This window comes from Colossoma macropomum, unplaced genomic scaffold, assembly GCF_904425465.1.
Source record: "Colossoma macropomum unplaced genomic scaffold, Colossoma_macropomum, whole genome shotgun sequence".
In the NCBI taxonomy this organism is placed as follows: Eukaryota; Metazoa; Chordata; class Actinopteri; order Characiformes; family Serrasalmidae; genus Colossoma; species Colossoma macropomum.
This window is the reverse complement of record NW_023494792.1, coordinates 41,124,008-41,245,903: the sequence shown is the minus strand read 5'-3', so window position 1 is coordinate 41,245,903 and position 121,896 is coordinate 41,124,008. Positions and strand designations below refer to the sequence as shown.

Sequence of the window (121,896 nt, the reverse complement as noted above, 5' to 3'; positions counted from 1 at the left end):
CTTTTTATTGCTAAATACAATAGCAATATGCTACATTAGCTGTCATAATAGTATAAATTATAGATATATAAATAGATAAAAGGTTCACTAAAAGATGTTTGGCCCAAAGTGCAATGATCAGTATTCAAAAGCACGTTGATGGACCAATCCACATTAATACACCGACTCTTTTCCCATACAACCTTAGCATTTGTGGCTCTGCTAACAGGCTATTTTCTGGGAAACAGTCAGTAAACTCAATGTGGAATCAACTCCCAGCTCTTGAACGCTCTCCGTTTGCGTACGTCTTATTTGGAAACAAATAAGCAAGAATTATAAGCCTGTGATTCATTGATTTGTGCATGACAAAGTGTTACTGATGCAGTTCAGTTAAATGATTGTCGCTTAAGACAACTCTGAGAACTGTTGCCCAGGCAAAAATTAAACAACTGTTCCTCTTTTGAGCTAGTGCAATTGAGAGTTGTTGCCTAGGCAACACTTAAACAATTGTTACTCATTTTAGTAAGTTGTAACCTAGGCAACCATTCAGTGACTGTTGCTCTTTTGAGCTGGTTCATTCAAACAGTTGTAGGCTAGGCATAGAGGAGTGTTTTAGTTTGAAAGAAGATGTTTTTTATATGCTGTGCCTGCGGTTGTGGATCATGGCGACAATGTGAGTGAGATCCAGACTCTTCACCATCACCTCCATGAAGTCATCATCACTCCGCGCTCCTTCTACAAACTCTTCCAGAGACAGCTCGCCTGTTCAGAGAACAAACAGACTCTACAAAAATCTATCTTTAAGCCAGCACAATGCACATCTAGCTTTAATTTGTTCATAATTTGGTGGAATGTAAGTCAATGGAATCAGACTTTTCCCCAAGTAATTTTGGGCCGTTTCTTTTGGTGCATTCATCATGAAATTTCCGCACAGTGTAGAGGGCAACAGGCATTTTCAAATTATGTCAAAAATGACAAAAATGGAGAAACAAGGTTTTGCTCCGACATATTCTGATATATTTATGTTCTGTATATTTATGGTGTATTTATTGTATGTTCTCTATGTAGTCTTGTACCATGTGCTGCAACTGTGTTTTGCACCATGGGGCCTGAAGGATGACATTTCATTCCAATGTATTCACGTTATATTGGGGAATGACGATGAAGACCACTTGACTGTTGTCTTGTTTTTTTCATAATTTGATGGAATCTTCAGATACAAATTATTTTAAAAACCTCAGTTTTTGGCATTTCCTTAAAAAACTAAATATTGTTGTATATTTTTTTTCAACAACATTTTGCATAATCTGATAAAAATGTTAGTGTAACTTTTTTTCAACATTTGTCTGAATCTTTTAGCATAAGAGAGTTAACATTGGCAATGAACTACAACAATGTGATTTAGCAAAATATAATGTGGGAATTCATAATAAGCAGGAGCAATTTCACTGGGTAAAGTCCAGCTTTAGCCTTTTGCAATCTAGGATTCTTAAGATTTTGTATAGATACTTCCAGATGCACTCAGTGAGTTATGGGGAATTGCTGTGATCATTTGGTCACACTATGTACTAAATGTTATACTTACCATCCCCATTAACATCTATCCTGTCGAACACGCGGTTTGTGAACTCTTCAGCACTCAGCTCCTGCGCATCACCGCCGTTAATGGCACGGATAGCCTAAGAAAGAAACAGAGGTGATGTTTTTTTGTGGAAAACTTAATCTGATCCACCGTAGACAGATAGACAGTGTGTAGATGGCTTGCTTATCTTCACCTATACCTTAAAGGGCCTGTATCCTGTATTCTTCTTGTATTTTATTCATTTTTCCTGAAGAGCAGTCATATGTAAATGCACTCATGCTTGTGACATCAAAGACACAATTAATTTTAAAAAAAGATGTAAAAAATCAAAGAAGTTTTTTGTGTTTGTTACCATATGAACAATTTTTTTAGGTTGAACTGACACACTTTTTTCTACAATGTAGTTTACACAGTCGTATGCAGAAGTTTGAACACCCCGCATATTTTGTCTACATGGAGCAAACCTAATTGTCATTTTTCTGCAAAAATATTTTTTGTCTATTCGCTGAGTTTAACATTGGAAAAGAACTAAAACATAAAATATTAAAAATTATTAAATGTGCCGAAATATTTGCACAGCCCACCTTTTCAACGGCATTTTTTCTTCCCCAATATGTCAAATTCAGCTAGTGTGTTCATTAAAGTGTGTTCATTCAGTTAAACTGTGCTCTCCGTAGAGGATTTGTTAACTTATTTTAACTTAGAAAATCAACAGAACATGGCATTTGACCAGGGGCGCACAAACTTTTTGTATAAGACTGTATATGTATGACTGCTTTAACAATGTTTATGTAATTTAATTAAACTCATATCAAAAAGTGAGGTTATCCATGATATAGGCCCTTTAATCTTTTCCTTATCCTAACTTCAGTTGAAACTCTAAACCTAATCTTAGTCTCCTAAATGACTCCTAAATGTAAACCTACTGTTATGAAGTGAGTCATTATACAAAGTTTTTTTCATAATCTAAGAATCTACAGACAATAATAAGTGTTCCAAATTTTAAAATGTTCCAGATTTAATTTTAAATGGCTGTAGTCAGTATCCGTGTGAATAAGACATGCTCTTCTAGTTGCTGCTTTATTGCCTGTTTCTTACCTTTATGATATTGAGCAGCTCGTGTCTGTCTATGCAGCCGTTGCCATCAACGTCATACAGTCTGAAGTACCAGCGCAGTTTGTGCTCCATCTTGCCTCGCATCACCAGACTCAAAGCTGCCACGTACTCCATGAAGTCTATATAACCGTCCTGCACAAACAAGCAAACGCATAAAGATCCAACAGAAAGTGATGTTTCAGTGACAAAATCATTTTTATACAGTACTGTGCAAAAGTTTGAGACCACCTTTTCATTTCTTTAATCTCCAGTCAAAACAGCCATGAAGTACAAGTTATTCATTTTTCAGCACAGAAAACATATAAGTAACAGAAAATTACACAGAATATAACATCAACTGTTCAGTGTTTAGTGTGTCCATCCTTTGTAACGTGCTGAAGAACATTTTTATTATGTCAGTTGTGCTTCAGACCCCTTCCTCGAGGAGATGAATCTGATGTGTGATGTGTTAAAAGAGCATCCAAAGAAAATTCAGTCAAAACCTGGTGAAGATCATGTCTTCTGTGGCTGAGGTGATCATGAAGACCTTCTTTTTGAGTGATGTTAATATGTAGAGACATATAACGTGGTTCAAAAATACTCCTACGAAACCAAACCTGACACCTCTGACTTTTAAATGATTATTTCAGTCTGTACAGGGTGCTTGCAGGAGCACACACACCATATTTCAGTGTGTCCATTTTTCTCCTGACTCAGTTATGCAACTTCTTTCAACAAAAAACAAAAAACGTATGAATCTCATTCGAGATTACTTAACAAGTCGACATGGTTCAAGGTATGTGTGATGATTTAGGCAGGCGGTCAGCTCCATGCTAACAAGTTTAGAAAGAAAGTTTGAGCATATCACTCAAGTCTTAATCAGTTTACACTGGCCTCTTGTTAAGTTCTGCATTGACCACAACATATTTAAAGTCCTTATGGTCTAGTGCTGGCATATCGTACTGATCTGTAAAAGTGGTATAGCCCAGTCCAGACCACTTCCCTTAACTGAGGCTGGCTTGCTGCAATCTTTCACAGCTCAATTGGTGGAAGATCCTTTACTTATAACACTCATACTCTGGAAAAGCATTCTAGAAAATATTAGAAGGTGTTTTAAATCCATTTTGTTTAGGCTAGCTCATGTCTAGAGTTATTTTTTTATTTATCAATGTCAATGTTTTACTTGTATTTCTGTGTAAAGCATTTTGAGAGTTTGTAACTAAAACGAAAAATAATAAATAAAATTCTTATTATTATCACTATGCCAAAAGTGTCTAGGCTGATCCACTTTGAGGCCAGGGGAAAGCAGGGTAAATTAGATGTTCCACTGAATTACCACTATAATTAGTTGTACTTTGGTTGGGTACCCAACTAGAAAAAATACATATAGACATGTATTTTTAAAAATATTTCAAATACATTGCAATCCTTGCCAAAATACATTCCAAAGACTAAATGTATGTCAGAATATATTGCCATATTGACCCAGTTTAATTTAAAATACATTTGGTTTAAAATGAATGGGGAAATATTACACATAGAAACGTGCCATACAGAAATAAATGCAAGTAAATGTATTTATCAAATACAGGTCAGCAGTTTGCAAACACTGCCATAGAGCAATTGCAGTTAAGACAAGATGTTCAAATTATCACACTTGTTCTTGCACGTGCTGCGGGATCAGATTAAAAACAGTGAAACATGGTCATGCACAAACTATTTATGTATCTGTTATCCAGTCTGAGTGTCTTGATCCTAAAGGTAATCTCGTAACTCACATCTTAGTATGTCTCAGCGTAATTAAAGCTGACAACAGGTGCCTGATATAGCAGCATAAATATTGTGCTAGACAGCACGTGAGAAAGAAAAGAGCCTCTCTCTGATCCCGATAATAGAGGCCAATGGGCAGACACTTAAGCAACTGCTGAGTGGCCACTGTTTTACTTGTGTTTTAAAGGGGAATTCTGCCCACTTTTCAAAATGTGTAATTCAGTGGTTGAGATGTAAACAAAGTCATTCAGAGTGGTTTGATAAAAAATAATTGATTGTAGAGAAACTTACAGACTCAGATTTCCTTATGGTGGTGGTAGGAACCAGGGAACTTAATTTACTATCCAAGAGCAACAGCAAACATACATGTTTTTATATGTAATGCTGATGTTGCTAAAATAGTGTTTAACCTGAAAAAATGTTTCCTTTGGGAATTATTTTGCCTTTTAATAAATCTCTGTCATGAATACATTAAAAAATGATATTCTTGGCCACAAATTTATGTTAAAACTATCGTAAAGCAATTTTGGAGGCATCAGGCAATTTATATAATATGTTTTTGTGAGAGAGCTATTAGAGTCATTACACTCTTTAGACATCTGGTTCCTATCACCAGCACTGTGAACAGTTTTGACTAATTATGGTTCTCTAGAACAGGGCATTTCACATCAAACAACACTTGAATGACTTTGTTTACATTTTAGTCATTTAATCATGCAAAAATGATAAACACTGGTAGAATCCAAGTACAGAGAAATGTGTCAAAATTGTTGGTCAGCTGCACAATATTTGCTGTATACCTGTTTCTCTTCATGGTAGTAGTTTTAAAAAAATATTTTGGGAAAACCTGCTCAAGGAAGACACTTTGATAAACATGAAGTTGAACATAAAGGAGTGTTGACGATAAATATGCACAAAGGATTAGCATATCGCTGCTGTCGGAAGAAAACCTTTTATCTCCAAAATGAGAACTTTACAAGAAAAGGAAAAAAACTTACTTTACTTTTAATGTAGGTCAACACAACCACAATTTTTTCCAAGTCATTTTGGGCCGTTTCTCTTGGTCCATTCTTTATGAAAATTACACACAATGTAAAGGACAACAGGTATTTTCAAATTAGGTCAAAACTGAAAAACAGATTTCTGAGAAACTCAAAAATGGAGATTTTCTTACGACAGCAGCGATATAGCTGTTTTGTGTTAACAGACTGGTTGCAGGCATTTTTTCTTATTTTATAGGAAAGTAACAGCAAAAATATTCAAATTTTAAAAAACAGTAAGATGACTCCAAGCTACTGAACAGACACATTTTTACGTTTCCAAATGGTTTCACAGACCAGGAGGATATTTTGAATAGCAGGACTTCCCAGTTAGTAAGACAACTTCAGCCAAAAGCCAAATACATGACAATCTCACTTTACATCTTTCATCTTCTTTGGAATTTTGGTGCTGGGTTGTTTTATATATTGACATATTTGGAAAATTTGGATATGAGGTAATGTATATACATATTTTTCTTCCATGTGGAATATTTGGTAATTTGCGATCACATATATTAACATACATTGCACTTATATTTTTGGAAATAAAGTTATATAAGTTTGAATATAAAGTTTAAATAAAGATATATCAAAACAGAATTTTCCTCTATACAGAATATTTGGAATTTGCAATACTGAGACATCACATACCTTGCACATATATGTTGGATAGGAGGAAATATATATATGTATAGGTTCCTTCTATATGGAATATTTACAATGTCAGTGCTAAGATGTCACATATTTTGTCATATATTGTACCTCTATTTGAAATATGAGGAAATACATTTACATCTACATTTTCTTCCATACGGAAAATCAGTGCTAAGCCACCTTTCAGTGCTAAGGCATCACATATATTGACATATATTGCATATATATTTTGAACATAAGGAACTGTGTATGTAAGCCTACATGTACTTTTCTTTTATCTGGAGAATTTGACATTTTGGTGCTCACACCTCAAATATAATGACATTTATTGCACAGATATTTTGAACAGTAGGAAATACAAGTACCTATATTTCCCTTTTTTATGGAATATTTGCAATTTCAGTGCTAAGACACAGATATTTTGGATATGAAGAAATATATTTTTCTTACTCACCTTGTTCATGTCGAAAGTGCGAAACATCTGTTCTATGTAAGCATTAGCCTCGGGGTCCAGTCCCCGCAGACCGAAAAACTGCTTAAACTCGTGCAGCGTGAGCTGGCCTGATGGACACTCAGTCATGAACTTCTTGTACCACAGGTGCATCTCCACAGCCTGGAGATCGTCCACGGTGGAGCCTGTAGAATTCCCCATTGCTGAAAGTGGAAGACTATTCAAAGAACTGCGCAAAAAGGAGTACTGAAGAGTATTGATCTGATCTGATCTGATCTGATCTGATCTGGTATGGATGAAGAAAGCTACAGGCTGCTAGGCGAGTCTATAGGAAAGAAGAGAGCACTAATTTTCAGAAGCCCAATGATTGTGCTGTGCAGGCGAGAAGCTCGCGTCTCACAGCTATGCGACACTGGGGCATGGAGAGGACCCAGGGGACCTGAGTTGCTTTTATAGTGTCCAGGCACCTTCAACACCTGCCCTGCTGAAAATCACCAGGAATAATCTGACACAGACACTGGCTTAGGACGGCTCTTGGGCGGATTGTCTGCTGCTTAAGGGGTGCATGAGACCAGAAGTGCTGACCACACCTAAACACAGTTAGCCATTCATGTGGAAAGGAATCACGTTTCTAAGCATATTTTGTAAAATGAAAACTTAAATAGTATAGATAAACATAAAAAGTATGACCTGCTGTAGGAAATCTCTATTAAAACACTGCATCTGCTGGGCAGCAGTTAGAAGTGTGAAAAAGCATTGGCTACATAAAAATAGATCGTAGGATAAACCCTGGACAGGTCACCAGTCCATCGCAGGGCAGACAGACAGACATATATTCACACACGCAATCACACCTAGGGGCAATTCAGCATCACTCAGTTAGCCTGACTGCATGTCTTTGGAGTGTGTATTTAAACAATAATTCTGAATCAGACCAAAAATTTGAGATTCTATGAACATCTGTTTCTGTGTTTTGTTTACACTTATACAGTGTGCACATAAAGAAGAAAATATGTGGACATCCCTCTGAAATATTAAGTGTTTCAGTCACACCCATTGCTAACAGGTGTATAAAATCAAGCGCACAGCCATGCAGTCTCCATAAACATACATTGGCAGCAGAATGGGTCGTACTAAGGAGCTCATTGTCTTTAAGTGTTTTGGATGCCACCTTTTCCACATGTCGAAATTTCTGCTCTTCTAGATCTGCCCCGGTCAACTGTAAGTGCTATCATTGCAAAATGGAAGTGTCTAGGAGCAACAACAGCTCAGCAGTGATGTGGTAGTCCACGCAAACCCACAGAGCTAGGCCGCCAAGTGCTGAAGTATGTAAAATTGCCTCTGTTGCAGAGGCTTACAGGCTGTTACAGGCTGCTTCAGCTCAAGAACTTCGAGCCAGAAGCTTCATGAATTGGGTTTCCATGGCTGAACAGCTTCGCACAAGCTCAAGATCACTATGTGCAATGCCAAGCATCAGCTGGAAAGGTATAAAGCACACTGCCACTGGACTCTGGAGTGGTGGAAATGTGTTCTCAGGAATTATGGTTCAAGTTTTACAGCCTGGCAATCTGATGGACGAATCTGGGTTTGGTGGAGGCCAGGAGAATGCTACCTACCTACATAGTGCCAACAGTAAAGTGTGGTTGAGGAGGGATAATGGACGGGGGCTGTTTTTTTTTCAGGGACTGTGTCCAGAAAATTTTGCTACTGCTCCTGTCTTCCCTCTCATTTCCAACTGCTCTTCTTTTACACTGGAATAACTTGGAGGAGAGGAAAGGAGAAGAAGAAAAGCAAGGAACAGCGGAAACCGAGGAAATGAGACAGCTGATTCCTTTTATCATTATTAATTTGATGTCGACTATTAATGAAATTAGCTTATCACAACGTTTGCACAAGCACACCCTAAGATGCTACACAGAGCCCGCCTATTGACGTTTGTGTGGTTTTCGACTCTAATCTTTAATTTTATTTTACACCAAGTACAAAATACACAACACAAAATTGTATAAGCCCAAATAAAATGCAAAATTAAAGTATAGTTGGATTACTCCATGTTTGTTCATTCTCTCTGGACGTGTCTGCAGTGATGGCACTTTATAATCTGTATTCCTGAGTAGCAGACACTTGTGCAACCTCTGACTGAAGCCACTTCAGCAGCTGATTGGAGCAGCTTCTCTTGTCTCCTCTGGAACTCAGACAGCCGGTGTGACACTGTCACAAAATCAGTTTCCGGATCATGGAGGAGAAGAGAAGGACTGGAAGCTCCAGTGAGGGGTAAAGTTAAGGCTACAGCATACAAAGACATTTTAGACAATTATATGCTTCCAACTTTGCAGCTGCAGTTTGGGAAAGGCCCTTTCCTGTTCCAGCATGACTGTGCACCTTTGCTCAAAGAGAGGTCCTTAAAGACATGGCTTGATGAGTTTAGTGTGGAGGAGCTCCAGTGGTCCTGACGTTCTTTTGAGTTAATGGGCACAAAATGACTGAAATGCAACAGACACATTCCAAAACCTTGAAGAAAGCCTTCCCAGACAAGAGGAGGCTGCTGCAGCTGCAAAGAGGGCAATTACTGCCCATGGATTTGGAAGGGGATGCCCAACAAGCTCATGTGGGCGTGATGGTCAAAGTGTCCACATACTTCTGGCCATGTAGTGTGTAATGGTTAAGTTGAAAGAAATTAATGGTTACTCGGCAAATAAAGTACAAATAAAGATTCAGACTCTAATTTTTCTTGTTGGTAGCTGTTGGTTGCTTCTATACTTTTACTGACATAGCGTCAACATACATTATTATTAGCATATTTCCAAAAAAGTGGTTAAGTGATGAGGATAATCTGATGATTCTATGTATAAAAACAGAAATACTTGGACACCATTTTTAGTTGCTCAAATGCTGCAAGATTTTATAAAGTTAGCTTTGACAGCACAATCTGATTATCAAGAGCACATTCTTTTCCCACAATAACCGTATACTTCTGCTGAGCACCGGTTTGTTAAGTCACCACTTGCTTTCACAGCTAATCATTGCTATGTTTATACAAACAAAACTATAGATAAATGAGATCATTTCTAAATGATATACTGAAGAAAAGCATGACAGAAAGATTACATCAAATTCTGAACCTGTTGTTGATCCTAAGCTGGCTTTTCAGTTGGCAGCTGTGTTGAAACAACTGGAATTAGCTAGAAACAAAATACAATTCAGCAAACAAGAAGGGCTGTGAGTTGCTTTACACAGTGACTGGAACAAAAACACATTCAGGTTATTCTGACAAATATTGGAAAGGTTGTGCTGGTCTCATATTGCAACAGTTTCATGGCTCTACTTCTTTGGAGGCCAATATTTGTTTGATACAATATTTGGGCTTCTTTGCTTTACTTTTTTTATATTGCAGAACTGTTGTATAAAAGCAAAAGAACATTTGGGATTGTGTGTTATCGTGAGTAACATCATGGCTGCGATCAACTGTATTGCATCACAGCCTTGATATTATTAGAAATAACAAGTTCCTTCTCATGTTCTATTGCTTAAAAACAGGTTTGTGCATGAAATATCCTCCGCTTGTTTTACCTGAAGTTAAAGTGTTACAGCAGTTTTGTGGTGCTGGTCGTGTTTTGTAATGGTATTTGAATAAAGGCTGCAGAGAAGGAGCCTGTAAGCATCTTAGCATTCAACACAATGTGTCATCATCCATAATGTGCATGAGTGAGTGAGCGGGGACATGCTGACCAACACTGTCGGTGGCCACAGTGAGTCATTTATGTGGACAGGTGACAGGCTGCACCTGCAACAGCTTCTGTAATCCAGCAATGATGCAATTTAAATGTGTTTAGTTTCATGTTATTTTAACATAGATGTAAAGCACTTTAAGCTTTCCTAGGATGCTATTTAATTATAGGGTGTTATTTTATTACTATTCTTGTAATAGTAATAGCATTAGCGTAGTTTTATAAAAAATTAACTCGTTAAACCCCAAGGATGTGTATTTGGATAGGATTTGGATGTGTACATAACTTCCATAAGCTGCATAATTTACATAGAAGCTTTATAGTACTACATAATACAAATTGATCACTAAATAATGCATTTGAAATGGCCCATATCATGGAAACCTGATTTTTCATCTACGTTTTGGAGTTAGATATTGTATTTAAACACTGTTAAAGGAGGAAAAAATAAAAGAAAAATACAGGATATGTGCCCTTTAAGATTAATAACTGAATAATTATTTATTATAAAAAACAGCCTTGGTTCAAGGGCTTTATATATGTTAATTATTAATAGTATTAGAATTGGTATTTATTTATTTAATTTTTATTATGCAAAGAACATTCACAAAGAAAAGCATCTTGCAGTAATTTTTATTTTTAATTGTCCAGGCTTGAATCAATCAAGAATCAAACTCAATCTTGAATAAATCAAGTAGGTCAGTTGTCCCAGAGTGCAATCCATCTATAGAAACCAATAACATAAAATGACAATACACATTAGAAATAAACGACAAGTGTTGCGCTAGCGTTCATTGAATGGGTTTATTTTGTATTTGTATAAGTTTCAACACTTCCATTAACTTGCACAGTATACATTGCTACAGTGGCTAAACAGTAATTGAACATAGTGGTTATACTATGGGCCTTATTTGTCAAATACAATCAAGCATGGGAATATGCTGTTGTAAATAAATGCTTTCTTTAAAAAGGAATTTATCAAAGTTAGATAAACCATCAGAGCATCTTCAGCTGATAAATTTCCCCTGAGTGTAAATGGCAGGTTTGAACACAGACACTGAAATATTTTTTTTTGATCATGCTAATACATCTCTTTGAGTGTTTCCATACTTTATGACCTTAAATTCATTACTAACTGTGAAATATTAGGGTGTCAAATGACAATTAAAGAGTAATTCCACTGAATTTTCAAAGACTGCACTGCATAATTCAGTGGTTGAGATGTAAGCAAAGTCATTCAGAGTGGCACAATGTGAAAGTGTCCATTGTTCTACTCAAAGTCTTCTGCGTTTTTATGTGATCATCAAATCAACAAAACATGTATTCTGACCAGGGACTTTTGCATTTTGTTTTAGACCAAAACCTTCTCAAAACAATGTCTCAGGCATCAGGCAGTGCATTTGCTGCTTTTCCAGAAGGGACACGTCAAACCACTCTGAATGACTTGGTTATATCTTAAACATTTAATTATGCGTACGTTTCCATCCCTCTTTAGCTTAATTCTGAGTTCAATTCAGATTTGATAGACACTGATCATGTGTGCATAATGAAATAAAGAAATCTGGAACATTTATAATGTAAAGAAGAGTGAATAAGAGTGAGGTCCGAGCAATCCGCAGCAGAAACCTGTAGCTCATTACAAATCCTCTAAAATAAATGCTGCATAGACATTAGTTTGTTAGTAAAGCCAGTACAAACAACATTATGAATAAACAATACTTCGATGTTAGTGATTCAACATCTTCAGCTTGAAAGGTTATAGTAAATAAACAGGATTGTCAACATTACAGTATCACATACAGTAGACATTAGAAGTGAGTAGTTACCAAAATCTAAAATACATCCTGTCCCTATGTTCACAAATAGTCAAATATTCCCACAGAATTAAAAGCACTTTTTGGCTCAGGTTGGCACAGTTCTGTTCATATGAATGCATGTAGTGATTTTCCTATTTAGCTGATTATGTATCACATCTGTCTGTACACACTCTCACAACATGTTAAAAACAATATGTGTTACTAAAGGGCCCATATCACATTAACCAAACCACTTTTTAGAAGTTTGACGTAGTATATAAAAATAGCTAATGTTTCAAAATGTACTGTTCGTACAGTGCAAATGTGGAAATCAAGCCTTGTTTGACTTTTTTTGTCATGTCACAAAAATCTATGTATTCACTTTCAGCCTACAGCAGTTTAGCTCTGCTCATTCAAGCTGAAGTTATAAGGTGTGTTTCAGCTTGGATTGCCTTTTCAACAAGGCACAACACAGGGCAGCCAATCACAACAAAGGTAATTTACATACGGTTGTATACAAAAGCTTGGACGCCCCTGTCTTTTACAGAGAACACACTTCTGCACTTTTTAATCCACAATTGCTGTTTATTTGCTGAATTTAACATCTTAAAACATAAAATGTAGCCTTTGCAGATGTTATGGCACATTTTATGTTTTATTTATTTTCAGTATGTTAGCAAATAAATAGAATCTGTGGTCTAAAAATTGCAGAAAAATGCCATATTTAAGTTTGTTTGCTATAGAGAATGTGTTAATTTTCACATAGAATGTCAACAAAACGTATAATCTAACCAGAAGTGCTCATGTAAAATGCATTATGAATGCTTTTGATACTTAAAAAAACAAACAGGAAAAAAATAATACAACATATGAAAAATATAGGCTATGGGCCCTTTAATATGTGTACAGTTGAGGACAGATTTTCTAAATTTTACATAAAGTAACAGTGTCCTTATTACACAATGCTGTGCATGTTAATAATGCTGTAAGTTAATAAGTTAATAACATCATTTTTAGACCATACAACCAAAATCCAAACATCTGGGCAAAAGCAGGTCTGATTAAACCAGTTTTTCACCTCATGTTCTTGCATAAGCTTCAAACAGGGCACATTATCCTATAGAATGAGAGTAATTTGACACTGGCCGATAATTAAAACGACTTTTAAAAAGGATTCTATATGTCTAAGTACATTATGTGTTAGTTTATTATGTATTTACATGTTTATCTATGCATGTTTGCAAATGTTATTCTTTAACAGTCAGGAATTAGTTTGGTTTAGCACATACAGGAAAATATATATACATAGCTGCATACCCTGATAAAGATTTGTATCTTTAAAACATGAAATAGGAAACAGTGCATTGTGGGTAATCTGAGCTTCTCTGGATACTTTACTTCATTATTGGACTGTTATATCACAGAAATGAGTTTCCTTCTCTGAACTTTTCATAATTAAACGGATACGACAAAAACAAAGTCATTGAGAGTGATTTGATATGAAAGGTTCTGCTCTAGAGACACTTACCAAGTCAGAATTGTTCATTGTCTCAAGAGTTTAAGGCCTCAAAAACCCACAGAAAGTTATTAAACAAAATGGTTATAAATATGTTTCCTGATGTGTGAGACACTGTTTTACAATATTTCTGTTTTATAAATATTTTTATTATATATATATATATATATATATATATATAAGGCTTTGGCCTAAAGTATATTTATAACATTGAGGTTGAGAGATACATGTAGGGAGTTGTGGTGCTGGTCTTGAATAGTAAATAAAATAAGTACATGGCGACTCCTGGTTCCTGTCACCACCATTGTAAAGACATCTGAATGCGTAAGTTTCTCTACAGTGAACCACTTCACATCAAACCACTCTGAATGACTTTGTTTACATCTAAACCACTGAATCATACTAGACCTTCTGGAAAGTTATATAAGCCTCACACATTTGCATTTATAGTACTCCTTCATATTTAACCATTATTACTCATACTTACTGAATACAGGACAATTGGTTGATTTGAGACACAACCCATGTCCAGTTAACCATGTGCCTTTATACTCCATTATGAACATTTTTCCCTTTTTCACTGGTCTGAATATACATTTCATTTTAAAACACCTTAAAAATCTGAAAACTCAATTTCCTTTTTAGTCCCACATGGCACTATAACATTTATAATACTTAATCGCTTAACCGTTGTGACCGTTAGCCGTTAAAACCACCTTGAACGTTTCGGAAACATTTGCTATGTAGGGGTTGCTGCTTTGAGACACGCTCCCTGTCTGCGAGACCGCTCCGTTAAAATTTAAAATACTCCTGTTATATTCAGCCATTACGAATTCCCCCCATTTATCTGAATATATTCGGAATAAAACCGTCTGAAATCGTATTTTAGTTTTGTTCTCCTTCCCGCTTTAGTCTGACTCCGTGCCGCTGCTGGAGAGCCTCTCCATGGCAACGCCGGCGCGTCTTCCGGTCCACCTGTACAGGTGTCGGTGGACGGATTCGAAGGCTGAAACGGTGCAGCGCGCCAGCAGGGACGCCCACCGGACCACCTCCACAAAGCAGCGGACAGAGCGAGACACACACCCACCGAACAGCGCGGCGTAGTGGGCCAGCAGAACGAAGCTGTGGGCCAGCAGGATGAAGCTCCGAGCCAGCTGCTTCCCATAGTTCACAATAAGGTTCATTTGTCCTCCCATTCAGATCAGAACATGAGCGCAGCACACAGACAAACACCCGAGCCTGTCAGGCATGCGTGCCGAGCGGTTAGCTGCTTTCCGCGTTCCTGCAGATCGGACGGTCCCTGGACTGTTGTTGGAGTGACTCTTCGTTTTCACGAGCGAGGCTGTAGTTTGTAGACGCTCCCTTCGCTGGGACTTGGTAAGGTCCAATCGCAGCGCTGCGACCTCGGTTTCCGGGATGTTTGGTGATGTGGCTCTTGCTCACAAATCCTGAAGACGAAATTGGTCAGAAAGTGTAAAAACAGCAACTCTTGCTCGCGGAGGACTCACACAGGTCGGTGTTTGCTCACTCGCGGTGTCCAGCAGATCTGTCTGACATGGCCACCGTGTACACTGCTGTTCATTATTATCACCAGTGAGCTTCTGTGTTTACCAATCAACGCTACGTGCGCGCAGAGGCTGATCTGCTTTCGCTTATCGTCGCGATTAATCGCTACTTTACTCCTGTGCTGAAGTCATACCTTTGCCGCGTCGATCTTTGGCTTAATTTCGTTTTTGTTATGAGACAGAAGCGAAGCTCAATAATCTTTGCTGTTGTGGAGAAGAAAGCGGCGCATGCGCAGTCCGTTCGGTAAAGTTCGGATCTTTCCGGTTCGTTTCGGTTCTGGCGTTGTTTTTAATTGGGACGACATTGGAAGTGGACGGTTCGGGGCGGGGCAGGGCAGAGTACACTCTTAGCAAAAATGGTTCTGTGCAGTACCAAAAAAGGGTTCTTTGGCTTATAACAATAATGGAGCTCTTTTTGGTGCTATGTAGAATCTTTTTCAGAACGGTTCTATATAGAACCATCTACAGCACTTTCTGCATCAATCTAGAACCTTTTGCAATGCGAGAAACCTTCTAACAGTGCAAAGGGTTCTGTGAGTGTTCATGGTCCTACATAGAACCATTTTTACTAAAGAACCCTTTAAGAACCTTCTTTTTATGAGTGTGAAACCATACTGCGGTACAAGTTATCTTACTGAAATGCAGTCATAACTAAAAGAAGAAGCAAAGTAGCTAACCTACCAAAACTCCACAATGACCAAGTTTTCCTTTAGAGCTGCTGTGGAACTTCTTAGTACATCCATCTATCAGTAGAGGAACTTAAGTCTGTCAGGCTCTAATCATCTCTTTTTGGACTAATTTGGTCTAAAATAAAATGCTAAAACTCGAAAGTAAGAGGTGTTAGCAATGGTAATGCAGTTCAAGAGCTGAACCAACACAACACAGAAGCAGTGAAATTAAACAATAACAATAGCAGAATCCTTTCGGTGCTATACAGAACCATTTTCAAAAAGGTTTCAAAAGGAACCATAGGTGACACATTCTCCATCTCCACATTCTCCATCAATCTGAAGAACCATTTCGCCATGCTAAGAACCATTTAAGCATGCAAATGGTTCTTTGAGTGTTCATGGTTCTATATATAACTATTGTCTTTACTTAAGAACCCTTGAAGAACCACCATTTTTTATAACAGTGTAGAGAAGCTTACTGCCTTGGTCTCTTTACAGTTTTGGTAATGAGAATCAGGGGGCATGATGTCTACAATGAAATTATATAGGATTATTGACGTTTGGACAAGTGGAGCAACATAATATATTCAGTCTAATACCGTGAGGTGGTGATATTTAATGCCTAATTTGCATATGCACTGTGTGGTACATTGAAACAGTTATTGTCAAAAGTAAGTAAACATTATTGTGTTGATGTAATAGATTTTTTATGTGTAAATGATGTACACATTTGAATCAAGTATGTTCAATGCATCTCTATTTGCAGTGTGGAAAACTGCCCTGTAGTGTCTAGACCAGGGGTGTCAAACTCCACCACTAAAAGGGCCATATTAAAAAATCCCAACAAATCTGTGGGCCACAGAACATCTATGCTTTATTTCATTTTTAATTAACGTTTTGCTAACCGAACTGACCATTGTTTATTCAAAATACACAAAAACCTCAACAGTAGAATACAGGCACTTGTGATAGATTTTAAAATATTACATGAATACTTGAAATATTTAAAAATTTAAATGTCCCCAGGAGCCAGGTCTTTTAAACCTACCTATTTGCTTGAACTAGATACGTGGCAACTTTACTTTGCTGCAAGTTCATTAATGCTTGAGCTCAATTTCTGAGCTGCTGAGCTTACGTTAAGTGTTTATATTGGCTGAACTGCAGTTAGTTGTTTGTTGATACAACTGGTGTGGAACTGTGTAGAATTGTGTAGAACTCAGGTGTAACCGCTGTCCCATAGGCTGTTGTTGGTGTTGGAGAGTGAGAGTGCACTTTGTGTTGCAATGCATGCTGGGGACTGTAGTGCAGCACATTGTGAAATGGGCTAATATTAATAGAAAATTAAAATACTTTTGCGGGCTGGATAGGATTGTGTTGCGGGCCTGATCTGGCCCACGGGCCTTGTGTTTGACGCATGGGGTATAGAACGTAGGTGTGCACCTCAGTAGTACACATAGCCCTATGTGGTAACCTGTAGCACTTACCAGTTCTCTTACTATTTACGCTTAGTCTGCTTTACCCTTTTGAATAAAACACAACATTTTCTTAATACTTAAAACTTGTATTATTATTTTGCGGTCATATTTGTAATCATTGCTGTTTCAAGTTTGAACACAAATTATTGTATTAACTGAAGAGAGTAATGTAAGTTACTGAGCTGCTGTTTGAAGCTGTGTGTTTGTTTTACTCGCAGGTCAGTCATGTTCAGCCGGCTGACCCAAGGAGTGACCTCTGTCCTGCAGGAGTTATCGGGGGAGGAGCGCCCCGATGGTGACCCACAGGTGAGCTGTTGTAGCTACATTACTGTTCAAACGTTTAAGGACATTGTGCCTTTCTAAATAACATTTGGTTATCACTACTTTTCAGTGAAGTAGGAAAACTGTCTGTAAAGGTTTAGTGATCATACAGCAGCTCTGAGCTAACTCTATGTTTATATTTATCTTCAACACTCAGCGTCATGTTCATCAAAGTGTCTTCCTTGGTAAACACCAAAAAAGATTTGATTTGATTGCTGACATCACAAAGAGAGGATAAAATAGGTGGGGTGGCTGTCTGTCAGCGGAATAATAAACAAACCATGCTTTCACGTTAACAATGGTGTTCATTCAGACAGAGAGTCCAGGCTTACAGAATGGAGGGTATTTGACAGGGATGAAAAGAAGAACAGGCGATGCTTCTGAGACAAACAATACAAGTGACAGTAATTAAGCAAAAAAGTCAAGAAAATATGACGCAGGCAGTCTTGCTCTTGGGTTAGAGAATGTGGTGGGCGATGAAGAGAGACTAGTGTGTATTTTATGTCTGAAAACTGAAAAGTTCTCTAAAAGAAAACTTGAATTCTGGTGAATGACGCTGAATACCGTCAGCAGGAAATTCGCTTTGTAAAAGCTGCATCAGTGAACAACAAAGCACTAATGGCATCATAAAAAGTCGCATACACAATTGCCCAGAGCAAGAAACCACACATGATAGCAGAGGAGCTCATACTCCCCGCGGTGCTGTCGTCTGTCCAATGATGATTAAATAAAGGTGAAAGGAATGTTTGTGATCTTGATTTTTTTTTTTCAACAAAGTTAAACTTGGCCAATGTAGTCACCATTTTGTGGGGGTGGGGGGACATGAAAATTTTTCTTCCTCTAAAGGGGGGCATGACAGGAAAAGTCTGAGAATCACTGATCTAGCAAGACTTTGATGATGCCTCTTTATCAGTCTCACTATCTTTGGTCAAGTCTGCTTCCTCCTTCTGATGCCAAAGGCCATGATATTGTGTCATATGACATGGAGAGAAGTGTCAGAGCTTAGGTCTGTAATTAAATCATAATAACTCATTGCGTTTGTATTGTGAGCAGGATGGTTTGGTTCCTCAGCCACTATCTGGAGAAGATTCTTTCTCTGAGGGTCCAGGGGCCCTCAGAGGAAGTCCTAGAAAGACTGGCCCAGACAGAGCAGCTGGTGGTCCAGCTGAAAGAGCTGATCAGGGAGAAGGACAGCCAGCTAGCTATTGCTGAGAAACAGCTCAAGGTGAGAAATGGACAAGCAATACTTACATACTTGTTTACTTGTCTGATAACTAAATCATTTTGCGTTGCATTGTTCATGTAGTAACTGAATAAGGTTTTAAGATTGAGTTATGTGTGTGATTTTTGGCTAAAGTATTAGGACAGGAAATGTAATTTTACTCCAGGATATCTGTAACATTTATGACTGATTGTCATAGATAAGAAACCTCAGTTTAGATGACAGAGATAGGAATGGCTTCCTGATTTATGCATTACATCAGTAAAGCTCTATATGCAATATGTTTGGCTGCTCACAAGTAGAAACATGTCCAGAAATTGAATTTAATTGCAAGTTAGTTTACCCTAACTATTTACTTACATGCCTTAAGTGAATGCAATTTATGAGGGTTGTCATTAACTTGAGAATTTATAGTCAACAGTCCACATTGTCAAGCTTTTTTTTGTCATACTACGTTTTAATATTCGTTCTACACTTCAGGTAGGACAGTACACATCAGTTTGATTTGGGTCAAGCTTCTTCGAGTGGCTCCATTTTTAAGAGAAACATGAACACTCCTTGTCCACAGGTTATGATGGCAATTCGTCTGGGATTGATATAACCTGGGGGTATTTCTGTGGTTCATTTTCATGTAGCGTTAGTGGGTCATTCTGCTGCCCCTGATGCAGCAGACTGTGGTTTGATTCCCGGGCCTGGGCAAGGACACCACACTACACCAATAACAGACCTTAATCAAGACTCCAAACCCAACATTTGTCTACATCTGTAACATAGTTAAAAAAAGTCGCTGTGGGTAAGAATGTCTGTCAAATGCATAAATGTAACAATTAATATAACCTATAGGTATTTCTATAGTTTTTATAGCTATAATTTCTCTAGTTATTTTATAGCACAGGGTGAACATAACCTGGGGCCATTTCTACAGTTTGTTTTATAACACAGGAGTAATGTACAGGATTATAACCTGGGTTCATTTTTATGGTTTGTTTTACAGCAGTATTAATATAACCTGGGGATATTTCTACAGTTTGTTTTATAACACAGGAGTAATGTACAGGATTATAACCTGGGTTCATTTTTATGGTTTGTTTTACAGCAGTATTAATATAACCTGGGGATATTTCTACAGTTTCTTTCATAGCACCCAATCAATATAACCTGGGCTCATTCCTGTAGTTTGTTTGTTTTATAGTAAGTAAAGGCGTCAGAATCTTTACAGATGTGGAAGAGTGCAGTTTGTAAAAATGACTGATGTGGTGGATTCGAATGGGACTAAAATCACTGAGAAACACTGGCAATAATTCCATTACTTCACCTTCCCATGTAAAGCTAATCCCACGCCAGTTGTACTTTAAGCCCTATTCAAGCTGGATTAGTTTCACCAGAGGAGGTCTGGTCATCTGGTAACCTGTGTGTGATTTGACTTGCCGATTCGTACAGAAAAAAGGATCTGTGTAATTTCACTAAATTAGACCAAATAGCCTGGATTGAATCGTCGTTGCGCAGATGTTCCCAACAGGCCCCACACTTCTGAACAGTTCCAGGTTGTGTGGCCAAGTGGCGAACGTATCGCCGGAAAAAGCCAAAACGCAACACTGGACGAGGGAAGTGACTTTACATTTGATTTCAGTGTGGGGTGATGTTAATTTTATCAGTTTGCCTTCTCCTTAAATCACCTAATCGAAAAACAAAGGAAGGTGGGGTTTTCTATTACCTCGTTCTGTTACCTGATTTTCTGTGACCTGTGATGTCGATTCAAACCAGACAGCAACTACTGAAGGAGGTCCAGGTTCAGCGAATTATTGAAGGTAATTCGATATTACATTATTGAAGAATTATTACATAGTTGACTTGTAAAACCACTGGTTAAAATCACAAATTTAATTGGTAATCATTCCGATTACGGTACCTCCCCAGGTAAAACTAATCCAGCTCGACAGCCAAAGGCACTGTCTAAACATGTCTGAGTTTTGGTTTTGAGACATTCAGTTATAGATAAGTGTGTGTGTGTGTGTGTGTGTGTGTGTGTGTGTGTGTGTGTGTGTGTGTTTTATCGTAGGATGAAAAGGAACAGGGAGAAGCCAAGTTTACCAAACTGAAGCTGCAAGCAAAAGCCAAGATGGCTGCTCTAAATAAACAAATATCTGAGCTGAAAGTACAGGAGGGACAAAACACCAGCCAGGTAACTAAAACTGCTCATAGAGTAACAACTCCTTTTTTTTATGTTATTTCTGAAACAGTAGTTCTAACAAAATATTCTAGTATTTGTATTGTTACCATGTCTATTACATTTAAAAATTGGTTGTTTTACCTTACTAATGCTGATATAATGTGGCAGGGCAAAATATTATTGGATATTGTTTTAACAGGTGAATAAGCTTGTAAATGTATTTGTTGTTGTGAACACTGAGATGTTTGGAAGAACAGGGGTTTAGTTCTGAGAATGTGTGTGTCTGATCACACAACCTTCACTGACTCCCAGAAGTGATATCCATATTCATCTGTGATCTATCCACATTTCAGTCTCATTTGCATGTGGCTTAATTTAATAAATCAGTGGAATGTAATGATTGATGAGTTCAGGCCTTTGATCTATCCAATAAGCAACACAAAATTACTTAGCTAATGAAGATGTTATTGTTATTTAAATTAACTGAAATGAGTCTGACCCTTTCTAGCCTTCTCTACTGATGCAATATGTGTGTGTGTTCAGACTTCAGACAGCTCCTTCACAGTGCCTTCAGAAGTGGAGGAGGAGCTCCAGCAGCTGAAGCAGAAGCTGAGTCAGGAGGAGTCTTTAACTCACAGCCTACAAGAACAGCTCATGGTTGCTGAGCAGCGTTTGAAAGAAAAGGAGGAAGACCATGCAGAACAGGTATGGAGACATGGAAGTCTGAAAAGGTAGTTTAAGGGTGTAAATCTCTGATCTAACAACAGTTCAATTAATAACTTTAAAATGTACCTTTATTTTCAAGAAGTAAAAATAAAGAGTTGAAGTTGTATAATGCCTTCTTCAAACCCAGGGTTGCATCATAACATTCAGCATACAGATCAATAGAAGGCGTGAAAATAAAGGAGTGCAATATGTTAATAAAACCAAAATAAACCAGTGTTTCAGTTTTCAAATGTTAAAAAACAGCATATACACTATTAGAAATAAAGGTTCTGTACAGGTACGTTTTTCATTCAACAAGGTACAAACAAAGGCACAACAGTGGTTTTAGGGTCCAATTGCGTACCCTAAATACATTACGTGTGTGTGTGTGTGTGTGTGTGTGTATGTATGTATGTGTATATATATATATATATATATATATATATATATATATATATACACCTTGGAAAATATAATTTCAGTGGATTATGGTACAGTTATGTTCCCTGGCGAAAGGTACTGAAATGTACCGAGTTCCGTAGCTTTATTTGTTTTTAAGTATTATTATAGTCGATCCAAAATCAGTGCAGTTGAATCACCACCTTTTGATCGCTGTATCACAATACGTGTGCATTTTATACGCTTAATAGATTTCTATAAATAGTCATTAAATAATGAATAACAACAAATAACAATACTATGTTTCATATTGTTTCAAATGATATCGCAGCATATCACATTATATGGCACTGTATCGTTGTATTGTGACATTGTATTGTATTGCATTGTGTATATGTTAGCTTGTGGCTATTGTTTTAGCTTGAGACTAACATATTAGCTTGTGGCTACAGCATTAGCTTGGACATCCATAGACCACAGCTTTTGTCTAAAAAGCTGTACATTTGAAATGCTGAATGCTGTAATAAACTGAAAATTAAAACAGCAACATAAGGTACTTTTTCAGCAACTCCTTAATTTTGCTATATCAAAAAAATTATTGAATTGAGATATCACCATATCGTATCAAATCAAACTTTGAGTTTTGTGTGTCATTACACCCCAGTGGTGGAGAATATGCATTCTTAATGCCATAATGCCATTCATAATGCCATCTAATGTAACTGCGTTGTTTTGAACATCAAAGATTACAAACAACCAGCACCTATTAACAGCCCACTCCAGCACATCACACGTCACTCTCCCCCCGCCTCCTTGCTCTAATGTCATTAATAAGCTGTGCAACAATATGATTATAGTGATCATTTTTTTCAAATGTTGCTCAAAATATTGTGGGAATATTGTATCATGAACCCAGTCTCGTAAATAAAATCGACTCGTGGGCTAAGTGTAAAGTTACAGCCCTACACTGTCAGGAAAAAACTTATTAAACAGGTAAATATACAATTAATAAAGTCCAGTTGTGTGCCTTAAATAAGTTTTAAAGGCACAGTACATTCAGTTTCCCAGGGGTAAGGGACAAATTTGTTTTCAGTGTTTTCAAATACAAAAATAAAATACGAAGCCTGGAGTCAAGACACAGTATATAGAGTAAGTTAAAAACATATTACTGTAAGAGAATACAGTACAATTCTGTCCCCTAACTAAAGGTACTAAAGACATACCCTTTAGGATTCCACCTCAGTGATGTGAGGGATACCACCTCAGTGTTGGTTTAGTACTTTTGTTTTCCGAGAGTGTGGTTTCATTGCCTTGAAAACGTTTAAAATGTGCTGTCCTGTGACGGCACTATAAATACATGTAGAGTTTGCCAAGGAATTTTTTTCATGATTTCTTATGAAGAAAGTTCATTATGAAGATTTCTTTCCTACCAGGTCTGTGTCAGTATCAGAATCATCTGGAAAAACTGGGATTAAACCTTTATTTCCACAAAGTGTTTACATGATTTTCTTCAAGTAATTTTGTGATTAACTCTGAAGTGAACGCGGGAGCAAAGTGATAGCAGTTCAGTAAAAGCTGTGGTTGTAGTATACAGTTATCTTTTATCTGGTAAGAAAGAATGGAATGACAAATGTCACATGAACTTGTGTCAAAGACTATTTTGTCTGAGGTCAGTTTGTGGCCGATTAGCCTGATGCCTTTTCATCTAAGCCTGTTTCGCTTTATGTCTATCTGTTTTATGAGAGCTGAGAAATGACTATTTTTCTAAATACACAAAGCTGTTTTTTTTCTGATGTCTGAAACCTGTTGCTGTGGTGTGTGGATGGGCACACAGGTGATTTTTCATACTGGCATAATATCGGACAGCTGCTGTACACAGTGCCCCGCTTCTCCTGTGCAGCGCAGCTCAACAGCTGCATTTTTTAAAACATTCTAATTTATGCTAGATACAATAAAGGTAGTATTAATGTAGGATATCACCTCACCCAACATGTTTTAAATTGTAGTTATGTTCCTGTGTGGGACTGCATGTACTATGTATGAAATAAATCAGTAGATGAACAAATTATTTTATTTATACCATCACTGGGGGATGTTACTGCGGTAACTTAGTTAATCATCACTGGTCTCACTAAAACCACACTCCGTTCCATTGTTGTCAAACTCAGGTTTTGAAGGGGTGAAATACTGCACAGTTTTGTGTGTTAGCCCGGCTCCAACACACTTGATACAAGTTCATAATCATCTAAATCAAAAGGGTTAGAGTAGGCAATGCTAAATGCATCCAAAGCCACATACACCTTTACAGTAAGTTCTGTAATAGTGAATGTGCTTCTAATAGTGATGTACTGTTTTGATATACTGTTTAGTTTGGTAATATGTGGCTTTCAGTGCAGCCTTTGACTGGGTTTTGCTGTTTGATTTTGCCTTAATGTTTCTTACTCAGGTGCGAGTTCTGCAGGCTGTGGTAAAGGACAAAGATGTGCGGTTTCAGGAGCAGATCCTAAAGCATGAAGAGGAGCTTCTTCATCTAACCAGCCAGACCTCAAATGATGGAGAGCTACAGCAGGTAACTTTCATCTATTAGTAAAATCACAGTATACTCTTGTGTAACTTATAGCTATGGCTATGAGAAACATCTTAAAAGAGTGACTCCCATTTTTCTGTGTTGGGCTCATGTCTTGGAAAAAAAAAATAATTCACTATTAATTCACCAGTCCATGCACTCCATGTATGGGAACTAAGCTACAAAAAGAGACCCTTTTTTTGTGATGTCACAACCATGAACGCATTTCACATAATGGTTGTCTATTCAGCTTACAGCAGTTTAGTTCCACCCGTTGAAGCTGAGGTTATAAGGACCTTGTGCTGTTTTTTAAACGAGGCTCAGGACAGGGCAGCCAAAAAGAACAGATCATTTACATATATCGGTCTTAAAGGTACAGGAGCAAAGACAGCCTGTTTAATTCTAATTCTAATCCTAAAGAAGGGTTAGAAAATGGTCATGTCAAATTTAATGATGTTTTTGGTACATAAAACCACGCAAACCTTATTGGTGGACCTCCAGGAAAAATAAAAAATACAAGAAAAATGTAGAATGTTGGTCTATGAAGACAATATAAGCGATGTAGTGTCTTATTATAGTTGCAGGAACAAAGACCAGTCTTTTGTATGGCTTATTTACTTTAGCTCTGGTCAGTCAGGTATACTATTTTTTTCCCTTAACTCAGCATGCAGAGCTGTAAGTATTGTCTGTTGTTCTGAAGGCCCTGCGTGCGTCCCAGCGGCGGATTGAGGAGCTGGAGGAATCCTTGCGTTCTCGCTCAGAAGTTTTGGAGATGTTACAGCAGGAGCTAAACAGCGCAGATCAGCAGAAACAGGTACAACAGTGCTTTCTAGAAAATGGCTCTCCATCTCAAACAAAAACACACTTCTAATACTGTGAAAAAGATTCATTGTCTTTTGCAGACGATGCCTATCAACAGATATTTTCAATTTAGATATGCTTTGTTTTCAAATGCATTTTTCTGCCAGTAAGGGAACTTTTAGTTCCCAGCAGTGAATTTTTTGATACATGTTCACATTTTTAGCCTGCAGTGAAGAAACAAGTGTCATAACACATAACACACACAGTAGCAAAATTGTTACTAAGTTTAATGAGTCAGTATAATTTGTGAAGCATGTTTTGGGAAACCCTGCGATGGACTGGCGACCTGTCCAGGGTGTTTCCTGCCTTCCGCCCGATGATAGCTGGGATAGGCTCCGGCACCTCACAGCGACCCAGAAAGATAAGCGGTTTAGATAATGTGTGTGCGTGTGTGCGTGTGTGTGTGTGTGTGTGTGTGTGTGTGTGTGTGTGTGTGTGTGTGTTTTGAGAAAAAGTACCAGTTCTATTCATGTCCCACACCTGTAATTTTAATCCTTAAAAGCAAAAAAGAAGTTACTGAATTACAAAATTACATATGCTCAATTTATATTTGTTAAATCAAAACACATTAAAATAAATACTGTAGTTGATCTGTCATTTATGTAATTTATTCTTTAAATATCTCTTTCCAAATTTATACAAACCCAGTTGGGCAGTGATTTATAAATTTACTTAAGAATGTAACCTCATCTCTATATGAACAACAACATTTCAAAGACAAGCTATGTAATGTTTTACCCTTAAAGGTTTTCAGCTTCATTGGTTAAAGATTAAAGGTTAAAACAATTTAAGATGAAGAACTTTGTTAAATGTTAAACATCTTAAACAGGTGATGCAAGCATGCTTGGATATAAAAGCAGCATCTAGGAAAGACCTAGTACTTTAGGAGCTAAGATTGTTGAGGCTTGCCAAAAATGCATCAGCGAAAAATCGAACAGTTTAAAAATAATGCTCCCTCTACAGTGCATAATATCATCAAAAGATTTAGGGAATCTGGAGAAATCTCTGTAAAAGAAAAGGTTGAAAAAACCAATGCTGAATCTCTGTGACCTTCAATCCTTCAGACGACACTGCATTAAACAACGGCATACTTTAAAAAACTGTTGTCAGTAAACGCTGTCTGTCACTGCATCCACAAATGCAAAAGAACAAATGAACAAATGCAAAGACTGTACTGTGCACAGTGGAAGCCATATGTCAACAGTGTCCAGAATTGTCGTCGACTGCTCTGGTCTCAAACTCTGAAATGGACTGATGCACAGTGCAAACGTGTATTGTGGTCTGACGAGTCCACCTTTAACATTGTTTTTGCGAATGATGGATGTTGTGTCCTCTGGGCCAAAGAAGAACAGCACCATCCAGTTACCACTGTTAACTTCAGAAGACAGGATCTGTCATGGTATAGAGAATAGGGTATTAGTGGGTAACTCCACTTCTGTGAAGACACATTAACAATTAGCACATTTTGGAGCAACAAATGCTGCCTTCTATTTGATGTCTTTTTCAAGGATGTTCGTACTTAATTCATTACAACACCAAGAAACATACTGCACATATTGCAACAGCGGGCTTTGTAATCAGAGACTGCAGGTGATAGACTGGCCTGCCTGCATTCCAGACCTGTCTCTCTTTAAAAACGTTCATCTTGTTAAGCGGTAGCATAGATGAAGACTATAACAGAAGAGTGACAAAAATGATGCTTTCAAAACTTGATCAGTTTGTCTTACTATTGTCTTCATTAAGTGTTGTTTAAAAGAAAAAGTGATAGAACACAGTGGTAAACATGTTTCTGCCCCAACATATATAAGGTAAAACATCATATATCATGTTTATATCCTAATAGATCCTCCAGAATCTCTGGTTTCAAAGAAAAGCAAAGTAAATATACTATTTTCATAGTCAATATCAAAGTCTTTACTGTACAGGTTATAACTATTATAATTATACTTTTAAAATAAATAAATAAATCCAAAAATATTCTAACTTGGCTGCTAAAGCTAATGTGAAAGGCCATGCAGTGTGCTACTCATTCTCAAAGGAAATATCTTTACTCTGACATGTCCTTACAGCAACCGATTAAGGCAAATTCAGTTTAGATTAAAAGTTTAAAAATAATATGCACTTTTGTATAGCTCATAATTGGTATTACATACTTGTGTGTATGTCCATTTTCTGAATATGGAGACAGCCAGAAGTGCTCATAGTTGCAGAAACACATTCTCTGTGAAATACACTATACTTACATGTTGTTTATGAAACTGAGAGTCCTTTATTCACATGTAGGGGTTTTTCCCACCTGCCGTTATCTATTTTACATGTCTATGGAAGGCTGCTACATGGTGCTTAGAATGTGAACACTTTCTAAAAGAACATCGCACCTGGCTGCTTCTTTTTTTGGCAGGACAGAGCCCTTTTAAAGTAGAGAAATGTTCTACTTTTTGTAAGAGCACTGAGTGACGTCAACCACTAATATCAGCCGACCAATCACGATAACAAAAGGCTGCTAAGAGGGTTTCACATTGCAGTAACACCGATTTAACTTTTGTGTTCATATTTAATACTGCCCACCCAGTAAAACATAAAAGTAAAAGCTAAAAGGCTGCATAGAGTGTGTGGCGGAAAAAGTATTCGGAGACTTCTGTTTTTGCCAATTTAATATACACTATATGAACAAAAGTATTGGTACACACCTCTTAATTATTGAATTCAGGTTCAGTTTCATGCAGTCCCGTTGCTGTGCAGCACGTAGCCATGCAGGCGGCTTTTACAAACATTTGTGAAAGACTGGGTCATTCTCACTGAATTTGAGCGTGGTGCTGTAATAGGATGCCACCATTACAACAATTTGCGAACAGTTTGCGAAATTTCTTCCATCCTAGATATTCCACAGTCAACTGTGAGTGGCATTATAGAATATAAGACACTCAGCTGTGAAGTGTCAGACCATGTAAAGTTACAGAGCGGGTCGTTGAGTGCTGAGGTGTGTAGTGCATAAAAGTCACCAACACTCTGCTGACTCAATAAAAGAGTTCCAAACCTTCTCTGACATTAACATCAGCACAAAAACTGTGTGCTGGGAGCTTCATGACATGGGTTTCCATGGCCGAGCAGCTGCATGCAAGCTTTACATCACCAAGCACAGTGCCAGATGTCAGATGGAGTGGTGTAAAGCACGCCGCCACTGGACTCTGGATTCTGGATTTGGTGAATGCCAGGGGAACGTTACCTGCCTGACTGCACTGTATTTGTAAACATAAAGATTGTTTGGACACTTAGACACATTAAAATACACATATATGTAAACTTCAAAAATAAAAATAAATTAGGTTTATCTTACTACTGCAAAAATAAAAACAGAAATGTGTGCGTGTGTGTGTGTGTGTGTGTGTGTGTGTGTGTGTGTGTGTGTGTCTCAAAAATTTGCACATGGGCATTCAGACATATCAGAACTGTTCAGAAACTGTGTACTGTGGTCAGATTAAACAAAAATAGAACTCTTTTCCTTGAAATTCAAATCTAAGAGAGAGACCCTCGTAATCTTTTCGGTTTGCTAAAAGAAATGGGCAAAAAATTTTCTCACAGTGCTGCAGTTAGCTACTTCTTGCTGTAGATGTCTCAGAGCTGTAATAGCCATCAACAACATTGTAACAAAGTGCTAAGAGTATTAATAGTACAGAGCATTAATTTACAGTGTTAGACACCCTTGAGGCACTTAGCGTCTAAAAACAGTGTGCAAAACGCATCTCTCCCTTTGCGAACAATAGAAAACAATGCGCCTCTGTCCTCCCTCCCACACCCTTTGGTGTGCAGGCCCTTCAGCCCTAATAGGGCTTGGCTTGACTATAGTGCTATTAGTATCTATAATAGGCCTGCAAAATATATTGCCTGTTAATTATTCCTGCGATATTGCCCAAAAAATATATCACAAAAGGCTGTAATAAGCAAATGAGCCCACTAACCAAGTAATTTATTTTGGTCAAAATAATGAAAGTCAAGTTGTCATTTCCAGTGCATGTTTAATATACTGCGCGGTGTATTTGAAGTACAGTGACAATGCTAGTAGTTTGTTACTATTGCGTCCCGTTCTTGACTGATTGACCATCTTTCCTTTGAGCAGATCCTGACCACACAGTTCAGGCAGATGGAACAGGAACTAGCAGAATCTCGCAGACTGAGAGAGGAAGAAAAGCAGCAGTTGGCCAGTTCTGAAGAACAACTAGGGGCCCTCAGAGCCAGCCTAGAAACGTCTGAGAAGGAAAGAGAACAGGCCATCGCTGCTGTAGAAGCAGAGTTAGCCAGAAGGAGCTCTGAGCTGGATGAAGTGAGAGCGAGACTGAATGCAGTAGAGCAGGAGAAGGAACAGAGTGTAGAGAAAAGGAAGGAGGCAGGGGCTGGCATTGAGGCTGAGCTGACCAACTTAAGAGCAAGCCTGGAAGCTTCAGAAAGGCAGAGAGAGGAGGTGACGAAGAAGCTGGAAGTGGAGGTCGAAAGCCGAGTGGCCGAGCTGCACAGTCTACAAGAGAAGCTCGATGTGGTGGAAAGAGAGAGGGAGGAAGCGTCGAAGGGAGAAAGAGAGGAGTTGACACGCTTGCAGACTGAGCTTACCAGCCTGAGAGAAAGTCTGGATGTTGGCAGAGAAGAGCAGGAAGTTGGGCTTCAGGCCATGCAGGCTTTGGAGAAACTATGGAAAGGGCTCCACTCTCTGACAGGAAGTGATGAAGGAATGGAGGTAGAAATGTCCATCCCTGCTGACCCTGCACAGGTGCTTCCTGTATTAGAAACACGACTGGACAACCTGAGAGCAGAACAGCAGGAGAGAGAAGTGCGCATGTCTCAAATCACTGTCACCCTGGAGACTCTGCAAGGTAAACAATAAACATTGAATTAAAGGGATTCTTGCAAATAATACTTGTAGCAGTGTGGGCTAGGAGTTGCATGACTATTAATTTTTACTAGTTGACGTCATTAATAAAGAAGTTGGTTAGTCATTACCACATTAAAAAAATGTCCAGATGTCTGTGAAAAGTATTTTATTAGTCGTTTTCTAGTCAGGGCTGGTTCTAGAGGCAGAAGCTGTGGTTTGAAGAGGGATTGCATTGCAGAAGAGTTTTCTGTTATATTTTCAGTAAGATTCAGCCTCAGGCACTCTGCCCACAGAAGTATGCGGACTGTCTGATGTGAACTGCATGGTAAAATCACCTCAGCTTTTAGAAGCTCACTTCTCACTGAGAATTTAACTGGTTCTGGTCTGCGCCCTGTCCGATGGGAAACAAATGATTGTTTACCAAGCTAAATACTAGTAGCAAGCAATTGCATCTACTCCCCAGCAAGCGTTTTAGAATGAGGCATAGGCCAAGTCGCTGAACCAAGAAACATTCATGATACCCCATTTAAAAAAAACTATTCTTGGACTGTGTTTGAAACCATAGGTAGCAGGTGAACTAGATATCCCCATGTGTTTGCCAACTGGTACTCCAAGTTTGTTTTTGTTGCTGTACGTTTTGAGGGGATGTTTCGTTTATCGCTCAAATGACCCTTTCACTATCATGGTTCTCAAAACCTACCGGCTCTGGCTTAAAGAGCCTGTATTTCAAAACAGTTTTACCCAGCTTACCATGTCATTGGTTTCATTTTATGTAATAATTCCGTGCTAATAAAGTAGTTTGGGCTTTGTATTTTTCAGAAAAAATGACTTCTGTTCTCTCCTCCACTTCATTGCAGTTTTTACCACTGCTGCATTTTAGACACTGTCCTTAACTAGTCTACTGTTACACACAGCACCGACTGGTGGATTTATTAGTTGACTTGTCTATTCAACCCCTAGGAAGGGGTAAATATCTGAAACTAATGAAATGAGTGAGGAAAAAAAACACTGACGCAGCACAAACGGCATAACATGACTACAATGTTACTCTCGTTTATTCAGACTGTTAGTCCAAATTTCTTTTTTTTTGCAATGAATAGCTTTAATGAAACGTACAAACATACATTACCAGTTGTAAGTGCTAAACTTTTGACGACATATAAACTTATATACATTCGAGCGTTGAGCCTTGAATAAGAATTTACAAGCTCATTAGAATGTATGACTCCTAATGGTGCTGAGTAGATACAGCCCCCTGTGTCGTCTTGATTATGGGTCTGTTGACTTCACAGTACAGTTTGAATGTTGTATTCTGTGATTTCCTTGCAGTCAGTGACTGCAGCTGTGTTTCCCAGTGTAGACGGCCAGTATAAAAGTCATGTGGTGCTGCAGTGCAATTAATGCCTCTGGTTAAAATGAGCTTCGCTTCTCTTTCTTTCAACAAACACAGCCATCTTATTTATTGTGAGGAAACAGTCATGTACAAGTGGCAATTTTAACAAAAATGATAGTGGAGCTCTTTACAGCATGTAGTCTTTCTGTGTGTTAGCATAGGAGAGCATTTGCTGCAAAGACACCATCCATTTTGCGACTTTGAAATGTTCATTTATTTGAAGCAAACTATTATCAGTGTTTTCTTCTTGAGTAATGTTGTGTTCTGACTAAAACTGGAAAGGTTGAATAGCATTGGGTTGATTCCATTTGACATTGCTGTCTAGAGTAGAACAAAAATGATGTATATTCCAATTTTAAAAACATATTTTAATACTTCACAGCATTTACACCATATTAAGGTCAAAAAGTCACAAAGTCTTAAAGTTCCCTTTAAATGGCCATTCAAACTCCTTTTTGGTCAAGGCTTAGTTGGGAAAATCTACAGAGCTTGCTGATTTTCTTGAGCAGTTACATCTTGATTATGAAACCTGTTCACATTTTTCGCAATAGATTGTAGTTTTATTCCTGGGCAGACTCAAAGAATTTATTAGAAATAACACACTAAATCAGGCAGTTATGCTGTTGTTATTGCTGTTAGATAATGCTATGCTATATGTTTATATGAATGTATTGTATTCAAAATATAATGGCCAGTTCTTCACTGTTTTAAGGACAACTAGATAAAAGCACTGCAGAAGGAGAGGAGGCAATCGCCAGGATACAGCAACTTGAACAACAACTCAAGCTTCAAGTGAGTGGATAGCAGAGATGGCCAGTGCTTTAGTGGGAACCTGGGAATTCCTTATATAGGAAACTGCTCATACTTTTGCTGAAACCTTTGCTGCATCCTTAGGATATACAGTGCTGTGAAAAAGTCCTAGGCATCAGAGGAAATGATATGCAAAGATATTTATCTGGACAGTAACAGCTTATATGTTCAGAAAACACTAAAAATTAGAATTAACACAAGTAAATAAACAGTACTTTGTGATTTGTTTAGTGTGGTAGTTTTACCATTTCCAAAGCCTTTAGTAAGTCCAGTATTTAGTAAACGTACTCTACCTATTTTTTTTAATCAGTTCTTCATTAAATCAGGTGTGCTGCTGATGGAATTTAGCAAATCCATACAATAACTAGAGTGGAGAAGTCAGGACCCAAACTCTCTTTTTCTATCTGTATTCTTCTTAACAACATATTAATATATTTTTAATGAAAAAAAGTATATTTATTTGCTTATTTTACTAGCAAAAACACAGTTACCACCAAGATAAGTAGTTTAACACCGTTTTTGGGCTGTCTAAGATTTTTGCACCATACTCTATGTATTGTTGTGTAAACATCATCAGTGTAAGATATTTCTTTAGTGCAGTGCCATATGTGCTTAATAAGCTGGGGCAGCCTGTCTGTGTCTGCCTGTTTGATCTAGTCAAGGGTAATGATGTAGCAGCGACTGTCTCAGGTCGAGCGGGTAGACTGGTCGTCCCCTAGCCTGTAAGGTCAGACAGGTAATCCAGTGGGGTTATGACTGCCAATTCTACTGACTTTCCTGTCTGTGCTTTCCTGCAATACTAAATGATAATCATGATACCATGTGTAATAATGGTATTTTAACATGTTTGTAGTTTATATTCAAAGGATTGTGCTCATATTGTTGAGTGTACTGTTTTATAAGGTGGACTTGTGTTTCCCAGGTTACTGATGAGTCACTGGGAGATCAGGTGACTGACCTGTCTGTGAGGGATTTGGACAGGGCAGACAAAGGTGAGTGCACCCGGCAGTCCTGTGTTTGTCTTCTCGAGCTGTAAACTAACCAAACAGACATTGACCTCTGACCAAACATTTCCCTTTGTTGTAGTTGTCTGCTCTGACAATGTTTAATAGTGTTATTTCAGTTTTAGAGATCAGTTTCCTTGTAGTTTAAGTTATACTGTATTCTTTTCTCCAATGTATTGGACTTGTTGTAATTCATTTTGCACAAATATGTCTCGTGGGGCCAGGTATGGTTATGTAACAAGAACATCCAGGGTCCACCATGTGCCATTTTGGCCTGAAAGTAGCTTAATATGAACAGGAAATGTTTAAGCCAATCAAATGTATTGTGAAGGGGGCCACAAAGTAGTGGGTGATAGTATACTCCTCAGTCTTGTCTGTTGAAGAACAAGCCTGTTGTTAGCCAATGGATGTAATGTAAGATAGTGTTGTTGAAAGGTCCCTCCACAAAACTCCAGTTAAACATGTAGATGTTTGTCACAAGTGCAGAGAACACAAAACATGCTTTAAAAATAAACATTAGCTCTTGCAAGGGAAAAACAGTTTTGTTAGCAAACAATATTTATTTGCTAGCTAGCTTGTTTTGCTTGTATTATTATTGTACTCTAAATGTCAAAAGAGCACAAACTAGAGGAATTTGGTTGGAGGGTTTGTGCTGTTTTTGGTGGTGAATCTCGGCACAGTCCAGCAGCAAAGTAAGAAGGGCAACTTTTTAAATTCTCGTTATGAGATCACGTCTAGCCCTGCAAGACTACAAATGTGTCAGACTTTTGCATGTCTTTATGTAGTGATTCAGCATGGTAATTCTAGTTTATCTCAGAAATAAGTATATTAGAAATGCTAAAATATGTAAAGTAAGCATTTCTATTGCTATGACAATGTTTTGATGTGATTTCTATTCCTCTATTTTCCCAGTTGAAGATGCATACGACAACAGCTCAGGTGATACATTACACACAGAGAAAGTTCTGGCTCTGGAGCAACAGCTGATTGAGAGAGAGAGGGAGCTTTCTGCTCTCAGGGAAAAGCTAGCAATCACTGAGCAGCAGAGCCTGAAGATTTCAGAAGTCGGAAAAGCTGACTATGGAACTACTGGAAACCTTTCTGGCATGCCAGAGAGTCCTGGAGTGCTGCCTTGTCTTGATGATACTCTAGAAGAAGACAAAACACTGATTGCTGTGGAGACTTCTGGAATGTCTACCTCGGTCTTGTCCTCGACTGCTGACAATGAGAGTAGTCCTGAGATTACTGGACCACAGCCTGAGTCTCCTGGAGAGTTAAAGGGAGCTTCCTCAGATGAGATGGTAACCAGCAGTGACTCAGAAGTTGCTCATAGTAGCTGGACACTTCTAGAGGCCATTAATCAAGATGGTGCTCAAGAGTGGCCTCAACAGGAATCCAACTTTGGTGCACTACAGCTTTCTACACAGTCCTGGGAGGAAACTAGTGAAGAACAGGTCACATCTACATGCTCTATGGTTGAGGTAGAATCATCATCCGTGGTTATTCGTGAAACAGTACAGGTACACATTAGCGAGCAAGAGGCCAACTTGCTGAGTATGGAATCTAGCCCTGGTCAGGCTTTTGCACAAGTCCTGGCAGAGGAGCTCCAGAAAAGACACAGTGAACTACTGGCTGAACTTCAGCAACTAAAAGATTCAGCCTCTGAGTCTCAGGAGAAAGTATACCTACTGGAAGAGGAATTGAAGTCACTGACAGCTATTAAGGACGAGGCAGAGGCAAGGGCCCAAAGGTATGAAAAAGAATTGACCGAAACAAGAGCAGAGATTCAACGAGAGGCAGATCAAATGACTTCAGAGAGAGATAAACAGAATAGCGTGAAGAAAATGCTTGAGGAGCAGCTGGAGAGCTTGCAAATAGAGGCTTGCTCCAAAGATCAGAAGATTCAAGCTCTGCAGGCAGATCTAGATGAAGTCCAGCAAAAACTTACTGAGAAAGAAGGACAAGCAAGCATGCTTGGTGCCCAGTTGGAGGACAAAGATCTTGTTTCCTCTGAACTGGAGGAAAAGCTCATTGACCTGGAGGCAAAACTTAAGCAAGTCTCACAGGAGGCTGACATTACTAAAGCTGCTCTTGTTGACAGGACAACTGAACTAGAGAACTTGCAGCAGCAACTTTCCCTGAAAGAACAGGAAATGGTGGAACTCAGTGATACCATGACTGCCAAACTGCTCCAGGCAGGTGAGGAAAAGTTTGCTATATCTAGTGAAGTCAAAAAGTTAAAGGAGCAAATGTTAGAACTTGAGAAAACTTGGGATGACCAGCAGAAAGTGAAAGCAGACAAAACAGCTGATGACAACGAGGAGCTGGTCACTTTGCGCAAGGAGAAAGAGGACTTGGCTGCTCAAATAGTCACCATGAGAAAGGATGGAGAACAAGTCAAACGGAAGTTGCAGGCAGCCTTGGTGCAGCGCAAGGAACTGATGAAAAAGATTGCAGATTTTGAGAAGTTAGAAGAGGGTGGCAAACAAAAAGGTGATCTAGATGAAGGTGCTACCCCTCATTGTACAGATGAGAGAGAAAGAGAGCAGGAACTTGAAGCACTATTGCAAGAGACCAGACAAGTCTTGAATTCCAAAGAAGAAGCTTTGACTGTTTTAGAGCAGAAAGCATTAAATCAAGATCAAGCCCTGGCTGAGGCACATGCTGAAATCCAACGCTTGATTGAAGAGGCTGAAAAAGTGAGCCAAAAAGAGCAACAAATGCTACAGTTAGAAGAGGATAAGACTAGATTGCAGTCACAGGTTGGCAGCATGGAATCTGAGCTTGATATGTTGCAGAAAAGGCTTCAGGAGGCTGTGGATTCTCGTAAAGACACCCTCCGCAAGGCAAAAGAGAAGGACAGGCATCATCGTGAACAGCTGAGGCAGCAGAAAGAGGAGTACAGTGGCCTGCTAGAACGTTTTGAAGCTGAAGATGAAGAGAAAGCTGAGCTGCTTAAACGTCTGAAAGACCTTGAAAGTCTTTTGGAATCAAAGGAGCAGACAGATAAAGAGAAGCTTCTCACTGTTGAAGGAAATTCCAAGAATGCTTCAGAGAATCTAGAGAGACTAGGGTCCGGGGATTGGGTTCAGGAGGATTGGGTGGATTTTGCTGCACCTGAGACTGACATTAGACAGCAAAGGTCACCTGATGAGCAGCTTCCACAAAGTGCATCAGGAGATGAAGAGACTGTGATAAATTCCCTTCAGGAGGAGCTGAAATCTGAGCAAGCTGCCCGTGTGGACTTAGAAAAGCGTCTGCAAGAAAGTCAGGCCACTGTGTCAGTCAAGGAGAATGAGTTCCTTGAGCTCAGCAAAGAACTGGAGGCACTGAGGGCGAAGGAGAGACAAATAGATGCTCTTTCAGAAGAGCTAAACACTTTGAGAGAAAAGTGCCAGCAAGCAGAAGCCCATGCAGAAATGCTGAAAGCAGAAGTGGAGGAGGCTGCAGCTGTGGCTAGGACAAGCTTATCTAATACAGAGTCTCCTGTTGCAGCTCTGCAGGTGGAGGTAGAGGAGTTCAAGCAGTTTCTGGAAGGCAAAAACAATGAGATTGTTGACCTAAGCCAGCAGCTGAGTGAGCAAAGTATCCTTCTGCAGAAGATGCAGGAAACGATGTTGGAGAAGGATCAGCTGATCAGTTCCTTGCAAGAAGGACTGAAAGCTGAGCAAGAGAGGAACCAAAAACTGGAGTCAGAAATCCCACAAAAGCAGGAGGAAGATAAAGACAACAATGCCAAACTGCAGCAACTTCAGCGCAAATTACAGGCTGCTCTGGTATCACGAAAAGAAGCTCTCAAAGAGAACCAAGCTCTAAAAGAAGGGCAAGCTGCTGTTGAGAAGATAAGGTTAGAGCTACAAGTAAAGCTTGAGAATGGTGAGACAGAGCTGAGTAAGCTGAGAGCAGAGAGAGAGAAACTGATTGAAGAAGTGGATCGGGCCTTGCTGGAGAACCAGAGTCTTGGTGCCACCTGTGAGAGCCTTAAGCTTGCTATGGATGGTCTCCTGAGTGAGAAAGACACATGCCAACGCCAAGCTGAGAGTGCCAAAGAAGAAGCTGATCTGGCATGTAGACAATGGGAGGGAAAGATGCAAAGCATGAAAGATGAGTATGAAAGTTTACTGAAGTCATATGAGAACGTGAGTGATGAGGCTGAGCGTGTTAGAAGAGTGCTGGAGGCTGCTAAACAGGAGAGGCAGGAATCGGCCGCCAAGGCACGGGCCTATGAGGCAGCCAAACAGGAGGCAGAGAGGTTAGCAGAGGAGGCTCAGAAAGAAGTAGATGCAGTAAAAGAGAAAATGAGGAAGTTTGCCAAGGCGAAGCAACAGAAGATTTTGGAACTAGAGGAGGAGAATGAGAAGCTCAGAGAACAAGTAGAGACGAAAGGCACCAAAGAAGTGGATACAGAGTTGAAGCAAGAGCTTGAAAAAGTAAAAAATGATTTGAAAGCTTTAAAAACTAATTTTGACATTGTAGAGACCCAACGACATTCTCTGGAACAGGAAACTAAAGAACTGAAGCAGCAGTTGACTAAGGAAATTGATAGAAAGAACAGTGAAGCTCTTGGTTTGAGCTCCTCTGGAGTAATTATTGAGGAAGAGGTGTTACCAAAGCAGTCAAGCCCTATTTTTACTGAAAACCAAGAGGATCTAGTTACCCATATCCATTCCAAAAAGTCTAATCTGTTGGAGGAGGCAGAGGGGTCAACTCTGGTCATGCTTAAACAAGAAACTACAGAGATCAAACCTAAGACTGAGTTGACTCAAAGTGCACACATAGAAAGAGAGGAAAGACTAAAGGAACTGGAGGTAGCTCTTGAGGTTGCAGAGAACAATCTAAAAGTACTTCAAGAAGCTCTTGAAGATGAGAAAGCAGTCAGAGCTGAGCAGGAAACCTCCCTTAGCACAGAATTGGCTTCTCTGAAGCAGCACCTTCAGGAGAGTACGGAAAGAGAGGAGAGACTGAAGGAGGAGTGTTCTAAAAGAGAAACACAGCTTCAGGAGCTTCGCAAAAGCCTAGAAGCTGAGAAAGATGACCTTGAGGAGCAGCTAATGAACCAGTTAGCCCAGGTCAATGGCAGTATTGCCGGTTATCAGCAGGAGGCAGCTGACAGTCGAGATCGTCTTGCAGACCTGCAGCGAGAATTGGAGAAAAAGGAGAGAGAGCGAGCTGAGTTGGAAGCCACTGTAGCGAGTGAAAGGGACCGAGCAGCAAGACTTGAAGAAGATAAAAGACAGGCCCAACGAGAAAGAGCTGAGGCAGAGGCAGAGGCAGGTAAACAGAGGGAGCTGGAGCAGAAGCTGAAATCTGCACAGAGGGTAAAAGAAGGAAGTCAGAGCCGAGCTCGCCAACTTGAAGAACTTCTGAGGGAGAAGCAGCTGGAGGTCCGACAAATGCAAAAAGACTGCATCCAGTACCAGGAAAGGATCAGTGAGCTGGACAAAGAGACAAAGGCACTCTTACTGGGTAGAGATGAGGTGTGCTCTGAGCTTGAAGCAGCCCGTCTGGAGATAGCAAAGATCACAGAGGAGAGGACCAAGCTTGAATCGGATTTGACAACATTAAAAGGGAAGCTAGATGTGGCTCAAGGTGAGGCTAGTCAGGCACTAGCAGACAAAACGGCCTTGGAGCAGTCAGCACAACAGCGTGAGGCTAAGTTAAAGGCAGAAGCTGAGCGGACCCTTGATGAAGTAAGATATCGCTTGGGGGCGGAGCTTAAACAGATGGAACTGAGGTTAGAGCAGGCCTACAGTGACAGGGAAAAAGAAGAGGAGGCAACTCTTGAGGCTAGGAAAATTGCGGAGGATGCAGACAGATATGCCCAGGAAACGCAAGCACGCCTGGATGAATCACTAGCACGTCTAGCTGCCTTTTCGCGCTCTATGTCTTCCCTGCAGAATGACCGTGACCGGGTTCTGGATGAAGCCAAGCAATGGGAGAGTCGCTTCCACAGCGCCCTCCAGGGCAAGGAGTCCGAGCTGCGGGAAGCTGAAAGCCGAGCTAAGGATCTATCTGAGCAACTTCAGAAAGAGACAACGCAAAAAGAGAAACTTCAGAACTCACTAGAGAGGTTTGTTTCACTTTTACCATTTTTTTAATTTAGACCAATTAAAAAAAATAGCCAGATGTACAGTGTACAAAATTTCTCATGCAAAGAACATTTTCATTTTTATCTCATTTACAGGTTGCAGAAAGCAGAGGAACAATGGCAGCTGGAGTTGGCTGAGGCAGAGAAGAAGCACAGTGAAACCCTTTCTGCTTTGGAAAAAGAAGGAGGGGAATTGCAACAGAAATTGACTGAGGCAGAAAAGTCCCTTGCCCAAACACGCTCCCAGCTTGCCACGCTGGAGGCAGAGACAGAAGGACTACGCCACAGAGCTAAAGCTCTAGAAGAAGCAGTGGGCAAGCTTCAGAGTGAAGCCAACCAAGCCAGAGTTGAAATCAAGGAGAGAGAAACTGAGGAGAAGAGACTGTGCTTGAGTCTGGAGCAACTTGAAACAGACTTGCGTTCCTTTAAGAATCTCACAGAGACTCTTCAGGCAGAGTTGGCTGAGAAAGAGAAGAGAGAAGTGGAGCTGCTTGAAGAAAAGGAACAAGCTGTGACTCAGGTATTCAGTTTGAACAATAAGTACATTGACATGCACACTAATAATACAAACCCAAAAACCCAATTTTAAAAAGAGTTGGGACAGTAGGAAAAATGAAAATAAAAATGGACAGCAATGATTTGCAAAATCCTTTTCATCCTGTATTCACTTGAAAACAGTATAAAGGCAAGATATTTAATGTTTCAACTAAATAACTTTTGTTTTTTGTATACATACACTTATTCTAAATGTCATGTCTGCAACATGTTCTTAAAAAGTTGAGACGGGCACGTTTACCACGGTGTTACATCACCTTTCCTTTTAACGTTTCGGAACTGAAGGCTCCAATTGTTGTAGTTTTTCCCTTCTTGCTTGCTATAACACTTCACTTGCTCAGCAGTCCAGAGTCTATGTGTACGCACATTGTGCAACATAATGCGCCTCATGTTTTCAATGAGAGACAGGTCTGGACTGTAGGCAGCCCACTCTAGTATCTGCAGTCTCTTACTACAGAGCCACACTGTTATAATACATGCAGAATGCACCTTGGCATTGTCTTGCTGAAACAAGCAGGGACATCCCTGAAAAAGACGTCATCTAGACGGCGGCATATGTTGCTCCAAAATACCCCTCAGCATTAATGGTGCCTTCACATATGTGCAATTATCCATGCTATTGGCGCCATTGCCATACCATGACAGACGCTGGCATTAGAACTTTGTGTTGGTAACAATTGGGATGGTTTACAAAAACAAACTTGAAGGTAGCCCTTCCACTTTGCATCAGTCCATTTCAGATAACCTTTAGCCCATTTGTAGATGCAGCAATGAACGAGCAATGTGTTTACAGACAAGGGTTTTCCAGAGGTATTCCCGAACCCATGTGATTATATTCATTACAGAAGCATGTTGATTTTAATGCAGTGCACGTATGAGGGGTCGAAGGTCACAGGCATTCAATATTGGTTTATGGTCTTGCCCTTTATACGAAGACTCTTCTCCAGATTCTCTAAACCTTTCATAATGTTATGGATGTTAGATGCTGAAAACTCCTTGCAATTGTGCATTGAGAATCTTTGTTCTTAAACTGCTGGACTGTTTGCTCACTCAGTTTTGCACATAGTGGAGACTGAGCTTTTCCTGAAAGCTCCTTTTATACCCAATCATGATAGCATGACCTGTTACCTATTCACCTGTTTACCTGTGGCAAGTTCCGAAAACAGATGTTTTTGATCATTCCCTAAACTCTCCAGCGTTACATTGCCCCTTCCAACTTTTTGGCAATGTGCTGCAGGCATCAAATTTCCAATTTCGAAGTTGATAAGGTTTAATAAAATATTAAATATCTCTTCTTTGTGCTGTTTTCAGTTAATGCACGATGAATATCTGATTTCGGCAATTATCTGATTATTGAAGCGGCCATTTCTTAGAATGGACTTTTGGCTCAGTGATAGGGTTTTTCAGCATGTGCTTAATCTAATTTCTTTTGTTTTTATATATCTGTGCATGTGTGCGAACAGAACCAGACAGAGAACAGCCACTGATGTAAAAGTAAACACAACACACTACGTACAGTTTAGAACTATATAAACTCCCCAGAAATATCTACCAATAAATGACTACATGTTGAAAAGAAAACTGCAGCAAGAGGTTAGAAATGTATGTCCCAGGCTACGCTGCTTTGGTGACTTTATTGCTGAGTTGCTAAGCAAGGGTAGAGATGCAATGTTATGTATTTAGAAAGAAACATGGGTAACACTTTCTGTGAATACCATGACTACAAGAATCAATACACACATTTGTGACACATAATAATACATTTATAATGCATTGTAAAAGTAGCTATAAATGTCCTGAAACTGTGTTCCACCAATAGGCTGCGGAAGAAGCTAGGAAGGAAGCAGATGGCAGAGCAGAGGAAGCAGAGAGACAGCTGGAAGAAAGAAGATCAGCCATGAGAGATCTTGAGGAGAAACTGCAAAAAGCTGAGGAGGATGCTACCCACAGCAAGGCTAGACTGGATACATTCACAAAGGCTATGGGATCCCTGCAGGATGATCGGGACAGGGTGCTAAGCCAGTACAAGCAGTTAGAAGAGCGACATCTACAGGTATGATATCAGTTAAGGCATTTGATTAGAATGATTGAAATGTATTAGATTGTAAGACTATAGGCTTGCCCTTAAACACATGGTATAGCCAAAAGTTTCCCCTTAGTGCAAATATAGTTGATCAGCCAAGACATGTTTGGTGTACGAACTTTGCTTCTTTAATGTTGCATTAGAGCTACAAGGCTAATGTAGATAATCAGTACACTAGTGTCAATTAGCAAATTAGCAAACTACATGCCTAAATCACCACACACTTGCCTCAAATTGTGTCAAGTTGTTAAGTAATTTCAAATAGACTTGTTTTGTGATTTCTGACATTGTACAACAAAACTACAACAATAGTTGTCTGTAAACATGGACAAATCCCTTAATGACTTGATGCAGTTTGAGGATTTAGATTTTTGTTAGCTAGATTATCCTTGTAGCTCCAGTGTGAACTTTGTTGTATTTGCTAGTCTCAGAATGTTTTGTAGGGTCTAAACATCAAGTCTACTTGTCTTTCAGGTGATGATGGAAAAGGACGGGCTCATCCAAGAGGCAGCTGCCGAAAATAACGGTCTGAAGGAGGAGCTCCGCAGTCTTCTGGCCCAGCGTGACGACCTCCATGCTGAAAACGCCAAGCTGGCTGCCCAGCTGCACGGCTACAGGGACGAGCTAAAACAGGTTCTCGCCATGAAGGACTCCCAGCATAAACAGCTGCTTTCAGCTCAGCTCGAACGCATCAGTGTCTTGGAAAAAGAAAGGGAAGACTTACAAGCCAGGATTGAGGAAAGGGAGACCTTGATTAGAAAGGGGCCAGCAGTGGAGCACGAGGTTTTGAGCCAAGCTGGACAGGTCATGGTCAAGCAGAAGATGCATGATGCTCCAGGTGCAGAGGTGGAGAAACTAAGGGAGCAGCTTCAAGCGGCCAGGAAGCAGATTAGCACCCTAGAAGAGATGCTGAAGTCTGAAAGGGAAGCCCAGGCAGCCGACAGCAAAGAGCTGAAAGAGCTACGCTGGGAAGGTGGCATTCTGCGGACTGAGGCTGAAACAGCAGAGGAAAGAGTAGCAGAATTAGCCAAAGACTTGGTAGAAATGGAGCAGAAGCTGCTAGTGGAGAGGGAAGTGGTAGCCCAGCTTAAAGCTCAGAACCAGTCCTTTGGTCAAGCCATGGCCTCCCTGCAGGACTCAAGGGATCAAGCCATCAGCGAGGCCAAGGAGCTCCACTTCCGTCTGGAAGAGAGTCAACAGACAGGACACTCAGCAGCGCCCTCTAGCAGCTCCAGTGGAGAAGTATGGAGCCTGAAGAATGCTCTCTCAGCACTCCAGAATGACAGAGAACGAATGGTAGGTAATTTTAGAAATGAATCAGTAATTAATATGTTTGAATAGCAATTTTTTAATTAAATAATTAACTGTTTTGATTCTCCTATTACTCGTTCTCCCTGTTACTGATTCTCCTATTACTCCTTCTCCCTGTTTTGATTCTCCTATTACTCCTTCTCCCTGTTTTGATTCTCCTATTACTCCTTCTCCCTGTTATTGATTCTCCTATTACTCCTTTGATTCTCCTATTACTCCTTCTCCCTGTTTTGCTTCTCCTATTACTCCTTCTCCCTGTTATTGATTCTCCTATTACTCCTTTGATTCTCCTATTACTCCTTCTCCCTGTTTTGATTTTCCTATTACTCCTTCTCCCTGTTTTGATTCTCCTATTACTCCTTCTCCCTGTTATTGATTCTCCTATTACTCCTTTGATTCTCCTATTACTCCTTCTCCCTGTTTTGATTCTCCTATTACTCCTTCTCCCTGTTTTGATTCTCCTATTAATCTTTTTCCCTGTTTTGATTCTCCTATTACTCCTTCTCACTGTTTTGATTCTCCTATTACTCCTTCTCACTGTTTTGATTCTCCTATTACTCCTCCTCCCTGTTTTGATTCTCCTATTACTCCTTCTCACTGTTTTGATTCTCCTATTACTCCTTCTCACTGTTTTGATTCTCCTATTACTCCTCCTCCCTGTTTTGATTCTCCTATTACTCCTTCTCCCTGTTTTGATTCTCCTATTACTCCTTCTCCCTGTTTTGATTCTCCTATTACTCCTTTTCAGTGTTTTGATTCTCCTATTACTCCTTCTCACTGTTCTGATTCTTCTTTCACTTTTCCCCTGCTCCAAATTATCTATTAACAAACTTAAATGTGGAATTGTCTGCAAATTGTTTTATTTGCTGAGTTTACCATATTGAAAAAAAAAATTAAACATATATATAAACTTTCCTACAGCTTCCTGTGAAGTGATAATCCAGTGTTTACTACTCCCTGTGCACTTAGAAGTTCCCTTTCAATGGGAGCTTTTCACTTCCTTCTGTTTGGAATCAGCCTTAAAGTGACTGAATACCCTGTGCATATGGTCTAGTAAATTTGGTCTAGTGATGTAAATAAATATTTCATAGGTTGCAAATCTTTTACCTCACAATAATTTCATTTGATTATAAGGAAATGTTTCAGCACATGATGAAATCTCAAATATCACCTGAATTCAATTTGATTATTTTGGCCTGATTCAGAATCTTTTTTTTTTTTATAAAACACTGAAATGAAATGTGAAAAGACAAACCGGTAGAATATGGGCAATAAAAAACAATACACTGATTGAAAATAGCCAGATCTGTTAAATTCTTGTTAAATGTAGTGTTGTGTTGTACACATGGTAGGGAACATGTCCTGAAAAGACACTTAACCTGTGCTGGTCTTCCTCTGCCCTAGGTGGAGAAGTTACAGCTGCAGCACAGTGAGCTGGACAAGCTTACCCAAACTCTGGAGGAGGAAAAGAAGAAGGGAATAGAAATGGAGAAGAGGACAGCAGAACAGCTGAAGGAGAATCATGCCCAGCTGCAGAGAGACAGGCAGGAACTGGAGACACTCAAGTAAGATGAAAATATCCTAGACCACTTGTAAATGGTTCTTAAACTTGTTTTATACTTATGTCTTGTGCTTGAAGGTGACAAAATTATAAGAAATGACCTGTTACATTTGTCACATACTTCTGCATTCTGCAATGTGTGAACTGGCTCTTGTTGTAAACAGAAAACAGCCACTAAGAGTACTTTTATGATGGGTTTATGAATAGTTTAAAGTTAGTTTTTTAATTGTTATTATTTACGTCATAAGCACTTTAAAATCCTTTAGTAGCAATTACAACACACAAAAAAAATCAAGTGACCTGTTGCTTGACAAATAGCGGGCCTACATTAATTGATACTAGGGATGCATCCATGCTGATACTGGTATCAGGTGTCGGGCCGATACCATGCTCTTTTATTTATATTCTATCTTATAAAAGGCACCAATGCCAACATTCAGTATGCCGGGTTAGTGTACAGTGCTTGTTGTTGAAACAGACAGATGAGGAGTATGGGACCAAAACTATAAAAACGTACATTACTTACTCACATACAGATACGTTTTTTTTAACTCGGAACAAAACCCACTTCTCTCCACTGTGACGCTACTCGATCCAAGGTAACTAATGTAGCATAGCTAGCTAATGCATGTTATTTAAATCGGAATCGAGCATTATTGGCCAGGTATGCTTACACATACAAAGAATTAGTTTTTTTGTTTTTTTGGATGAATAAAGCTTAGCTTTGGTTTTGTACGGGACTTGGGCATGTGTTCCGTGGCAAGTTATTGTTAGCTTAGGTCATAAAAGGGCAGTGGGATTATGGGAGCCGCAGTAGAGTGAAGGAAGAGATGAGAGCCAAAATAACACTGAGAATTCTGTATCCCCCAGTCACACGATGCTATCAATGCTAAGAGGTCGAACTCGCGATCTCCTGATGAGAGGGCCAACACTTGGACGGTTGCGCCCATACTTTACATTTTCGGGGGGCCCCCATACTTTACATTTTGAAAAAACAAGGTGTTTCCATCATTATAGCGGAGGCACTCTGGAACCGTGAGGTTTTATATTTTCATAATTTTACAGTTTTTTTGTGTTCTGTATTATTTTGCATTAAAATTAAATTAGTCCTGTACTTCTGTCACTTCTCTTTCCCAACATGGCAATTATTGTCTTTGAAGCATCATCATAGGCTTGTATCTGGTGATGGTTAATCGAGATGTGATGGCCTACATTAGCAGATGAGCTTATTACAGAAACACAGTGCTGGTTAAATGTGCTCGGTGCTGCAGAGAAGATGCCTGTTCAAAAAGCCGCCTCTGTGGTACGGTGTATATTTAGGGACATCCAGCAAGTTTCAGACTGAAAAATGACTTCAGTCTCTGGAAAAACATCATCATGCAGATTGGTCGTGGTGAAAGAGATTGTGATTGGTTTAATTGGCTGAATTTGTTAATGACATGAAAGTGAAAGCTTCTTATTATCACAATGCTTCTCTCTCTGTCACCCCCTGTAGACTGGAACGTAGTGACTGGCTGGCCCAGGCGGAGCTCCTGAAGCAGCAGACTCTGGCCACACTCTCAGAGCGTGACCAGCAGGTTCGCCACCTCAGTGCCATGCTGGAGGAGGCACGGGCAACTGCACAGGAGCACACTCACAGACAGGTGAGGGGAACTCTGAGATTGAAACTATATTTCATTCCTTTCTCAACACCTGATTGTGATGACAGAAATGACAATGAAGCCTCACCTGACATGGCAAGCAATTCTCATTAACTATTTTATTAATTACGCTCTTATGTATCAATACTGAAGATCAGTATTACTGACTGACACCAATGCTAATATGCCGGATAGATGACATATCACCCAGCACTAAATATTACACATAGAAATACCAACATTGCTTTTTTCCTAACCGTTTTCTGTATCTGTTTTGGCTTGTTACTGTAGTTTAATTAGAAAGGTTCAGTTTGTTGAAATGTATTTGTATGATATTGATCGTCAATCAATATCTTAGCTTAAACATATTTGCATGTCATGGTACCCATCAGGGAAAGATCACAGTGGACAGCGCACCCGGAGGCCCCCTAGAGCACAGTGAGGACTATAAAGCTGAGTGCATTCTTCTCCAGAGAAGGTATTGAACTCAAAGAACCATCAATGATACTGAACCACTGAAACATTTTCATTTTTCTAGTCACAGCCGATATACAAGTACATTTAGTATATCCAGTATACTTCCAAAGGGCCAATAGAATACTAACATGATGTTTATTAACTCGCTTAACACCTCGTCTCAATTGCAATACTGTTTTTTCATAGATAAAGATTTAAATAATTGACTGCGTTCCTAAAGAAATATTGGGCAGATGTAGTAAAAGATAACATCTAGTAAAATGTTAGATTACAAAACCGATACAATCTGTTTGGCTGAGCTGCATTCAAAGCTGTTGTAAAGTGTTTAGTACACACTCGTATGACCACCTCACAACAACTGAATTCTGAGTTGTGCTGTTAATGTGATAATCATTGTCTGTTATACTGCTTGCATGGACCACCCAGCATATTAATTAAGAACCTGGTTTTGTTTACACAGATGGGTTGACAACTAGTTTTCTAAATGAGAACAAAGCTGATCAGCTAGCTAACAGGCTAAACGATTTGAAGTACTTACTATATGAAACTGTGCTTCAAATGTTTTGTGTTGTAGTTTGATTTGCCTTAAGTAGCATTAAACCCTGGCTAAATCTCAAATGGCTTCCTCCTTCCTATATAGTGTGCTATGTAAGTTACATAGTTCTGCGGTCGACACCTATATAGTGCAGGTTTTGTCCGGTATGGAACTGTACACACATGGCTATATCCCAAATGAGTATTTGTTAAATATAGTGTGCGATATTTGGGTGCAAGAGGTATTTTTATTCCTGCATAGTCTGTTACATAGGGAATAAGGAGCCATTTGAGATTCAGCCCCAGCGTGGGAAAAGGGACTTTTACATCACTGTAATCTTGGTGCTAAATAAGACTGGAAATCACACAGAGAAGCAAATGGAAATTAGTATTGTCATTGCTGTGTTATTTTTTTTTAAACCACATTAAACACTGCTGTAATATGTTCATTATTATATGACAAAAATATTTAATTAACTGATTTTATTGATTTTTTTTTATTTTTCATTGTTTACTCTTTTTAGTAAAGTTTAGCTTGTTTTCCTCAGTTTCATCTGACTTAGTGATATTTAACTACAAATGTTTGTAATGTGAGTGCACACATGGCTCTTAAAAGGAATGAGAGGAGTTGATCTGATTGGCTGTTGCGGCAGCACACCCAACTCTGACTACATATTTACTTTAACTTCGCTCCTGTTTACAGTTGTTCTGCTCTGCGCTGGGTTTGAGGCTGTACTGCCAGTCAGAAAAATACTAACAATACATCTGCCACACCCACACACACCAGCGCTGTGATTTTACGCCTAATTTGCACGTCTGCGATATTATTCATCTAGTAGTGTTGGGTAAGGGGGCAGGGCAGCATGGTAAATGTAGGATAGAACTCAGCAGGAAAGTAGATCTCCAGGAGGAGAGTTGGTGACCACTGGATTAATGTTTGGATAGGAGGCTATGATATAGCTAGGCTAACGTCCTGCTGATGAAGAAAATGCCAGAAGAGACCCAGCCATTATGTAATGATCGGATATGAAAACGAATGAGCCTATGTTGTCAGCCATTTATTGGGTGAAGGTAGCTGTGCCCTTTCTGTAATTGCCTAATTAATGCCACTGGGTCAGCTTACATGTCTGCTCTGACTGTCTGTCGGTGTCTGTGTGTCCTGGTCAGGTTGGATGAGGAGACGGAGCTGAGGCTGAGTGTGGAGGAGCAGCTCTCTGCAGCGAGAGATCACCTCAAACGGTGCGACCTTAATACCAGATTAACACACACTTCGTGTCTGTCCTACAGGAGCCACTAACCGGCATCTAACTGCAGCACGGGGTGGTGACTTTGATGAGACAAGATCATCACGTCTTTTATGATTTAGATAGAATAACAAAGGACCGAACATTTCTCTTTGTTTGAATTTGAAGGGGAAGTCCACAAGTTCTTCTAAATTTGTGCATACTTAAATGGTTAAGATATAAACAGTCATTCAGAGTGGTTTAGTGTGAAATACTCTGTTCTGGAGAAACTTATAAAGTGAGAATTGTTCACAGTGGTGGTGACAGGGACCAGATATCTGAAGAGTTTAATAACTCTGAAATCTCCCACACAGGAAGTTATTATAGAAAATGGTTGTGAAAACGCTGACACTGACATTGAGCCATTTTATATCAAACTACTTTGAATGACTTTCTTTATATCTCAACTATTAAATAATGCAAAAAAATTCTAAATCAGCAGAAATCCCCTTTAAGATGATTAAGTTCAAGACTTAATTGCCATCAGTCAGTAGGTTGTTTGGAATTTGTTTTTGTGCAATTAAGATGCAACATAAAGTATTTATCAGCTAGATTAAACAAGAAAATGCAATTAAAGACTGATTGCAAATATATAGAAACATAGAATGCTGTACATCGAAATACAGTTTGAAAACATAGAAACAGCAAAATACATGCAAAAATACATCCATCACAATTAAGAGACCCCTCTTAATTTATTCAGTTTCCACACAAACAGCCATTATTCAGGAAGGGGAAAGGATGAGTTTCCAAAATTGGCGCTCAAAAAATTATTAAAAGACTTCTATTAACTGTGTAAGACCAGCAAAACTGTCTGTCAGGTAAACAGTACTTTAAGCTTTCATCTTTGAGAGAAAGAGGAGAAGATCAAGCTCCACTCTTGCTTCAGATCTGAAAAAATCCACAGGTGTTTCTGTCCATCCTTCCACTGTGAGAAGACAACTCAACACTATGGGCCTGAAAGAATGCCTAGCTGTTAAGAAGCTGAAGAAGAGCTGAAGAAAAGACTGTAGAAAAAAGAGAAGAATGTCTGCAAATCAAACAAAGAAGCTGCTGGTGTTCTCAGAACAATGGACTGACCACCCCAGAGTCCAGATTTCAACGTCACTGAATGTGTTTGGGATTATTTGGATCGTGCGAAGCAGAAAATGCAACTGACTTCTAAGTCTGAACTTGGGAGGTGTGGAAAACCAAGACAGATAAAGACATATAATAAATAAAGAATAATAATAAAGATAGAGTGTACACTCTAATAATTATGAAGACAGAGAGGACACACTAAATACTGAAAGAAGAAGACCTTGTATTTAGTTATTGTGGCTTCTGTGTAATTTACATATTCTTACTGGCTGTTTTGACTTTAAATTAAATACATGAAGAGTGTCTCAGACAGTAAATAGTAATCATATAAATCAATTGTTTGTGATTTAATCATTTTAATTGTAATTATATGTTTTACTTAGTGCTTTTCTCACATGCTTTTTTCGCAGGCTTTATAAGAGAAAATTCAGTTATGTAAACAGTGTAAACACAGACAACAAGAACACAGAAATGAACAAAAACACAAGAAACATTCTGAACATGGACATTTATTCAGTGGGTGTAAAGATAATTTAGCTTCTGGGAGCAATGTATTGTCTTTCACAGCATTAGAAAGTGCTGATAATTTTATCGTTTGACATTTGTTCCATTCTAATTTCACTTTCTGCCTTAATTTCATGAGCTATAAAACTCTTTGAAAAAAGGGCTGAAACTTTTTAACACTGACTGTTTACTCACCTGTCTCTGTGCAGGCACACACAGGGTGAGTGGCACTCAGGAGGTCAGGGGATTACCTCTGAGACTGCCGTCCTGATCGAGCCACCAGAGGGCGCCATTACACGGGTATGTACCAAAGCAGCACAGACCATAAATGCCTTTTCTTCATAACATGTCCATTAAATGGAAATTTAGATGCATTGGGCTACTTATAATGTTCATATTGTCAGTGTCTCTGTATTTTGTATTTTTTTTTACAATGTTTGAAAACATTAGCTGTTCCTTACATAATGTCAACAGTCTTGTATTTAAGAACATATTTCCTTCTCCTGTAAAGTTACCATTTTGGAGATACTTGGGGTTTTTTTGAATAGTGATGATACATTTCTTCTTAACAGTGTCTGAGTTTGTATTGTGGATTATGTTTAAAATTTGTGAATTTGAAAATAGGTACCCTAAATTTTAACAAAGATTTCTGTACTAGTTGTGGAAAGTATTATTTATTATTATTATTATTATTATTATTATTATTATTATTTATAATAATATGAATTATATAATAATAATAATAATAATAATTATTATTATTATATTGCACCTTACTGAAATTTTACCTAGGGAAAAACATTCTTCATACAAAACCTTTTATAGATTAAAGCAGTCTGAATGTTGTGAAAGTTTTGTAAGTCAGACTTGTTTCTCAAGCCCAGATTAAGTCTTAACTAATAAAGCATTGACTAATAAGGATTAGTCACTAATGTTGCAGGTTTAATTCTTTTTCAAGGAACCAGCTCTTAATAGAAACATAGTTTCAAAACACAGCAAAATAGTATATATGGTAATGACTGTTTTTGTTTTTGATTGAATAATAATAATAATAATAATAGTATATTTATTTAGTGCCTTTCTCACACTCAAGGGCGCTTTACAAGAAATCACGCAATTATATAAACATTATAAATTTAAGCATAAATATAGACAACAAGTACACAGACAAAAACGAAAATACCTGTGAAAAGATTTCAAGATGTAACGTTCTGAATGTGGGAATTCATTTAGGCTGTGTGATGACAGTTTAGCTTCTGGGTGCAACATATTGTCTTTTACAACATTAAAATCTCAGTATTTTCACAGTGCTTGGCTTATAGTTTTATTGTTTGACATTTGGTCCATTCAGATCCCAGGCAGCCTTAACTTCATGAGCTTTCCTTACTTTTCTCTAAAAAGGGCTCATTCTTTCATATCTTCTTATCATATCTTTTCATATCTATTAGGTCAGTTTACCTAATAGGCCGCCATACCACATACAACTGGTTATGAGTTATAATAGCATACTACGTGACTTATAATAATGTCCTGACTGTGGCTGTGTTCAGAAGTTAAGACTACAGCATGTAAAGTCCATGTTGGTCTCAGTTTACTCAGTGCATTTGATCACTTGTCAAGTGTAATTGGTGTGTGTATGTGTGTGTGTGTGTGCGTGTGCATGTGTGTGTGTTTCAGACGCGGAGCGGTGGTCCTAGCTTGCTTCGGATGCTGAGAGGAGCTTTCTGCTCCCGCCAGCGAACTCCTCTACTGGTGTCCGTCTACCTACTGACTGTACACGTTCTGCTGCTACTGTGTATGGGAGGATATCTGTGAGACCGTGGAGAGGACAAGACAGAGCCAGTGTCTGAAAGGGGGCAGAAAGCGTGAAGGAGAAAGAATGTATGTATACAGCTGTATGCAAAAATATTAACACTCCTGGTCGATTTGCAGGTTTTGTTGATTTTTTAGTGCGCAATTCCTTTTTTTCTTTTCCTTTTTTTTTGCTCAGTTTAAGACATTGGAAAAAAATAAAACATAAAATATCAAATGCGCCATAACTTTTGCTTTTGTTTTATTTATTTTATCCAATATGTAAAATTTAGCAAATAAACAGTAACTGCATTAAAATATGCCGAAGTATGTTCTCTGTAGAGGATGTGTTAAATTATTTTCACTTACACACTCAACAAAATGTAATTTGACCAGGGGTGCCAACATTTTTGTATATGACTGTGTGCATGTGTGTATATGCAAGTGAAAGAGAGAAGGAATGTGTGTGTGTGTGTGTATGTATGTACACCTCATTGGCAGTTTATTGGTTCCACCTAATTTTGTACTAATTGGCCACTTTATCAGAAATACCTACCTTATATCTCCACTATATTTTGGTGTACAATTACAGACTGTAGCTCATGTGTTGCTGCAAAGTTTATCAGCCCCCCCTCTACCCCTTTCATTATTGGTCAGTTTCTGATCACAGGGCCACTTTGGTCCAGATACTGTTTGGATGGTGGGTCATTCTTAGCAGAGCTGTGACAATGACATGGTAGTGGTCATAGTAGTGTGTGTGGGGTGCTGGTACAAGTGTATCAGGCACAGCAGTGTTGCTTGGGACTTATGATGATCTTTTTCCAGTAATCAGTGGGGTAGAGGGGGGCTATTAAACTGTAGCAACAGATGGGCTACAGTCTGTAATTGTACACCTGTATAGCGGTACACCTATATACCTGTAAGAGAAGTGTTTGTGATAAAGTGACCGATATGTGTAGGACCAAAGTAGATGCACTTAATGAACTGACGTTTCAGTGTGTATATATATTGAAAAGGACAGGGAGCAAGAGACACACATATAAAGACAGACAGTATCTTACAGGGTGACAGTTACACATTTTAATGATCAATGAATAGCAGGAAAAATGATTTTTACTTTTTATATAAATTAATGAATTTCTTAGCTATTTTGCCAAAGTTTTGTTAATGGAGTTACTTTGTTTAGGCCAGAATTCTCACTGCCAAAATCAGCTCTACCTAGTGTAAAAGGTTAAAAACGTCCTACTGCACTGCATCATAGCAGCCACAAGGGTACAGTATTTAGTAAAGGGAAAGCTGTGTCGTCCATTTAAATAGCCCATGTCACGGAAAATGGATTGTCCTCACTTTTTGAAAGAAGAGTTGAATGTAGTATAAACATTGAAAGTTTAAATGTTTGAAGTTTCAAAAAGTACTGTTTACCCCATCGTTTAGAATTCACTGGGCCTCACTAAGGCCCATTATTTTTAATGAAAACGCATTTACCTACAGTTGTATGGAAAAGTTTCAGCACCCTTGGTCAAATTATGTTTTGTTGATTTTCCAAGTGAAAATAAGTTAACACATTCTCTACAGAGAAAACATTTTAATGCACAGTTACTGTTTATATGCTGAATTTGATATATTAAAAAAAAATACAAAATATGTGCTGTGCAAAAGTTATGGCAAAATCAATGTTTTACCTTTTAGTTTGTCTGATGTGTTCACCTCAGCATATAAATAGAAATTGTGTGCTGAAAATTTTCATATTTCAGTTTGTTCTCTGTAGAAGCTGTGTAAACCTTTTTTCACACAAAATCAACAAAACGTAATTTGACCGAGGCTGTAGAAACTTTGGCATGTGACTGTATATCTACCTATTCAGCCTACAACAGTTTAGCCCCGCTCGTCATCCCAGACTTTTTGAATGAGTTGCAATACAGGGCAGCCAATCAGCATAGAGACAATTCACATATATCAGTCTTAAAGGCACAGTAACAAAAACATTCTCTTTTAAAGGGAGGTTGGAAAATGCACATGTAAAAAATGTAAATGCATATGACTGTGTTTGGTACATAAACCCACACAAATGTCATAAGTGGATGTCAGAGGAAAAAATAAAACACAAATGTAGGTTATGGGCCCTATAATGTGATATACTATGCTTAATTTTCATGGATTAGGTGCATTTGAAGGTGCATTATGGATTCCATTCTTCTGTTGTTCATTTTGAATTCATATTTTAATCTTTCTACATTCTTCTGGTCAGGAATCCTTTTATTTCTTCATGTTTCCGCTTGACTTTTTTGTGCCGTTGTGCACAGGCAGGAAAGGATGGATATAAAGAACCTTTTCCCAGTTGACTATGGGCGTTTTAGCCTTTTTTTTCTGTTTATTTCTGCATTTATGAAGCAACTAACTGAAGTCTGAAGTCTGTTAGTACAAATATATTTCAGTTTAGTCAAAAAGGTCAGAACTTTCCCCTTAATTCAGTGTCATCACTTTTTATTTCCTTTTACGGCAGACACGTTTGCCAACCTGGCGCAATACTGCCATAGCTTAGGTTTAATATATGTTTAGATCCTTTTCAGTCAAAGAGTATCTTTATCTGTAACTCACTACAAACGTGCACATTCCATAATGAGGTGTTTCTGTTGTTCTTATGTTGTCTTATTATGAAAATCAACTTTTAAATCAGATCTGTGATTGCTACATACAAAACATTTACACTACACACTAATTTACATAATTATTGTGTTCTGGAAGAAGGTTATTCTAACGCTGATCCTCTGAAATGGATTTCAAACATCCTTCTTCTCCTTCTGCTGCTGTGTATGCTGGGTTGGGCCGGGTGTGGATGTGATGAAGAGATTTTTAAGCACAGCCCAGTTTGGGCTTCCTGTTATTTTACCTGTATAACCAATGTAAATGACCCTCTTTCCCTCCTCTGTGTTCTTTGTAAGGGATATTTTTTGGAAATAAAGTTTATTTAAGGGATGCCGCTGTTGCTTTATTTGTACGTCCGTATTTTCTGTGTCGCTGAAACAGTTATGGTGGTGGTGGTGTTCCCAGTCTTCAGATTAGTAAATAAGGCTTATTTAATCAATCATAATTAACATTAGCGACATGCTAATGAAAAGCATGGCTGATTTGCTTTTGCTGAAGATGCTAATAAAAAGCAAATATATTGAGGTTTAAATATACACTGACTGACCAATTTATTAGGTCAACCTATCTTATATCTATCCTCATTGTCCATTTTATCAGCTCCACTTTTGATTTAGGTGCACTTTGTAGTTCTACAGTTACAGACTGTAGTCCATCTGTTTCTCTGCATACTTTGTTAGCCCCCTGTCACCTTGTTCGTCAGTGGTCAGGCCCCTACAGGACCACCACAGAGCAGGTATTATTTTGGAAACTGATGTAGTGTTGCTGTGTTAGTGTGTGTTGTGCTGGTAGGAGTGGATCAGACACAGCAGTTTTTTCATCGAGTTTTTTCACTCACTTTTAGACACTCCCACCTTGTTGGTTCACCTTGTAGATGTAAAGTCAGAGACGATGGCTCATCTCTCATCAATTGCTGCAGTTTGTGCTGGTCATCCTCTAGTCCTTTGTCAGTCGTCACAGGACGCTGTTGGCTGGATAGTTGTGGTTGGTGTCCAGGGTCAGAATTGAATTTGTGAAAAATTAACAAACGGAGCTCAGAATATGTGACTGCTCCATACAGCTCTATCCTGCTGGACTGTGACACGTTATTGCATTAAGCTTAACAAAGCTTAAAAAGCTGACACAGAGGCTAATCAATCAGGCTGATAAAATCAGTCCTGTTTGTATCTGTCAGTCATTAATGAGTCAGTCTCTGCATCAGAAAACGAGAAACAGGGCTGTATTTAATAAAGTGGCCTGTTAGTGAATATACTGGGCATAAAATATTAACTGCAGAAAAATATCCGCTTACTTCTTGACGAACAGCCAGCGTACTTGCTGTAGTGACGAATAGGCAGGGCCAGCCAATCGCGACGCAGGTGGGCGGGGCTTGTCGGAAAACAGGTGGGGAAACAAATACGTGAGTGTACTTTGTGGGGCGAGTGCAGACTGAGCACTGAGGAGTTTAATCCAGCTGCAGTTTAAGGGTAGATATTTGTATTTAAATAACGCAGAGATAATGTAAGTACACTGCATTTTTTCTACAAGGTCCATTTTCACTGTTTAATCTCTGAATTGTATGTTTTAAGGAACATTTTACCTTAACAGGAAGTGTCTTAGGCTTTGCTGCTACTCACATTTGCTTCATTTTGAGTTAATTTCCTCCAAGGTGATTTATAACCGTCTTTCAGAGGTAGTTTTCACAGAATACTTAAGTTCTGTTCACTTCAGGAAGGTATTTAACTGTATTATACTACTAAAAACGGATTGGTGCTGCGCATTAGTAAAATTTGAGGAACTAACGTTCGCAAAAAACGTTATGAAACAAAACCTGCACTCATAGAGAGACATAGAGAGAAAATGTTTTAAACAACAACCAAACAACTGATATTAAACCACCTGTATTCAGTAAAACAATGGGTAATGATATCATTAGCATGCAGCATCCTCAGCTCCTCTGTTTTAAATACAACAGAGCACCTGCTAAAGATGAAGTCTCCCTGTATGACTAGCCCAAAGAATACAAGAGCACAGAGAAGTCAGTGTGTCCAGCCGTTAGGCCTTCAATGTCCTTTTTTCCATTCCTGTAGATGTGGAAGTCTGTGGTGGGACACAACGTAAATGTTAAGGTGGCATCAGAGGGTGATGACTGGGAGACAGATCCAGACTTTGAGGTATAGCACTGAAAAACTGACGCAGCCGATTTAGAGGTTTTCCTACACACTAAAAAAACTTTCTCCATCAATCTGAAGAACTAGTTGACCAGGCAAAGAACCATACAGGCACGAAAAAATTCCTTACATGGTAAAATGGTTCTTTAGATTGATGGAGAATGTGTTGTATTTTTGTAGATAGTTCTATATAGCACCAATAAGCATTATTCTGTTGTTACAGTCTATATAGGACTCACAGTTCTAAACATAATCATTGCCTTTACTAAAAAAAACAGCAGCAGGAAACTTTATAATATGTATTATCATAATGCTAGTTCCTCCGGGTACTCTGGTTTCCTCCCACAGTCCAAAAACATGCAGTCAGGCCAATTGGACACGCTAAATTGCCCCTAGGTGTGAGTGCGTGTGTGACTGTGTATGTCTGTCTGTCTGCCCTGCGATGGACTGGCGACCTGTCCAGGGTGTATCCTGCCTCCTGCCCAATGACAGCTGGGATAGGCTCCAGCACCCCACCGCGACCCAGAAGGATAAGCGGTTTAGATGATGTATGTATGTATGTATAATGCTAGTTGCCAACTAATCACAGCTGAGAGGGTAAATTTTAATCAGTGTTTTTTTAAATGGTTTTATTGTGTTTAACTCAATAATCGTGACAGGCCTAGACAACACAGTGGCTGGTTTCCTCATTCTACAGAGGCGTTTACCACAAATGCAGCTTAAGGTATTTCAGTTGTGGTTGATTGCAAAAGTTATTTTTGTGGTGTTGGAAATGGGCGATCTTTGTTTTTGTGCTTTAGAATGACATCTCAGAGCAGGAACAAAGGTGGGGATCCAAGACCATCGAAGGATCAGGCCGAAAAGAGCACATCAGGTAACAAGAGGATGAACACTGACAGAATTGAAAGTGCACTGCTGTCATACATGGTGCAAAACTCAGTAGATTGGCTCGGCCTTGCTTGGTAAGAGCTAATCGTGGCTGATATATTTAAAGCAAGTGTCTGCAGTTGTTCTGAAACCACTGCGGAAAGAAAAGGACGTCACTCGCAACAGAAAGAGAGAGCAAAGAGGAGGAAGTAACAGTGCTAGAGCGGCTTGTGATACATGGCCAAATATGGAGTTCTGACTGACAGCACATAAGAGAATATTTGTCAGCATTGGTAGTTATAAGCAATGCATATGCATTACTCGTTTCTAGGTCATGAGGCTGGACACCCTGCAGTCAATTAAAAACAATAGCCAGAAATAGAAATAGATAGTGGGAGGAGTGTTGAGAGATGAAAACACTGAAGCAGAGAGAGTCTGTCATGATGTCGCTGTTGTCTGTGACACAGATGAATGATCCACTTTGTGCACGTTTGTTTGTTGGTTTTCATATATTTTCAGAGCAACACCCATTTCCTGAGGTTAAAAGAAATTACAAATAAAATTTTAGCAGTTTTCCCCTTTACCTCCAATGTAGTCGATCAGCCGAGGCATGTTTGGTGTCTGAATGAACAAATATGTATTCAAAACATATGGGACATATTATTATTATTATTATTATTATTATTACATATACAGATTTACATATAATGTGTTTAATACATAAGAGGCGTATGTATGACTGCAAGTCCTGACAAGATATAAAAATCCTTTGTGTGTATGTTTGTGTATAGTGTTGCAGATCTGAGACAGAAGGTGTCTCATGAGCATGAGGTAGTGAAGAAGAAGGAGCTGGACGATGGTCCTAAGGCTTCTTATGGTTATGGAGGCAAATTTGGGGTGGAGAAAGACCGAATGGATAAGGTAAACACATTTTATGGGTTTTTATGACTTTATTACTTCCACTTACTGTCCACTTTATTAGAAACATCTGCCTTGTGCTTCCACTCACTGGCCACTTTATTAGAAACACTTATCATGTGGTTCTACTCACTGGCCACTTTTGTTAGAAACACCTGCCTTGTGCTTCAACTCACCGGCCACTTGTAAATTAAGTCTCCTCAGTATGTGTGTATATAAATTGTCTGTTTTCCCAGGTTGCTGTGGGACACAGCTATGTGGCTGAGGTAGAGCAGCACTCATCCCAAACAGACGCAGCAAAAGGCTTTGGAGGGAAATATGGTGTGCAGAAGGATCGCATAGACAGGGTGAGGTTGCTAAACTGTGCTCCAGTCAGTGTAAATATAGATAAATGGATAAATGGAATTTTTTTTGTCTCATTTTCTTTCCCCTCTGCAGTCTGCCCAGAGTTATGATTATAAGGCTGAAGTAGAACAGCATGCCTCTCAGAAAGGTACAGAACCAAGTGCATCTGGCCATCTGTTTTAAGGAACAGTTTGCCACAAAATCAAATGTACAAAAATGTAATTTTATCTCAAATGTAGTTGATTAGCCAAGACATATTTGGTGTCCTAAGTTTGCTTTTTTGGTTTTACATTGAAGCTACGAGGCTAATGTAGCTAACAAGTACTGGAAGTGTATAGCCCACCATTTAGCAGCGTACTAACTGCATGCCTAAAAAATCACATTAGCTATAAAGCTAATGTGGCTGTGACGTAATGGAAACCTATAGCCCAACAATAAACATGGTGTCCACTGCATGTCTAAATCAACACACACTTGCCTCAAGCCATGTCCAGTTGTTAAGTAATATGAAATAGAATTGCTTATATGGTTTCTGACTCTGTATGAAGTACTGTTTAGATATTTTCAGACTTTTCATATTTTTGAACAATCAGGAAACTAGTAGTAAATTAGTATTTTTTGTTAAGCATTTTGCTTCTAGTTATATATTAAGTTATATGTTCTCGTGTTGAAGAACCATGTCTGAACTCTATACTCCTCTCCATACTAGAGGACAGAAAAGAGTCTGTGTCTTATATTTTGGTCAAAGTTTCCTGTCTGTTTAGTCCAATGAAAGAAGTAAACAGAAAGATTAATGCATTTGTCTACAGGCTGCCATTCGCCAGAAGAGAAGCTGTACAGAATGCAGCTGTGGCACATAGGAAGCGTTGTAGAAAAGCACCAATAAACGACAAGCTCAAGCTTTTACACTCTACTTGTATAGATTTATTGCGTCAGCATCTTTTCGGCTATGTTCACATTAAGCCTCATTGCTCAAATCTGATTTTTTTGCTCAGATATCACATCTGTGTAGATAAAGTGACTCAAATCTGTCATTAAATGGCAAATAGGTTAGGCTAGTAATGATAGCTGAGGTAAGAGACTATAAGCATTTGTCTGTTTAAACTAAACACTTTCGATTAGCTTTAGATTGCCTTTCTCTCAAGACACGTCATCTATGGATTTGTGGTCTGAGTTGAACATAGTACAGTGATAATAAGATACTGAGAGGAGCCTTTTTTGGATGTTGCATTTTGCCTGCCTGCTGTGTCTGGCATCTCCTTTTTTGGTGAAGGAAGGGGGGTATTTTTTAAGTAATACCTTACAAATTCAAATATCAAATTTGACTGATACTCAGTCCTTACACTTCCTATCTATAAACATGGATGAAAGTGCATCACATAGGTTAATGCTGAAGTCTGAAGTTGTATTATTACTTGTCATTACTTGTTAGCTGCATTAGTCTTGTAGCTCCAGTATAAAATTAAAGAAGCAAACTTTGGACACCATTGTCTTGATTGATCAACTACATTTGGAGTAACAAGGGAAACTGGGTAAATAAAAATTTTCACTAAGATATTTCTTTAAACATAATGTGAAAATCTGATGAGTTCTGAAAAATTGTAACATATTGAGTAGGGGGTCTTGATCAGCAACCAAGCATCATCCTATGTAAGTCCATCACAGAGTCTTCCATTTCTTACCTGTAATTTCTAATAGAGGCTGTTTTATTCCTAAACCTCAGACTATGCCAAAGGCTTTGGGGGAAAGTACGGTGTGCAGAAGGAAAGAGTGGACAAGGCTGCTTTGGGTTACGATTATAAAGGAGAAACTGAGAAACACCAGTCACAGAAAGGTAATGTAATTACATCCTGTGGCATCTTTTATGTACAATATGCTTTATTTATTAAACAGATGGTTCCGGATCTAAAATCTGATTGGCTGAATTTTATTTGAAAATACAAGAAAAACACACTTGTGTATGCACGCATCAACTAGATTCTGTATTAATGCAAACTGTTATGTTGCTTGGCAGCCATAGGCTACCCTTATGGAAAGGTTACATATATTTCACATGTGAAGTGCGCAAAAGCCACGAATGTTTACAAGTAAACATGTGAATAACGTGTGATGTGACTTGAAACATGGGATCCCAATTTTTTGGCATGAGAACTTTTTTTTTCACATGTATGTGACGTGTGCAAATCCACGTGTTTATTCATGTGTTTTTTCTGTAAGGGTACTGTTAATGGACTATGTTGTTTGGTGGAAGACGTGTTTGTTATTATTAATAAATTATACATTGGATACTGGTATATCAAAATGTGTGTTGTCACATTTTTATAAATGGAATAATTCTCTCCAGGCAGGTATTTTACTCCGTTTCACATCATGCCTAAAATCACTGCAACATATGACCTAAAATTGCTTATTGCTCATTGCAATTCCACAGTAACCTTTAATGTCCAAGTAAAAATTGCAAATTTATGTATTACTTACAAAACGTCATGGCATTTATAGTCTGTAGGTAACTTGTTAATTCAAATTTATGAAAAAATGAAAGATATTGGTGAATGAGGCCCGTTGTTTTCAATCATGTAAAAAACAGTATTTGTTGCAGACAAAAGTAAAAAAGAAGATTCTACAATGTCAGTCAATTTCACGGGTTTCAAATAATTAGTAGGAAGCATCAAGAATGAAGTTCTAATAAAATTAATATCCAAAATCCATCATAAGTGATTAAATCACAAGGCAGACTTGGCAAAAGAATGTGTAGAAATTTACAATATATTATTTATCATTTAATGCATTTTGTTTACAGAATTCTTAAATAAAGAAATTTGTCTAAAAATAAAGTTTGGCAAATAGTTTATAATGTTTAAATCCACACTGTATAGGTTATTGTTTTTGTATAAATTAACAAAAAATTGGCAAGCATCTGGCACGTGATTCCAAATCAACCGATTTCCAAATCAGTGATTGGTAGCACAAAAAGAGTGTTACATGATTTTATGTCATTAGCAACACAAAATGATGTTAAATAATGTGGTTTTAAAGTCTTTTGACCCTGAAACACACTGAGGAAATCTGATGATGCAGGTTCTTCTATAATCTGTTCTAGATTACTCAAAGGGCTTTGGGGGCAAGTATGGAGTGGAAACAGAGAAGGTGGACAAAGCTGCTTTGGGTTATGACTATAAAGCAGAAACAGAAAAACACCAGTCACAGAAAGGTAATGTAGAGATCCTCTAGCATGTTTTGTGTAATATAATCCGCCCAAACAGCCAAAAATTATATTTCGTGATGTAATCGTCACATCATTGTGTTTAGAGTTTGTAGTTGATTTAAAATGTGTGTAAAGACAAAAAGTCTTACATGACTGTATAGTATTCCAGTGTTAAACAATGTTCTTCTTTTAAACATTTTTTTCTGTATTCTATGCTAGATTACTCAAAGGGCTTTGGAGGGAAATATGGAGTGGAGAAAGAAAAAGTTGACAAAGCTGCCCTGGGTTACGATTACAAAGGAAAAACTGAGAAACACCAATCACAGAAAGGTATCATGATTCTCATAATTAGAAGTGTAACAATACACAAATTTCATAATATGATATGTATTGTAGTTTTTGCATCACAATACTATACAGATTCAATAAAGAAGTAAACAAACAAATATCATTATTCATTTTATTTTCATTTATTTATTTATTTTTGGTTAAAGAAGGAATTTTCTTAGAAAATAACTAAATTTTAATACACAAAGTGTAAGTGGTTTCACATGCAGCGCAGGGTATTATTTGTTTTAGGAATGCCAGTGTTTTTTTATAAAACAGTATCACACTCAAGCTGATGAAGAAGGCCCCTGAGAATTCTGCTCTGCAATACGTTACAACACGTAATTGTGAATTTGATTCTGTTTCTTTGCCTGTTGTGTCCTTTAGACTATGCAAAGGGCTTTGGAGGACAGTATGGTGTTGAGGCAGACCGCATGGATAAGGTAAACCTATTTAACAACATGAACAAAGTCTTCTGAAGATGGTTTGTGATAAAAAGCTGTGACTTATGTTGGCTTTTCTGATCACAGAGTGCAGCCTCATTTAGTGAGATGGAGTCTCCAACTTCGTCTTACGAGAAGACTGTGCCTCTTGAGACGTGTAAGTGTCAAATGTAATACCGTGTTTACACCCTTAACACCTTTATACTCTAAACGTAGTCCATCAGCCATGTTTGGTGGATGTTTGCTTCTTTAGTTTTGCTCTGGAGCTATGAAACTAATGTGGCTATGACATAATGGAAACCTATAGGCCATCAATTAGCATGGTGCCCAACTGCAGGCCTGAATCAACACATGCCTGCTTCAAAGCGTGTTGTTGAGTCTCAAATAGACTTGCTTATGTAGTTTCTGACACTGTATGATATAATGTTGTCTGCAAACATGGATGGAAGTACGTTATCATTGCTAAAAACAGACGCAGCCATCCTGGAGTCTGAATTTCATGTACTTTTGTCCGGGTATTGCTTTAAGATAAGTCCATCAGTGCTCTTATGTAATAGATGGTGTAGTGAGGGGGGGTGTCCAATGCATTTTTCTTAAGGTGGAAAAACGCAAGGTGCATTGCACAATCCTTCTTTGTTTTATAAGTTTACACTTTACTTTTTCGGACACTGCATGTCACTCAATCGCTAAGCAGCTGTAGTGCCATAACTGTTAATCTGTTGTGCTGGCTAGGTGTTGCACAGTATGTATAGTCACGTAAAGCATGAAGGGCTCAGAGTGCACAAATAATGAGCATTGAATTCAATAGAAAAATGCACCCTGGCCTGCAAAAACCATGCACAGTGTCAGCTATAGATGGACAGTATGACAGTTATCACCATGATGAAACATTGTTTTGCAACAGTATGCTTTTCTAAGCATATCATGAAAATCAGTAGAACTTAAAGAACACTGACTGACTGTTTCATTACAAAGACAGTATAACTAGTCCTATATAGATTTAGTGCAGTGCAATATATGAAATGTTGAGGTTATCATGGCAGTTTTTAAATGTGGCATTACTGGTAAATTGTATCTGTATGTCAAATAATCATGATGCATATCTAAAATTGTGAAAATGTCTTTTTATGACATCACCCACCACCACTCTGAGCCCTCCCTAACTCCTAATAAATGTCTCATGCATGTGTTTATGTGTGTAGCAAGTGCAGGCGCTGGAAATCTGAAGGCTCGGTTTGAGAATATGGCCAAAGCATCAGAGGAGGAGAACAGAAAGAGAGCAGAGGAAGAGCGGGCGAGAAGACAAGCCAAAGAGAAAAGGGAGAGAGAGGAGGTCCAAAACAGACAACAGGTTCACACACACATCTTACACACAGGACCTGGATGATCTATCAGAAACAGCTATTTTTAAGCAATAGAACACAAGAGGTGATGTGTCATTTTGAATAGGATCACAGCAGTTTTTGGATTGATACGGACTCTGACACAGGCACTGCAAATGAAGTATACACAGTAGATGTAACTTTACAAATGTACCAAATGTCTAATCACCTACAGCACATAGATGATGTGTGTTTGTGTGTGAAGTTGCAGAGCAGTAATGAGGAAGTGCAGGTGCGAAGGCTTCCCCCTATTCCAGCGTCTGAAGACCCTCCACAGGCATCCAGGCCACTGCCTGAAATACCCAGAGACTCACCTGATCCTGTAGCTCAGGTAAAAGTCAAGCTTATCTCAGTTAACTCTGCACATAATAAATAGGAAACATATTACATATCGCTGTTGTCAGAAGAAAACCTTGCATCTCCATTTTTGTTGTTTGTCAGTTTTTTGACATAATTTGAACATACCTGTTGTTTACATTGTGTGTAAATGTCATGATGAATGGACTAAAATAATGCGACCCAAAATGACTTGGAAAAATGTCTGGTTCCATTGATTTACATTCAAAGTAAAGTAGGTTTTTTCGTCTCCTGTAAAGTTAAAAAAACATTTTGGAGATAGAAAGGTTTTGATCCGACAGCAGCGATATAGACACTTACATATTAATAATATTACATATTATACATATATAACACACATAGGACATACTACATTTAACATCACTGTTGTGCAAAAAACTTTTTTTTTTGCATAATTTGAATTTTCTAGATAGATAGGTAGATAGATAGGTAGATACTTATATAATACATATAAGACATATGTATGACCCCACATCCTGACAAAGGTTAAAAACAAATCTGTGTGTGTGTCCACAGGAGGATCCTCAGCCTGATTATGATGAGCCTCCATCTCTGCCCCCCCGCTTTGTTGACCCACCAGAGGAGGAACAGATAGATGAAGAGCCCACTCCTCCTCCTCTTCCTCATCGACAACAAGAGGAGGAAGAATATGAGGACATTGCACCAGCTACTTTGCCTGGTTAGGCACAAACACACACACACGTGAAACTGCAGAAGCTATCGTTTCTATGTATTAGTGCTTTTAGTTGGTTCTCATAAACTCATGAAACTCGCATTTACCGTAATGAAGTTACATTCCAATGGCTGACAGAGTTGTGTCTATAAAGATGAACCCAGGCCAGTTTATCAGTTGTGATGCCTCACCAGCTGGAACATTTTGGTTACCACAACAACACGGCTGACCAAGCAGGCAAACAGTGTACAAGTGGTAAATACATCAGTGACACTTCAGTTTCTGTACTGTGGTGTGAGTGAATGTTTCTAGCATTAGGCCTACATGTAGTGAATAGGCAGGTCCTATCAGTAATAGCTGTTAGTATTAGTCCATCCCAGCAGATATATTGTTCATATTTGGCACACAAACTGCATACAGTGGAAGTCAAAAAGAACTGTTCACTGTTTTGATGTGTTTATCCTGTTGGTTCACTTAAAAGGAGGAAAACCACAATAAATGACAGACATATTTGCACACTTTAATGCACTATTACTGTTTATTTGCTATAATTAACATATTAGAAAAAAAATAAAACATAAAATGTGGCCTGTGGAAAAGTTATGGCACATTTTATTTTTAATTTTTTATTTTCTTAAAAAGTTAAACTAAAATAAATAGAAATTAGCAGAAAATTTCATATTCAAGTTTGTTCCCTGTATAGGGAACGTAGAAAATCAGCAAAACATGTTATCTCACGAGATTTGTTCAAACCTTTGCTTTTGACTGTATCATTGATATCAGCAGTTGTTCAGTTTAGCAATTCAAACAACTGGAAGTTACGACCTGGTGATGTATAATTTTCTGTTTTTATGCATGACAGACTGAACGCACCATTTGTTTTGGCAAAATTAGTATAATTTTTTTTGGTTTCTCCCACAGCTGTTGATAATGACTATGAGGACCTTGGCGAAAGTCAGACAGCTGTGGCCATTTACGACTACCAGGGAGGTGAGTGTCACTATCACTATCACTCAGACACATTTAGCCTCTTTTAGTGCGTCAGGAGAAATAATTAGTACCTTATATTACATATTTATTATATATTAGTACATATATATGTACTTATATCATTCTTATATTTTGCATGACCAGTCAATTGACAGCCAAGAGTTTATCCATGAAAACATAAATATTATTATACAAATATAGATGTACTTTACTCATGTTTAAATCTATTTGGATTATGGTAAAATTAGAGATTTCATGATGCACTGAAACAATTCCCAAAGAATCATAATCAAATAAAGTCTTGTTGAGGTCAGAGGTTTACTCCCTGAGTGTCGGTCATTTATATTTACCTTCTTATCAAGCATGTTGAGCTGAGTCAGGTTTCCTAACCAAGTTTTAGCTTAACAGATCTAACAAACACAGCTGTGGTTAACTTGTTTTATGACAGCATTTACAACCTTCTCTATTAACTCTGTTAGGTTGTGATTAATCCTCATGGATGTGCACATGAAAGACAATTGTGTGAAACTAATGCACCAGCTTATTTTTAAAGAAGGAAAAAGAAATAATACTATGTACAGTGGTGGACAGTAACTAAGTAAATGTAATTCGTTACTGTACTTAAGTAGTTTTTTCGTGTATCTGTACTTTACTGAAGTATTTCCATTTTGGATGACTTTTTACTTTCACTCCACTACATTTCAAAGTCAAATATCTCACTTTTTCCTTCACTACAGATGCAGTTTAGTAAAGGAAAACACGTGTTAATCTGTTTAACATTTTATTAAACTTAAATTTGTAACTAAGTTGCAAATAAATCTTAAACTGAAACTTTGCTTGTTTGCAAAAAGTTATTTCAGAGCCACTCAGTTCTACCTAGTGGAAAATGTTTGCCTTCAGTGTTTTGTGCTTATGATAATTTTAATAGACACCAGCGTCACTAATTAATGACATTATGTTAAAAGACTGGTTTACCAAGAGAGACACTGGAGTTTTTTTTTACCTAAAATGAGTTAATGAAGCAGAGTCTTGTTACAGAAATGGTAATAAGACATCAAAGCCATAATTAATCTTTTAGTACTTTTACTTTCGATACTTAAGTACACTTGAACACATACTTTTGTACTTTTACTGAAGTGGAGGTCTAAAGGGAGGAACTTCTTTTACTTGAAGTACATGATTTGTGTACTTCGTCCACCGCTGACTATGTAAATACGTAAAAAGTATTTTTATTTAGCATTTATAACGCTAACGAAAAACAACAGTATCGCCACTCTCAACATGTTAGTGTTTGTTGGACTAATAACTGTTTTGTAGTCTTTAGATTGGTGTGATTAATTTCCCCTGAAAGCGATGTTTCACACGACTGATGCAACCAACGTGATGAGTAATTTAAAAAAAAATGACCTTGACAAGGACAGTCAGAAGGCTGTCCCTGATTGGTCTAAGAGCTGTTTGTGATGCACAGTCCCTAACTTAACCTGGCCTGAAGCAGGATAGTGTACTGTAGGAGTTGGCATAGTGATGTAGCCCAGTACAGTGATCCACCATGATGTGACAGAAAATCTAGGGTTAAATCGAATTTAGGGTTAAATCCAGGGTTAAATCAAAGCTTAAAATTAACGGGCTTTGCAAGAAATCCTGATTCATGAGACTCGATTCTTCATGCTTTAAGTAGTAACTTAAATTAACCATTTTAATTCATTTCTGTTTTTAGAAGCGGACGATGAGATCTCCTTCATGCCTGATGACATCATCACAAACATTGAGATGGTGGACGAAGGTTGGTGGAAGGGAACTTGCCATGGCCACACTGGCCTTTTCCCAGCATCCTTTGTGAAGCTCATGTAGTGAAGTGCTAAAGCACCACCCACTTTCTCAACAAATCATCTGCTCTCTAGCTTTAACCTGTTATTGCCCTATGAGATGCCAGATTTATTGCAGAAAACCACCCTCAAAATCCAACCAGTGTTATATAAAGCAATACTGAGTTTTAGAAAAGTGATGTACAAATAAGACATTAACATTTTTATAATAGGCAGACCAGTGCCAGACTTCACGCACCAAACTATACTGCTGCCTATTATTAACTGCCAGTTTACTGTATTATTTAGCCAATGCAGCTTATGCATCATACAACTCCATGGCTAACCTGTTTGGCTGAGCTGACTATAAAATCTGTTTTACATTATATTTTTAAATACATATTTTTTTATCATTTTGACAAGGGATAATCAATAGATTACTGGAGGTTTTTGCTGTATTCAACTGGGTATTATGTGCAATGAAACGGTACAGTGTTTTAAATGACATTTCACAATAAACTGAAATTGTTTAAGAGGAAAATGTTGTTTTAATATCACAAAGCATTTTTCAACCATATACATATCTGCAATAACTGACAATACACACTCATTTTTATTAATCTAGTTGTCCCAGTAGTAATAGACCATATATCTATGTAGTAAGCAAATACTATTTCAACAGATTTGAAGATCCGTAAAGGAATATTCCAGGACTTTTCGCCTGCTGCATCTATAGCATACAGCTGAATGCCATGGATGATCATTTTAACAAAAAAAAAGATAGATTTCCCTGCATTTAGAAAAGATCAGAATGGCTTCTATTCTAAGTGTGTTTCAAGTCTACAGGTTTTCTACCAATAGGGAAACCAATAGTCAAACTATTGTTTGTGGCAACTGATCATATGCCACATATGCAGCAGACAGAGATTAGGTTGAAAAAGTGTTTATGGGACTCTTCTCAGCCATTCACTATAATTCTCAAACGACTCAACGTTCATCATTACAGATCTCATTTGCAGTATCATCCGTTAGCAGTGTGAATGAAAGAGTCCACATTGTTTACAAATTGTACATCATATGCAGCAAGTATAGCCCACATAATCAGCACTCCTACATTTACTGAAATGAGGCACAACCATACGGCGGTAGACTTGGGGGTGAGTGACCACAGCCGTGTGAGTTAAAACTGGCTGAAAAACAATCCACTTGTTCCTGATTCAGTAAAAATTGTCCACACAGGTAAAGATAAAGTCTACCAGGCTACACCCTTCTTTGGCTTCTGTTTTCCTTTGCCTGCCTTGCGTTTGCTTTTCATCTTTTTGGCCTGCCTCTGGCTCATCCACACCGGGTATTGTCCATGCTCATTGAGCATCGTCTTCTTGTTGCGCTTGCTGTCCATCTCCATCTGTCCCATATCGTCTGGAAAAAATAACAGAACAGCTTATAAAGGAGCAGACAGATTATCCTATAATATAATGACCAATATTCGCTGATAAAACACATACACAGACACACACACAGAGACACACACAGACACACACACACACACACACACACAGACACACACACACACAGACACACACTCCTCCAAAAGTATTAGAACAGCAAGACTAATTCTTTTGCTATACACTAAAGACATTCGTGTTTGAAATCAAAAGATGAATATGACAGCTCATAATTTTACTGACATTTATTCCTAGATATGTTAACCAACTCAGAACACGGCACTTTTTGTGTGAACTGACCCATTTTAAGTGACCAAAAATAGTTTCTTGCTGCCAGGTGTGCCCTGTTAGATTGACTGTTTAAATAATTACATAATGACAAACATGAAGACCATACAGCTGTCTTTCTGAGAAAAGCAAGCTAGTTTTAAACTGAGGAAAAATGAAAAATCAACCAGAGCCACTACACAAGCATTGGGCATAGCCAATACAACAATCTGCAATGTCCAGGAAAAGACAGAAACCACTGGTGCACTAACAATCAGACTTTGAACAAGTCAGCCAAGGAAAACAACAGCAGATGATGACAGAAACACTGTGAGAGCTGTGGAAAAAAATGACAGTCTGTGACCTCAACAACGACCTCCACATGGTAGTGGTGAAGGTCTGGCAATCCCCTGGTCAAAAAGAGACTCTGAAAGCAGAAATACAGAGGAAAAGCCACAAGATACAACCACTCATCAGCAGTAAGAACCGGAAGGCCAGTTTGGAATTTGCAGAGAAAAACAGATGAACCACGCAAGTTTTATGGACTGACAAGACCAAGATTATCCTCTAACAGTGACAGAATGGCCAATGTGTGGAAAAAGAAAGAATCTGCTTATGATCCAAAAAAATACAAGTTATTCAGTCAAGCATGGTGGAGGTAGTGTCATGACTTGGGCTTGCATGGCTGAGAAAGAGAGAAAAATATATTTATATTATTATTCTTTAAGAGAAAGAATACTAATATAAATATTGTTGATCTGGGGGCAGAGCTACCCAAAGTGATTTTTGTTGCTGTTAATCATCTTATTTTTTCATCAGGTCCCTTCATACACTGTTTGAAATAAAGGTTCTGTGCAGGTACAAACAATGTAAATGTTCCCTAAAAGGTACAACAGTGGTTTTAAGATCTAAGATCTAAAGTACATATTTGTACCTTTTCATAACCTAACGTTTAATACAGAACAATAAAAATAAAAAGCCTGGAGACGAGACGGGGTGTGTGGAGTCAATACAACTTAGAAAATATAATTTCAATGGATTATGGTACAGTTATGTTCCCTAACTAAAGGTACTGAGATGGACTGTTGAGGGTACTACCCCAGTAACAAGAGGGGTACTGCCCCAGTGACAGTTTACTACCTTTTTTCTGAGAGTGTACGTTGTTTGTGTTATAATACTATTCTCATAACGTTACCTTCATGCTGGATACATTTGACATGTTTGTTTTATAAATTAGTTGGGCTCAAAATGGTTCCCAACCCAGCTCCACAGATGGTCCAAATATTACCCTGAACCAGCACACATAAGTACTGAACACATTCACTGACCACTGACATATGATGCACTGATATAAAGGTGATGAGACTATTATTGAATATAACTGACTACTGTGTAAATTAAATAGTTCATCCAGTGCATTTTTAAACAAAATTTTGATCTGTACCGAAATAGGAAATAATAATGCAACGAATTTAAATCGTGCTGAAATTTGAAATGATTCACTGAATTATATCCTAAAGATTTATACCCCCAGTGTCAGTTATTAAAAGGAAAATTTGCCTTACTGCTCAGTGTTTTCAGTTAACCACTTTAAAAGAGAATTCCAGCTTAAAACTAGCATTTAACATGTTATCAGTTGTGTTCTGTAGCACTGCTGTAGCACAGCACTGCATCTCTCAATAAGCTTGAGACAGCTGATGATAGTACCATGAATCGCTGATATGACTGACAATCGCAATCAAGCTGGATGATTTGAATGTTTGAAAACATGCCGTCCACAGCTTTCAAATGTACAAAAGTAACTGTATTTGTCTGTTATCCAGGAGGAGAAGTGGCTTGTGTATGTGCACTGTTTTCTTTTAACACGTTTTTATTTAATGTGTAACGTTAGTCCATGTCCTGAATCAGATCTGAGATGTAGTCTGGCTTCAGAACACTCTGCAGCACTGCAAACCAAAAACCATACCAAAAATAAAGTTGGCTTACAAGTTTTCTGACAGCACTGCTAAAATGGGTTCCTAAAGAAAGGTGCCCAATTAATGCACCTGTAATGTCAGATGCCAATTAGGAGGATCCCCAGTCTGTCAGCATACGGAGCAGCCTGCAGTCCTTACTTACAGCTCCTTTTTTCAGTGCTCACTGTGCTGGTGGTGCGAGAAAGCTTACATTTTTTTTTCCTCACTCCCACCTTCAAGATACATCATCAGAAGGGGTTTTTTTCTGTCTTTAAACCGGTAAATCTCTCTCTCTAGAGAGTACTGTGGCAACACTGTAGGAAGCAAGTATGCATTTTTCATTTAGGCTGAAGTTTCCTTTAAGTGCTTACCTACTGGCCCTTTAATCATTTTAATTCACTCGTTATTAGAAGTGAACGATTTCCTTCAGGTCTAAAAGGATGATAGATGAGGTCTAAGAGGGTGGAAGATATTTAAATCTAACTGTGGGGAATTTGATCTTTTATGATGCACCGAATAATTTCCTAAAGAACTGTGGTCAAATCGAATCGTTGTGGGGTCAGAGATTTAAACCCTCAGCTGACTGGTTGCTGCAGGTGGGAGTGAGGACAGAGTGATAAAAGAGAACAGCTGGGGACAACTGAGGACTGGAGAACGTTTCATGTCCTAAGGAAAGTCTATTCATACTCACCATCTTCTCCCACCATCTCCACATCCTCAGCTTTCTCCTTTAATTTCTGAGCAGGCACCACAGTTGCGATCTCAGCCACGTCCTTCATGGTGATCTCGCCTTTGCCTTCCTGCCCCAGAGTCGATTTAAGCCGCGCCAGTTCCTTGGGCGCATTTTTCTTCCTCTTCTCCGCTCGCATCTTTCTCTTCCATTTGCTGCGTAAACTCTTCGCCATGGTTCCAAACCTGGGGAAAACGTGTAAAAGCAAAGACAAAAGGTACATGTTACCCACAAGTTAACTTCAGTTTACAGAGGCTTGGTCACAAACGTTATCATGATAAATTATGTCACAATACTGTTCCCCTAGTATATGACAGTTATAGTCAACTCCTACAGAACACTGACCAACTGCATGGATCATTTAGACCAATTACAGCAAGCCTGTAAACTACAACAATCATCACAGTGTATAGTAGCTGCTGGTGCATTTTGCCAGTTCCAACTGTCCCAACTTCTCAGCAACATATTGTGTAATGCCTTATCTTGATGCTTGTTGCACTTTTGCCCATTTCCACCAGTGATTCCCTGCTTCAGTAATACTAAAATACAGATACTTCACTGTGTTGGTGCAGCTCCTAGGCTGCTTTACTGCTGCTCACGCTTCTGACTTTGGAGCTTTAGCATTATATTTTAGACCAAAAGGATAAAAACGAAAGACCAGAATCCAACAAATTTCAGTTTCTATGCTGCTGCTGGCTGTACTAAGCAGTTCCAGCAAAATTCTGTAAGTAACTCAGCACTGCAGTAGTTTTTGAGCTGCTACACTTGTCTTATGGTAGCTGTTGTTTGGAATGGTGCATTCACCGTTTCACTACAGTAACAATACTTTTCCTGAAGTGGGTTTAGGATACTCTACACACCTCTGCCTGTTCAACGTTTAAACTATACATTAGAAATAACAACATGGATTGTAGGATCCTTTTTTTACCAAAATCAAAGCCTCAGCAAGACTGAGTTCAGTGTTATTTGCTCCAGTGCTGTTTAAATGGGAACCAATTTTTGTAATTTTCTGCACAATCAAACGGTTAACGTTAAAAAATCACCCAGAGTAGTTGAATGTGAAATACTCAAAATTATAAAGTCAGAATTGTTCACAGTGGTGATGATATGACCATATGCGTGTTTACATGAGGAGGTTAATACCTCTAAAATCTCCCTCACAGAAAGTTATTATATGAAATTAGTCAGTAATATGCTGCCAGATGCCTGAGATATTATTTTACTGTTCTTTGATAGTTTTGGTCTAAAACGTATCTTTCATAAACCATGATCAATTTATTTTTAATCCCTTCATGTGGCTATAAGAAGGGTGTTCTAAGGCACACTAGTCACCCAGACAACATTTTCAGACTGGCTATTATTTTACAGTAATCAACGTTACATGCACAAACTCGTGTAGGTTCACTGGTGGTTTTGGAAAGTAAATGAAATTCTAGCTATATTAGTGTTGTAAACATTGTGGCCCTCAGTTCCCATCACCACCACTACAAAACAAATCTGAGTTGCGAAAATTCTCTACAATAATGCATTTCGCATCAGCCCACTGTGAATAACCACGTTCGCAAATAAACCACCGAGTTATTCAGAATTTTTGAAAAATCGGTGGAACTGCCCTTTAAACTCTCGGTTTGGCCGCTCATGTGGCTCAAAGTTGCTCAAAGCTTCAAACGCTGATGTTAAATCCTTCAATGTTAAATCCTTAAATATTAACCCACAATGCCGAACCATTTAGCGTTAGATATTCAAAAATTAACACGCAAAAAGTCGAGGTTTGTCGTTTATGAGGCTGAACAGGCTGAACACGGAGCAGCAGACAGACCCCTGATTTAACTACTACAGACAAACCGCGCACAGCTGTTATTCCGCCTCACTCACGCGCCTTCTGCTTTGTCTCATTAAGCCGTCAGAACAGTAGTTAATAGCGGTTAATAGCGATTATCAGATATTATTAGAAATTATTTTACTCACCTCGTTTAACAGCAGAACACACGTGTTACTATGCGCCGGAAAGTGGGTTGCCCGGTTTGCGACAGTGTTGAGATAGTTGAAATGCCGTAAAGCTGCTTTTGATACTAAGCTCAAATCAAATGTCAGTAAAAATATATAAAAATAAAAACTATTTCAGGGTGTGTACAGTAAAATACAGACACGAAAAACCGCCACAGACAAGGGAAAATTAAATGAAGTGTTCCTCGTTACTCTCACAGTGAGCAGTTGAGCTCAGTGAGCTGTCCAGCAGAGGGCGCTGCAGCACACCTGAGAGCAAAACAGGCGCTGAGGAGTCATTTGGCTTTTAAAAAGTGTGTCAGCTTTTAATCAGCCGTTCAGTAAAGGTTCTATGCAGAACCTTATACAACACAGTTTCCCTCAATCTGCAGAACCTTTTCACCAGTTAAGCATGAAATTCATGGTTCTAAATAGAAACGTTACCTTTCCTAAAGGCCTTGAACAATCTTTTTTAGGTGTGTAGATGTTGGAATATTGCTGCTAGGATTTGATTGCATTGAGCCACAAGAGTATTAGTGAGGTCAGGTACTGATGTTAGATGATTAGTTCTGGATCACGAAATTCAATTCCAGCTCATCTCAGAGGTATTGGACAGAGCTCCATCACTCCAGAGAACACAGTTCCGCAGCTGTCACTGCGCATGGTAATCATAGGCTCATGGGCGGCTGCTCCACAGCATGACATTCCATTTGTTTTAGGTAATGCTTTTCTGTGGAGATTAAGCTGTATAAGCACTGTTGAACACCTTAAACCTTCACATGTTGAATTTCTCTTTATTACATGTTCATATTGATTTCACACTATAGTGTTCAGGTATATGAAATTCTTACATGTAAAAGTAAAACATGTAAGTACATGTTTTAATTAGATTTGCTCATGTAAGAATTCACTGGTGATAAATCAGTCTAATCATGTAACAATGAGAATGTAAATATTCAATATATTGCCATATTCATAAAACCATATTTACCTTGCTCAGGTAATTGAACATATTCACTTGTTAGTGCACTGGTCCTCTGAAATGCTTGTACAGTCCCATTCGGTAACACATTTTAGTTGTGTGCTGCTTGAACACCATCATTTTAAAGGGCAGTTCCGCCCATTTTTCATAATTTCTGCATAATTCAATAATTGAGATGAAAACAAAGTCATTCAGAGTGGTTTGATGTGAAATGGTTTGTAGAGAAACTTACCAATTCTGATTTAGGAACCAGGGGCTGGATTCACGAAAGCTTTCTTAAGAAAAAGCTTAAGAAGGTTCTTAAGACAAACACTAAGAAGTTCATAAGAATGTTCTTAAATGCAATTCTCAAAAAAGAAAAAAACTTAAGAAGTTCTCAGATATTCTCTTAAGATAATCTTAATTATTTCCTTAAAACTTCTCTTAAGAAAATCTCCTTTGTTTTGTTATGTATGCTACACACATTTTACCACGTACCATAAATGACACGTTTTTGAATTTGTATTGACTTTTATTTCCATTATTTAATTTAATCTGCACAGAGGGCAGCAAAAAGGAGAAAAACATCAAACCAAGTGTTTAAAAAAATAGCAAACAAGAACTACAGGAAATGGTGGAAGAAACAGCCAACAGGAACAAAATCCTTCTTGGAAAATATGATAATTGTGGGGTGACAGATACGGGCAGGAGTAGCAGAGGCAACGTCCGTGATAAATTTAGAAGCCAACTCTTAAAGCCTAAGACAAGTGTGAAGCTGCTGTAAGGTTAGGAACACATTTAAGAACATGGTGTTTCCAAGAATTCCCCTTGTTCTTATTTGTGTATTCTATACACAAATATAGCTATTTTATTAACTATCCAAAACCACCAATGAACCTGCTTTAAAACTCAGAATCAACGACAAATCCATTTGGATTATAAGAGCGTTGTGCTCTTGGCCTGATTAAGAAATCCGCAGCTTTGTATTCAAACACACCACAGGCTAAGGGTTATACGATGATAAAATGTAAAGCTTGAAATGCATTCTTTGTGACACAGTACTGAGTTCCGCTCCCCTGCATGGTTACTTAGCACTGATGTCACCAGATCTTCTCCCAGTGGAAGTTCCTGCCCCATGAAATTACACCTATAGCTCTTAAGTAAGAGTTGAATAGTTTGCCCCAAATGTAGTCGATCAGCCAAGACTTGTTTGGTGTCTAAATTTTGCTACTCTAGTTTTAAACTGGAGCTGCAAGCTTAATGTAAATATGTAATAAAGTAATATAAGCTTGTTAGGACACTAACAAAGTCTGTACACTCTATGGTTATCTTGGTAACACCTCAGGGCAATTTCTTCCAGTCACACAAGACCAGGCTCCAATCACTTTGAATGAGGCGAGGCCTATAAACTCCAAAAGCCACATAATGTTTCAGAACCATATTTAAAATCACTGGTAAAATGTGACAAAAAAGAGAAAAAAAAAACAGTATAAACAGTTTGTAGTGTCTGTTTTTTTTTTCAGCTTAATTTTGCTACTGCACATGTGTGTGTCTCTACAATGAGGGATGGCTACCAGGCTCTTTTTTGGCTATTTTTATTGGAGGGAGTGAGTTTCCCCGTAAACAGTAGACATGTTGAGTGATACAAGCTCTCTCATTTGCTTTTCTGAACTGCCTCCTCCTCCTTTATAACGTCTCTGACCCTAATCAGCATGGTTCTAGTTGCATGCCTAAATCAACACTCATCTGCCCCAAACTGCATCAATATCGATAAAACTGGACAAAAATACACAAAAAGTCAGGCTTCAAGATGTAGCTACTACAGTTAGCTAAGCTAAAGTAATTGTCCATTTTATAGATAAGTATGTCATGCAGTGTCAGAAACCACATAAACGAGTCTACTGCAAGCTTTTCTGTTACTTTTTCAAACAGTGAACTGTCTCTTCCTCACTTATAATGTCTCAGATACCAATCAACATTGTGCTAATGTCATATCTAATTTGTAAATCTGGAAATAAAAATAAAACAAAATACAAAATACGTAATATGTAGCTGCTGTTTTTAGCTACGCTAGCATAGTTTTCTCCATGTTTATAGATAACATCATACAGTGTCAGAAACAACATAAGCAGGTCTATCTGAGATTACTTAATAACTCATCCTGGTTTGAGGTGAGTATGTGATGATTTAGGTATGCAGTTAGCACCATGATCATTATTTGTTAGCTATGTTAGCCTCGTAGTGCCAGTGCAAAACTAAAGAATTGAATTTCAGACACCAAACATGTCTTGGCTGATTGACTACATTTGAGGTGAGGGGGAACTGTAAATTTCACCAAACTATGGCTGGAAGCAGCTTTTAGTCAGAGCTTACATTATGGTACAGCAGCAGTATGGAGCAGAGGGAAACACCTGAAGTGGTCAGCATTCTGTCTACAAAGACAGAGAGAGGGAAAGGTCCATCTGCTGGGCTGTCCTGGTGATTTTGCCCTTGGCAATCAGCTGAGGTCCGTTTTAAACAGCAAATATGTGTGTGTGTGTGTGTGTGTGTGTGTTGTGTGTGTGTGCACGTGTATGCGTAGGTGTCTCTGTGTGTATGTTTTGACTCCCCCAATTAAGCCTTCGTTAGCAAGTGTGAAGCGTCTGTGTGAGGAATAATTAGGTCCCAGGACGTCATGCTCTGAGATGGGCAGCACGCAAACAACACACACATTTTTATACAAGGGCCGGATGTGAAATCATACACATGTCCCATATGTATTATATTAAAGACAAGTGACAAATTAAAGGCAAAACCTGAATAAATCAGTATAGATGCTGCCAGATAGGTCTACCGCATCATAGAGTAAAATGAATACTATAGCAAAAATCTAATTTACCCAATTTTTCACCAACTTTAAATGTAGTTGATCAGCCAAGACAGGTTTGGAGTCCAAACACTACAACTCAGTAGTCACCCCAATAGCTCAAATCATTTCCAGAAAAATACATCACTATATTGTAGTAGAGCTACAGTGTATAAACCCATTGAAGCTGTCCTGGCAGCTTGCGGTGGTCTAATATCTCACTTTTTGTTGGTTTTTCCTTTAATTTGGCACTCGGTCTAAGCCTAATACTAAACCTAACCATAACTTTAACCTCAGGAACCGAAAAGTAATGTTTTTTTCTCTTTCAGAAAATCCATATTAATGTGACTTCATGGAGAAAGGAGTCCCAAGATCGGCCGACCTACAGGCTGAGAAGATCGCGGTTCTGAAATAAATGAGATTTAATTCCCTTAAGGCAGCATTAGGCAAGGTCACCCGTTTCTCTCTCTCTCTGTCTTTCTCTCTCTCTCTCTCTCTCTCTCTCTGCTCTCTCACTCTCTCTCTCTCTCTCTCTCTCTCTCTCTCTCTCTCTCCCTCTCTCTCTCTCTATCTATCTCTCTATCTCTCTTGCTCCTTCTCCTGGTGAATTACCTGGCATGTTTTCCCATGCTCCTTTGTGTGGTTTCCCATGGAGACAGACCCAGTCTTACTCTCTGTACAGACGCTCTCAGTTTAACTGAGGCTGCTGTTGCCAACTTTGCTTTTGGCGATATTCTTAATATCATGGAGAACTGAATTTAAGTATGCAAAGTTTAAAAATGTGTTATTCACTCTTTAGTCCATACAGTCCACATATAGAAACTAAACTGCAAAAACAGCACCTTTGAATTTACTCTTTCTGTGATGTTACGAAAACCAATACATTTTAATACATCTGCCTATTCAGCCTACAGCAGTCTAGCTCCGCCCATTCATGCTGAAGTTATAAGGAGTGTTTCAGACTGAATTGCTTTGTGAATGAGGCACAATACAGTGCAGCCAATCAGAACAGAGCCCACTTAAATATATCAGGCTTACAGGCACAATAACAATAACAGCCTGTTGAATTCTAAGGGATAAACAGAGGCTGAATTATGACTGTATTTGGTACATAAATCCACAAAAATGTTAAAAGTGGAGCTTAGCGACAAAAATAAAATACAAGACAAGTGGAGGAAATGGGCCCTTGGTGCAGTCTGTGGTATTGCAACAAGAATATGGGTCCCCATGGACACTGAGTTAGCAGTAAAGCTGATAGAAAGGGTTGTAAGTACATTCAGAAACTTTGGAATCAAGAGCATAGGAGTGATTTGAGTCTGGGGTTTATTCAAAAATTAAAAATCAACAAACATATGTATGAAATTTATGTTGGGTGTTAATCCCAGCACCAATTAAATAACAGAAACTGTTTTTTGATGTCAAAGTAGATGGTTTCTTAAAAAAACACTACGTCTGCATGACAGGAGCGATATGACAGCATGACTGCCACACCTCGTATGTGTTGGCCATTCACTTACACTGCAAAACACAACAGCAGGCTTACTCATGCTTGGACATCCATTTTCCAGATTAATAATGTGTATAAGAACATGTTACATTTGTTTAGCCTCAGGTGTTTTCTGGTTTGTGATTGGGCAGTCACACACACACACACACACACACACACACACACACACACACACATTCCCTAAACTGCTTATCCTTCTGGGTTGCGGAGGTGCTGGATTTCAGTTGTCATTGGGCGGAAGGCAGGATACACCCTCGCCAGTCCTTCGCAGGGCAGACACACAGACATATATAGTCACACTCACAATCACACACACATTCACACCTAGGGGCAATTTAGCAGGTTGAATTAATTAATTAATTAATTAATTATTTTTTTTTACATTTCATTGCTTTTCACTGCTTGTTTATTGTGTTAGACTGTGTTAGGAAAAAATAGGCTTGGCACCTTTGAGCCTTGAAATGAAAAGCAAGGCCTTACTCATGTCCATCCTCTCATTCTTAAAGAAAAATGCACTATTTTTCATAATTTTTTATGCTTTTCTCCCTGAAACGTTTCAGAATGGTTCATTTTGGATCGGCAATTTCTCTTTTCCGGGGGCGGACTGAAGCATTTTGAGCCTGTTTACACCTTGCATTGATGTGTTTCTTGTCCGGATAGTATCTGGACATAATTTGGCCTGATTCCATTTACACTTTTTACTAAAATGCATCCCCAGTAGGACAAGATGAGATCTGATTTTACTTTTCCCATGTAAAAGCACATCAACACATACGTTATTTCTGTCTTTCTTCTGTTTACTGTTTTCCCCATTACGATACGAGTCAGCAAGCTCAGCTTGGACACTTTCATCTACCCACAGTGCAATTGGGCTCTTGGTCTGGGGAAGTTCAGCCTCATCTATCCTCCAGGCTTTCCTTGTTTCCTTATTTATCCTCTCTCGTGGTAGTCAGCACTCAGCAGACGCATCTCCACTGATGTAATTGTGTATGTATTCCATTTGCCAGTGTGTTAAGATCCATCTCTGACCACCTCCAAATGTGCTTTGAGTGATCCGATCATAATCTGCTTACTATGTATCGTTCCATTTGAATTTCCCGGGATTTTCATGCAGTCAAGTGAAATTTTGAACTTTTGTGTTTACAATCAATAAATAGACCCAATAAAATGGGGTGATGGCGCCAAAATATACATTTCTTAAAGGTAGGGAGGCCCACATGTAATGGTTCTTACACCCATGACTGTCTTCATTATCACTCATTTAAAACCACTTGATATATAAAATGAAAGATTCTCTACAACTGTGCAGATTTTGACTGCTTATCATAAAGCTTTAAAGAAATGCTAGATGTGTCAAGAATGATAAACAGAGCTGTAGAAGATTCTTAAAATTCATATCAAATGAATATCTAGAGTGCCACAAATTTGAAAAATGGTTATCAAATCTCAGGCAGATAACTTAAAAAAATGCTATGATTAGATAATTATAGTATATCGTTTATAGTTTATTAACTTTTGAAGTCCCAAGAACCTAAGATATTAAATTTAAGGCTGAAATAGGCTAAAGATCTCTGCTCTGATTGGCTGCCCTGTGTTGCATCCCATTTGAAAAGCACTTCTTATAACTTCAGCATGAGTGGGCGGGGCTAAACTTCTGGAGGCTGAATAGTCAGGTATACGTACATGAGAGTTTTTGTGCCGTTGCAAAACAGTTCATTTAAAGTGGACTGTTTTGCAGCTTAGTTTGTATATATAGAGTCTATGGACTACAGAAAGAATAACTTTTAAAAAATGTTTACATTCTACATTCTAAAATACCTTTTATTTAAAAGAAGTGAGGAAATTTGGTGATATGGGCTTTTTAATCTGGGACCGAATTGAAGTAAATGCCAGTGATGCTTATGGTGAGACGCTTGTTGCAAATTTGCCACTGTTGTGCCTAGTGGTTATTTCATCTCTAACCTATAACCACCACCACATCCTCTTCACTGGTGTAATTATAAATTATTACAAATTTATAATCACAAATTATCTCCTGCATTTACTCATGCCTGTGTTGAAGGTTTAACTTAAATGAGGCAAGCATAACATTAGCCTTCCCTGTAAACATCTGCATGTTGACTTGCATTGAGGAGAATATTGAACCCCTTTGATGAAGCATGTTCTGTCCTTGGCTCATTAAAATTCTATTAGGGATGTTTGCAGCATGCTGGAGTCTGCTGAGACGTACATTATAAAGCTGTTTGATTCCAGGGTGGATCTTTAAGCACAGAGCACACCAGCTCAACAAACACTCACAAATCTAAAAGTTTGGTTTCTGTGACATACACACTTTAAAAAAGGTTCTTCAAGGTTCTTTAGTAAAGGGAAGGGTTCTGTTTAGAACCATGAGTTCTAGATAGAACAATTTCATGCTTAAATGGTTCTTTGCACGGTAAAATTGCTCTTTAAATTGATGAACAATGTGTTTTATATGGTTCTATATAGAACCTTTTTGAAAAGGGTTCTATATAGCACCAAAAAAGGGTTGTTCTATTGTGATGATGTCAAGCTTGTAATAGTAGGGGAACCCTTTTTGGTGCTATATAGAACGCTTTTCAAAAAGGTTCTATATAAATCCATATGAACACACATTCTCTATTGATAGATGTCAATAGATGTTGATTCAGCTACAAAATCTTCCTTCTTATGTCATTGCAGGGCTGCCTAGAACCTATGTTGAGTTTGGCTGGATAAAAAGAAGCAGTTTATACTTCACAGAAAATATTAACACGTGAAAATACCTGGAATCCTGAACATGTTGTGTCCAGAAATGGAATTCATTTTTTCCTGGACAGGCAACCAAAAGCCTTGACAATCCAGGGAAATCCTAAGTGGGTGGTAAACTGAGGTGGAGACTGATGTTGTTTTAATAAGAATGATGGTGTTTAGTTTGGTTTAGGTTTGGTTTGGTTAGATTAGGTTTTGTTTGTAAAATCATGATGTTTGGAGGAGAATGATGGTGATTTTTGGAAAACAATTGTGTTTGTTGGAGAATGATGGTGTTTGATGGAGAATATTGGTATTTTTGGAGAATGATGGTGTTTGTTAGAGTATAATGATATTTTTTGGAGAATGATGGTGTTTGTTGGAGAGTGATGGTGTTTGTTGGAGAGTGATGGTATTTTTTGCAGAATGATGGTGTTTGATGGAGAATAATGGTGTTTGATGGAGAATAATGGTGTTTGGTGGACAATGATGGTGTTGGAGAATGATGGTGTTTGATGGAGAATGTTGGTGTTTATTGGAGACTGATGGTGTTTGATGGAGAATAATGGTGTTTGATGGAGAATGATGGTGTTGGAGAATGATGGTGTTTTTTGGAGAACAATTGTGTTTGTTGGAGAATGGTGGTGTTTGTTGGAGAATGATGGTATTTTTTGAAGAATGTTGGTGTTTGACAGAGAATGTTGGTGTTTATTGGAGACTGATGGTGTTTGATGGAGAATAATGATGTTTGATGTAGAATGATGGTGTTGGAGAATGATGGTATTTTTGGAGAATGATGGTGTTTGTTGAAGAACGATGGTAATTTTGGAGAATGATGGTGTTGATGGAGAATGATGGTATTTTTTCAAGAATGATGATGTTTGATGAAGAATGGTGGTGTTTGTTGCAACTGTGGTGTTTGTTGTAGAATGTTGGTATTTGATGGAGAATGACGCTGTTAGTTGTTCAATGACAGTGTTGGTTGGCGTTACTTGATGGAGAATGATGCTAATAATGCTGTTGTAAATTAATTAATTAACTAATTAATTACTATTTTACATTTAACACCATGCTGAATCATGAATCATCATACTGACCGTGTCAAATTGAGTGACCTTCGAACACAAGTGGAAATGAATCATCCATTTCAATTCGCTATCATTTTATTTGTAAGACAGCTTGCTTTGCGACTGTGTTCTTTAACAAAATGCACTAATATAAATAATTTACTAGTGTATCTCTGTAATGCATATAGATATAAGGAAACTATTTGTTATGCATTGAAAACACACAGACATTTTCTGTTGTTTTTGTGTCTCCCTTTTAATTCAAAACTGGCAGAGTTTTTAGGCTATAATTCACTCAGTGTATTCAGTAGGGTGGCCAGATTGACCTCAGTAAGTGGATTTAAACATTCAAGCTTATTAACATAAGCAGTCTTACCCTTCACTCTGTATGTAATAACTGCATAAAACACTCATGAATAAATAATTGTTTATGATATAAGTTACAGCCAAGGCAAAATGTGTTCTGGCTGCAGACAATACGGTACGTTAAGGTAATGTTGATGCAGTGATGGTGTATCATTATGAATGTAGTTTATTATTCATTACATTCTCAATGCATGTGCAAAATATATCTGCACCAGTGATCCTTTTCAGATATGCACTGCAATGTTGAACAGCATTTAAAAATAAGCAGCATGCCAAAGCTGTATGAATTATGAATGGAATTGTTCATATTCCACTTGATATTAATGTGCCATGGTCTGCTGTAGTGTGCAAAGTCATACCAGCCGTTTCAGCCACGCCAGATATTCACTCTGTTGCCTAGACAACATGTACTAGATGTTGGTTTGCTTGGACCCCTCTTAGCTACATTACAGACCAACATTACAGAAAAAAGCGTTGATTTTTTAAGAGGAGACTTCCACTAATTTTAAATAAATTCTGCATAATTCAGTGGTTAAAAACAAAGTCATTCAGTGTGGTTTGATGTTTAATGATTTATTGTAGCAAAACTTACTGACTACTGATTTCCTTACAGTGGTGGTGATAGGCATCAGGGGTTGTAATGTCTACAACACAAATATAGCAATTGAATTTACTGTACTTTTGTTTACAGAGTCACCAGTGAACATACACATGCCCTTTAAGTTTTTCTATGTAATGTAGATGATGAAAATAGTGGTAAATCTGAAAAAACAAGTTTTTTGAAGACTATTTGAACGGGTTTAAAAACAGGTAAACTAAAATCAAGTCACTAACATCAAACTACTCTAAATAACTTTGTTTACGTCTAAATTATTATTCTTATTGCCTCCACAGTACATGCTTACTGCTTTCTAATTTAACCAAAGCAGTTTGTTCCAGAATATTCCATTGCTTTGACTGTAGTGTATTCTGTGGGAAAAGTCTTCTTCACACTCTGTGTTAATAACAGCTGCTTACACTGGGCAGTTTCTAATTCCTTCCAAACTACTTATGTAACAAACCTGACTGAGTTGATGAACCTTCAGCTTCCAGATAGAGGAAGACTGAGATAGAGAGACTGGCTTTTCACAAATCCAGGTGTTGGAGGAATGATATGTTTAAATATTTTCTTGGTGGGGCTTCAGCACATCATATAATCTGTCTGTCCTTGCCCTCTTTAATAACTGTCCCATTACGTGACACTGTCGTTTCTTGCTCTTTCTGTTGTTCTTCCCTGAACCTCTTAAGAAGATGCTTACATTAGAAACAGAGAGAAAGAAAGAGAGAGAGAGAGAGAGAGAGAGAGAGAGAGAGAGAGAGAGAGAGAGAGCTGTGCTTTTGTCCATTTTTATTTGGATAATTATAGATGAAGGTATGCCACACAGTAGTGTTGTAGTCAAGACCATTACAGGCAAGTCCAAGTTAAGACAGAGACCAGATCAAGCTTTCATTATGTACGATACGTATTAATATGTTATTTAACATATTATAATATATTTAGTAAAATATAACATTAAATAACATATAAACTAAAAAATATACCTCATTCTTTTTACATGACAGTGTTAATCTAATTGTGCATCAAATCTTTTGGAAGTAAATGACGGTGGAGTTATTCTCTGTCTCTTACTCTCTAAAACTCATTCAGAATCACCACCTAAAGTCAAATGAATATAAACTAAACTACATCCATTTTATTATTAAATGAAAACACAGTAATAAAAACATTCTGTTTTCCCCCCTTTAGGGAATTTTTTAAATTTGGAATCAATAAACATTGACAAACAAATAATACCCAGTCAAACCATCATGGAAAGGATTAATTAGATCCTCAACCAACAGCAAACAGATTTTATTTGAACATGAAGAGAACTAGCACGATGCTAATCTGTGAGTTATATGCTTCCATTACCTGTTAGTTATATTAGCCTTGTGGCTCCAGTGTAAAACTACAAAAGCACACTTCAGACAACAAACATGTCCTGGCTGATGGTCTACATCTGGAATAAATGGAGGGAAAGCTGCAAATTTGATTTTAAACATTAAGTTCTCGGTATTCAGCGTAAATTAAAAAATGCTTGTAACAGGCATCTCCTTATCGTCTGATAGAGTGGATGAGAATTCAGCCCAGTGTGGCTCATCAAAAGCGTTCCCTTTCTCAGAGTGTGGAGATTGATGGACAGAATTGATCCTGTCTGAGGTTTATTGTGTATGTGATGTAGTACAGACTGAATGCAGCTCAGTGTTCAGGGGCTTTTCCTGTCTTAAGGACTGAATGTGGCCCATTGGCTGCCTGCCACAACTTACTGTTTATATTGATCTGTCCTGCTATATGGAACAGGGTCATCACGTCAGCTTGATGTTGCTGTAAACCACAGTGGCGCTGTAATATACTCCTCTTGGATTTCTATTGGATACTCATTGAGTGTTGAGCCATCTGAGCACACTTAATCTTGTCAGTATTGTCAGGCTTATCTCAATGGATCCCTGTTTAATCTACCTAATAAACCACAAGCAGAATTTTAAGTTTTGTATTTGGGTTTCAATGAATGTTTACTGTTTTACATGCGCTTGTAAGCATTGAGGAAGCCTTCGGGCCTTAGATCCTCAGAGAACGCTTAATAATTTCATGTCTGTAATTTTTTAGTTAATTTTTACTGAATACACTCATCATGCTGGTTGTTTTACTACAACTACTCTGCAAGTATGTTAGTAATATTCTCATGTCATTTCTAAGATATGATTGGAAACAAAAAAAGTTAAAAAAGGGAAACTTCTCCAATCAGGATTTATTTCCTAGGTAGGTAACTTGGTAGATACAGCCGGGCTAGCTTTCTCACTTGTTAGGCCTTCAGGACCTCGGTTGAAGGCCTTTTATATACATAACTGACAGATCAATCAGCTGATCATGTTTTGATTTCCAATGGGCAGGTCCCAATTCTGTGAAGAAAAATCTCACTCTAGACCAAGGATCAGCAATCCCAATGTTAAAAGAAGCCATTTTGTCCTTTCAACAAAAATCAATCCACCTTGGGAGCCACAACATTTTATGTCCATTTATTGAAGTAACGTTTTATCATCTCGGCTGTAAATATGTCTCATTATGTGCTAATGTACTAGTGTGGACTAAGAAATATTATATAAATGATAACTCTGGCTGATCTGCTTTTAGCTTTAGCTCAGCTTTAGTCACTTTTCTCACATCTCCGGCAGGAAACTTTTACTCAAAAGTAGAATAGACTTTTTCCAAGGCTGAAGTCAACTTCGAATTTGCCAGCTTCTTATTCAAATTTTCTTGCTCCACCTTAAACGGTGCCTGAGGCACCAGAATGTAACTGCTTCAAACAAGAAGCTGGCGAGATGAGAAGTTGACTTCAACTTCATGATTCTTTTTTTATTGTTTGACAGTTTCTTGCTGCAGAAACATATCAGAAAACCACCTGGAGTGCTTACAGATGCAAATAAGCCCATTCATCTCCAAATGATCGATGTTCGTCTGAAATCTTTTTCTTTGCCTTTTTGTTAGCTTTTAGCTAGGCGAGATTGTTGTCTGCATTGCCATGGTGACCAGCAGTCTGTGTGGCACTCTTCAGGTTTAAAGGGTGAATTAGCAGTTATACAGTAGCTCCAGTTTTTAAGACCATTTTTTGTAAAACTGTGTTAGAACGACCAGCAGAGCTTTGTTTTACTGTAAATGAGGATTATTTTATTTTTACCTAAAAATCTAATTCTGCTATGGAGCCGCAACAGGGCAGTAAAAGAGCCGCATGTTGCCAAACCCTGCGCTAGGCCTTTTGGATGTTTTAAATATGTCACTTTCAGAAATGGAAAACACAGGTGGCAGCTCTATGCCAGGATGTTTTCCTGAAAGAGTCACTGTAAAAACAGCTACCTACAAGATAAAATATATTGTTAATGCTTTGTTTTTGTGTTTTTTTCTTTACTGTCAGCACATACATTGTTGACCATTAGACAGCATATGCCCAGTGGGGAAGCACCACACTTGGTAGAACTGTGAAGTGACTATTTTTCTGTCCTTATTTCTGTCATAAAAAGTTGACCTGAGTAAGTTGTCCTCTCCTCTTATAAACACTGTTTTACCCTGTATGTTAAACGGTACAAGCTTAAAAAACACATTGAATATCTTTTACAAGTTTCAAATGTCTGTATCTAATCTAGAAAGACCAAAAAATGTTCTTGTGCAGCAGCATTAGCTTTGCGCTAACATGCTATTAGAAACCCATAAGGGCGCTAGCAAAAATTAGGATTATTGTACAGTTGGGATTTTTAGTTTTGACATTTATGGCCCAAACTCATACTAAGCATGCTCAAAAGAACAATCAGCAAGACTATTAACCCCTTAAATGGCCAGAACGGCCATTTTCCAGCGGTTCCACGTTTCCAACCCTCAAAACTCAGAACAACTCTGGCAGTTTGCATTGTTCTTCATGTAAATATTGAATAAAAAGATTGGGGAAATAATAAGTCTGGGAATTTAAGGGGTTAATCTTGCATTTAAAGACTGTATTGGAAAGCTTGTTTGCATTCCTACATTATGCAGCATGTTAATGGTAATGAAAGTGCCGTTACCTTTAAAGAGATCTTTTTATATGATGCTGTTTGTTTAATTTAGTTTAGTAATAAGGGTTTTTTTTTCTTTCAACATTTCCTTTCCTGGGCATAAGCATAAATGTTGTTTGTTCTGAAAGGTGGAGTTAACGTAGCACAGGTAGAGCAGGAACATGTTTCAGTAGTTTCAATTCGCAGTGCTTGTCGCCAATGTAGCATTTCAAACTGAACCATCAACATTATATACAGACTCCAAACAAGTATCTGGCATGAATGACTCCTGTTGCCATTTTTTTGCCAAAACAATGAGTTGTCCTTGTGTGTGTTGTCTGTTCTTGTGTTAATGAACACACCTTTACACACCTGGGCATTCATCCATTGCCAGGCAACACTCTTTCCCTGCCCAAGCTACTGTTATACTGTCTCAACGTAAGAGGTGTGTGTGTGCGTGTGTGTGTGTGTGTGTGTGTGTGTGTGTGTGTGTGTGTGTGTGCGCGTGTGTGTGTGCGCTTTCCACATCACTGTTCACACTCTCTACTGTATTCATTTCGGACTGACCATGAAAATCTTTTGGCACAAGTGTTTAATATCAAAAAAACATGGATTTTGTCTATTTTTTAGTTTAGATTATTAGTTTATTTAATAGTATTTACATTACGTAGATGTAAACCACAGATATACATTTACATTATTTATATTTGATAGATGTATACAGTAAAAAATATGTGAGTGTACAAAAATATCTTGAGTAATAATAATAAAAATTTAAAAAATGATAAATTTTTAAATAGTTCATATGTTCTAACAGATTGCTCAACCCATTCAAAATTATGCATGTTATTCAAGCCTTCATAATTCTCAATCTAACTATTCTGTGTTCTTTGATTTTTTAGCACTGCCATCAAAGTTTCCATATGTGCCACAAGAGATTTCCTCTGTTATGCTGCAGTGAAACTGTAGAAGCTGTGTCACCCCCTACACTTCTTGTAGCATACTGCAATCTGTCAGAATGACCATAGTGTATTATAGTGTATATTATGAACATTATAGAGCACTTTTTCAGTAAATGACACAGCAACCATAAAAATCCATATCAACCTTTTTATCAACTATGTTGACGGCTTTGTCAGATAATCATTGCAGTACTATTTGCTACACAGCTATTTCTTACATTTTTTTCTTCCCTGTAATTACTGTAATGTGAGTGTGTGTGTGTGTGTGTGTGTGTGTGTGTGTGTGTGTGTGTGTGTGTGTGAAATTGCTGATTCTGTGCTCCTGTCCTCCCTCACACTGTGGGTTGAATTCCCTTTGGGTCTCAGAAGCATTTTCCATTCATCTCTGTCTCTCTCTCTCTCTCTCTCTCTCTCTCTCTCTCTCTCTCTCTCTCTCTCTCTCAAGATCAGTGTTACTAGCCTGAATATGCACACCATTTCTGTTACACTGAAAGATGTGATGCACTGAATCTACTTGATTCAAATGTGTATAATTTCCACATGAATCAAGTAAATTACACCATCACTATAATTGTCAAATGTAAGTTAATTGAAAGACAAAATTGTGTTTAGATTGATCTCTGCTCTTCCACACTGTGTCTTAACTCTGCTTCTACATATTATAGTGTTTTTCTGTTCTGGGCAGTGGGGTGTGTGAGAGGTGGGGGGGTACTTAGAAGCAGGGATTTGGGGGGGTTGAGCGGTGGAAGGGGGGTTCACTTATGACAAATTGCTGTCGTCAAAATCAAAAAAAGTGTTTACCAAAGAAATGAACACACTGCACAATTTTCAGGCCATCATTCAGTAAAAGTCAAACCATCTATCGAACAATTGATCAATGTTAAACAGTGCTGCTAACAAGGAAAGAGAAGCTGGTTAGCCTTAGCTAGGCTAGCATGTTAACAACTCTGCCCACCATGCCCTTGATTCTGGCTAACCAAAGCACGGACACAAGTTTGAATTATTAAAAATAATGATTAAAATCTGTGTGAAGTCTAGCAACAGCTGAAGGGACAGAAAGGAGAAATGAAACCTGTTCTGTGGTGTTTGGATCTGTAACCTTAATGTTAGCTTAGCAAGCAGGCTACAGACTCAAACAGTGCAACCCATCCCAGTACAGGTTTGATTCTGAAAACTGGTGCTCTGTTGATACAAATTTAGATGCTAAAATGTCTGAGAAAGCAAAAGTAGAGTTGCAGCTAAGCTATTGAACCTATTCTGTGGTGTTTAGGAAAGAGCTTAGTTATCCGGCCAAATGTGCCACACCACAACACAGGCTTGGTGGCAGCTAACTGATGCTAAAATGAAACCTGTTTAGAGGATAGCGTACCATTTAAAGGATAGCGCAAAGTGGAGTGACTGGTGTTCAAACGTGTTCTGTGGTGTGTGCAGAGAATGTGCAGGTCTGATATGTGTAGCTCTTTGCCGTGGCTGTGCTGCTGTCATGCTTCGTTTTTTCCGCCCCTTTTTCAGTTAGTGCCCCCTATCGTTGAGACTTTCAGGCATGGAATATAAATTTGATCAAATCACATTTGAAAATCATAATTTTGAAATACCATCATTTTTAAGTATCATCATCATTTCTACATACTGCAATATTACCATCATACCACCCAGCCCTAATAGCCTAGACGTTTAGGTCTAGCTATGAACCTGCAGGCCTTTTTATGTTCTTTGTTGTGTTTGTAAGGATGTAGGAGACAGGGGTAGGACTGAGAGACACAAGCTAAAGCAATGTTTCCTAGTTGTAGTAAATTGTTAATGTTCTAAAATGTTCGATTCATTTTGCAGTCTATATATGGAAACTATAGAGCCTAGTAGCAGTTTAGCCCCGCCCCTTCAGGTTATATCAGTTTAGCATCACCATTTCAGTGTACACCAGTTTAGCCCCGCCCCTTCAGGTTATATCAGTTTAGCATCACCAATTCAGTGTACACCAGTTTAGCCCCGCCCTTTCAGCCTATATCAGTTTAGCATCACCAATTCAGTGTACACCAGTCTAGCCCCGCCCCTTCAGTCTACAGCAGTCTAGCCCCACCCATTCAGCCTTACATTAGTTTAATAACAGCCATGGAACTTACACCAGTTTAGCACTGCCCATTCCCACTGATATTAGTGCAGAGTGTTGTTCCTGTAGTCTGTATCTGAGTTATTGGATTTTCTTATTCAGCCTCTTTGAAGAAGAGTGTGGCAGTTGGCCTACATCAAATTCTGAACCTGTTGCTGATCCGAGCTTTGACAGAACAACTAAACAAACAGGTAGTAAACAGAAATGAACAGAAAACAGTTCAGCTAACAATCTGATCTGATGTTGCAACAGTTTTATAGTTTGTGTGGTGGAAGAAACTGCCAAGATTAAAGCACAGTTGATACAATGTTTGGGCTTCTTTTCCTTTCTTTTCATTATTTTGCAGAACTGTTGTGTAAAAGCAGTAGAACACTCAAGGTAGTGTGTTACCGTAAATAACATGGCTGAGATGATTTATGCTGTTGGCTGGGGCCTGCAACTAAATCACAGTCATTATGTTATTTGCTATAACATGCTCCCTCTAATATTCTATGGCTCAACTATAAAAACCTCACCATGCAGCTGACCACTGGGGGCAATCACTTTAAACATTTTTATAGTTCACAGTAAGTCACATTATGTCCTAAACCACACTGACAAGTCTGTGCCACGTTAATGAAGACCTGGATGTGGTAAAAAAGACAAGTTTTTGGAATGTATTTACAGAAAATAATTGGATAATTATTCATTTCCCTGCAAAAAAAAACAGCATAGACCAGCATATGTTCTATATGTGTATGTATATGTGTTCTCATATGTGGTCAACCAGCATGACCCTGTTGGGTGACCAGCTAAACCAGCATGAACCAGCTTGTAATTCATGCTCATCTGTGCTGTTTTTTCAGGAGAGTTCTAGTGTTTGTTAGCAACATTGGCCTCATAGCACAAGTCCAAAAAAAGAAAAATTTGGACAACAAACGTGCTGATTAACTACATCTGGGAAAAATGGAAAATAGTTGAAATTGGGTTTTTATGCTAAGCTGTTGCTTTAATGTCATTCTATTGCAAAGGTTCTAGGAGCCCAGAGGATGAATACAGATAAGTAAGCCAAGTTGTTTATGGACAGATGTGTTGTATAAAAGCTCCACCTTCTTCTGCAGGAATACAGTCTGAAGGAAAAGTCTCCTGAACTTTGTCTTGTTTTTGGAGCTTTGAAAGAGGCTTAAGGCAACATGATCATTAAAGTGTTTTGGCTTTAGGACTTTTCTGACATTTTGTGTGAAATTGATATTGATTTTCCTAATAGCGTCTTCCCCAGGCTTATTGCTAATATCCCAATTTGTGAGACGTTTTCACATTGTAAAGATTTTTCTGATGATCCCTCTGGTTACGAATGATGGAACTGTCTGTGTGATGTGTAGGTTTACTTTTCTATTCATTTTTTTTCTTTTTTCTGTTTTTTAAAGATCCTCAGTGCATTAAATTTTTAGCAGCAGCTTTTGTAGCACAAGTGCCCTCCTCTCCAGAAAGGAAATGGATTCTGAAAAAGACTGAAAGCGACAAATAATTGATGAAGTTGTCACAGGAGGTGTGAAGCCAGTGAACTACTCGAGTGAACGATAAGGCCGAGAATGGAGAGAATTCCCTAAATGGACCATTCACTTTCTGTAACAAGAGTCCAGATAAAGCTGTTAATCTGTGTGATTTGTGCTTTCTTTGATATTGTATGCCCCCCCAAGGAAAATACCATTAAACGCCTCTTTATAGTTAGTGAGTGATACTTTATAGTTACTTTATAGTTAGTAAATGATTTCTGACTCCTAGATCATTGAAAAAAGTAGACAGGTTGTGTGGAAAGGGCAGATGATAAACTTCCAATCCATACCAAATTAGTGTTCGTAAGGAGGAGTCGAGATATTTTAATATGAGTTTAAAGTTGATAGGAAGTTTTTATGTGTACAGTCTTGTTTAGTTCGGGGAAAAAAACATCCTTTTGTCATGTTTTCTGATCAAAACAAATAGAAGATATATGTGCATATTCAGACCTGACCATACAGAATGTAAACTCAACCAACCTTTACATTTTTGCCATATTTTTGTGATTTTTCATTGAAACAAACACAAGAATGTTGCAAGTGCATACTTGAACCTGTTCATACAGAATGGAAAATCTCTTGTATGAGAAAAGTTAAATCTTCTCACAGTTTACATCTCATTGCTTCAGATAGTCAAATGTCTTTCCAGTAGATTATGACTGATAAACCTCAAATGAATGCCTTAAGTAAACAATGGCTGTGACTTTAAGTGCTAACATTTATAATAATAATAATAATAATAATAATAATGCCAGTTTGAGTGGCTGGTGTTGATATATAATAGTCTTGAGGTAGATTAGTACACTAATATACTTCCATGTGAAGTCATTTCAGTACACTGGAGTATTAACTTGCTTGTAGCATGAATGTAGCATTATTCATTTTACAACTCCTTAATAACTTCTTAATTCAGAGGATACAATGACGTTTGGTGGTAAAGTGTACACAGGACAAAATATATATAAAAAGATAATTTTTTTACCACAGGGCATTGTTTTCCAAATTTTTTTTTTCCAATAGAGAAAAACAGCTTGGATCTGCCAACTGCCGCCGCTATAGTAAATGGCATTATATGTATGGTATAATTCTCTATACTGCACTGTGAGCTTCAGTGTAACTCTAACCCTGTGCTTTTTGTTCTGTGAATGATGTGTATCATCAGTCGTTTCACAGCAGAAAGCCGTGGACTGTATGGAGCTGGGTTTCCCCTGATGCGTATCTGCATCCATTTCCCTGTGAAACACTCCTCTCACACTGCTGGAGCTCTGCTGAATCTTTCATGAAGAGTCAGGGCGAGGGGTGGGTATTGCACTCCTCCTTTAGACATAAAGAGAATATGTTAGCAGAACAAGCAGGCTAAGATTGGCAGCTGGACTGCCTGCTTTGCCATGCTGCTGTTCTGTCACACTGGATGAAGTCTTGTAAAATCTGATTGTCTCACAGCCTTGTTTAGTCTGTTTCTGGAACATACACTACTGTTCAAAAGTTTGGAATCACTGTTTTCAATAATATAAAACCAATTTGATTGCAGATAAATGTATAAAATGTGTACTTTGTTGTTACTGAATCTTCTCCCCAATTTAATCTTTGCCAGTTCCACCCACCCAGCTAGGTCTCCCCCATCACACGATGCTACAAAGCTGGGAAGGCTGGCACATACTTCCTATAAGACTTGTGCACCACCACATCTTTTCAAACTGCTGCTAACACAATGTCACTGGACAGCTCAACTTGCTTGGAGAAGAACACTAACTGTGCTAATTCTACTATGTCAGCTAACAGACTTATTGGCTAGCATTGTGCTGAACAGTGGGTGGGAGGTAGGACCATCCTACCCACCCAGAGAGAGTGAGGCCAGTTATGCTTAGATTCCTGACCCTGGATGTCTGCACCATTGACAGAGATTAAATCAGAGACCTGCACCACTTGGGGGCCACTTAAACATGCTGTTTTTGACCTGCAAGTATCTTTACGCTACAGAGTATAAAGAACCTTCTTTCCCAGTAAATTTATCCACTTATCTCTATTATTTCTGTATCAATGCACTGATATATTAAAAAAAATCTTGAATTTACCATGAAACGTAGCACTGTTAGGCCAGGAATATACATACATACATCAATTAAACATACCCTACCTAATAACCCTGCTCTGTTTGGCTGACAACTATAACGTTCGTGATTACATGATCAAAAACTAAAAAGTTGACAAAATGACTGGAATATATAATGATTGGCTACTGAAAGTTCCATATTTTAAAGTTCAAAAGTTATATTTACCACTCAGTACCAGCCCAAGTTAAATGAACATAAATGTCATGAGCGCCTTTTTCATTGTTAAACAAGATCAAGCAGGGTGTGCTTCTGGCTACATTAATACATTTCCTGGCCAGATTTGTCAGCGTTTTACGGAGATCTCTGCCAAAGAGTGTTTTCAGGGCATGTAAGTAATTTTTTTCACCACTATTTTTTTTCCGGTTTCTGGGCTGTTTGTGTGAATCACAAAATCCAACCTCATATTACTATAATCACCCTCTTGTTGCCAACAACGTAGCACCGTTTTGAAGCGTGACAAGCTTACAGCAAGAGCTAATTAGGCCTAATCACAGCCTCTGTACTGCGGGGTTAGTTGCCAGACGGTGTTAGAACCAAGCCAAGTCTAGTAAACAAAGACAAATAAAGTAAATGTTGTTTTTTGGTTTCATAAGTTTACACAGATTTTAAAATGAAAAAGAGAAAACATCTGAAAACTGGGTTGTTCTTCTGCTTTATTAGTGTCTTTCAGATGTTAGTTGTTTGGTTTTGAATGAAATTGACATTAACAGTCGGTAAAACTATAGTTATTCAGAAACAAAATTCCATATTTTCCTTAGGTGTAATGATTTTTTATTGCTGTCCTTCACTAGAAAAAAAACTGTGATTGTTTGACACACAGTCTAATGTCAGTTTTCATATATAATTTGATGTGTGTGTATGTGGGTGTGTGTGTGTGTGTGTGTGTACATGAACAGAAGGTGGTAGAAACAAATTTCAAGTCTTTGTAGCAGAGATGTATATGTTGCTTGCATAAAAAAAAATGATTGTTACAACTTAGATATTTTTAAAGTTATTGAACAAAAAACAAAATGCTCCTCCTACCTCTTGAAGGCCATCACCATCCACCACCTTCTTCTCTATACTTTTGGACACCCATGTGTGATTTTCTCACACCACTGTGCATTACACTTTCTCTCAGAGAGCACAGTAAACTCGCCTATACTATACTATTCCACCTACTAAACTCGCCTATGCTATACTATTCCACCTATACTAGAGAAAGGTAACCCTAAGAGTCCCTGCAATGGCTGTGGAACTCAGCCACTATTCCATTCAAAAGAACATTCGGTCCAAATGTACTTTGTAGTAAATTTTGCCGATGCTCAATCATGTCATGTATCAAAAAGGTCCAATCATCTGAGGACGTCTCACTACTCAAGTCCTCTGTGTAAGTAACCAAAGCAACCAAAGAAATCTTCAAGAGTACATGCTCAGATTCAGAGATGAGCCATTGAAGTGAAGTACAGTCTTAAAAAAGATGGTTATTCAAAGGTTCTTTAATAAAGACAGTGATTCTATATACAGTAGAACCTTTTTGAAAATGGTTCCACATAGCACTAAAAGTCTCTTGCTATTGTAATGGTGTCAAGCGTGTAATGATAGAAGAACCTTTTCTGATGCTATATAGAGTCATTTTCAAAAAAGTTCTACACAGAACCATACACAACACATTCTTTATCAACCTGAAGAAACATTTCACCATGCAAAGGACCATATAAGCATTGCAATGATTCTTTGAGTGCTCATGGTTCCACATGGAACTGTTGTCTTTACTAAAGAACCATCTTTTTTAAGATTGTACAAGAAGAAGGTTCACACCTCCTCATTACCTTGTCATTAACATATTGCTGTTGTCGGAAGAAAACCTCTTATCTCCAAAATGATAACTTTACAGGAGAAGGAAAAAACCCACTTTACTTTTAATGTAGGTCAATGGAACCAGACTTTTTTCCAAGTCATTTTGGGTGATTTCTTTTAGTCCATTCATCATGACATTTACATACAGTACAAATGGCAACAGGTATTTTCAAATTATGTCAAAAACTGAAAAACGTCAAAAATGCAAGATACAAGGTTTTCTTCCGAGAGCAGTGATACATAGCTTCTCTTTTGCAATATGCAAAGAAAGCATTTAAGGATGTCCTACCAGGAGTTTCTCTTTTTCCCCCTCACTGTTTTCAACCTCTCCGTGACCCAGAAGGATAAGCGGCTTAGAAAATGTGTGTGTGTGTTTTCAACCTCATGTTTCGGTTTTGGCTCAAATCCAGCTGTGGTAATCTTATGCAGAAGAACTCTGGCACCACCTCATCCACCTCTGCCTTTATAAATGTTTCTGGACACGGCATTCATCTCAAGGTGGATAACTAAAAAATCACTTTTGCTGTATAGTTTGTAATATTTCAATATATACTGAATACGATATAATTAAATAAAAGGAGAAAAACACAACAACCATCCATGCTTTTAAATGATAGTGTACAGTCGGTCATTTTACCAGGGCCACTGGACCGCCAGCCATCAATCATCTGCTCTGTTGGACTGGATTTGTGGTTGTATGATGGATGTTTCTTGTTGAGTTATTGACGTTATGTTTGCCTCGACCTCCAAACTGTAATCTTGCCATTGTGCTGGAACAGAGGTGGCCTGTGGTTGAGCCCCAGCTGTGAGAAAACTATTGTACGGACACTTTTATATGTGAGTGTTTTTGCTAACTGTAACGATCAGTACTGAAAGGCATTCTGGAACATAAAGGCCATTTGGAGTGACAGTTCAATGCAAAGTTGGACTAAGATAATAATAACAATAATAATAATAATTATTATTATTATTATTATTAGTAGTAGTAGTAGTAGTAGTAGTAGTATGGTTGTTACCATTTTTGTTGTTGTTGTAAAGATCAATAGATATGATAAATAATTGAATTTTATGTTACAAAATATATTATAAAATATCTTAATAATTACCATTTTATTCATGAATACATATGAATATATATTTAGTATTATAAACTTCCAATGAACCACAAACAAATTTCTTTTTTTTTCATTTTTATTTTTATTTTCTGAAAAATTCTCAAACTGATCTACTACAATGTTATGGTCTTGACTCGAACTCTAGTGGTCTTGACTACCTTTCACTCCTTCTCCCTGTTTCGGATTCTCTTTCTCCACCTCCCACCTGTTTTACACCTGCTTTCACTCTTTCTCCCTGTTCCGCTTGTCTTCTCACTCCACCTACCGCTGGCTCTGTATTGTATTGAGAATAGTTGCCACAAAGCCAGACTTCAGGGAAACTGAAAGCATTCATTTAAAGATGTTGTGGCAGGGGCACTATGGGAAATGTAGTGTCTGCAGTGAATTTACACAGTCGTCATATTTATGTTGTGTAGTTTTGCCTAAAATTTCGATGTTGAAATGAAAAACTTTATAGGATATGTATTGACTTTTCTCCATGATTATAGTTGGGCACAGCAATAATTTACTGGGGTACATGCCACAGTAAATTGGGTGTAGTGACACCCCTGATGATGCATACATGTTACAAGCAAAGCTGTCTGTCCTGCACACTACATTAACCTTACATGAAAGTAATTCTAGTGTTAAACACAAAATAAAAAACATTACATAAAAGTATTAGTATTAACAAAATAATGGCACATCTTCCTGTAGATATGTCAACAATGTATATAGAGCAAAAAGTTTGAGGCTTACAGCTGAAGTCAATAAACTATATAGCCTATGAATCAGATTACATAACAAAGAAATTACACCTACACCTAACAGTGTGACCTTTCACACGCATAAAAATTAAATATTGTTTCAAACTAATGATGCACGCTTGATCTATATATGTTGACCACGTCTGAGCTGTACGATACAGTTTCTCATAGAATTTCTTGAGTGAATTCATTTGTGGGTGGAGCCTGGATTGATCAATTATATAGTGATACAGTGAATAATAGTGTGTTTTTAGAGAATGATGGCATTTAGTGGAGAATGATGATGTTGATGATTGGTAGTGCTTTTTGGAGAATGACGATATTTGGTAGACACTGAAGGTGTTTGTTGGAGAACAATAGTGTGGGATGAGGAACAATAATAGTTGTAGTGTGGAACGGTGGCATTTAAAATAAAAGTACATTTAAACCACTGGTACCATAATGCTGCAGGTAGTTGGGAGCCTCTACAATTCTCTTCCATTCATGGTGCTCTATTTGGCTTGATGGTTATTTTCTAGTACATTATAAACACATCTGTCAGCATTAGAATTGGTGCATGTGAGGCAGCCTTAGTCGTTCACTTGTCCCCTCTCTCTCTCTCATGATGGTATTTTTCATCTGAATGGCCTCCCTGGTGGGCCTACATGATCAGTGGTGTTTTTCTCAGCCTGCCATGATGCTGTTTTAAAGGAGCAGAAAGGAAGATGTATAGCCAAAGCCCAGAACCAGAGTTAATACTCTGACTGCTTGCAGTATTTGGCGCATTAAAAGCATGCAGAGTAGAACTGTTTGTTCAGATTAGATTAGATGTTTCTGCAGTGGTTGGAGGGATGCTGGAGTGAGAAAAGGTTTTTTTATATACTATCATTTGCAACAAAGAAAACAGTACTTTTTTGTAGTGAATTTACACAGTCATAATATTTATGTCATGTAGTTTCGCCTAGAATTTCGATGTTGAATTGGACCTAATCTAAAGATCATTAGTGTCAAGGTTGTTGTAGACTGACCAAGCTGAATAGTCATGTCTTAGCATAGAACAGTATTTGTGTGTATTGTTTTGGTCTATACTGCAGAGCTGGCTTTGATGTTTAGTACCTGTGTGTTTAGTACCTGTTATTGTTGGGATTCTCTAGAAGGTATCATATGATTCACACTGGTTTATTTAGCCATTCTAATATATTTTAAGGCCATATGGCAACATTAGTATGATGGTCATTTTTGGGGGTAATTGTGGTGTTTATAAGACAATTTTGGTATTTCACGGAGAACGTTGGTGTTTGATTGAGGAGGATGATGTTTTTTTTCAGAGAATGATGGTGTTTGGTGCATAATAATGGTGCCTGGTGCAGAATGATGGTGTTTGTTGGATAATAATGGTGAGAATGATGGCATTTGTTGGGGAATTATGGTGTTTAGTGGAGAATAATAGTGTGGTGGAGAATGTTGATATTTGGTGGAGAATGATGGTTTTTGGTGTGGGATGTTTTTTGGAGAATGATGGTGTTGGAAAATTATGATGTTTGGTGGAGAATCATGGTGTTTGGTGGATAGTGATGGTGTTCAATGGAGAATAGTGGTGTTTGGTGGAGAATGGTGGTGTTTGGTGGATAATGATGGTGTTCAATGGAGAATAGTGGTGTTTGGTAGTTTGGTCCTAATAACTTTTAGTTTTTCATTTGATTATTTAACTATCCTAATTATGTTTTTAATATTGTTTTAATTATGTTTTTCTATTTGCATTCACCTTATTTTTTTTGAACAAGTCTGAATAAACTTGCCTTGGCTTGCCTTGCCTTTGGTGATTAATGATGGTATTTGATAGAGAATGATGGTGTTTGGTGGATAATGATGGTGTTTGGTGGATAATGATGGTGTTTGGTGGATAATGATGGTGTTTGATGGAGAATAATGATGGTGAGTGTGCAATAGGCCTTTGAGGAGACTGCAGGCTGACGATGTACTATATGTAGATTATTGTTAGCCCACACGAGAGGAAACATTTGCATAAATAGTTCTGCTTTTTGCTCTTGGAGCTTTTATTTGTAAATATTTCATGAACAACCTTCAAACTGGTGAACCTCAATGCATGTTGTCATGTGCACTAATATTTGCAAACAGCTGACATCTCTGTTAAGCTCATGCTATTTCTGTCTGAATGCACGCTCCTTGAGTCACAGTGTAGGCAGGAGTTCTGTCCTGCTCTTGGCTTCAGGGGCTGTGCTAATTAGCATAGTTTATCATTAATTCCCAACTTCTATAATCTTCATATCGTCTAATCTGCCTGGCAGTTATTTTTAGAGCAATAGAATGGGCTAAATTTAGCTTCCTCAGAGAACGTGATTGTGTTTGACTGGTGGGGCAGAGAGCATTCAAAAGATTCAGAGATTTGAGGAAAACCTTAGTTACATAACCAGCTGATATCTGGGTGGTGTTTTTTCTTAGCTTTCCTTTTTTCTTTCTTTTTTTCTATTCCTGTCATCTATCCATTGAGCATCACTTTCGTTTTTTTCTCAGCCACAGCTAGCTGTTTAAAAGGCATGTTACTCCTTCAAGAGGACCTTCATGTTGTGGCCTTCGTCAAGTGTAAAACATCATTGTCAAGTTGCTGTCAGATAAAAGGTTCTTGTGTTGTTTTTACACCTTTTGAAAACACTAGCTGTGCTTTCACACATTGCATGAAGCTTTCATGAGAAACTGACCAAGAACAAACAAAACTGAAGAAGTGCTGCAGGGGGCCAATGCAAGAGGTGATGCAAATTCAAGGGAAAGGTTTCACACTGGGAGTTGTAAAGGTGAAGTAATCCATGTTTATCCCAAAAATGACGACTATAAATCCCAGAGCAAAAATAATCCCATGCACATTGTCTCTGAAGAAGTATAAAATCTTTATTAATATATGGCAAATCTTAAAAAAATTATTAGAATGTGCTGACTTGTTGTGGCCCATGCAGGCCTTCATCATGACATACATTTATTTCTCAACTGTAATTTTTTATGTTGTATGTCGATTGCTGATTGTGATTTGTGGTCAATTTACATTGCATACTGCCTGTTTTCTTTTTTGTCTTTTTTGTTTTTTCTGACCAACAGGAATATGTATACAATAATGTGAAGAAGTAAGTACATCCCACAAAAATGTAGACTTTTTCAGTGCATTTGGAGATGCAGATGTCCTGTCTTCATTTAAACTGTGTTGATAGATAAAGGTGATATAATTTAACAAGAGAAACTTTTATGTGGAAAAAGTAAGCACACCCCTACATATATCACTGCTCAAAAGCTGTCAAAATAAAATCAGGTGCACTTGATCAGATGCTAATGATTAGAATAATATTGAAGAATATCTTCTTTAAACCTTAGATGTCTGGTCTGGTTTGCTCTTTGTTATTGGAGAGTGGTATCATCACGCCTAGATCAAAAGAGCTCTTTGAGACCTAGCCAATGTGCAATCATAGAATCAACTATGAGAGTGAGAGTGCTTGAGATGAATGAAAAAGTTGAAGCTGAAGAAGTGGACCTTCCAACAAGATAATGATCCTAAACATATGAATAAATCCACTGAGGAATGGCTTAAAAGGAAGAAATGGAGGGTTATGGAATGGTTTAGTAAAAGCTCAGATCTGAATCTCATTGAAATGCTGTGGGGAGATTTGAAACTGGCTGTACATGCAATAAACACCTCACAAATTGAACAGTTAAAAGAATTCTGCATGGAGGAATGGATAAAAATTTCTCCCAGTAGATATCAGAAACTGGTAGACAGTTATAGGAAATGCCTACATATTTTTTTTGGCAGTACCAGTTACTGAAGCCAGGGTGTACTTATTGTTTTCAACAGACAAAAGTGACATCTCAGTTAACTGATTTTGAAATAAATGATTGCAAAGTCAAATTTCCATTGTTTATTGTTCAATTACATAATGTTTCTCTATACATAGTGTTAACTGAAGGTCAAATACTGGTATGTGCACATATATTAGAAAAGAGAAACATTCATGGGGTGTACATACTTGACTATATATTGTTTTAACTCTGTTCTCTCTGGGGTCTAAGCGTATTTTCTCAATTTTTGCATATCTTTTGCTTAAATTTGCCTTTAAAGGTAATTACATATAACATGATACCCATATGTGTCATACAAAAAAGCAGCATTATCTTCATCACTACTTTCCAAAACCACTGCACACCATTTGCGCACCATTTCACATGTGCCTCTGATGTCGACTGAAAGAAGAATGAAGGTTTTCCAACGTGATGAGTAAGTCCTCAGTGATTTCCCAGTGTCTATTGGTCAGTTTTACACAAAATCTAGGCAGACACACAAATCCAAGAAACACACACAGTGAGGGGCAGATGATATGCATCTCAAACCCTTTTCATAGCCTCATAACTCCGGATGTGAGCCACAAATGATCTTGCAATAAGATGGAATCCAAAAGGTGGTTCCACAGATTCAGGAAATATTTGAATTGTATTTCTATGCTATATTATCACAATAGAGAAACAGATATAGAAACATCGAATTTGATGCATGGGACAAGTTTTTGGACCCAAGAGGGTAAAATAGCCATGATAAATTAATCCAGCCGACATTTGGCATTGCACATAGTGATCTTAGGCTTGTCTACAGTTGCTCAGCCATGGAAAAACAATTTCCAACGCACAGTTTTTGGGCTGATGTTGCTTCCAGAGGCAGTTTGGAACCCTGTAGTGAGTAACACAATAGAGGATAGGCAATTTTATTTACCACATACTTCAGAACTCTTTTCAGCACACATTTCTAGCAGCATTTAGCAAATGTCTTTTAATCTATGTTTATAGATAACAGTACATCATACAGTGTTAGAGACCACATGAGCAAGTCTGTTTTAAATTACTAAACAGCTCAAGAAGGTTTGAGGCAAGTAGGATCTAGGTATGCAGATAGCACCATGTTAATTGATGTACATAACCTTCAATTACTTGTTAGCTACATTAGCCTTATAGCTCTAGTCTGAAACTAAAGGAGTAAACTTTGGACATTCTGCTGTAATTTGCCACAGCCAGCTTGATGAGATGTTGTTCCCCTCAGCTAAACTAGAAAGCCACAAAGGCCCTGCATCACCACTCAACTCAAACTCCTCCTCTTCCATATCACTCCATCCCTCCGTCTTGCAGCTAGTCTGTTCTGCACTGCTCCAGTCTCTCAGGAACCACCGGATACTCTTCCGGATACAGCTTCAATTATTCATCCCTCCCTGGATTTCCACCTTCTTGCCCATTGCTGGAGAGAGAGAGAGAGAGAGAGAGAGAGAGAGAGAGAGAGAGAGAGAGAGAGAGAGAGAGAGAGAGAGAGAGAGAGAGAAGGAGAAAAAGAGAACAAGAGAAAGGAAGAGGGAGAGAATAAGAGAGGAAGAGTGAAAGAAAGAGGAAGAAACATTGACAGAGAGGAAGGATGAGACAGAGAGAAAGAGAGTCAGAGAGAGAACAAGAGAGAGACAAAGAAAGAGTGAGAGAGAAAATGAGAGGGAGAGAGACAGAAAGAGACAAAACCAAAGAGAAAGGAAGAGTGAGAGGATGAAAAAAATGAGAAGGAAGAACAAGAGACGTGAGGGACAGGGAGAATGAATGAAAAAAGGTAGAAAGAGAGAAAGACAGAGAGAAAGAATGGTGTGAAGGAGGTGACAATAGAAGAACAGGTCTATAGATAAAACTAACATGATTAACAGAGACAAGCAGATTAAACAGGTGAAATAGCCACGATTTTGCATCAGCCTTAAAGAGTTAACCATCAAATGACATCAAAAGCCTCTTTTTACGTTTCGTTGAATTATTTCTCGTAGCTCACAGCTCACTGAAACAAGTAGAGAAACTGTGTGGAGGTGTCTGTAAGCAGAAGAGGAGATATTTTACTATGATCTGAATGTGATGAAAAGTTACTGTTGTGTGTGCGGTCTTAGTTTACAGACCGAAAGAGACGTCCTTTATGTCTTTACCAACTTGAACCTGTTGATTACATATAAATATAATTCATTATGTAACTGTGTAATTTATGAAATGTCATGTAAATAATTGTCATAAAATGACATGCTTAATGTAGTTTAGAGCAGTTTTTAAACATCATCTGTATTACAAAATAAACTGCTTTTTAACTGATGTTATAGATGGATGTGGGATGGTTTAGGAATGAAAACTATATCAATCTCTCATCATAGCAGCTCCATCAAATACTCATAAAGACTCATAAATCACCTGCCACTTAGAGAGAGGGACGAGGGACCTCCAGAGAAAACTTCAATCTATCAGACTCTCTCTCTCTCTCTCTCTCTCTCTCTCTCTCTCTCTCTCTCTCGCTTTCTCCCTCTCCCTCTCTCTCCTTTTTATTTCTGCTCTTCTCTCTCTGTCTCTTTGTCCCCCTCACACTTTCTCCTCTTATTACTCTCTCACTTCCTTCTCTCTCTTGTTTCTGTACTCTGTTTTTATTCTTCTCTATGATCTCTCTCTCTCTCTCTCTCTCTCTCTCTCTCTCTCTCTCTCTCTCTCTCTCTCTCTCTCTCTTTCTCTCTCTCTGTTTCCCCCCATTCTGTCTTGCATCCCCCCTCCGTCTCTCTTGCCCTCTCTCTCTCTGAGCAGTAATTGATTCTGGGCAGACTGCTGTGTCTTTTTTTTGCTTTGCTCTTTCCTCCTTGTTTTGCACCACTAAGCTGTGAATCTCAGCTGTGAGATGACGTGTGTGTGTGTGTGTGTGTGTGTGTGTGTGTGTGTGTGTGTGTGCGCGTATATGTCTGATAGAAGTGTAAATCTCTGACTTCAAAATGATTCTTTAGGAAACCATTCAGTGAATCATAAAAGTTAAATGTCATTGATTTGGTAAAAAACATAAATACACAGATTGGAGGAACTATTTACTCAGTAGTGGAATACACACACACACACACACACACACACATCTTCTAAGCCTCTTATCCTTCTGGGTCGCAGGGGGAGCTGGAGCCTATCCCAGCAGTCACTGGGCAGAAGGCATAATACACCCGGTCAGGTCAGTAGTGGAATACAGACAATAAAAAATTCTATTTTCAGCCAGAAAACAAGTGCATAGCTTATTGAATATACTGAATCTATTATAATTGATTCAGACATTTCAAAATTGATTCTGTTGAACTGTCACCTCCAGATCGATGCATATGTACACCTTTAAATTTTGAATAGTCTTTCTGTGTGTGTGTGTGTGTGTGTGTGTGTGTGTATTCCACTGAGTGTGTAATTGGGTATTCCTCATTCTCCCCCTTCTCTTCCTCTGTCTGGAGCCTCATGCCACATACTGTGCTGTGTGTATGTGAGAGTGTGTGTGATGTCAAGGTAACTGGGCCCAGTGGGTCACTGGACAGTGGGTTTGATGAAAGAAAAAGATACAAGGGTCACAAAGACTCTTTCCTAAAGCCTCTTTTCTGCCACTGAGATTTAAAATAAGAACAGAATTTTTGTCTGTGTATATATTCTTATTCCTGAAACATTCAAGGACCACCTACTGTTCAGTTAAATTAAATACAGTTTGATTACATTTAATTACGTTCAGCTGAATTCAGTTCAGTTCGGGGCATAAATGTCAAAACTACTGATGTCAAAGTTACATAGTAATAATAACATGTTCACCAGTGGTGTTATTAACAAACATCAAATAAACAAGCATTACTCACCACCACCCTCTAAAGTTGTTATTAACATCAAAGAAACAAGCATTACTCACCACCGCCCTCTAAAGTTGTTATTAACATCAAAGAAACAAGCATTACTCACCACCACCCTCTAAAGTTGTTATTAACATCAAAGAAACAAGCATTACTCACCACCGCCCTCTAAAGGTGTTATTAACATCAAATAAACAAGCATTACTCACCACCGCCCTCTAAAGTTGTTATTAACATCAAATAAACAAGCATTACTCACCACCGCCCTCTAAAGGTGTTATTAACATCAAATAAACAAACATTACTCACCACTGTTTTCTAAATTTGTTATTAACAAACATCAAATAAACAAACATTACTCACTGCTGCCCTTTCAAAGTGTTATTAACATCAAATAAACAAACATTACTCACTGCTGCCCGCTACATGTGTTATTACAAACATAAAAATAAACAAACATTACTCACCACTGGCATCTATAGTTGCTATGGCCCCTCAAGAAGTTACAACTTATACATAACTTAAGACAGGGCTTTTAGCAGCTGTTAATCATAACTGAGGCACAGTTTTGAAATAGTAGTGATGGCTGAATGCTGAATACACTGTCCTAATTGTTTTCAGTAACATATTCCATTACAGTATATAAAAAGTATTGTATTCAGAATACATTTAGAATATGTTTGCAATACATCTACAATATATCTTGGTAAGGCTTTTTTACAATTCACACTGTTCCTTGCTGCTACTGGTTGGCAGTTTTCTCTGTTAATAGGTTTCATTAGAAATTAACTTATCGTTGAAAAGTTCTGAAAATGCTTAACTTTTCTTCTCTCTCACCACCTGTTTCATTCCACTGCTGCTCTCACAATCCCCCCTGAGCAAGAGTAACTTCACTGCTAAACTTATCACTCACAAATCTGTTCACTACTGAGGAGATTATAAGTTTGATCATCCATCAAAAGAGCTCAGTAATGCTGAGATTAATAACTGGCTCATCATATTGGTTTATCAGTCTACTCAGGCTTTAGTATAAACTTCAGCATGAAGAAGCCATTAATTGAGGTCCTTCTTGGAATTAGAGTATAACGAGCATGTTTGCTACATGCTGTGTACAGATTCTAAAATAGCTAATAGGCATACATATATACATTTTAGTTCAGTGGGTAAGTATTCTAAAAGTATAATAAAAATGTAAATAGTAATTGTATTCTGAATACTGCCTTTACTAAATGCAACTTGGACTGAATACGGATTCATATTCCTCTACATTCCAGCCTTGCTGAGGTGTTTGCTAAGCACTAAAGTAGGAAAAATCTTCAGGAGACACCAGCCTCCTAGACTACCAGAACACAAAAACTCAAGCTAATAATAGAAAAAATCTTTTATCTTTTGCTTTTGCACACAGAATCAATGATACCAATAATAACTTTAATATGCAGGAGACTTTGGGCTTTTATGTGTTTGGTGTTAATAAACTGGTTCATGATTGTGTCATGTTCAGAGTTGGATAACTGTAGTCAGTGTATTTATCTTTCAAGCTTAAAACAAGCCATGTTCAGTAGCTTCCAATCCTGGAATCGACACATTTATGTCCAAAATACCAACAAAATCGCTGCTCTCACTGCAAAGCACAATACACTAACACTCAAACTCCTGAACTTCTCATAATCTCATGAGAAGTGCCTTGATTTAGCACTGCCACGGTAGCTGAGAATTTGAGAGTGCTGGTGGCTCAGGAGTGAGAGCAATGCTTGAGCAGTCATTTCGAATGGGCTAAAGATAAAAATGGGTGGGCACAGGCCCACTGAGCCCAGTCATAGCACAGTCACAGGCGAGGATAAAGCTGCTTGCCTTAGCTTTGGCTTGGGAGGCAAAATATCAAGAGGAGTAAACTATCCATCTTGGTTGTTTTCACTAACCTACTGAGCTGAGACTCGATTGGCCAGCTGATTGAAAAGACTTCACTTCAGCTTTTGATAGCCTTTCCTTTTAATGAAACAGCAGTGCTTCCTATAAGATCACATGAAGATTAAATACTGGCAGTTGTGGAAGAATCACCTAGTATAACTAAATCGACAAGTGATATTATGTTAGCTCCGCCATTTTTTTAACCCTCCTCTTTTCTAATGGCCCACACTTCCTATTAAGCACATATGGAAGCAAATCAAGTTCAGGAGTCCTTCCTCATTCAAGTGAGCTGTGTTTTTTTTTCTTGCTCAGCATACTTTATTCATATTCAGTATGAACTAAGCTTAGCAGAGGCATCAGTCACCATTTACGATTTCAACAGATTCTTTAATGGGAGAGCAAAATATTATGTTTTTTCAGTTTTTTCAGTAACAGTAAGCACATATACAAAAAGCTTTTCTCACTGTTGGTTTTCGATGAATTAAGAAAACACTTCTGAAATGGTTTTGTTCTGTTATTTGCTTCTGTATTGGGCTCTGCTCTCTACTGGTGATGCTCTGGAAAGTAACCTTGACCTTTGGAAAGATGTATCATTAGGGGTCCAAGCACCAAAGGTGCATACAGAGTGCAAGAGTATAAAGCTTCTCTACAATCGTAAAAATAAAGGTTCCTAAATGGTTCATGTGCTTGAACATATGAGTCTAGTCTTTCACTGGTATAGACCCTTTATATTATGGGGAGCTCATTTAGGTGTTAAAAAGTTCTTCATACTCACACATCCTTCACAAAAATTGTTCTTTAACCTCATGAACTCCAATGAGCTGTGGATTGTTCAATTCCTCCCTTTCATATCTACATAAATTCCATATTAGTTCCATAGCAGTTACTGAATAATTTGTAGTGGTTAATGAATCATAAGCATTACAATGAATGACTAAGTAAGACATCTGCAGTGTAAAAGGTTCAGACGCCATTCACTGAAATGTTTGTTATGGACTCAAATGTGGTTCTTCTGTGATGTCTTTATTTTTAAGAGTATATGTCATTCCTGTGGTTGAATGCTGACCTTACCTTGTCTTTTGATGGATGCTGGATTTAGACAATTCCTTCACTCTGCAGAAGAAATTGCACAGATCATAGCTTTTTGCATTTTATTGTTTTATTGTCTTTTTTGCTCCTGATCCCTGTTTCCCTCAGATCACGCTGTTCTTTGGCTCATTAACATTAACCAATATCGTTAATCTTTTTGTGGTGAATCATGTGCCCTCAGGAAAAGATTCATTTGTCATTCTCTTTGCTAAATCGGCAGTGTTGTAAGGCGAGTCACACGTGCCGGACTGAAATGTCGATATTTGCTAAGCTCCGCTGCCTCTGGAGTGGCCGGACCGATTTTATAAGCAGGGGTAGATGTCCGTGGGTAAATATTAGTGACTGGGAGTGGGGGGGGGTTCCTTTAAAGATAAAGACAAATATATAAATACATAACCAAGAGAGAGAAAAAGAGAGGGGGGGAGAGAGAGAGAGAGAGAGAGAGAGAGAGGAAAAAGAAAAAGGATAAATGGAGGAAGAGAGAGGATTGGGGCAGAGAGAGAAAGAGAGGGATAGAGGAGGATAAATTGAGAGGAGACAGACAGATGGTAGCAAGGGTGAGAAAAAGAAAGAAAGCGGAAGAGTGAGAGAGTGAGAGAGGAACAGAGAGATAAAAAAGAGGGCTGAGATAAGGGGAAAGTGAAAAGAGGAAAATGGAGGAAGAGGGAGAGAATGTGAGTGGGGAGACAGAGAAAGAAAGAGGAGAAGTGAGAGAATGTGAGGGAGAGAGAGATGGAGGAAGAGAGAGTGAGCAATAAAACAAGTTGTACAGGGAGAGAGAGAGAGAGGAGAGAGATTAAGAGAAAGAGTGAGGAAGGGAATGGTGGTCTATCAGTTTTTTCTTCTTGTGTGCCCTCTACGTGTTGGGCATGAGAAGAGCTTATAGCCGAGTTGCTGTGTTACCATGTTTCCACAGCGCTGTCTTACTGTGTTGCCATGTTGCCGTGTTCCTGTTTCCATGGCATTTTCAGTCCCGCCTCTGTGGGCCGTGCAGCATCAGCAGCTGTCTGTCAGCGACACCCCGGCCACCGCTGGACGGTTGCCTGGCAACTGAAACCCTAAACGGCCAATCATCACGTGTGCATCAGGACTCCTTTACACATAAAAGAAGCCTGAGATCCTCCTGTAATGCGATTGATTTTACCTCTCTGTTATTCAATGAGAGGAAAATGCCAGGGGTCCCGTCACAATCGGCTCCAGCTGAACAAAGTCCCCCTGATCCAGCAGTTTTAAAAGCGCTTTGCATTGTTGCTGCTGCCCAGGGTTGCAAACCCCATCTGACAGCAATGGTGGGAAGGTGGCGAGAGATTTTTGCTGCCAATATGTAGCAGTTAATCTGGCACTTTTCGTGAAATTTACACAAATATCTCTTTCTGGAGGGCTCCTTAGATCATGGTCTGTTTTGCTGCTGTTCAAAATGGCTAGCTAGCTTAACTAGTTTGCGCTGGCTCTCAAAATATATGTATACATTGCTGCCAGCATGTGAGAGTGGCATAGGTAGATACAGCCTAATAAATCACAGACTAACCATTATAAACTGTCCAATCATAGGATAACCAATTATAGCCTGAGCAATCACAAGCTGACCAATCACATGCTAACCCATCATAGACTAACCCATCACAAGCTAACCAGTCATAGGCAAACCAGTCATAGACTAACCAAACACAAGCTAACTAATCACAAGCTAACTAATCATAAGCTAACTAATCATAGGCTATTCAGTAATCAGCTGACCAACCACAGGCTAACAATTCATAAGCAATCAGACGCTAAACAATCACTGGCTAACCAATCAAAGGCTAACCAATCACAGCCTAACAAAGCACAAGCTAACCAATTATAGCCAGCTAATTATAAGCTAACCAATTATAAGCCAACCAATCATATGCTAATCAGTCATAAACTAACCAATCATAGGTTAATAAATGACAGTCATAGACTATGTGTATGTTTTCCACATTTTTTATTTTTTTACTGTTTGCAATAGTAACTTTATCAATGATGGGACACAAACATTGAAGTATTGTACTCTGATTGTTTTTCACATTCTAAAAAATTTAATCTACTACTCAGTGATTTAATTTGTATAGTTCTTAGTGGCTTTGGCCAGTTCCTTCAGTGTCAAGGCTAGTTCTTACTATCTTGTCCTATCATGGTTTATCTTTACAGCAGCAACCAGCCCAAACTCAGGAAGCAGAGTGAAGAGTATGGTGTCTGGAAGAGTATTTATTTTAGTTAAGCTTATTATTACTAATGTGCTGTGAAGTTGGCTCCTACAGAGGGATTATAAAGGTGCTCATGGTACTTATCATGGCAATTGTTAAAGGGGAAAGTCCCACCCTTCAGTAAAAATATCCAATCGTAAAGCTGCAAACGGGAAGAAAAGCCCTCTGTATTTGTTGAGCCAGCAGAACAACCTGTAAAAATATGTTTTTTGTGCATTATTTGAGGCAAACTCTACAAAACTATTTATGCCATTTTTGTCCAATTTTACTAGTGATCTTAAATATATTTCTTAAAAATTAATATGCCTTTTTATTTTTGGATTTATAGTTCTCTCCTCATTCAAAATGACAGGAACTTGGTCTTGTGTGAGTGGACATAAAGATGGCTGGACATACTTTCCTATAAGGACTTTGGTTCCTTATATAGATAGTCTTCCTCCAAAATATCCTTTCTACTGTTTGGGTCTTTGGGCTTCCTAATGGCTTGTCCACGATTCCTCTGACTGTATTCACCCGTCTTGTTGCTGACTATTCTCATCCTCTTTACTTTCAACTGTTCGACACATAGAATAGCTTACTAAACTAAAAGATGCTAATCAGCATTTCTGTAAATGTGCTAGTCATTGGCACCAACTATGATGCATCAATGTTTCACTTGAAGTGCATTTCCAAATAACGCCAATTTTTTATCTGTCAAAATGATTGAAAAATTACTGATATGGAGATCAATAGAGGGACTAGAGCAAGCCTATACACAAAAGTACTTTTGAGATTCACAAACACACCACTGTAGTTGTTGCTAAGCTAACAAGAGGGAGCATCTAGCTAGTACATTCCTGTTAGGCTCCATTCTCCGCAAACTATCCTTTTAACACCGAGATGTTCTGTTGGATAGATGTGGAAAGGCAGTTGTGCTTATGACTGAACCCTCAGAAAAACAAGCCGACGCTGATTTAAGTGTTTTGAGGGTGTGGGATTTTCTCCAGGGATTTCCTGGCTTAGTGCTCGATTGAGGCACAGAAATACGCAGACATGCTATTGAACATACCTCTTGTTAGATGTTAGAAGGCCTGTGACGTTTAAGACCACACATAAAACACATGTAAACTGCTTTTTGTCAAACTTCCATTCAGCTGTCATTTTACAGTAAACTGATACGTGACTGAAAAAGAACACATTCTGTAGGTTTTGCTCAGTTCTTACTATGTCTTTTCCTGTTTCTCTCCTTCTCTCTCTTTCTCCACTTCTATCTCTCTCTCTCTTTCTCTTTTCCTCTCTCTTTCTTCTGAAAGAAGCAACAATTTTGAAGGAACAGTGTGAAAGCACAGCCTGAAAGAACAGTCTGGAAGAACAGCCTGAAAGAACAGTCTGGAGATTAGTCTGAAAGAACAGTCTGGAAGAATAGCCTGAAAGAACAGTCTGGAAGAGTAGCCTGAAAGAACAGTCTGGAGATTAGTCTGAAAGAACAGTCTGGAGATTAGTCTGAAAGAACAGTCTGGAGATTAGTCTGAAAGAACACTCTGGAAAATTAGTCTGAAAGAACAGTCTGGAAGCGCAGTCTGAAGGAAGAGCCTAGAGGAATAGCCTGAAAGAACAGTTTGGAAGAATAATCTGAAAGAACAGTCTGGAAGGATAGCCTGAAAGAACAGCTTGAAAGAACAGTCTTATATACTCACAAACGTGACCCTAAAGGGTACCGCACACCAAACGCACCACAGCAAAACCATTGTTTTTAATCAAGGTGCAAACACCGGAGCCGACATTCGGCATCGATGTGCGGCGCCACTCAGCAACTCTGTTCAGTTTCTCTGAACCCTTCAGTGCTGCACTCAGCATTTTGCCATTATTGCATTAAAATGTGACCACTAAATGCAATAGCAGATGATATGCGTCTTGAAATTGGCACAGAGAAAGGCAGTGATTCTCTGATGGTAATGGTCTGTGACCTCTAGTTTTTTCACCTTGTACCTTTCAGTTAGAAAACAACAAGTGAAGATGAAACATTATAATTTCATGAGTTATGTTCAGAGTTTTGTTTCATTAAATCTGTACAGAGAGAGTGTAATGAGATGCATGATGTCTGGTGTCTAGTGGTCTTAAGGCTTTACCTAAAGTTCACCAAACAGCAGCAGCAAGCCCAACATATAAATCATACAAGGATCTGAAAAGTTGAATGTCTCTGAACTGGCCGCAGTCACGTCTTTCACACTGAACTCCCTCTAGGTTATACTGTGAAAACCTCTATCCTCAGTGATACTCACCACAACACTCTTTTTAAAGATTTTTTTTCCATAATAATAAGATATTTTCTGTTTTTATACAATAAAAAACCACCACACTGTTAGAAAGGTTCTGTGCAGGTACATTTTTTGTTCAACAAGGTACAACAATGTAAATGTTCCCTCAAAGGTACAACAGTGGCTTCAAGGTCCAGTTGTGTAGCTTAAATATTTTTTCCAGTGGAAAAGTACATATTTCTTTATTTTCATAACATAATATTTTAAAACAGAACAATAAAATAAAAAGCCTGGAGATGAGACGGGGTGTGTGGAGTCAATACAACTTAGAAAATATAATTTCAATGGATTATGGTACAATTATGTTCCTTTAATAAAGGTACTGAGATGTACACTTGAGGGTACCACCCCAGTGACAAGAGGGGTACTGCCCCAGTGACAGTTTACTACCTTTTTTCTGAGAATGTAGAGAACTGCAGTGGGATCTGTACACTGTTATGGGGAAGAAAATAATATACTGTTTTTTTACAGTGTTTTTTTCCTGTTCTATAATGTTACATGCTCCATATGTGCTCATTTTGTTACAGTGTGCTTTGTGAAATGGGACTGAGGGGATTTTTCTGTGCACTCCTGTCTCAGGGGACTTGAGATGTGTGTGTGTTTAGTCTGGAGGGGTGGTAAAAGTGGCAGTAAGAGTTTGTTATGTGCACTGACTCAGATGAACTGAAAAATGCTACGCATCTCCAAAGTGTTCTCCAGCTTTTAGCAGGTTAAAATTCTCAAGACAAATGCCAACAGTGTGACATCTTCTCTTTTTATTTCTCCTTTTTTAAATTGCTGTGTCCATTTTCACCACATTTTCCCTTTATTTGCAGCCCCTCATTGCAGCTCCACATTGTTGGTGTACAGTTAGAGACTGTAGCTCGTCTGTTGATGCACAATCATAGCTATCATTTAATCCTTCATCAGTGGTCATCATCTGACCACAGAGCTGCTCTTGACCGGATATTTTTGTGGATGGACCACTCTCAACTTGAAGTTTTATATTCTTTATTTCTTTCCGTAAAACATAAAATCTTTCATTCTCTCCCTTTCTACTTCTTACTCTGTTTTCTCTCTCTCTCTTTCTCTCTCTCTCTCTCTCTCACTCTCGCAAAAAGTAATGAAATCTTTGCATGACTGGACACAGATAATGGAAAGTCACCAGTTAGAGTGAGTGTGAACAGTGTGAAAGAACAGCCAGATAGAGCAGTCTCAAAGAACACCCCAAAAAGAACATTCTGAAAGAACAAAGCACGGCCTGAAAGAAAAACCCGAGGTAACACTATCAAAGAACAGTCTAAAAGAACAGCCTGAAGGAACAGTTTGAAAGAACAGGCCAAAAGAATGCCCTGAAAGAACAGTACAAAGGAGTGGCCTGAAGGAACAGCCTAAAGGAAAAGTCTCAAAGAACTGTCAGAAAGAACAGCCTAAAGGAACAGTCAAAAAAGAATGGCCTGAAGGAACAGCTTGAAAGAACAGCCATAAGGAACAGCCCAAAGGAGCAGTCAGAAAGAATAGCCTTAAGGAACAGTCTGAAAGAACAGCCTGAAGGAGCAGTCAGAAAGAATAGCCTGAAGGAACGGTCTGAAAGAACAGCCTGAAGGAACAGTCAGAAAGAATAGCCTGAAGAACAGTTTCAAAGAACAGCCTGAAATAACTGTGGAAGTGTAAAGCCAGTGCTCTTGCTAGCTGTTTTTCAAGTGAGAGTTTCTCTGCTTTCGTGTCCCCAAAAATGACCAGTAACAACAACATTTGAAAAGTGGCAGCACTCAAAGGCGAATGAGAGACTGTGTTTAAATTCCTGAGAATGACAGATATTTTGCATTATACATTATTATACTCTAATGAGGTTGGAGCAAAACAAATGCACATTCACTTCCTATCTATCCAAACAATTAACCATTTAGAGCCGGCCATCTCGCCAGCAAGACAAAATACCACATTATTTTTAAAGCGTTACTGCACCTCGATTTGTGACCTAGAGAGATGCGTCATTTCATGGAAAACATGCTGACCCTTTACATGCACTTGGCTCAATGCTAAATGAATTTATTTACGAATCAGTTTCAATCCACCATCTTCATTTGTGACATGTCATGTGATGTGAAGTCTACATTCTACATATATTTGGCCTTGGTTAGCGAGCCACAGCCAATCGGAGTATGCGGTTTATAGATTTGGAAGCTGAGGTGGGCATGTCTGTGTAAGTGCTCTTTTGGAAATGTGACAGAAAACTTGTATATAAGCAGTGTTTCATAAAAATGCTGAGGGACACCTCCCAGAAAAAAGGGCACGACTTGAAAACAAAAAGAAGCAAAAACTTCAAATAAGTTGTTTTTTAGGTCAAAGGGTTTTGTGTATTTTTGTGTAGTTTTTTTTTATATCATGGTTTAACATGTTTTTCTTACTAACAGCTACAAGAAAATGAAGCTTTTTTTTATATGCTACTGTGGTTTGATGGGTTAATTCATGAATACAGTGTGTAGAAAAAATGAATTGAATTGAATTGCATATTTTATTAGCTGAGGTTTTGGTAATTCTGGTGATATATAAAACTTAATACTGTTAAAAAAAAACAAAAAAAAAAAAACAAAGAACAAAACAAAAAATACCAAAATGAAAGGAAAGCCAGAAATGTCTCACTGTTGGTCTTAAAGGGTTAAATAAATGCATGAATTAGGATACAGTAGCCTCAAAAAGTATTTAGTCATACTTACAAATGTCTTGTGTTAGGAAACAAAATGTCAAACTAAGCTGATTTTCACTAAACCATTGATCCATGATTCATCCAGACACTCTTACAGATAGGAAACGCCCTAAAGAGCCTGATAGCCACTGTCTTTAGGTAGAAAATGTCACCATGATTCCTTTTTAAAGGCTCTATTCAGTAATATTACAGTCTACACCCACATTGATATCATCCTGGGTCATCTGTGCTATTATACTGCATGTGGGTGAAGTGTATGATTTACATTAATGTGTATAATCCAGAAAATAGGATTAAGTCTAGTGCTGTAGAATCAGGTTTTTTCCACACATGATATTAAAGGCATCATGGCTGTGCTCTGGTTGGGATAACTGATTACCTTAAAGAGGAGTAATGATGCTTTTACCTTTTTCTCCATTGAAATATGACCATGTTTTTGTAAAAATGACATTTACACTCCTAGGCAAAAAATCTCTCTCTTTCTTTCTCTATCTCTGTGTTGCATCAGTCTGGAGGTGGTGATTCAGCTGCATTAATTTTGTAATGTTAGAATCAATTATGATCAATTGTAATAATATTCAATAAAGTGTGCTTATTTTTTGGCCAAAATAAAATTCTCTGGCTATTTTCAAAGCTAAGAATCTAAAGTAAGCTTGGTGTATTACTACTATGTGAATAGAAACCCAATTCCAACAGTTGGGACAGTAGGTAAAATGCAGATGAAAACAGAAAGCAGTGACTTTTTAATCTACTTTGACCTGCATTTAACTGAAAACGTACAAAAACAAGATTTTTTACCTTATCAACTTCATTGTTTGTTGTAAATACATATTCTTTCTGAAATTGATACATGAAACATAGTCCAAAAAAGTAGGAACATCATGTGCAGGTTACCCATTAATACCGTCCATACTATGACAGATGCTGGCTTTTGAACTTTTCACTGGTAACAGTCTGGATGGTCCTTGTCTTCTTTGACCCAAAGAACACAACATCGACTAATTCCATAAACAATCAGAAAAGTTAACTCAGTACACGTTTCTACTGTGCATCAGTCCATTATAGATGAGCTTGAGACTAAAGAAGCTGGTAGCATTTCTGGATGTTGTTGACATATGGCTTTCACTGTGCCTATACAGTCTTCCTTTGTGGATGCAGCAATGGGTGGTGGTTATTGACCAAATTTGCCAAAATATTTCTGAGCCCACGTGAAGAGTTCTCCAGATTCCCTGATTCTTATGATGATATTATGCACTGTAGAGTAAGATATACCCCAAATCATTGCAATCCCTGGCTGAGGAACATTATTATATCCTTGCTCATTGAGGACTCAGCCTTTCCTGGATGCTCCTTTTATACCCAAGTGTGATTGTATCACCTGTTTAAGATATTTTTGAACATTTCACAATGTTCCTACTCTCAAATTGCCCCTGTCCCATCAAATTCAGAGTGAATATATATTTACAAAAAAACAATGAAGTTAATCAGAAAAACCATTACAAGCTTTACAGTCATCGTATATTACAGTCTTCATTTAAATGCAGATCTAAGAAGATTTATAAATCACTTTCTGTTTTATTTACATTTTGTGAACCATCACAGCTTTTTTAGAATTAGGTTTGTAGCTCTTCTTGTTACATTTGTGTACTCAGTGTATTCAAAAATCATTCTGAATTGTACAAAAGAATTGAATTAAATAGAATCAGAGTGAAATTTGACATTTTTTGATGCACTGACCTGCTTCCTGAAGAACTGTATTCAAGCTGAGTCACTGTGAGGTCAGAGACTTACATCTGTAATCCACTGGTCATGGGTTTCGTACAGTAAAGAACGGCTGGAGTCCAGCTGCTGAAGGATTTGTCAGGCCGTGTGGGAATCAGCTGATAAAACATATGATGCGGCTTCAAAGGTGAAAGCTTTAAAAAAAGCGGCCATGCAGCCTCGGAAAATGTCAGCTTTGGCAAAACACATTCACTTTGATCTATGAGGAAAAGCGCAGCCTGTGAAAGCAGGGAACCCCAGGCAGAACCAACTCTACACGTAACACTGGGCTCACTTCGGATTTTTAGAACATTACAGTATTTACTAACGCATTAATATTAATGTGAGAAGATTTTGTCAGCACTTCTGTACAGCCATGAAACCATGATTGTTAGTGTGGCCTTTAAGTGGCTTTGAGAAATTCTACTGATCTACAGAATTCCAGAGAACTAGAGAGCTAGGCAATATGGATTGACCCATTGGATCCTTTGTTGTCATGGAAAAGAAGGACACATTTCTCGGCCACATATGAAGGACGCAAACGGAGAAAAACCTTGAGAGGAACCAAGACTCAAATGGGGAACCCATCCTTCTCTGGTCAACACCGGATAGCAAACAGTACCACAAGAGTAATATGAACAGAGGATAAGGTTTTAATATTAGTATAAAATATTAAAATACACAAAAGCGGAAAAGCAGATGAAGCAATGACTATGATTAAATAGTTTGAGTTTGTGCAGCAGCAGCATCATCAGAAGGGTCAGTTCATGCAGGTGAGGTTTGCACAGCATTGTACAGCAGGAAGCTCCATGGTGGTCAAACTGGTCCAGAGGGTGGGTGAGCAGTGAGCACCTGATCAAGGTACATTCTATACTGTTTACCTAACTGAGATGCATAACTAAAAATGTGAGTTGGGGGGGGGCTTTTGACAGAACTAAGACATTAGAGTTGGGTGAACACAAGTTGTGTGTAATCACTCAAATATAAAGATTGAGCTGACTTTCATTTGAACAGCATAAGCAGGGATTTTGCCGCTGTAATGAAGAGGTCAGTAAGAGGAAATCAGTAATTTTTTAAAAGGATTAACTTTCAGTTATAAGACAATATTATCTATCAATCAAACATCAAACTTATTCAACTTATATTAAGAATTACCTCTTACAGAGACAGCAGTGAGTTGTGAGGAGTCTTTGAGGAGCAAGGAACGTGCAAGAGACATTGACATTGACGTGTAAGTCACACAAGCTCACAGTCTACTATATATCAATGTGTATTCAGTGTCATTACTGTCAACTATAAGAGCTGGTGACTTTCATTGGCAGTTTAATATTGATCCAACCAAGTGTTGACCAACCTTGACCAAAAATGATGATTCTGATGGAAAATTTATCCTGGATGAATATCTCTCTGCTCTGGTGGGATATAGGCTTCCAGTGGATTATACTATAGTAATATATTATATTATATAATGTATATGTGATAATATATAATATATTATGATATACTACTATTTTATATATACCACTACATTATATACTAGTATCTTATACAATATAGAAGTGTTGTATCATCTAGTAGAGTGAAGTGTAGAGTGTACACTATTCATTTCAACTTTTTTGTTTTACACAAAATAAATTCATAATAAATTTTTGGAGGAAGAAAACTCAAACTGCAGGTATATATTCAGTTATAAGTCTGAAACATAGCTACTACAATTAAATAGTAATCCAGGATACTATCATAATGTTATAATTACATACTATAATGCTATTGTCCTATAAATAAATAATAATACATACATATAGCACCTCTTTAAAGCAAGTTTAAAAGAGATAGAAGGATTGAAAACACAAAAATTATAATATATTATTCAGTAACTACTATAAAACTCTCTTATTACAGGGTTAAAGCCTGGTCTGGGATAGTGACTGAAGGTAAAGTTTACTATGGGTGTTCATAGCTGACTGTAGACTGTAGACAGCAGTAGTACTCTTTTCATCTCCTTGCTTCAGCACCGCGGACAGCGTCCAGCCTGAACCCAGCCAGAGTCTGCCCACAGGGAGCTGTAATTCAATACTGTTTATTTCAATATAGTTAATTTATGTAGAGCTTTACACACTCGCCATTGTCCCAAAGCAGCTGAGAGCATTTATAATTCACACTGAGGCTGGTTACATCTGTGTAAAATCAGTGGTGGGCTTATTTATCAATGGATCTAAACATGGAATCGATGTTGCATAACATAATCAACAACAAAAAAAAATGTTTACAACAAAGAAGTGTCACTGGATTTGGCTGGTGTTTGAACAAAAAAACTATTGTTTTATTCAACAACTTGTTTTCTATCTATAAAACCATGACCTGTGTGTACCATACCAGTCCAAAGTTTGGACACACCTGACCAACCAAGATCAACTCCATCAACTAAGACATTGTGATTTATAAGTTTATACTTAAAACACCATTTTTTTAACAAGTAATTTTCATTTAGGACTTTAAGGCATTTTTTCAAATTCAAATTCAAAAATAAAAAAACTGACCCAAACCAACAGAATCTACGGTTCTAGGTCTAATTAATCTTCCACCTGCTTGAGATACAGCTGGAGCCGTCATAGATAAATGCTAATAATGTTACCTTTCTAACTAGCTAATGTCACCATAACAAACTCTTTACCAAGTAATAATTCTGAAAATAGCTGTTGACACATTAA

General features: G+C 38.2%; 4 protein-coding genes across 7 annotated transcripts; 2 read left to right on the top strand and 2 right to left on the bottom strand.

Annotated features, from left to right (window-relative positions):
* Window positions 1–613: 613 nt before the first annotated feature.
* On the bottom strand, window positions 614–6,772 carry guca1a (guanylate cyclase activator 1A). Its single transcript, XM_036575539.1, has 4 exons — window positions 6,575–6,772; window positions 2,660–2,809; window positions 1,565–1,658; window positions 614–741 (listed from the first exon to the last, which is right to left on the bottom strand). The coding sequence occupies exons 1-4, from the start codon at window positions 6,770–6,772 to the stop codon at window positions 614–616; spliced, it is 570 nt and encodes a 189-aa protein (XP_036431432.1).
* An 8,241-nt stretch (window positions 6,773–15,013) lies between these two features.
* golgb1 (golgin B1) lies at window positions 15,014–52,802 on the top strand. Its single transcript, XM_036577204.1, is given in 21 exon segments — window positions 15,014–15,123; window positions 17,541–17,628; window positions 18,697–18,755; window positions 18,757–18,868; window positions 20,925–21,047; window positions 21,579–21,740; window positions 24,586–24,708; window positions 25,406–25,519; window positions 29,684–30,431; window positions 32,536–32,615; window positions 33,556–33,625; window positions 34,550–39,707; window positions 39,822–40,245; window positions 42,100–42,333; window positions 42,838–43,659; window positions 45,079–45,239; window positions 46,731–46,878; window positions 47,268–47,353; window positions 49,054–49,125; window positions 50,963–51,053; window positions 52,431–52,802. Coding segments are annotated over 20 exon segments (9,006 nt in total). The 5' UTR covers window positions 15,014–15,123; window positions 17,541–17,547; the 3' UTR covers window positions 52,569–52,802.
* Window positions 52,803–56,557: 3,755 nt separating this feature from the next.
* hcls1 (hematopoietic cell-specific Lyn substrate 1) lies at window positions 56,558–69,187 on the top strand. Of its 4 annotated transcripts, none has more exons than XM_036577207.1 (16): window positions 56,558–56,656; window positions 57,260–57,343; window positions 58,141–58,214; window positions 58,999–59,128; window positions 59,362–59,472; window positions 59,564–59,618; window positions 61,194–61,304; window positions 62,571–62,681; window positions 62,895–63,005; window positions 63,390–63,445; window positions 63,533–63,602; window positions 64,648–64,796; window positions 65,033–65,158; window positions 65,701–65,863; window positions 66,779–66,847; window positions 68,565–69,187. In XM_036577207.1, the coding sequence occupies exons 2-16, from the start codon at window positions 57,260–57,262 to the stop codon at window positions 68,696–68,698; spliced, it is 1,554 nt and encodes a 517-aa protein (XP_036433100.1). In that variant the 5' UTR covers window positions 56,558–56,656; the 3' UTR covers window positions 68,699–69,187. The 4 variants fall into 4 exon arrangements, with proteins under 4 accessions (XP_036433100.1, XP_036433101.1, XP_036433099.1 ...); XM_036577208.1 differs by having other exon boundaries at window positions 56,558–56,690; window positions 65,039–65,158; XM_036577206.1 differs by having other exon boundaries at window positions 56,558–56,690.
* llph (LLP homolog, long-term synaptic facilitation factor) lies at window positions 69,178–75,119 on the bottom strand. The gene is made up of 3 exons (XM_036577210.1): window positions 75,018–75,119; window positions 73,011–73,234; window positions 69,178–70,071 (listed from the first exon to the last, which is right to left on the bottom strand). The coding sequence occupies exons 2-3, from the start codon at window positions 73,222–73,224 to the stop codon at window positions 69,905–69,907; spliced, it is 381 nt and encodes a 126-aa protein (XP_036433103.1). The 5' UTR covers window positions 73,225–73,234; window positions 75,018–75,119; the 3' UTR covers window positions 69,178–69,904.
* Between the last annotated feature and the right edge of the window lie 46,777 nt (window positions 75,120–121,896).

Bases quoted from the DNA above. Each gene is read 5' to 3' on its own strand.
- llph (XM_036577210.1), bottom strand. From the start codon at position 73,224: ATGGCGAAGAGTTTACGCAGCAAATGGAAGAGAAAGATGCGAGCGGAG. The intron at 70,072-73,010 runs GTGAGTATGAAT...TATTTTTTCCAG, and splicing joins GGAGATGGTGGGAGAAGATG to ACGATATGGGACAGATGGAG.
- guca1a (XM_036575539.1), bottom strand. From the start codon at position 6,772: ATGGGGAATTCTACAGGCTCCACCGTGGACGATCTCCAGGCTGTGGAG. The intron at 2,810-6,574 runs GTGAGTAAGAAA...TTGTTTGTGCAG, and splicing joins GCACTTTCGACATGAACAAG to GACGGTTATATAGACTTCAT. The intron at 1,659-2,659 runs GTAAGAAACAGG...TTTCTTTCTTAG, and splicing joins AGCTGCTCAATATCATAAAG to GCTATCCGTGCCATTAACGG.
- hcls1 (XM_036577207.1), top strand. From the start codon at position 57,260: ATGTGGAAGTCTGTGGTGGGACACAACGTAAATGTTAAGGTGGCATCA. The intron at 59,619-61,193 runs GTACAGAACCAA...CCTAAACCTCAG, and splicing joins ACAGCATGCCTCTCAGAAAG to ACTATGCCAAAGGCTTTGGG. The intron at 63,446-63,532 runs GTAAACCTATTT...TTCTGATCACAG, and splicing joins AGGCAGACCGCATGGATAAG to AGTGCAGCCTCATTTAGTGA.